Source organism: Cinclus cinclus, chromosome 5 (assembly GCF_963662255.1).
Source record: "Cinclus cinclus chromosome 5, bCinCin1.1, whole genome shotgun sequence".
In the NCBI taxonomy this organism is placed as follows: Eukaryota; Metazoa; Chordata; class Aves; order Passeriformes; family Cinclidae; genus Cinclus; species Cinclus cinclus.
Window position 1 is genome coordinate 1,555,504 of NC_085050.1, and position 118,209 is coordinate 1,673,712.

Here is a 118,209-nt window from a genome sequence, read left to right on the forward strand (position 1 = left end):
AACCCATGGAATGAATTCGTAGCAGGAATCTGACCTGTGGATATGGAAAACCTGTGAAACCACCTGGGTTTTAGTGCTTTGTTGGGACAAACTTCCCAAAAAATCCCTCCCAATATCCCACACAACTCTGCCCTCCAGCAGTGGGAAGCCATCCCCCAGTTTTCCTGTCCCTCACTGGTTACAATCCCATAAATCGTCTCTTTTCCTAAATAAAGCTCCACATTCCACCTGAATCCAAACACAAAGGTCGTTTCCTACCTCTGGATCATATCCCACCTTCCCAAAAATCTGCTTTTGGGAGAAAAGCTTTTCCCAGTTTTTTGACTAAGGGAGTCCCCTGGCATTCCAGGGGATTTACATGGAAGATTTCTGGTGTAGTTAAATATATCCCGTTCTGGATTTTCCCCCGGAGCACAGGGCTCCACCAGCAGGCCCTGCAATGCCATTTTGCCAAGAGAAATCCTGGATTTAATATCACTCCAAGAATTCAACCTCACTTTAATTGGTTTCCAGCTAAAACCAGGAATGGGAGAGGTGGATTTTCAATCCCTTTGGGAAAAAAACGGTTCAGGGTTATGTCCTGCTGGGAATTTCTCCCCTTCCCCACTTGAAGGAGCACAGAACTCCCTCCTTTCCCTCCCTCTGGAAGAACAGCTCAGTCTCCTTTTCCACCATTTCTATTTTTAAGCCTCCTGAGACCAAGGAATAAAATCCCAGCTGGAAAACTGGGAGGGAAGGAGCCAAGCAGACTTTGGACTCCAATTTAGGCAGGAAAAACCCTATGGAAATTGATTCCAGCCCCAGAGCAACCAGGATGAGGGAACAGCTGCCACCACCCCAGCTCCGAGTGCATCCAGATGTGCTACTATGCCCCCCCCCTTCCCTCACACTTCCCACCCTCCCTGTGTTCCCAGAGCCAGAAAAAAAACTGGGAATAGCCGTGCTGACAGGATGGATGGGTTGCTGCTGCTTCCTGGCCTCCGGAGAAGGGATATTTTTGGGATTCGGGAATGTCCTGACGGCTCAGGGTTGTGATGTCACCGTCAGCTGATGGATCCAGGCTTCCAGGAGTTCAGGAGGCTGGGTTGGAAAAGACTTGGAGCAACCTGGGATAATGGAAGGTGTCCCATGGGATGGGATTTACAGGTCCCTTCCCACCCAAGCCAGTCTGGGACTTCAGGGTTCTTTGATTTTCCCAGACTTTCCTGTGGATGGAGCTGAATAATCCTTGGGAAACCACCTTGGATCACATCCCCCTGTTCCCTCTAGGAGAACATGAAGCCCCTTCCAGGTCTGGAATTCTGCACCTGGGAAAGATTTGACTTGGAATTCTGAAATAGTTTTGATGGGAAGGGACCTTAAATCCCATTGATCCCACCCCATCCATGGGCAGGGACACCTCCCACTATTCCAGGTGGATCCAAGCCACAATGTCCATCCTGGCTTTGGACGTTGCCAGGGATCCAGGGACAGCCACAGCAAATCTGGGAATTCCAGCCCAGCCCCTCCCCACCCTCCCAGCCAGCAATTCCTTCCCAAGATCCCAGCCCAATGTCCCCTTTCCCAGTGGAAGCCATTCCCTGTGTCCTGTGCAAATGGCATGGTGGGGTAGGGAGGGTAAGGTGCTCCAGAGGGGCCTGGATTTAACAAATTCCCGATGTCCAAGACCTGGCAGTGGGAGAGCAATTCCCTGGAACAGGAGCAGTAAAAGGTTACGAGCTCAGCCTTCCCACCTGGCCAGGAGAGATCTTTTGATGTTAATCCATGGATTTCCCATAAACCATTATGGGAAAAGCAGCTGCCTGGTTTTGTTCTGGCTCTGTGGGGTGCAAAAAAGTGGAGCTGTCCCAGTTCCCAGCTTCTGGTGGGATCCTTGGAGCAGAAGCATGCTGGATTTGGTCCACAGGACAACCACCTGATCCAAAGGATTGGTTTGGGAATGGATTGGGAGCTGTGTGGAGCCGGTGAAGGAGGAAGCTCCAAATCCCATCCAATCTGACCTTGGTCACTGCCAGGGATCCAGGGACAGCCACAGCAAATCTGGGAATTGCAGCCCAGGCAGGAATTCCTTCCCAAGATCCCAGCCCAATGTCCCCTTTCCCAGTGGAAGCCATTCCCTGTGTCCTGTCCCTCCCTGCCTTGTCCCCAGTCCCTCTCCAGCTCTCCTGGAGCCCTGCAAGGGACTCTGAACATTCCCTGGAGCCTTCCCTTCTCCAGGGGAACATTCCCAGCTCTCCCAGCCTGGCTCCAGAATCCCGCAATAGTTTTGACTGGGAAGGGACCTTAAATCCCATTCCACCCCATCCATGTTCAGGGACACCTCCCATTATCCCAGGCTGCTCCAAGCCCCAACGTCCAACCTGGGCTTGGACACTTCCAGGGATCCAGGGACAGCCACAGCAAATCTGGGAATTCCATTCCAGCCCCTCACTCACCTCACACTCAAGAATTCCTTCCTAAAGGTGGACTTCGAGCCATTTTTGTTCATTCCATCCCATTTTTCCCGGTTTTGACGTCTCCTCAGTGGCACCTTTGAATGAAGGATCTCCATCCCTATCCCCAAGCAGTCCATTCCACGGAAATTAAAAACTACATTTCCCCATACAAATCCTGGTTATTCCAATCCCAGAATTCTGGATTTTCCACTATCTCCAGGTGCTGAATATACCAACATATCTAAAAGGGCTTTTCCATGCCTGGGATGCCAGAGCAGGGAATCCATGTTTGATATCCCAATGGTTTTTTCCATCCCGCATCCCATCATCCTTTTGTTTTTCCCTTTTCAGCATCCATTGCTTATATAAAAATAAACAGCTGGAATTCAAGCCTATTCCCAAAAAGTGGTATTTAATGGACTCCAGAGCTCCAGCTGCTCTCTGGCACTTCAATGGGAAGCAGAAGTCTTGGAATTAGCCAGCCTGGAATGTCTCATCCACCCACTGGCACACCACGAGTGGAATTCTCGTTCCAGACCCTCTCCAGCCTCGGCTTCTCCTTGGCACAGAGAGGACTTGGACATGAAGGTTTGGGATTTTTCCATGGAGCCCAGAAGTTGTCCAAGTGGAATTTTCCCAGTGGTGAGGAGAGGATGGAAAATTGTCCTCACCAGCAGAGCACTGAGCCATCAGAATTTGGGATTAGGTTCTCCACGAAATTGTGGCTCCCCATCCCTGGAATTGTCCAAGGCAGGTTGGAACGGGTTTGGAGCATCCTGGGACAAGGGGAGATATCCCTGCCCATGGAATGGGATGAGTTCTAAGGTCCCTCCCATGAGCCAGTCCATGATTCCATGACTTGGGAAAATGAAGGATCATGGAAAAATTCCAACCTCGAAAAAAGGTCAAGTCTCAACTGCACCTCAGCTGCTGCTCCCACTGGAATAAAATCCGGGATGCATCCACAGCCTTTTCCTCACTCTTTTATCCCAATTTTTTTGTTTTCCTGCTTGGCCAGGATTTATTCCCAGCCATTTTCTGGTTCTGGATGGGTTAAACCAACCTGGGAATTCCAATCTTATCCCACAGAGTCTCCCTTCTCCCAGATATCCCAGCATTCTTCCTTGTCTTTTTTTCCAGCTTTTTTCCTTGTCCAATTCCCTCCCATCCAGTTCTGTGGGAAAGCTGGAATCTCCCAAAATTAAATCTTCAGGACAAAACCCTGTTTTGAGCTAATTCCTGGTTGGGATGGAGGTGGGAGAAGTAGGAAAGAGGGGATAATCCTTTCCAGGTTAATTTTTCAGGACTGAGTTGAGAATTTAAAAATTAATTAATAATACATTATTTATTAAATTAATTAATAATAAATTAATTGTTAATTAATTAAGTTCTTCAACATCTCTGGGATTTCTGGAGCTCAGACCATGAGGGAGATGGTCCCAGATTTCTCCATTGCCCAAAAAATTTGGGATCTCTGGTATTCCTTAAAAACACAGATGCTGGAACAGAAGGAAATTTCCACTACCCTATGGGAATAGGAATATTTTTGAGAGCTTTATCCTTGCAAAGGAAAGAATGGAATTCCCAATCCCTGATTATTCAGACAACTGGAAAACAGAAATAAAATTCAACCTGCCTTTGTGCTATAGTTCTGTTTGTTTTCCCTCAGGTTGCATAATTCCACCCCAACGCCAAAATAAAAAAAAAAAAAAAGGAATTATTTGGAGGCGCCTGACTCCAATTTCTCCCAGTCCCTGGGCTGAAAAGATGGATGAGCTCTTCCCGTCATTCCAGCACGGAGACCTCCAAACCTCTCCAATGACCTCCCTGTCCCTCTTGGAAGCTCCAAGGCCATTCCCACCCTTTGGAAGTGACTCATCCCAATTGTTCCCTGTTATCCATAGAGGCAGACCATGAATCCAGGCTTTGTTTTCCAGCCACAGATTTGCCAACGGATGATTCTTCTCTCTGTTTTTGTTGGCAAAGAGGAGTTGTAAATCTCTGTCTTATCCTGGGATTTCTTTTCCCCACTTTTCCATATCCACCAAATCCTATTTGTCTTTACTGGCTTGGGACAGAAGCACAACATTTTGGAATCTGCTCCAAAGGGTAGGAAAAACAGGGATAAAATGGCTTCTCCCTCCTCCACTGGCCCCAGGAATTCCATCCTGTTAAAGCGTCCGGGCTCCATGATGTTCATAAACATGGGATTAGGCTGTTTCCAGGGAAAACCTCCAGGAGATCCCAACACAGAGGTGGGAGAATGGATGAATTTCATTCCCATGAATTCTGGGAAGAAGGAAAAACAGTGAAAAATTGTCTGGATTTGGGAGAGCTGACACTTCCCTAACTTGTGAGACTGTAATTCCCATCCCTTCCTGGGATGCTGGACTTGGATGGGGCCTGGATACAAACCACAAGTGGAAAAGGTGGAGAGGATGGAGGGAAAAGTGGGAAATTACCAAAAAAGATGGGAAAGGAAAGGGAAATAGCACCTGGAGAGGTTGAGATTGGATATCGGGAAGAATTCCTTCATGGAAAATGTTGCCAAGTGTGGAAATTCCTGATGTTCAACCCATGGTACAAGGAATGTTGGCAGGGATGGAGCAGCCAAGGGCCAGGGATTCTCCCTGGAATCATCCCAAATGCCAAAGAGGAGCACTCAGGGAATCCTGAAAGTTGGGAAAGATCTCCAAATCCAACCTTCAAATTCCTGTTTTCCCAGGAGATTTGGATTCCCCATCCCCAAAGTGTTCAAGGACAAGGCTTGGAGCAACCTGGGATAGGGGAAGGTTCTAGATGGGCTTTAAGGTCCATTCCATCCCAAACCCTTCCATGATTTCCATGATTCAACCCAATATTCCAAATATGGACCAAATCTTTCCCGAAAGTCAGAATTCCATGGCCTGAGGTGAAGATGAAGGATCATGGATCCCATGGAATGGGAGGAGTTTCCCTGAACCATTCCATGATTCTAGGAAAGCTTGGGAAGATGAAGGATCATGGAAAAAGTTCCAACCCTGAGGGAAGATCCAGGCCGAGTCCAACCTCCGATGCTGCTCCAGCTGGAATAAAACCCTGGATGCATCTGGAGCTTTTTCCTCTCTCTTTTTTAGAAGGGATAAAAATATCAGGGATTGGTTCTTTGGGAAGGCTGGGACGGGAATGGGAAAAGCAGACGGGACAAATTCAACTCATTTTCCTCTGGAAGTAGATTTGGGATGGAGACAAATCCAGAGCAGTTTCACGGCTCATTTCTTGGGAGCCTCCCACAGATCCCCACAAATCATCCCTCAGTCCCTGGATTTGGGCTTTTCTGGGATGAATCCCAACTGCAGCTGTCCCACAACAGAGGGTTATCCATGGAAAATCCCCATTTCAGGAATTTCAGGTTATCAATCCACCTTTAAATTCGTCATCACCTTTTCCACAACTGCATTTTCCAGCACTGGGAATCACTGTCCTGGGAAAGCCTGAAGGGGTCAGGCCTCAAGGCAAGGCTGAAATGAGATGCACCACTAAAATCCTGGGAAATCTCCAGCCTCCCATTGGAAAACTCATGGATTTGGGGGCCAGGAGTCCCTAACGGTGTTTCTTAGGGAGCGTCCCATTGCATCAGTGCTCCCGTTGGATCCATGTTCCCAGGAATAAGAGGGACCCACGGCTGTCCCTATCTGCAGGGGTTAAACCAACAAATCCCAGCTCCCAAAAAAATGTTATGGAAGCGCCTTGATCTGGATCTTACCTCTCATCCCCCTCTCCCTGCACCGCCTTCCACTTTTCCAAGCTCTCCATCAAAATCCACGTTTGTGGATGGAAAACTCTCCCTTCGGAGCAGATAAAACCAGGCACTGCCTGGAAAATCATTCTTATTGAGGAGTAAAATCCATCCAGCTCATTCCCAGGGATTTTTTGGGATGGGCGCTGGAGATTTAGGGAATTCAGCCCTAAAGGTGGCGGATGGAGGTTTTCCAGTTCCTCCAGCTGCAAGAGGGAATGGGAACACAACGGGGATGGTCCCAAAGGAGCTGCCCCACTTCAGAATTCCAGGCTGGAATTACTCCTGGCATCAGGCCGAGGAAAGCAGGGATCAGGGAAGTGCTTGAGGAGCAGAACACTTGGGAATTAACTTCCATGCACAGGAATCCTGAAATCATGGAATGTATCGGGATGGAAAGGATTTTAGGATCATCCCATTGATCCCACCCCATCCATGTTCAGGGACACCTCCCATTATCCCAGGTGGATCCAGCCTGGCCTTGGACATTGCCAGGGATCCAGGGACAGTCACAGCAAATCTGGGAATTCCAGCCCAGTCCCTCCCCATCCTCCCAGGCAGGAATTCCTTCCCAAGATCCCAGCCCAATGTCCCCTTTCCCAGTGGAAGCCATTCCCTGTGTCCTGTCCCTCCCTGCCTTGTCCCCAGTCCCTCTCCAGCTCTCCTGGAGCCCTGCAAGGGACTCTGAGCATTCCCTGGATCTGTTTCTCCACAATCCTGATTCCCACTCCCAAGATGAGTCGCAGTTCCATCCTCACAATCAAAACACCGGGAACGGGAATGTTTCAGAGCATTTCTTTGGGAATCACAGTGCTTTTGGCATTATTGCAGATAAGGCAGGCACAGGTGACCCAGAACAAATTCCAGGCAATTCCCTGGATAATCGGAAGCCACAGGGAGTTCTTTCTACAGCTCCCACCTGGATTTGGACGAGACACAACCAGAGCGGGATGTTGCTATCCAGGGGGAAAAAAAATGGGATGGAGCTGGTTTTCTGGATTCTCCAACCTGAATTTACCCACCAGAATCTCACGGGATCCTCTTGGCATGAAAACTGGACTGGATTTCTTTCTGGAAATCCCTGCCTTAATGGAATTGGATGCCCTAGATCCTTCTCTCCCATCCCTGCTGACCCAGGTTTGCCAGGGGAATCCTGGGAATAAAATCGTATTTCCCACTGGAAGTGTCTCTGGAATGAATCCCAAACTTTCAAGCCCATCCCATTCCAGGCATTCCGCAATCCCAGGTGGCTCCAATCCTTATCCAAGCTGGCCTTGGACATTCCCATGGATGGATTTTGATTCCTTGTCTTTCTGGGATTGACGGCATTGTTCCAATGGGATGGGGGATAAGCATCCCACATTTGGCATTCCAACATGGATCACACATCCGTTTGGGGCTCTCAGCTTCAAGATTTTGGGTTGGGATCAGGGGGAATTACACCAGGATGGGAAATCCCAGAATCCCTGCAAATCCAAGAGATATTGGACCTGAATTCCCACTGTGGATTCCAGATGAGCACTCAGAGAATTCCAGATTCTCTCTGGCACAGTTGGATCCTGGTGGAAAAGGTGCCAGGACCAACATTCCCATAAAACCCAAATTCCCAATCCCAGCAAGGGCCAAACAGAAGCAACTTTTGTACTTGTCTCAGATCCTCCGGGATAATAAAACCTCCGGAAAATTGGAGTGAATCCTGGTGGTTTGATGGTGGCTATAAACTGGGATGGGGGTGGGAATGGGGTTGGGAGGCTTTTAGGGAAAAAAACCAAAGGAAAACGAAGCATTTAACGATGGAAAATGAAACCCCCGCCCCGGGATGTGCAAATCCGGAGCCGATTCCTCTGCTCCAACTTTTGGGAAAAGGCCATGGATCAGCCAAAGCTCAGCAGCAGGGATGGGGTAATAAATCCCTATAAACCCTAATAAATCCCAAAGCTGTGTATTTTCCGTGTGGAAAACACAGAGAAGGAGCTGCAACCTGTACAGTCCAGGAGCTGTTTGGATGAGAATCCCTGGATTTAATCCTCCATGGATTACATCCTGATCCAACAAAGCAATTGAAAAGTTTTTCCCTATTTTTTAAACACAGGCTTAAAGTCTCGGCCAGAGCAGGGCAGGAGATGCCATCGGCGGTTTTTCCCAGGAAATTGATCCCTCAGGATCACTTTTCCCAGCTCCTTGCTTGTTTGGAGCAGCCACAGCTCCAAAGAAAACATGGAATCAAGAATAAATCTCATCCTGCTGGGATGGATGGGAAGATCCCAGGTCAGCAAAGGTGCTGGAGCAGCCAGATATTAATGGGATTTTTCTGGTGGAAAAATGGGAGATGATTCCTTGCAGGATGAGAATTTGAAGATTAACATCCCCCCCCAGCACTGGGAAACCCTGGGAATCATGGAATTATGGAACAATCCAGGGTGGGAAAGGCCTCTGAGTTCAAGTCCAACCCTTCCAAGGTCACAAATCCCCAAGTGCCACATCCCACGGGATCATCCTGGGACAGGAAGAGGGAACAGCAAAAGCGGGAATGTCCCAGCATTCCCATCGGATCCAGTGGGAGGCTGAGCAGGTTGTGGATCATGGATTTGTTTGGAAACAAATCCCATCCCAAGACAGGATTTTCCCTCCATTAACACCCTGCAGTGGAGAGTATGGGTTGGGATGTTTTCCATAAGAATCTTTGGGAATACAAGGGAAAGTGACTGATTTTAAAGGAATATCAGCAAGGCTCAGCCTGGAGAAAAGGAGGATCAGGAGGGACCTTCTGGCTCTGCGCAACTCCCTGAAAATTTGGAACTAGGTGCGAGTTGGGATCTGATCACAGGGAGTAACAGGAAAAGAGGGAATGGCCTCAGGTTGTCCCAGGAGAGGCTCAGGTTGGACACCAGCAGGAATTTCCTCACAGAAAGGGTGGTCAGGTATTGGAAGTGCCCAGGGAGGTTTGGAATCCCTATCCCTGGAGGTGTCCAAGGAATTCCTGGACGGGGCATTCAGTGTCAAGGTGAGGATCGGGCACAGGTTGGACTGGATGATCCCAAAGGTCTTTTCCAACCTCTGTGATCCTGGGATTCTGCAAATACTGACACCAAAAAAACCAAGGATTCCCAAAAAAGTGGCTAGGAGACAGTAGGAGAGGGGGAAATCAAAGCCCATCTGCTCCTGGGATTCCTCTCCCAGTTGGAATGGGAGACCTGTGGGACTGTGGAACAGCTCCAAAGGAAAACCAGCTCCAGAATTCTATGATGGAATGCAAAGGCCTTGAAATCCAAAAGAAACTTGGATTTTGCCAAGCACCAACTCCAAATCCCAGGTTTTGCACCACAGCCTTTCCCATTCCCGTGATTTTGGCTTTGGGAATGTAATGTATCATCCCAGGGATTCCGGTTTTCCAACAGGTTTACAATATAGAAATAGGATAATACAGGGAAAAGGGAAATTGAGGCTGGATCAGAGAGCAAGAATTACTCGGAATCCGTGGGATTTGCTCAGGCCAGCAGATCCCAGATCCTGCCCTGAGGATCCTCCGCACATTCCCAACTCATGGATGGAAAGATCCTTTCCTCTCTCCCTCCTCGGATTTCCACTGGAATTTGGGATTTACCAACCAGAGCAGCAGGAAAACTCAAACGAAACAGAGAAGGCTGGAAAATCAGGAATATTTTGGTGAAGGCTTTGGTTAAGCGCCGCTTCCCAGGTGGAATTCCAATGGGAAGCGGAGTCTGGCAGCAGCTGGAGGTCTGGATGAGGTTGTTCCTTCTCCACTTCCAGAGGCAAAATTCCTTCCCAAAATTCCCAGGCAGGCATGGGAGCAGCTTCAGTTGAAAGGTTTCACCAGTTTCATAGCAGCATAGTTCTGGAAGGATGGAAAAACATGGGAATCATTGGAAAAATAAGGGAATCGCTGGAAAAAATGAAGGAATCTTTGGAAGAATAAGGGAATTACCAGAAAAAATAAGGGAATTATTGGAAAAATGAGGGAATCATTGGAAGAATGAGGGAATAATTGGAAAAATAAGGGAATCATTGGAAGAATTTAATAAGCACCAGGAGTCATTACTAGATTTTGATTGCTCTTCCCAAAAATTTTTAAGAGAAATTCCCACCTCTTCAAATCCTTGGAATTAATTTGGCCCCTCCCTCCAGCACCATCCCAGTGTTCAACCTGTGGGAAGCATTCCCAGTTTTCCCTGATTTTCTGGAACCTCCTTCTCTCCTCTGGATCCCTCTGCTCCTTCCCATCCTCTGGGATTCCCACAAATCTCATGGATTCACCACCCAACTCTTGGCCTTGTATCCCTGCAGCTCCTTTTTCCATGATCCCCCAAAATCTGGGACATCACCCGTTCTTCCCCTTTGGAAAGGGATCTTGGAGCATTCCCAAAGCCTTGCCAAGATTTTTCTGGAATGCAGAGCTTTCCTGCAGGGGGAGGCTCCTCCAGCCCTGCCCCATCCTCATTTTTTCCAAGGACAAATCCAGCCAGAAACTCCATGTAATTTTGCCATCTAAGATATCCCAGATTTTTTGCCCTCTGCATCCCAGGAAACCTCAGGATCTGTCCCATTGCCAGCACTTTGTGTTGCTGAGGACACCTGAGGAATGACCTTCCCACGTTATTTCGGTATCTCCACCATTTGTGATATCATGGAATTGTGGTTGGAAAAGATCCCCAACCATTGTTCATCATTATCCATATCCTCGAGTGCCACATCCAGATATTTTGGAATTTTTTTGAATAATTCCACAGATGGAGATTCCACCACTGCTCCAGGGCTCAACACCCCTTTCCATGAAGGATTTTCCTTGATATCCAACCTAAAATTCCCTTAGAAAAACATGAGGCTGTTCCCTCTTGTCCTGTTGTTCACTGGGAGCAGATCCCAAATCCCCCCTGGCTCCAAACTTTCAGGGAATTCTGGAGAGCCAGAAGGTCCCCTCTGATCCCACCTTTCTCTGGGATAAGCCCCTTTTCCAGCTCCCTCAGCTTTTCCTGGTGCCCTTCCCAACTTTGTTCCCATCCGTAGCCATGCTCCAGCTCCTCCACATTTTTCCCCATGAGGATCCAAAACCCACCCCCCAAAAAAAAGTCACTTTTTAACCCATTGTGTTCCTCAGCATGGAATTTTCCATCCCCCTGAATCCATCACCCCTCAGACCTCAGTCAATGCCTGTCCTCCTCTCTCAGACAATCCGTACCGGGAAGGCATAGACGAAGATTCCCAGGAAAAGCAGCAGGATGAAGAGGAGGATGGCCAGGATCAGCACCCACTTGTAGCGACGCCACAGGATGAACTTCAGGGTCTTGTATGGGGACGTGAACCACAGGAAGGAGGTCTCGGGACGCCTGGAGCCACAGGAAGGGGAGAGGTCACCTTGGAATTTCATCCTCCTGGATCCCCAATCCCAGCTGCTTCAGTGGACCAGACCAGCCTCAAAATCCCACTGGATTCATGGTCCAGAGCAGACTCCCAATCCCAATGGATTCATGGTCCAGACCAACTTCTCAAATCCCACTGGATTCATGGTCCAGACCAACCTCCCAACCCCCCTGGACTGTCTCAGCTCTTCCATCTTCCTGGATACATCCCACCAATGTCATCCTTGGTGACATCCACTGGATTGGTGATCCAGACCAGACTCCCAATCCCACTGGAATTGGCTCCTCATCCCTCTGGGTATGTCCCATGAATGTCCTCCTTGGTGGTCCAAACCAGCCTTCAAATCCCATTGGACTGCTGGTCCAGACCAAACCCAATGGATGAGTGGCTGAGACCAGCTCCCAAATCCCAATGGAATGTGTCAGATCCCCATCTGGGGATGTCCCATCAATATCCACCTTGGTGGTCCAGACCAGCCTCCGAAATCCCATTGGATTCATGGTCCAGACCAGGCTCCCAATCCCACTGTACTGGTGTTCCAGACCACAATCCCAATTTCCCTGGACTGTCTCCCCTCCTCCACCAGTTCTGAGTGGATCCTAGCCAGGTCAGCCCAGTTCCCTCCAGCTGGAAACCTAGAATTCCCATTTGGACTGCAAGAACTCCATGCCCTGGTTGTTCCTTTTCCATTTGGGATGTTCTTACTTGGGATCCTCCAGCCTGGGGTTCATGTTTGGCTCATCCCGTCCCATCCCGGCCGGACGCTCCTCATGTTCCTGTTCTGCCACGATTTCCAATGTCATCTCCAGTTTCCCCTGGATGGGTTAAACAAAAACTGATTTATTATCTCAAAAAATGGGGGGAAAGGTGAGGAGAACATGGAATGGAAAACAGAGATTTGGAAGAGAAAATGCACTTTGAGCAGAAGCAAACCACTCCCAACAATGACCACAAGCATCCCAGGATTCCAGGGACCTCTCATCTGTCCCTAGAGATATTCCAGGAAATCCCAGATCCAAATGACACCTTAATTTGGTCAACCACAGAATCCCAGGATCACTGAGGCTGGAGAAACCTCTGGGATCAAGCCCAAGATGTGGCTGATCATCACTGAGTGCCACATCCCATCTTTCCTGATTCCCCAATTCCCTCGGAAACAGCTCAGGATTTTTTGGTTGAATGACCCAATTCCCTGCCTGGATTCCCTCACCTGCATGGAAGAGTCACTAAAACCTGGAACAGGAGCTCACACACCTGGGATAGCTGGAATTTTTTCCTGAAGTTTAGGACACAAGATTGCTAGGAAGAGTCATGATATGGAATCAAATTTGGCAGCACATTCCAAAAAACCACAGTGAAAATCCCACAGAACCTGATTGTTTCTCTGCACGGTGCCGGAAAACTTCCAGCCAACCACAGATCCACAAAATCTCCCACTGGAAATGGAATTCCTTGCCCTGGCTTGAATTGAATGAAGCTTTCAGGGAATTCTGGAATAGTTTAGATTGGGAAGGAATTTAAAGCCCATCCAGTCCCACCTCATGCTGTGGGCAGGGAAACTTCCGCTATCCCAGGGTGCTCCAGTCCTCATCCAACCTGGCCTTGGACACTTCAGGGATGGGAATTGGAGTGAAGGATCCAAGGGAAAACATGGATAGGCCACTTTACCGCCAGGATCTTCTGCCGGTCCTGCTCGGCCACGCAGGGCCACCAGCCCTTGACGGTTTTCTGCTCAAAGAGGGACACAGAGCGGCCTGAGGACAGGGAATCATCCACGAGATCCAAGGAACATTTTTCCGCTGTCTTGGCAGGCTTGGGCATCCTGTTGAGATCCATCTGGAGGGATCCTGCAAGGAAGAAGGTTCCAGGTGAGACATCTCTGTGGGACAATCCGTAAAACACGGAATTCCATAGAGTTTGAGCCATCCCAACCATCCCAATCCAAACTCCCAACTTCCACTATCCCAGCTTGATCCAAGCCCCATCCAACCTGGCCTTGGACACTTCCAGGGATTTGACATCCACAGCTTCTCCGGAGAAGCTGTGCCGGGGATGTTTTCCCTTTTTTGGTATGGAATCCCAAAATTCCCAACTTACCCAAATAGTCATCGAAGGAGAACTTGTCGTTGTCCCAGATCTGAAGGATCAGCTGGGGTGGGATCTTGTTTTCCGTCTTGTCCAAGCTCCAGAAGTGTTCCTAAAAATCCCACCAGGGGCAAAAAAAAAAAAAAAAAAAAACCACGGGAAAAATCAAAGATTCATCAGGAGAATCCAGCAGAGCCTAGCTCTGGAAATCTTGGAATTCCTGGGGTGTCCTGCTCTGGATCTGCAGGAGCACAGGCTCTGGAAAACTCTTGGATAAGGATAATCAGTGGAAAACCCAAAATGCTTCTGGAAGGTGTTGGCAACATTTTATGCCTTAATTTAATGACTTAAATTGATGTAATTAATTGTATTTAAATAATTTAATTTAATTTAGGAAAAGGCTCCATGGGATCCAAAACAGGATCCTTAGGAGCAACAGGAATTCCCACAACTCCAATGAAGGCAACTCTCCAAGGTGAAGAGAGCAACGAGCATTGAGTGCTGGCGCTGCCAAACTTTGCCTTCCTCTTAATTCATGGAAAAATATGGGATTGACACTTAAATCAGCACTTCCAGCAGGGAATTCCCAAAGATCCTCTCCCTTCCAGATCCACCATGGCTCTGATCTGCTCCCAGGTCTGTCACCAGCAGTGGGACAATCAGAGACCATCAAATGCCAGTTCAGACTACCTGCGGCTCCTGAATTTATCCATGGAACGTAGATATGGAAAGGAGGATTCCGTGGTATCCCAGGAATCTGCTGGTATCACACACTGGCTACTGCAAGCCCCAGTGTCCAACCTGGCCATGGACACTGCCAGGGATCCAGGGACAGCCACAGAAAATCTGGGAATTCCAGCCCAGCCCCTCCCCACCCTCCCAGCCAGCAATTCTTTCCCAAGATCCCAGCCCAATATTCCCTTTCCCAGTGGAAGCCATTCCCTGTGTCCTGTCCCTCCATCCCTTGTCCCCAGTCCCTCTCCAGCTCTCCTGGAGCCCCTTCAGGCCCTGCAAGGGGCTCTGAGCTCTCCCTGGAGCTTTCCCTTCTCCAGGGGAACATTCCCAAGTCATCCATCAGTTCTGCACCCCAGTGTAAGGAATATCCACTGCCTGGGAAGCAGCATCCATGTCATCATTTCCATGTGTGAAACCAGGAATTTTTTCCAACAGGGATCAAACACCACTGTTGGGATGTCTGTGAGTTAGGACTAAGAATCCCAGAATCCCTGAGGTTGGAAAAGTCCTCCAGGATGAGTGAGTCCAAGCTCTGCCCAATCCCCACCTCAGCATCCAGGAATTCCTTTGACAACTCCAGAGATGAGGACTCCATACCTCCCTGGGCACTTCCACCCTTTCCATGACAAAATTCCACCTGATGCCCAAAAAGAAATGTTGGGATAAAGGAAGAAGGTAAAATCCCACCCCATAGCTGAGGGATTGTTTGGATTGTTATTCCTGGCTCCAGCAAAAAGGAGGGAAATCCCAGCAGGATTCCTGACACCCCTCCGAGGGTGTCGCAGTGGCAATTCCTCCTGGAAGTGTCAGAAATGACGGGATTTAATTAAAACTAGGAAACTCCAGCGTTATTCATCCATCGCTCCATAAATTCACTCCAAGACTCGGAGTCATTATTTCATCCAATATTAAATTATTAAAAAGGCGGGGGGGGGGGGGGAGGGGAATGTGTCACATTCCATAGGAACATAAATATTCCAGCTGGGAGTCCGTGGGCACTCCAATCCCATTGGATTCATTTTAAGAGATCCCCCTAGATAGTTCTGTTTCAATTTCGCTCCGTTCCCTACCCAGCTTTGGGAAAACGTGCCAGGAATTTTGCATTGGAGCATTTTATGGATGCATTTGAGATATTGGGTAATCCAGAAATCCCAAATGAAGTCCACGGAAAATTCCCTCTCTCCCCTCTGCTGACTGCAGTGGGTTGGGATGGATGTTTATCCAGGGCGATGTTTATCCAGGGGGATTTTTTCCCAGCTTTTCCAGCTGTTTTAAATTAAAAGTGTTAAAAACGGGGACGAGTTGATGTTGATCCTCCCCTTTCCCAGAAACTGGGGAAAGAAGGGATCCACGGGGATCCGAGAGCCACAGATCCATGAATCCTCAGGAGGGGCTGGAAAATTCCCGGGTGGTGGAAGCTCCTGTGGATTGTCCCTTCCAGAAGAAATCCAGGTGCCCATCTGGGTTTCCCAAGCTTGGCTTGGAAAAGGGGGAAATATATGGAATTCCAGACTGGTTTGGGCAGGAAGGGACCTTCAAGACCATCTCATTTCCCAGCTGGAATATTCCCTGGAAAGGAAACTTCCACAAGGTCCATGTTCTCCAGGGGTTTCTTCTTCCCAGTGAATTCCTGGCACAGAGGTTCATCCCATCATTCCCACATTCCACGGATGTGTCCATGCTCCAGGCACATCCCATGCTCTCTTTTGGGTTGATGCAACTTCCCAAGAATTCCTTGGAATTTCTCATTGCCCCAACCCATGCACACGGAACCAAACTTGGAGAAAACCTTGCACTTGGGATCATCTCCCACTTATCCCAACTGGATTCAGGTCCCTTGGGATAATGAAGCTGAAGGAAAGGTTGGATGGGATCTTCGGAAGGAATTCCAGGCTGTGAGGGTGGGGAGGGGCTGGGATGGAATTCCCAGAGAAGCTGTGGCTTCCTGAGGATCCCTGGAAGTCTCCAGGGATGGATAGACTTGGATCCACCTGGGACAGTGGAAGGTGTCCTGGGATGGGCTTTAAGGGCCTTCCCATTCCAAACCATTCCATGATTCCATGGAACTGTTGGCAAACCCAGCAGACTTTGGGATTTCAACTTCCCTCCTCCCCACTGCAATGTCTAAGGGAAAAAGGGAAGAAAACCTTGGTTCTTCACCTTCTGCATCTCAATCCCTCAGAATAACATCCTGGCATGCCAGGGATAACTCAGGTGGGGCTTGACCCTTCCCAGGTAGGAATTCAGTGCTCCATCTCTCCAAATTCCCTGGGCTTTTTTATGGAAAAACACCATAAAATATCATTTTGGCCGAGACAAAACCTCCCTGCCCCGAGCCCTGTCAAGCTGGGGACACCCAGATCTCCGCTGGAAAGGCAGGAAAGGGAACAGGGAATTGGGAAGGGGGAATTCGATACCGAGCGAAGTTTATGGGTCCCTTTCAAGGCAGCGTGAAATTCACTTCCATGATTAAATCGAGCTCTGAACATTCCCTATAAAAACAACACAGAGCATGAAATTTATATCCCGGCCTTGTCCAAGCCAGAGGGAAAAAAGACTGGAATTATTGTTTGAGGGTTTGTTTTCCAAGCGAGGGGAGGCTCAGGGATATTTTATGGATTTTTGTGGATAAAGTAGCAGGAAAGGCAGGGAAAGAAATCAGCTCTAATTCCCAGGAAGGTGTTGACAGGGCTGCATTTTTCCTGGATTGTGAATGTACTCCAGAATACAAAGGAGGAAACCTGATTTTTGGGAAAGAGAGGAAGTTTTCTCCCAAAACGTCCCATTTCATGTGCATCCTGAAGGAATTTTGGGGGCCTGGACATGCAGGATACTCCCCTTGGGTATCACAGGATCTCTGAGGCTGCAAAATCCTCCAGGATCATCCAGTCCAATCGGTGCCTGATCCCCACCTTGGCACTTAGTGCCCTGTCCAGGAATTCCTTGGACACCTCCAGGGATGGGGATTCCAAACCTCCCTGAGCACTTCCAAGGCCTGACCACCCCTTTCCATGAGGAAATTCCTGCTGGTGTCCAACCTGAGCTTCCCCTGGCCCAGCCTGAGGCCATTTCCTCTTTTCCTGTTATTCCCTGGGATCAGATCCCAACTCACACCTGGTTCAAACATTCCAGGAAGTTGTGAAGAGCCAGAAGGTCCCTCCTGATCCTCCTTTTCTCCCTTTCCCAGCTCCCTCAGGAATTCTCCAGCCCCTTCCCAGCTCTGTTCCCTTTCCTGTGCACACTCCAGCCTCTCCATTTCCATAAGAATCCCAGAACTGGACATGGCACATTCATGGAGATGCCGTTTGCTCCAACATTCCCTGCAAACCCTTTCCTGCCCTGAAGAACTTCCCAGGTCTGGATTTGGCATCCAGATGCTCCTGGAATTTGCACGGGAAGCTGAACATTACAAAACCAATTCCATACATTTTTCACCCCGTGGCGCCTGCAGGATGTGGGAGCCGAGCTCCTCCCTGAGTGGGTGCCTGGGAAAATGGGATCCACATCCAAGTGACCTCGGATTGTCCTGGTTGTCCCACGACCCATCCGATAACAGGCTTCGGCCAGGAATCCAAAATATAAACTCCCAGTTTAGGCTGGAATTTAGGGAAAATTCCTTCATGCAAAGGGTTTTCCAGCCATGCAGAGGCTGCCCAGGGAAACGATGGAATGTCCATCCCTGGAATTATCAAAAATGCCTCTGGAGGTGGCACTCAGGGATGTGGTCAGTGCTGGCCTTGGCAGAGCTGGTGATCATAAAGGGCTTTTCCATCCTAAATCATTCCATAGTTTTCTCATTTGCCATCCCAGAAACTGTTTTCCTGCAGGACTCAAAAATCTTGGAATGTGCTCTTCCCATGCAGCCAACATGGTTTGAATTTTCCAGGGCTGGAAGAGAAAGATGGCACCAAAAAAACAAAGCAGGAAAAAGGATGGAAATTCCAAAGGAATGCTGAGAAAGGCATTTAAAAAGCATTTCCATGTTTTCAGGAGAGTTGTCCCAAAGATGGGGATATTTGTCTTCCATGGAAATATTTTAGAAACTCAGACTGGGGGAAATTCCTCTCTCAGGAGAAGAAAGATCTTTATAACATTAATCCAGCCTGTAAAGCTATGGAAAACCATCCTGAAGTGGTTGGAAAAAGAAAAGCAGGAATAAGAGAGGCACCGGGTTTTCCCTGGGTTTTTCCTGTTTTTCCCTGTATTTCCAGGCTCCCAAGCATGCTAAGGCATTCCCATCAGAATGAAATAATATGGATCATATCCAGGGGCATCTTTGGTTTTGGGGAAAGTATTTGCAACCTGGGTTGGGATGACCCATGGAGCTCCCACCTGCAGGAATTCCAGCTCTGGAATTCCCAGCACAGGAAGGACCTGGAGCTCTTGGAGGGATCCAGAGGAGGCACCAGGATGATCAGAGGGATGGAGCAGCTCTGGTGTAGGAAATGCTGGGAGAGCTGGGATTGCTGGAATTGGAAGGGAAAAATCCAGGGAATCCTCAGAGCCTTTTCCAGGGCCTGAAGGGGCTCCAGGAGAGCTGGAGAGGGACTGGGGACAAGGGATGGAGGGACAGGACACAGGGAATGGCTTCCACTGGGAAAGGGGACATTGGGCTGGGATCTTGGGAAGGAATTCCTGCCTGGGCTGCAATTCCCAGATTTGCTGTGGCTGCCCCTGGATCCCTGGCAGTGTCCAAAGCCAGGTTGGATCCACCTGGAACAGTGGAATTTGCCCCTGGATAGAACTGGACAAGTTTTCAGTCCCCTTCCCACCCAAACCATTCCATAATTCCATGATTCCTAATCCACCCTAATCCACCTTGTGATGCTCCAGGGTGCCCTAGCATGGAGCAAACAAAGGAGAACCACTGGAAAACTCTTTCCCTCCCAGCCCAGTTGGGCACAGGTGGTTTTGAGCAGCTCCCAATTCCCCACAGTCACTCCCAACTTTTGATTGAAATTCCACCTTCCCGCCCCTGCCTTTCCAGCCGGGAATTTTACAGCCACAGGAACCGAGCCGGAGTTCAAACAGCACATGGCGAGATCAAAAAATTCCCGGAGCCGGAATGCTCCACCCGGCTTTTCCTTCATTATTCCAGCCTTTACAGAGAGCTTTTACAAGGCGTTTATTTTCAGATCCAGCGTTGGAAGCCATGTGGTGGGAAAAGATTCCAGATCGGCACAGCGGGATGGATTTGCCTAAAAGGGGTTTATGGAGGGGGTCTTGGCTTTTTCCAAGCGGGATAATTGGATGTAGTACACCCTGTACTTGGGATTTGTTGGATATGAAGCGTGAAATGGGCCTGGCTGGGATTCTGTTGATCACTGGAACTGCCTGGGAAGGGCTTCAGAAACTGGGAATTGTCTGGCATGGGGGATTTGCTCGGCATCTTCCTGGCTGAGGTGCTTGTTCCATGGAAAATAAGATGGGATGGGGATCCCAGTGGGTTTTGGGGATGACAGTGGGTTTGAGGGATCCTGGGGGATTTTGAGGGATCCCAGGGGATTTTTGGGGATCCCAGTGGGTTTCAGGGATGATTCCATTGCAAGCAGGAATCTTTGGGCACCTCATATTCCATGAATACTTAGGCTGAGCTAGGGAGCAGGGAATCATAGGATCATGGATCACTGAGGTTGGAAAATCCTCCAGGATCATCCAGTCCAACCTAGGATTGATCCCCACCTTGGCACTGAGTCCCATGTCCAGGAATTCATTGGACACCACCAGGCATGAGGACTCCAAACCTCCCTGGGCACTTCCAATTCCTGACTGCCCTTTCCATGAGGAAATTCCTGCTGGTGTCCCAAATCTGAGCATCCTCAAGGGATGATGGCTCAGGATGAGGTGGATGAAGGACTTTGAGCCTCCAGGGAGGTGCCACAGGAAACTGGGATTTTCCCTGTTGTCCACTGACCACAAAGAGCCAAAAATCATAGAATCATGGAATGGTTTGGGTTGGAAGGGACTTTAAAGATGATTCAGTTCCATCCCCTTCAATGGATATGGAATCTTCCATTGGATTATTCCCCTTAATCCTTTTAATCTCCAGGTGAAGGAAATTTAAATTAATTGATCACCTCTATTGTTTGGTGTCCAGTTTTCCCTAATTCCCATCATTTCCATAATTTCCATTGTACAGTTTTCCCCTGTGTTATTCGATGCACCCATCCCAACCCCATTCCTGTTTCCTTCCATCCATGAACTGATCCAAAGGACAACAGGAGCAGCTGGAGGAACGAGGGGACCAAAATCCCATAAAAAAAAATCCCCATCCATTTCAACTCCCAATCCAATCCTCTCCCTGAATCCAAAGCTTTTCTTCATCCCAACCCATGCTCCCATCAGGGATTTGGAGGCAGCTCCTTCCTTTCCCCATTTTTAGCCTTTTTAGGAAGTTTTTGCCTGGCATGACACCCATTATTCCATGCTGGAAAACAGAAGTTCCCACCAAAACCAGCCCCATAGAATTGTCATCTCCAGCTTTGGAATATCCCTCTTGCCCAAGAGAATTTGGACACTCGCTCCAATATTCTTCCTTGTCCAGCCTGGATGAATCTTTCCCAGAGGGATCAGTCTCTCCAAAAAAAAAACCACCTCTAATTCCAAACCCATTTTGCTGCCAAAAATGGATTTTTGAACAAAATTCCCAAAATTTCAATGTCAACACCACAAGGAGTCTGAGCTTTGCATGGCTCTGCTTGTGAAGGTCTGAAATTCCCGTTTCACTCCAGAATTCCCACGAGGATGCAGGAATTCCATCCAGAACCACTCACCTTCTTGGCCACGTGGCACATCTGCTCTGCCGGGAGATAATCAAAGGGAAAGATGAATCTCCAGTTGAAATTCCCTTCTCCTCCCATGGATCTGTAGTGGACATCCGTCTTCTGCTTGTTCTCCTCATGTCCCACCAGCCACCTGCCAGGGACAAACAGAGCCCATGGAAAACCAGGATCACAGCAAGGATTTGGAATCTCATTCGATGTGACAACATTCATGAGTGGGAAATGTAATATTCCTGATCCCGGTGGCTGCTGGGGGTGGGGAAAACCTGGAGATGGGAGAGGGAAGGCTGCAGTCCCACAGCTGGGAAATCAGAAAGGGCTGCGGGGAGCAACCGTGGAATCATGGAATGGGTTGGGATGGAAGGACAGGGACACCTATCACTATCGCAGGTGGATCGAACTCCAGTGTCCAACCTGGCCTTGGACACTGCCAGGGATCCCAGCAAATCTGGGAATTCCAGCACAGCCACTCCCCACCCTCCCAGGCAGGAATTCCTTCCCAAGATCCCAGCCCAATGTCCCCTTTCCCAGTGGAAGCCATTCCCTGTGTCCTGTCCCTCCCTGCCTTGTCCCCAGTCCCTCTCCAGCACTCCTGGAGCCCCTCTAGGGGCTCTGGGGATTCCCTGGAATTTTCCAGCCCTCCAGGTGAACATTCCCATCTCTCCCAGCCTGTCCATGACTTCTTGGGAATCCCATTCCTTTGCTTGACAGTTTTCCATGAAGAATTTTTCCCTAATATCCAATCTAGGATAGGCAGGTGCCAGCCCCTGTTCCAGAGGCAGCAATGGATGGAAGGAACAGCCCCCATTGGATTCCCAATCCATAGGGCAGATCCTTAGGCACAGAAAGGATCATTTCATCCCTTCCCAGTAGGATTTTTCAGGATTAATTTCCTTTGGGATGAAAGATCTGGAAACTGAGCAAGGTTTTATTCATTTCAAGATTCACTTGGATGCTAAAAATTGGCAAAGGGACCTCAGAAATCCCTGGATGCTCCCTCTTTTCCAGCAGCACAACTTTTTAGAAGTCCCAAAAGACACAGAACAGCTCAGCTGGAGCTGATAACAGCAGACCTGATGGGAATACCAGGAAAGCATTCTGGATTTACAGGGGGAAAATAGGGATTGTAAACCAGGGATTTACAGTCTGTTCCCAAATCCCGCCTCTTCCTGCCTGTAAATCCCAAAAAGGCACAAAAAAGGAACTCCCTTGGCTGGGATTGCACTGTTTGGCACAAGATAAATCCTAAAAAGGGAAGGGAAGGGAAGGGAAGGGAAGGGAAGGGAAGGGAAGGGAAGGGAAGGGAAGGGAAGGGAAGGGAAGGGAAGGGAAGGGAAGGGAAGGGAAGGGAAGGGAAGGGAAGGGAAGGGAAGGGAAGGGAAGGGAAGGGAAGGGAAGGGAAGGGAAGGGAAGGGAAGGGAAGGGAAGGGAAGGGAAGGGAAGGGAAGGGAAGGGAAGGGAAGGGAAGGGAAGGGAAGGGAAGGGAAGGGAAGGGAAGGGAAGGGAAGGGAAGGGAAGGGAAGGGAAGGGAAGGGAAGGGAAGGGAAGGGAAGGGAAGGGGGAGCTGTCTCCAGGAATAAAGGGAATTCCAAAGAAAGCAGCCATACAAGTAATCCAATCTATGAGCATGGAAAAAGTCTGTGAGAGGAGCTGGGAATGAGCAGACAACAAGTTCCTGTCCTCATGGCCAGGATGCTTCCATACCTTATCCCACTATGGGAACATCCAAGTAGTCCATTGCCATGGGACAATCCCAGAATCCAAAGACAATGGTTGTGAGCTCAGCAGAGATATGTCTTCCAAAATCTGGGTCCAGAGACAGAAAGGTATGGATCCATGTCTGGAAAGGTGTGGATCCATGTCTGGAGGGGTGGATCCATAGTTGGAAAGGTGTGGATCCATTATTGGAGGGGTGAACCCATAGTTGGAGAGGTGGATCCATGGCTGGAAATATGTGGATCCATAGTCAGAGATGAGATCCACATCTGGAAAGGGTTGGAAAGGAATGGATCCATAACTGGAGAGGTGTGGATCCATGGATGGAAATGTGTGGATCCATGGATGGAAATGTGTGGATCCATGGATGGAAATGTGTGGATCTGTGGATGAAAATGTGTAGATCCACAGTTGGAGATGGGATCCATACTTGAAAAGGTGAGGATCCATGGCTGGAAAGGATGGAGAGGTGTGGATCCATGGCTGGAGAGATGTAGATCCATATTTGGAAAGGGGTGGATCCATGACAGGAGAGGTGTGGATCCATGGTCAGAGACGTGAATCCACAGTTGGAAATTCACGGGTCCATAACGGAGAGCCAGGATGGTTCCTCCATCCCAGCAGGATCCAGGTCTATCCCAGCAATACCAATTCAAGGACCACCTGAATTCCTTCCCTGCTGCTCCTGCACCTCCAGCCTCTGGAATCCGAGAGACTCCGGAGCGGGACACTCACCCTTTGACATAGATGTCGCTCATCTTCTCCCCAGTGATGCTGAGGTCGTCCAGGATCACATCCTTGGTGTTCCAGATGATGCAGCGCAGGTAGAACCTGGAAAATTCCGGGAATAAAACCACGGGAAGGTGGAAAACTAATCACCCTGGAAGATCAGTTGTCCCACGGAGGGATTTCCTTGCAGGAACCATTTGCCTGGAGATGATCCCACACCTGTCCCTCATCCTAGTGGGTGAATCCATCCCCACCTGAGGCTTCCAAGCATTCCCAACTCCTTTCCCAAGGAAAAGACATGGAAGAAATGGGAAGTTACCTCTTGGCTTTGCGTGGAGTGATGTTGAAAGGGGGGCCAGGATGTCCAAGGGATTTGGGAAACAGATCCACCCACATCTGGAGTTTTCCCTGCATGGAGAAACAGAGCCCTGAAACATTGGGAGATGCCAAACTGAAACACCTGAACCTCTCCAGGGAGACCTGGGATCTTTGGGTGGGAGGGGACGATTCCTCAAAGGAAAAGTGGCCTTAAAGATTATTTTAAAATTATTTTAGGGATAGTTGGGAATGTGTTGATGGATGTAAATCCTGAGCTGAGAGAGGTGGGAAAGGGACTGGAGCACCAGAAAAAGCTGAGGGAGCTGGGAGAGGAGCTCAGTCTGGAAAAAAACAGGGATCAGGAGGGACCTTCTGGCTCTTCACAACTTCCTGAAAGGTTGGAACCAGGTGCGAGTTGGGATCTGATCCCAGGGAATAACAGGAGAAGAGGGAATGGCCTCAGGCTGGGCAACGGGAGGCTCAGGTTGGACACCAGCAGGAATTTCCTCATGGAAAGGGGTGGTCAGGCCTTGGAAGTGCCCAGGGAGGTTTGGAATCCCCATCCCTGGAGGTGTCCAAGGAATTCCTGGATGTGGCACTCAGTGCCAAGGTGGGGATCAGGCACAGCCTGGACTGGATGATCCTGGAGAGATTTTCCAACCTCAGTGATCCCAGGATTCTGGGAGAAGAATTCTAAGTAGGACTTTAAGACAAAAATGTAAAATTAAATTAAACTAAATCAAATTTAAAAACAGGAGCAGATGCTGAAGGGAATGACCACTTCCCTTTCCTGGGAACATCCCGTATCCCAGGGCTGACATTCCCAGGAGTATTCCTCCCCCGGATACAGCTGGATCAGGAGATGCCTGGGCTCATCCTGGCCATATTCCAGGACCCACCTGCTCGATGTCTGGCTGGAGGGGGCTGTAAAGACGCCGGGTCTCCACGTGCTCCGGAACCAATCCCTGCTTCCGGAGGGCGGCCAGGGCGAGTCGCTCCTCCACCGGCCCCAGGTGCGGATTTGGGGGTTTTCCATCCTCTGCCAAAGGGAAAAAAATAAAAAATCAGTGAATCCCACAGGGATGGATTTTGGCCAGGAAGAGCTGGAACAGCACAACCTCCATTCCCGAGTCCATCATCACAAACCATCCAGGGGACAGGGATACCATTCCCAGCAGGAAAACTCATGGAGACCCTCGTGCAACCACCCCACAAATCACAGCCAGGGAAAGGTGGCAAGGATCCAGTTGGATCCCATGGAAAGGAGAATCCAATGATTGATCTGGCTCCTGGATCCAGCTCTTCTAAAGTCCCGGAAATCTGGATTCCCATCAACCCTCTGTTCCCACTCCCAAGAGCTTATCCCAGAGTTTAAGTCCATCCAGGATCTTCAGCTGGGTAGACAGAAATGAGTTCCCAGTGGGATCCCATTTCTTCTCTGTGGGATTTGGGGTGAAAGACAGGAATGGGAGGAGGAGGAAGGACATGAAGTCACCACCAGCATAGCCTGGGGGCTGTTCCAAGTTCCTACTCCATTCCAAGTCCCTGCTCCAGTCCCATCAGGATATTTGTGGTCCTCCATCCATGGAAGAGGATGTCTCCTCCTCCTCCTCAACTGCTCCACACCAGCTCCTGATCCTGCCACAAATGGGCCAAGATTCCTCAGAAATGGACATTCCTGCCTTCTCTTCCCAGCCAGGATCCATCTGCCCATCCATCCCTCCATCCATCCACCCCAGTACAGCCAATGGCCAACTCCTGCCTCCCCATCCTATTCCTGGACACGATGCCCTATCCTTGGATATCAGGGAAGTTGTGAAGTCCCCACCCCTGGAGGTTTCCATGGAGCAACCGGACATGACACTTGGACAAGGTTGGACTCAGTCTTGGAGGTCTTTTCCAACCTGAATTCTGGGATTCCAGGATCTTCAAGGCATTTTCCAACTTAAAAGATTCCCTGATTCTCTGAGTCCAACCCAAACAATCCCAAAATTCCAGGCTGGGGTTGGTGGATTTCACCCCACTCCAGTCGTGCACCTTCCAGGACAATTGAAACAAAACATGCTTCATCAATATTATTCCATAAACATTATTCTATAAATAAATATTATTCCATAAATACCATTCCAACTCTGCCAAATCCTAATGAGATATGCCATCTCCTTATTTGCTTAACTCCAGTCAGTTGGGCTAATTCCCAAAGATTTCCCAAAACCTGGAATTCCGGCGTGTGCGCACACGTGCAGCTTTACGCGCCAGGAAAAGAACGAGCCCCTCTCGGAGAACAACAAAATCTGGGAGTTATGGAATAATGGTTTTGGGGGAGGGGCTTGTAAAATCCCAGCTCTCGTGTTTAACAGCTCCAGTTTATTCCCAGTCCGGCTCCGGAGCTCGCAGCTGGATTCCAGATCTGCTCCAGGCCAAGCCTCGGGCTTTGTTCTGCTGTTTGAACTCGCTGCCGTGAAAGCCGGAGAAGGTGACAGCACGGAGGGGAGGGACACGTTTTAACACTTCCCCAGCTCTCCCTGGAAAAATTTTCCATAAGGATTCCTTGCTTCCCATCTCCTCAGGGGAAAACCTGAATTCCTGAAGGAATCTGCGCTTTGTTTCCCAAGAGTGCCGAGAGGGATCAGCCCTGGGTTGTGCCTTGTTTTGTGTCTCTGGTGACATCCTTAGGGTGGAGGCCTTAAAAAATCCAATCAGAATTTCGGTGGGATATTGGGAAATTCTTGGCTCTGAGGGTGGGAAAGCCTTGGAGGAGAATTCTCAAACATGCTGTGGCTGTGCCTGCATGCCTGGAAGTATCCACTGGATCCACCTGGGATAGTGGGAGGTGTCCCTGCCCATGGTGGTGAGGGGGGAATGGGATCATCTTTATGATCCCAACCTAAACCATTCCATGATTCCAAACTGCAGTTCCTGGATCAGGCCCAGTGGGATTTCACTCCTCCTAGGACCAAAACCCTCTTTTTGTGCCTTAAAGCAGAGTTTTCCCAAAAAAAACCCCAAACCCTCCTGCCCCAGGAATGTTGGGTCAGAGGGAGGTGTCACAGGAAAACACAAAAGTCCTTCCCAAGAGTCCGGGACTTTTCTCCTCTTTGTAGAACTTTGGTTTGTGCCCCGATTCCCCCAGATTCCAAAATAATATCCAGGTCTATGTGTGGGATATTGTCTCCCTCTAGTGACCATTCCCAAAATGAAATTCCAACAGAAGAGCTGCTCTTCTGGCTCTGGCAGCACTTGGAATATCAGGTAGGAGTTTCTCACTCCCAGTCCAGGGGTGTTGGGTTTAGTCAAACCCAAGGTCAACATTCCTGGATTGAAGGTCTGGATTCAATCCCAGGATATGGGGCACAAACAAGTTTGGGAAAAGAGCAGAGCACGGACATCGAAGAGGAGGATGGGGACAAGACCATCACCCACTCCTGACCTCCATGATGTCCCTCCTCATGATGTCTCCATGCACTTGGAACATGAGGTTGGAGCTTCCCACAAACTCAAGGTCAGCGTTACTGGATTAATATCTGGATTCAATCCCAGGATTTGGGGCACAGTCAAATTTGAAAATGGTTCAGAGACAATGTGGACTGAGAGGAGGATTGGGACAATGCCATCACTCAATCCTAGGGATATCCCCATGACATCCCTTTATCTGGAGCAAGGAAATTCTGCTATCCCAAAGGATCCCTGACATCTCACCCAGCTCGGAGAGGATGTATTCCTGATCCCGGAAGATGATCCGGTCAGATTTGTAGGTGGGAGCTTTGTAGTTGTGCTGCAGGGAGAAGAGGTGGAGCAGCTGGGAAGGGCGGAGTTGGTCACGCCACTGGTTGGGGCCGGAGCTGAAACCAAACAGAATCATGGAATCATGGAATGGGTTGGGTTGGAAAGAGGTAAAAGTTCATCCAGTGCCATGAGCAGGGACACGTCCCACCATCCCAGGAGGATCCAAACCCCAACGTCCAACCTGGCCTTGGGCACTGCCAGGGATCCAGGGACAGCCACAGAAAATCTGGGAATTCCTGCCCAGCCCCTCCCCACCCTCCCAGGCAGGAATTCCTTCCCAAGACCAGTCCAATGTCCCCTTTCCCAGTGGAAGCCATTCCCTGTGTCCTGTCCCTCCATCCCTTGTCCCCAGTCCCTCTCCAGCTCTCCTGGAGCCCCTTCAGGCCCTGCAAGGGGCTCTGAGCTCTCCCTGGAGCCTTCCCTTCTCCAGGGGAACATTCCTAACTCTCCCCTCATCCCTGACCTCATCCCCCATTCCCAAACTTCAAAAACTTTCCAAACTCTGGCATTTTTGAGGTGAGAATAATGTTTTCCAGGATAATCCAGTCATGGATAGATGGAGGGATGGATGGATCCATTCCAGCCCCTCCCCACCCTCCCATCCAGGAACTCCTTCCCAAGATCCCACCCCAGTCTCCCATTTCTAGGATCCAGGGGATCTCCAGGGGCATCCTCAGCACGAGGCCACCAGGAGACCCCAGCGATGGAACAGGATCTGCCTGGAGAAGAACCAGGCCTCTGGGAAGCACAGCTTCAGCCAGATGCCCAAGAACAACCCTGCTGTGATCCCATGGCCACCTCAGCATCCCAGTCCCGGAATTCCCGGACATTCCAAGCCCACAGAGGTACCCACACGCAGTAGGTCTGGGGGAGGCCGCAGCGAGCGCCGTATTTGGACAGGAAGCGATTCTCCAGGTCAATGACAGTCTCGCCGATCTTCTCATCCTTGGACAGGAGGTCGTAGTCGTAGAGGGTGACCTTGAGGTCCTTCTCCAGAGGCAGGGTGCAGCTCAGCTCAAACATCCTGGGAACGGGAACAAGGGAAACGAACGCTTGGGAAAAGGGGACGGTGAGGCTGGAATTCCGTGGGGATGGATCTGCACCCCATTCCAACCCACCGGTGATGGGATGGATCAGAGACACGGAGCTTCCCTGTCACCTTGGTCCAGCAGGGCCAGGGGGATGTTGTGCTGGCTTTGTTTATCGAGGAATACCATGGAATCATGGAATGGTTTGGATCGGGAGACACCTTAATGACCTTCTCATTCCACACCTTCCCTGATCCCAGGTAGATCCAAATTCCAATGTCCAACCTGGCCTTGGACACTGCCAGGGATCCAGGGACAGCCACAGCAAATCTGGGAATAACAGCCCAGCCCCTCCCCACCCTCCCAGGCAGGAATTCCTTCCCAAGATCCCAGCCCAATGTCCCCTTTCCCAGTGGAAGCCATTCCCTGTGTCCTGTCCCTCCATGCCTTGTCCCCAGCCCCCCTCCTGCTCTCCTGGGGTCCCTTTAGGAATTCTGAGGATTCCCTGGACTTTTCCCTTCTCCAGGGGAATATTTCCAGCTCTGCCAACCTGGCTTCAGAATCCTGGAATGGTTTGAGTTGGAAGTGACCTTAAATCCCAATCAATGTCACCCCATCCATATTCAGGGTAACCTCCCACAGTCCCAGGTGGATCCAACCTGGCTTTGGACACTGCCAGGGATCCAGGGGCAGCCACAGCAAATCTGGGAATTCCAGCCCAGCCCCTCCCCAACCTCCCAGCCAGGAATTCCTTCCCAATATCCTATTTAAATTCATCTTCCTCTCCATTTTGCTTTGTTGGGAAGGTGTCCTGGAATTGGTGGCCTGGACTGGCTGATGGATTTTATGGGAAGTGGGATTTGATCCCTGTTTGTGCCCCCAGTCCCAGATTTTGGCAGCCTGTAGCTCCTCCCAAGGGGCAGCTCTGATGTCTGGGACAGGATCCAGGGAATTACTGGAGCTGTTCCAGGGGAGGTTTAAGTTGGATTTTGGGAAAAGATTCCTCATCCAGAGGGTGCTGGGGCACAGGAACAGCTCCCCAGGGAATGGCCACATTCCCAAGGCTGCCAGAGCTCCAGGAGCATTTGGACAACGCTCCCAGGAGCAGGGTGGGATTATTGGGATCATCCTGGGAAGGAGTTGGATCCATGATCCTTGCAGGTCTTGTCCAACCCACGCTATTCCATGATTCTCTGATTTTTCTGGAAGAACAAAGCCTCATGGAATCGAGCTTTCCTCAGTTTCCCTGCTCCTTTTCCAGCCTTGCCAAACACCTCTTCCCAGAAAAAAACATCATCCTTGGAATTTTATCCCATTTCTGCAGGAGACAACTCAATTATCCACAGATAATCCTATTCCAGAACATTTAAAGGTGTCCCATTCCTCTCCATTCCTCAGGTTTTTCCTTCAGACATTGGATCAAAGCTCCGGGATGAGGAGAAAATCCCCAAACTCTTTCCCATCAATGGGATGATCCAGATTCCTCCACTATGGAATTCCGGCTCTGCAATCCACAGCTCAGAAACCCCAGGAATTGATGAAGGAGAGCCAAGGGCATCATGGAATAGATAGGGATGGGACAATCCTTAAAATCTATCCCATTCCCAATCCCTGCCTTGAGCAGGGATGCTTCCCACTGTCCCAGGTTGCTCCAGCCTGGAATTGGGTACTGGAATGAGAAGTTCTGCTTGGCCCAGAACAATTCCCTCAACAGGATATCCAAAAAATTCCACAGATCCCGAATGCAATCCACACTCACTTCCCAAAGACGGGCTCCAGAGTGCAGGGAAGGTAATTTTCCTGGTCATTTATGGATTTCTTTCCCACGGAAATCTTCACATAGGGATCACACTGGAGAAGAAACACAAAAATCCAAAAAGTGGGATTCCAGCCCCACCCTTTTCCATAGGTTGTTTCAAATCCCATCCGTCTCCCAAATCAAATTATTCTGGGAATTCAGCATCCACTTGGAAAGCAGGGAATTCAATTCAGGTTGTATTTTTTGCCAGGAGAAGAAAACAAATTCAAGGAAAAAATCCAATTCCACCTAAAAGATTTTACCTGGATCTACAGGGATCCACCATCCCTGTCACATCCAAGAATCCCCTGGAAAAAAACACCCAGGCCAAGTTTTCTCATCACTTCTCCCAGTTTTTCCTTTTCCTGCCGATTTGTTTTTTAAGGAATGGATGGGAAACAGCACTCAGGGAATGGAATGAGGACAAAGGTATTCCTTGGGCTGGGATGAGCCTCTGGAAAATTCCCATCCCAGGGAGATTTGGGTTGGTTTGGGGTTTTAAATGGAAAACTCCCTTTTTTTTTTTTTCCTTCTTTTTAATCCTCAGGAATTACTCGTGAGAGATTTCTAAGGAACTAAACACTTCCACTCCAAACCCATTTTTAAAAAAATGGGGAAAATTTAAAAGTGGTTGGAATTTCTTGATCTATTTTTCCATGTATTCCATATATGTTTCCCATATTCCATATATTTTCCATATGTTTTTATATCTATTCATTATTTTTCCATTAATTTTCCATGTGCAATCACTGTTTTCCTATTTATTTCCTCATATATTCCTCACAGTGTTCCTTAAATTTTCCCCTTTTCCAGAGGAACAGAGAGACTTTGAAAGGATTTTTCCTTTCCCTGAGTTTTGGAATGACACAGATCCCATTTTCCCAGAACTTCCCTTCCAGACCAGCAAACATTTGGAAGAAAGACTTTTGGGGAAAATGGGATTTCATTTTCTTCAGCACCAAAACACAAAAAATAACCCACAAAATAAAACCAAACCCAAAACTCATGGAACCAATCCTGACAAATCCCAGTGGATAAAGAAAGAGTTGGCTCCTAGAATTCCCAGATATTCCAAGGGAGGCAGAAAACAGGAAGAAATATATATTTTTTTAGGGTAAATTTGTAAAATTTGACCCAATTTTCACCCAAATTTAACCCAATTTTGACCAATTTTTGACCCAATTTTGACCAATAAGGGCTGAGCTGTTCCAAGAATCCACTACAGGAGCCAACCTGGAGCTTTCCCACCTCCGCATTTTGGGATACCTTGCCATTGGAATCCTTGGGCTGGAGGTCAAAGGCGCGGATGACGTAAACCCGGACCAGACATTCCTGGAGTCCCCTGGCCGGCAGCTGCTGGAATTGCCGGGGAGGCACCGGAACACGTGGATCATCGGGAAGAGGATAAATCCTGAAGGAACCCTGGGAAGCACACAGGAAATCAGGGAGGAAAACATGGTGGGTCCTGTGGGAGCAGGCTTGGAATGACTGGAATGAATCATGGAATGGGGTGGGTGGGAAGGGACCTGAAAGCTCATCCCATTGCATGGGCAGGGAGAAATTCCCTAATCCCAGGTGGATCCAGGCCCCAAGGTCCAACCTGGCCTGAGACCCTTCCAGGGATCCAGGAACTGCCACAGCAAATCTGGGAATTCCAGCCCAGGCAGGAATTCCTTCCCAAGATCCTAGCCCAATGTCCCCTTTCCCAGTGGAAGCCATTCCCTGTGTCCTGTCCCTCCCTGCCTTGTCCCCAGTCCCTCTCCAGCTCTCCTGGAGCCCTGCAAGGGACTCTGAGCATTCCCTGGAATTTTCCCTTCTCCAGGGGAACATTCCCAGCATTCCCAGAGCAGAGGGTCTCTTGAATCCTGGAATGGGTTGGGTTGGAAGAACCTTCAATCCCATCCCATTCCCACCCCTTCCAGAGGCAGGGACACCTCCCACTATCCAGGTTGCTCCAAGCCCCTTTCAAGCAGCCTTGGCCACTTCCACGGATGAGGATTCTAATAATCCTGCCATTCCTGGACTCGCGGAATGATCTGGGCTGAAAAGGACTCTAAAGATCCTCCAATTCCCACCCCTATGGAAAAATTCCATGGAGGGAGGGCCCATCCCACCTTGAATTCCCCCACCACCGAGGGGTCGTCGCTGGAATCCTGGGATCTCCCCCGGAACAGCTTGAAGGTGTGGCAGAAATCCGAGAGATGCTCAAATTCCTCAACGTTTTCCAGCTCCGTCTCGTAGACCTGAGGAGGAAAAGATAGAGCAGGGAAAAATTCCAACCAAATTCCTCAGTATTGGGAAAATTCATGCCACAGGGAGAAACTTCTGGGAATTTTCTCCCTTATTTCCCTCTGGGGTAGTTAGAAGAGGAGAATTTGGGAATCCCACAAGAAATTCCGGCCCATCCCAATGACCCTGACAAAGACAAAGTCTCCTGGTGGGTTTTTTATTGGATAGAGATCTTCCAGCTGGGAATGTTTTCCTTAAAACCAAGGGAAATCTTCCCTATTTGGGAGTTTGCATTATATTTAACATTTCTTGTGCCTAAATCTGCCTCTTCCCTAAGAAATCCCTGATTTTCCTCATTCCCAAACCCTTGCCAGGGTGGCAGTTCCCCACCACCTCCCAAGGGAAAATTTCTACACGTTTCCCAAAAGGATTTTCCAAAGGAAATTGAATTTTCCACAGCTGGGGAAAAATGTTTTGGGTGTCTTTTTTACTCCTTTTTTTTTTTTTTTTAACCCTGATGGGAAAAAAAAGCTGAAAATCCCAAGGAAATTGTGGAGAGTGGAATTCCAAAGATCCACACCTGACAGAAAGCACTCACCTTCAAGGTGTCAAATCCCTTTTCCAAGTAATATCCACATTTTTCCCTCTCTCCCGTGGAAGCGTAGAATTTGCTCCACCAGTCGATGAATTCCTCCTCCTGTAGCCAGAGATCCCAAAGTTACTCATTTTCCACAAAAAAAATCCCAGGAAAACAGCAGCAGATCCCAGATTCAGGAAGTGAACCCTGCATCAACCCCACGCCTGATTTCCAGGGGTTTTTTTTTGAGATGCTCCCAGCCCAAATCCAGGTGTTACAGCCACCATGGATATTCCCAAAAAGATTATTCCTCATGGGAAGATGAAGTAGAGCTTAGAAGAATATTCCAAGTAATTGGAGCATTTTAGGGAATTTTTGGCCACTCAGAGGGTGGTTTTCCCAGGATTTCCATGCAGGGAAATAACCAATTTAACTCTGGTGTTAATGGCTTGAAGTGCCCCAATTTTAGGCTTTCCTTGGAAATTCTGTGGGATTTGGGAGACAGGGATTGATTTCCTGCTGGTTGTTTCCCAGCACCTCCCAAACTCCCCATCCAAAGAAAACCTGCAGATAAATGAATAAATCCATAAAATTCCCATCTTTCCATTAAAACCCAACAGTGCTCAGATCTCCAGAAGGACAAAATCCTCGGACAAAAAAATCTGGGAAAATTCCACAAAACCTTGGCTCTCACCATCTCCCACTGCCTCATTCCCAGTGCAAACCATTCCAGTTTCAAGGATGCTATTCCAAGAGGAAAACTGGCCACGCCAGCTCAATATTCCATGGATTTTATAGGACTCCCATTTTTGAGATCCCTTTGCTGGCAATCCGTGAAAAAATTCCTTGAAAATCCTGGTGTCTCCTTTTTGGAGGCTGCAGCATTCCAGCTCAGTGACCTCACAGAGGATTCCAAATGGAGTTTTATTGGTTTTATGTGTGAAGTCAACAGCATGGGATTTAATGGATAGACATGGGATTTAATTGGAATATTCTGGAAATTCACTCTGAGGCTTCTGCCACCTTCTTTTTTTTTTTTGGTTTGGTTTTTGGGAAAATCACAATTTTTCTTTTCTCACTTCCCATTTTTTTTTTCTTTCAAGGGCTCCATTCAGACATCGTGACATTCCACAGGTATTGGGATACAAGGAAAACATCTGGATTCATCCCAGGACTTACCCAGGGAATCTTCTGCAGCCCCAAGGGAAAGAGTTGGGTTAGAGATTTTGCTGGATTTTGACTGATATTCCAATGAAAAACAGGGAAAACATAAAAATGCGGGGAAGGGGAGCAGCTGGAATATTTATGGTGACAGATGTGATTCCTTTTGGGAATGGGAAAGCCATGGAAAGCAATGGATCGGCAAAGGATGGATTGAGGAATTTTGTTTATGCGGGGCATGGATAAAATTCCCTCCACGTATCCCAAACCACCTCCAGGGGTTTATCCAGGGCACAGATGATCTCTGGGATCAGGATCTGTGCTCCCTTTCCATTTTTTTCATGGATGCCACAGATCACAACCCCCAGGTGAGAATCCCTCGTGGATAAATTTAACCTCAAGTGACCAAATCCTGAAATTTTCCTGGAAAAGGAGCTTACTCCAACCTGGAAAGCTGTTGCCATGATTATCCAGAGGTTTCCTGTTTCTCTGTCCCTGTTCCATCCCTCTTCCTTCTCACCACACTGGAATTTCAACCTTTTTCCCAAGAGGTAACTCTCATTTGAATATCCTGGGAATAACTGGATCAATTCGCCCAATCCCATCATCCCAGCAGCTACAGGAACAAAGCACGTCTGGAGGAAGGAGAATTTCTCCTTTATGGAAAAAAAATCTTGGCTCTGAAGGTGAGGAGGGGCTGGGGTGGAATTCCCAGATTTGCTGTGGCTGCCCCTGGATCCCTGGGAGTGTCCAAGGCCAGGCTGGAGCCACCTGGAACAGTGGGAATTGTCCATTCACATGGATGGGATGGAAGGGGATGGGATTTGAGTTCTTTTCCAAACCAAACCATTCCAGGATTCAGAAGCCAGGCTGGGAGAGCTGGGAATGTTCCCCTGGAGAAGGGAAGGCTCCAGGGAATCCTCAGAGGCCCTGAAGGGGCCCCAGGAGAGCTGGAGAAGGAATGGGGACAAGGCAGGGAGGGACAGGACACAGGGAATGGCTTCCACTGGGAAAGGGGACATTGGGCTGGGATCTTGGGAAGGAATTCCTGCCTGGGCTGCAATTCCCAGATTTGCTGTGGCTGCCCCTGGATCCCTGGCAGTGTCCAAGGCCAGGTTGGATGGATTTGGATCCCACCTGGGACAGTGGGAGGTATCCCTGCCTGTGGAACTTTCAGATCCCTTCCCACTCAAACATTTCCATGACCCTACAAAATCCTGGAGTTTTCTCTGGGAATACCTTCCCCCCTCCGCAGCGGCAGTGCCATGGGCTGGCTCCCAATTGGGAATATCAAAACCATCAGGAATATTCCATGGGGGCAGCTCTGGGATGGGAACCATTCCCAGGAGGAGCCATCCAACACCCAGAGCTCTTCCAAGGAGCAGTAACCGGAGAAGCCGTGAAATGTGGGTTTGGATTTGGAAGGAGCAAACACAGCAAACAACCAATTATCCCAAATAGTTTGCAGACACGGATCAGCTGGAATTGGCTCTGCTCGGCTCCGTTAACGTGTCCAGGAATGGGGGATTTGGAACACAGCACGAGCTAGAGTAATGTTGGAGTAATGGTTGAGTAACAGCCTTGTAGGGCTCCTCATCAGGGCATGGAGGAGCAGAGGAGTCTGAGAGTCCCTCCTGAGCCCCTCTCCTCTGGGAGGTGCCCAGGAATCATGGAATTATGGAATGGGAAGGGACCTGAAGGCTCATCCCATTCCATGGGCAGGGACACCTCCCACCATCCCAGGTGGATCCAGCCTGGCCTTAGACACTGTCAGGGATCCAGAGGCAGCCACAGCAAATCTGGGAGTTCCAGCCCAGGCAAGAATTCTTTCCCAAGATCCCAGCCCAATGTCCCCTTTCCCAGTGGAAGCCATTCCCTGTCCTGTCCCTCCATGCCTTGTCCCCAGTCCCTCTCCAGCTCTCCTGGAGCCCTGCAAGGGACTCTGAACATTCCCTGGAATTTTTTCCCTTCTCCAGGGGAACAAACCCAGCCTGGCTCCAGAGCAGAGCAGCTCCAGAATCCTGGAATGGTTTGGGTTTGGAGGAGATCTTAAATCCCATCCCATTCCACCCCATCCATGTTCAGGGACACCTCCCATTATCCCAGGCTGCTCCAAGCCCCAACGTCCAACCTGGCCTTGGGCACTTCCAGGGATCCAGGGGCAGCCACAGCAAATCTGGGAATTCCATTCCAGCCCATCCCCACCAAACCAGACCAGAATTCCATCCCAAGATCCCACCCATCCCTGCCTTCTGTCAGTTTAAACTCTTCCCCCTCATCATTAACGCCCCAGATCCCTCTGAAATCCGGGACCTCCCTCACACGTTCTGAACTGAGCTGGATTTTTTGGCTGGAAAAGCTTTTTTCCAAGATATCCCCAGCTGCAGCCCCTGGGCCTCATTCCCGGCTCCTGCTTTTTTGTGAAGCTCCCAAGCCATAAAGGAGAAGGAGTCGGGAAGGAAGATTGGAACGCAGTTTTCCAAACTGGGATGCTTTTCCCAAGGAAACATTCCCATCTTTCTGCAAGCTGGGGTTTAGCACATTTGTTCCCACTCCTGAAGGATCCTGGAAAAACCTGGACAATGGGATGGTTTATTCCCACCTAATATTCCTGTAGTTTTATTTTAAATCAATTCTTTGCAGTTTTTTCCTCTTTTTTTCCCCCCTGGATTTTATTTGTCCTAAACCAAAAACATATCCACGGAAATTAAAAATGCAGATGGACAGTGGGATGGGGGGGATTATTTCAGGAATTTTTGCTTCCATAGTTGGGATCCCAGTAGTGCCATCTCTCTGGGATGAATAAATCCATTAATTGGATGATATTTGGATCCCTGGAAGTGTCCACAGCCAGGTTGGAATGGGCTTGGAGCAACCTGGGATAGGGGGAGGTGTCCCTGCCCATGGAAATTGTGGAGTGGGATGGGATTCAAGGTCTTTCCAACCCAAACCATTCCATGATTCCATCAGGAATCTAATCAGGATGAATTTGGGATGCAGGGAATTGCTCCTCTAGAGCATTCTCCCTGAGAAGACAAAGCAGCTCCACTGCTCTCCTTACAAAACCCAGGAAAATCCCAACATCCGCTTTTCTCATGGAAAAGACACAAAGGGAGCAGGAAAAGGGAAAGGATCCTCAAATCCCAATAATTTCACCCCATCCAAGGCAGGAACACCTCCCACCATCCCAGGTGGATCCAACCTGGCCTTGGATACTGCCAGGGATCCAGGGACAGCCACAAAAAATCTGGGAATTCCAGCCCAGGCAGGAATTCCTTCCCAAGATCCCAGCCCAATGTCCCCTTTCCCAGTGGAAGCCATTCCCTGTGTCCTGTCCCTCCATGCCTTGTCCCCAGTCCCTCTCCAGCTCTCCTGGAGCCCTGCAAGGTTCTCTGAGCATTCCCAGGATTTTCCCCTTCTCCAGGGGAACTCTCCCAGCTTTCTCAGCTTTTCCTCCCAGCAAAGCTGCTCCATCCCTCCCATCCTCCCATTCCCACTTCTGGATCTCTCCCACATTTCCATGTCTTCCTGTGCTGGGATCCCTGAGCTGGGAACAGAATTCCTTCAAAACCACCCTCATTCCCTTTGGAATGGATGGAAAAACCCAAGGACACGCTGGCAGCCAGCTGGAATTGCAATTTTCCTAAGCAGCAAGCGGGATCATTCCCAGAAGGAAAACACTTTCCATCTTTATCCGCACATTCTCATGGATTCAGGTCATTAATTAAGCGATTAATTAATCAAGCGATTAATTAGCAATTAGAAAGGAAGCGATACCTACATGAGGCGGGGCCCGGGAATCCGGGATGTTAATTAGTGCTGAGCTCGTCAAACCCTCGGAAAGCTACAAATTAAAATGATCCGTTATCCAAGGAATTCTGGGAACGGGGAGGAACACATTGCAGCGAAAGCAACAATTCAAGGGATTAATCCAAACTAATATTCCCGACCCTGGGGTTTCCCAGGATGAGGCAAATTTGGGATGAGCGCAGGGTTTGTTTTTAGGGATGTTCAGCAAACAGCTGGAATGAGGTAGAGGAGAAATGGGATATTAAAGGGGAAAAACACAGAAAAGCTGTTAGTAATTCCCAGAGAAGCTTTGCCCTGGATACCAAGGGCTGCAGACTCAGGGAATTATCCAGGAATGCAGGGAAAGGTCTGAGCCAGGGGGATTTAGAATGGGATTGGGAATGCTCAGGATCAAGGTCCAGGTCCAAGCCCAGCTCATCCCGGACAAACCAAAACCTGGGATCACTTCTGTGGGCAGGAAGCGGCAGTGCTGCACCAGGATTCCAAGAATCCTTTGGAGATGGAAAACGAATGAGAGGTTCTTCCCAGAAAACAGCCAGGTTTGAGGATCAGGCCAATCCCGACAGCATTCCCAGTTACCCAGATCAGGCTTGCTCCCAAAACCCTGCTCTGATCCCACCAGATCCAGACCGGCATCCTTGGGCCAAATGCCACCATTTCCACCTGTTCCATAGGGAAAAAATTCCCTGAGGATCATTTTCCACCAGGATTCCCTCCCAGAGGCTGCTGGGAACAGCTCCTTTCCAGTGGATTTATCCATGAGCAGAAGGAACAAATCTCTGCTCATCCCTTGGAGCTGTGGAAGTCTTTCCCAAGCCTCTTCCCACAGGAATGAACCCCCAGAAAACAGCCAGGAGCAGAGCAGGCAGGACAAGGCCTGATCCCGCAGCCTCTTCCACAGATTCCACCTTTCCAAAACCCCCCTCTGTGTCCTTCTCCCAAAGAACCAAACTAGCCAGGAAAAATCACTTTTCCATGATTTTTAGGAGGATTTTCCTCACTTTGGGTGACCGGGATGTGATTCCCGTGCACTTAAACTGGTCTTAAACTCCAGCTGAACTCCTGATCCCACTCGGATGAGATGGATAACGTGCTCCCAAACCTTGGAGCAGAGGGATTTCACCTCTGGTTGTTTTCCCGATTTTCCAGGGAAAGCAACAAAGGGATCCTTTGTTCCAACCATCCTTCGGAACAGGGACCAAAGCCAGGCTTGGCAAGGAGGGAGAAAAACTCCGGAGCCACACAAGGAAACACATCCATGAAAAATCCAGGCTCCTGCTTCCAAAGAGCCCTGAGCACAAGCTGCTGGCTTGGGTTCCATCCCTTTTCCCAGGAAAGCAGAGCAGGATGGCCCCCGAGAGCCGGGATTGCTCCTTGGCTTCCCAAATCTGGCCCTGGATGGGCGGAATGACCCCAACGGTCCATCCACACCTCAATCCGTGTCCACCTCCAGGACAGGAGCAGCTCCCAGGGCCAAAATTCTGAGGTGGGAATTTTGGGTTGGCTTTCCAGGAAGAAGCTCCCTCCTTTCCCAAATTAACTGGAAAAATAAGGAAATACACAAACAGAGAAGGACAAATCCAGGCTCAAACTGAAGAGCTCCATTGGTGGCAGGGGGATAGTTTGTGAAATGTTTTTTTTCTGGAAAAAAATGCAGGAATTTTCCACTTTGGAATGGTTTTGCCACATCTCTCTACCCCTTTTCCTGGTGTTTAAATCTTTTTGTTTCCAAGCTTGGAGATATTTCCAATAAAATTTTCCCAGGGAACAAAGCTCAAGGATTTCAAAGCTCATTCTTATTCCTTCCTCTGGAATCTTCAGGATGGGATCCTGCATTCCCAGGAGAAGCTCCCAGAGCTCCAGGGGGTATAAAGGGAGGTGTGTCCTTATCCAGAGGCTTTATTCCCAAAGGAAAAAATGGGAGCAGGTTTGCCACCAATGTGGTTTACCACTAATAAATCAGGGAAATCTGAGCAGAAAATTCCAGGGAATCGTGGACACAGCCGATCCCACTCTGGGCATCCCAGGGTGTTCCCCCCATCCTGACCACTCAGAAAAATGGGACAAACTGGGAATCTCACCAGTGGGAATGACCAGCACACTGTCCAAGCGCTTCCAGCACTGGATTGTGGGAAATCCCAATTCCAAATCATGGGAAGCCCCAGAGCAGGATCATGGGAAACTGGGCCCAAGTTCCACATTCCAAGCTGGGATCCCACAGTGGCTTCATTCCCCAGAAGATTCCTACATTATTCCCTCCATTTCCTCCCAAGTTCCTCTGTCCTGGACTAAAAAAAATGGGGATTTTATTACTAAAACTCCTGTTCCCAAATTCTGTGTTTTCCACAGACACCTTCCAGTTACTGCTCTGATGAAAGAAAAAAATTTAAGGATAAATCCTTAAATGGGAAGCAAAAAAGGAGGGAATGAAGCCACTTTCCTGGTTTTCCAGGAGCATTTTCGGGAGCTGCATTTCCCTTTCCACACTTTTCACTGGAGCCAACTTTTCACAATCCTCCCGTCCAGTTCCTAATGGACACTGAAGGATTCCAGGACAAGATCCCAGCGGAGCTGTGAATAGGATCAGGGACTCATGGAATGATTCGGGTGGGAAGGATCCTAAATCCCATCTCATTCCACCTCTTCCATGGGCAGGGACACCTCCCACCATCCCAGGTTTCTCCATCCTTCTGTCCAACCTGGCCTTGGACATTTCCAAGGATGAGCATTTGGGATGAGGAGGGCCATATCCATAGGGGCTTTTTTTTGGAATTAGCCAAATTCCTGATTCCCAGCTTGATGTGGGACCCAGCCCAAGCCTACCTTGGGATACACCACAAATACCCAACAGGACCAGAAAATCCTTGGGAATAAAAAGCCCCAGGAGCCACCAAGGATGTGGGAAAAAAGCAGGATTCATGCCCAAATTGGACATCTTGGATTTAGCAGCTCCTCCATCCCTGGAATTGCCCAAGGCCAGGGAAATTGAGGCAGGAAACACCTGGAAGGCAGATTCCTTCCAGAAACTCCAGCTTTTCCAGCCCTGTGGCATCCAGGAATAGGAGGAAGGGAAATTCCAGCCCTTGGTATCCCACCAAGGGATGGGAAACCAGGAAAAGCTCCACCAAACATTCCTGACACCATTCCCAGCTGCTCCAGAAGCATTAGGATCGCCTCCAGATCCATGGATCCCATGCACAGCTCTGTCCCAAAGATTCCTTCTCCCGGAGAAGGAACCCGAGGACGGTGGATACAAGAAGTTTCTGGAAGAACAAAAGCTCCAGGGGTGTGTCCATCCTGATCCCTTCCCAAAGGAATGCTGAGATCCCTCAAATTCATTCAAGCTGCAGCAATTCCCCCCTCCATCCACCATGGATCTGGGATTCTGCAATCCCAGTCCAGTAAAATTCCTGCAAACTGGGAGCCAAACTGGGATAAGGAGAGCCAGCCATGGAGCAAGGATGACGGAGCCTCAGGAAATTTTTGCATTCCTTGCAAAGAGCCCAGCATGGATTGGGAAAACAAATTCCCAAAATGGGGAATGAGGAGGAGTCTGGGGTTGTGCAGATGAGGAGAGGGAGGGAAAACACGTGGAAGTTGGAAAAGGATGGCTCCAACGGGATCCAGCCACACACTGGCACCTCGGATCCATTCACCAAATCCACCAGAGCACGGAAAGAATCCGGGATCCTCCCGGTGAAGCCCTGTTTTCCATACCTGGATGGGGATCAGGGGCTCTTTGTCATCGATGTCGATGAGGACATCATCCCTGGGCGTGAGGCTGACGTCATCTGCAACCAGAGCGAGACAGCACCATGATCCCGGGATTTAGGAATCCCAGAACACAGAAACCTTGGGATCAACCTCCAGGAGTGATCCCAGTTTCTCTCAGACTCCACCTCCATGACCCCAACCCCATCCAGACCCTTCCCATTACCCAAAGTTCATCTCTATGATCCCCACATCTCACAGACACTTCCCATTATCCAAGATAATCATGATCCCAAACTCATCCCAGTTCCCATTACCCAAAATTCATCTCCATGATCCCAAACTCATCCCAGACCCTTCCCGCCATCCAAAGTTGATATTCATGATCCCAACATCTCACAGACACTTCCCCTTATCCAAGTTTGATATCCATGATCCCAGATTCATTCCAGACACTTCCCATTATTCAAAGCTCATCTCCACGATCCCAATCCCATCCAGACCCTTCCCACCATGCAAAGTTGATCTCCATGATCCCAAACTCATCCACACTTTTCACACCACCCAAAGCTCATCTCCAAGAATTTGATCCCACAATCCCAATCCCATCCAGGGCTCCAAGGAGTCAGGAGAGGGACTTGGGACAGGGACATAGAGTGCCAGGACAAGGAATGGATTGAACTGAAGGAGAGGAGATTTGGGTGGGATCTTGGGAAAAAATTCCTCCCTGTGAGGTTGGGGAGGGACTGGGCTGGAATTCCCAGATTTGCTGTGGCTGCCCCTGGATGCCTGGACATTGGGGGATGGATCCACCTGGGATAGTGAGAGGTGTCCCTGCCCATGGATGAGGTGGGAATGGGATCATCTTTAAGTTCCCTCCCAAACCACCCATCCCATGACTCCATGAAGGGCACAAATCCCAATATTCCCACATACCTGGCTGCTCCTGGGGTGCCCCTGCATCCTGCTGGAAGGGATCCCAGTAGAATTCCTGGAGGGAGCGGATCGTGCACTGTCCCACCACGGGTCTCCGGCCGAAGGGGCGGTTGTCGATGATCTTCAGGATGATGGGGGGGCTGTAGAGGCTCTCCTTGGGCAGACGCTGTGGGAAGAGGGAAGGGAAGTTGGAATGAGGCTGGAAAGGGAGGGCAGAGGTTCTCCACCATCCCCAAAAAGACCAAGGTCAGGAGGAACTTCAGGAGAAGAACCAATTTTATGGAATTTTGAGGTCCTCCTCCAGAAGAACCAATTTCATGACACTTCCAGGTCCTTCACCACATGATCCATTATGGAATTTTGAGGTACTTCTCCAGAAGAACCGATTTTATGGAATTCTGAGGTCCTGCAGAAGAACCGATTTTACGACATGTCCAGGTCCTTCACCACATTATCCATTTTTATGGGGTTTTAAGGTCTTTCACCAGATCCATTTTTATGGGATTTTGATATCCTTCACCATAAAATCCATTTTTATGGGACTGTGAGATCCTTCACAAGATCCACTTTTATGGGACTCCAAGGTCCTCCAACACAAGATCAAATCTTATTGGATTTTGAGGTCCTTCACCACAATATCCAATTTCATGGGACCTCCAGGTCCTTCAGCATGAGAGCCATTTTTATGGGACCTCCAGACCCTTCAAAGGATCTGTTCTTATGGGACTTTGAGGTCCTCCACTACAAGATCCATTTTTAGGGGACTTCGAGGTCCTTCACCACAAGATCCAATTTTATGGGACCACCAGATCCTTTAGATCAAGATCCCTGTTTATGGATCTTTGAGATCCTTCAAAAAACCCATTTTTATGAAACTTTGAGATCCTCCACCCCAAGATCCATTTTTATGCAACCTTTAGGCCCTTCACAGATCCACTCCTATGGGACTTTGAGGTCCTTCACCAGATCCATTTTTATAGGATTTTCAGGTGCTTCACCGCGTTCCTGAGGACCTTCCCTTCCTCCTGCACCCCTCCAATCCTGCTGGGACCTCACCACTTCCATGAAGAGCATGCAGACATCGAAGTTGGGGTTCTTCTTGACGTTCTTGATGACACTGGACTGGACGCGCTGGCCCCCACATTCCACCAGCAGGCTGGGAGAGGTCACGCTGGACAGCTGGAAGCTCTTGAGGTTCCTCAGCCCCCAGGCCAGGATCTGTGGGATGAGGGGACACCAAATCCTGAGCCAAATCCTTGAGGTTCCTCAGCCCCCTGGATCTGTGGGATGAGGGGACACCAAATCCTTGAGGTTCCTCACCCCCAGGATCTGTGGGATGAGGGGACACCAAATCTTGAGGCAAACCTCTGTTTCCAGAATTCCAGGAGCTCCTCAGCACTGGAGGAGAACCTGGAGGTTCAACCATGAAGGACAAGCAGTGGTGGGAATTATGGAATCCTTGAGGTTGGAAAAGACCTCCAGGGTCATCGAGTTCAACCTGTGACAGATCCCCACCTTGGCACTAGGAGTGACTTGGGCTCCTGCAGGGATGGGAATTCCAAACCACCCTGGGCGCTTCCAATGCCTGACCACCCTTTCCATGAGGAAATTCCTCCTGATCTCCAGCCTGAGCTTCCTCCTTAACCCATCCCTCATTCCCTGAACTTCATCCTCATCCCCTGAACTTCATCCTTATCCCATCCCTTGCTCCCTGGGAGCAGACCCCAACACCTCCAGCTCCACCTTCCTGTCAGGGAATTGTGAGGAGCCAGAAGCTCGCCCTGGAACTTCTCTTTTTTCCCGGAATCCCAAAATCCATCTGGGATCCCATTCCTGGCTCTCACTCCCGGATCTGTGGCTCACCTCGATGGCTGTGCGCTGCAGGACAGGTTTGATTCCCTGTGGGACCATGTAGACATTGGGCTCCCGCTGCGGCGGCGGATAGGGAAGGTCGGAATCCGCAGACTGCAGGAACGGAGAGGGAAAGGAAAACATCAGGAAGAGCCAGGATGGGACATCAAACCCCTTTCCATGCTGGAGCCACCCGGAATCTCCTTCTTTGCCAAACTCATCTCTCCCAGGAAATCCAGGACAGCCAGAGAAGAGAGATGAGGAATGGCAGGATGCAGGTGCTGGAAAAGTGGTTTTTATCTCTTTAATCCATCCTGGAGAAGATCCAACATTCCTGATCTTTTCTCAGGGAAATACAAAGGATCTGCCCTCCAAGGTTCAACCGTTTCTAGTGAATGATGGGGCAGAACAACCTCTATCCTATCCCAGGATCGCTGTGGGATGAGGAAAGGGATGAAACAGCAGCAGCGGGTTCATAGTTACACGATTCCCAAAAAATTTAGTGGGAGAAACCCTGTGGGATGGGGGATTGACATCACCTCTGGATCTGGGAAGGGGCTGTGGTTCATCCCACACTTCATGGTTAATCCAGAAATCCATGGGATGGGGCTCAGGCAAAACTAGCTGGGAATTCCACTGGGACTGTCCCAAATCTGGAAGGCATCCAAAGAATTCCCAATTTGCCTTCCCAGAGGAGCAAAGTGGGAGCCAGAATTCTTCCCCTTTTCTTTTCCTGCATCTCCCAGGGCTCCCTGAAAGGCTGGAATGAAAGCAAAACCTCTGGAAATCCATCCCAGGAACACAGAATTCTCTCCCAGCTGGAATTGTATTGGATTCAATTACATATGGGATTGGGTGTGGGATTGACTCTCCAAAGGGATTTTCTGCATGGAATTATGGAATGGTTGGGGTTGGAAAGGACCTTAAGGATCACCCAATTCCAACTTCCCTTCCCATAAAATTCCAAGCTTTAACTTTTCTTGGGAATTGCTGGTTCCTGAGTCCAGCTGCTCATTAGCCAAATGTTTTTGGGAATTCCATGTGGGAGAAGGTGCCTGGGATTCCCACATGGAGCAGCCACTCCTCCATCCCAGGATCCACATGTTCCTAGTGTTGGTTAGTGATGGCAGGGAATGGGAATTTTATCTGGGATAACCGGAAGGAGAAGGGAGAGCTGCAGAGAATTTCCACATTCCCTGGGTTACCTCTGGAACTCTAATTCCCAAAAAAACTCCTTTCAGGCTGCTCAGGCCCGAAATCATGGAATGCTTTGGGTTGGAAGGGTTTTTAGTGATCGGTCCTTTGGCAAATCCAATGGGAAATCCTCGGGAAAGAGCTCCTGCCCCATCCATCCTCCCCCAGATCAATGTGGATTTCAACCCTGCATCATTCCAGGTTTTTTTATGTCCTTCCTGCTGCTCTCCCAGTGGTTCTCCAGGTGTTCTCCTGGATTCCAGCTGAATGTCGGTGGATGGAATGTTCCACCAGATGGACAGGAATGAGTAGGGAATGCCAGGGATGAGGTGAGAGCAGGGAGAGATCAGGATGGGTGTGGGGAAAAGCAATTCCCAGACAAAGCCGGCTGGAGTGAGGAACATCCATGAAAATCCTGCTGGGAGCCAGGATGGTTTGAACAAGGATAAATCCGAGGGAATCCAGGTGGCAGGGAACTCTGGAGATCATGGATTCCAACCCGGATTTGGATCCAGGATGAGTGAACATGGATGAGGTCTTAAAAAAAAAAAGAGGCTGGAATTCCCAGTTTAGATGGAAGCCAGGGATGTCATCCAAAGTTAAATCCCAGAGTTCAGCAGGAATTTAGCCCCAAAAGGCCATTCCCAAGAAAAAAATGGATAAGGATGGAGCCAGCCTGGTCCTTCAGGGGCATCCATGAGGCACCAGAGACTCCGGCCAGCACCAATCCTTGGGATGCAGCCTCAGGAATTTTGTCGGGATGAGGCTCCTGCAATCCTGCTCTCCCTGAAACACTCTGCCGGGATTTTCTGGGATTCTGGGAAAAGGGAAGGACAGGGAAGAGATCGATACCCATTGGAGGAGTCCCTCAGAGAACAAGGCAGGGATGCAGAGCTGTGGAATGCCCCATCCCAGAATTCCGGCAGTGGGAAGAAATGGAGGAAAAAGAGGAGAGAGATGATTATGGACACACAAAACAGCGGGACGAGCTCCCAAGGAAAGGCAGCTTGGGTGAGGAAAATAACCTTGGAAAAATTTATTTATCCCATCCAATTCAACCTTTCCTGGGAATGTGGCTCAAGTCTTTCCTAACTCGTCTCTTGGATTTTGGGATTAACGACTCCAAGGGCCACCACAACATCCCAGAAGTTGTTCCCTTTCCCTCCCTGGAGTTTTCCAAGATCCCAACTCCACCTCTTAGTTCAGCCTAGGATCGGCTTCATGGGATGCACTAGGATAAAGTCTTGGGATCCTGGGTGTGGAATCAGAACCATGGGAATGATGGAATTATGGAATAGTTCCTACTGGAAAACTCATCCCATTCCATGGGCAGAGAACCTTCCACTATCCCAGGTTTCTCCAACCCCCATCCAACACATCCCTGAACTTTTCCTGGGATGAAGGATGAAAATTTCCTTTGGAACAACTGGAACAGTCCAGCACATCCTCAATTCACGACAAATTCCCTGTGGAATGTTTGGAATTGTGATTTCCCCAGGGCAGCCCAGTATTCCGGCTCCAGCATGCCCAGGTTGAAAGGATGGGACACCTCATTCCAGAGGGTAAGCAAATCCCAAAATTCCTGGCCATGGGGAAGAGCCCATCCAGCTGGGGTCACTCATATTCCAAAATCTTGATGCTCCTGGCATGACCCATCCAGGAAAAAGAGGATCTCCCAAGGAAGCAAAATTGAACAATTCCAAGATGAAAACCAAGGAATTCTCAAAGACTCACCTCATCCAGGCTGGAAGAGAGATCGCTCTGGGAAAGAGGAGAGGATGGAATTAAGAGGAATTCTCATCCCTAAACCCATCCCAATGTTTATAATTGGAGCTGACAACCAAAGGGAATCATGGAATGATTTGAGTAGGAAAAATCCTTAAATCCCATTGAGTCCCACCCCCTTCCCCTATCCCAGGTGGATCCAACCTGGCCTTGGACACTGCCAGGGATCCAGGGGCAGCCACAGCAAATCTGGGAATTCCAGCCCAGCCCCTCCCCACCCTCCCAGGCAGGAATTCCTTCCCAAGATCCCAGCCCAATGTCCCCTTTCCCAGTGGAAGCCATTCCCTGTGTCCTGTCCCTCCCTGCCTTGTCCCCAGTCCCTCTCCAGCTCTCCTGGAGCCTCTCCAGGGACTCTGAGCATTCCCTGGAATTTCCCCCTTCTCCAGGTGAACATTCACAGCATTCCCAGCCTGGCTTCAGAGTCTTTGGAGCATCTCCATGGCATCCTCTGGATAAATTTGGAAAAATAAATGGGATAAATTTGCCCTGTCAGGAAGGAGTTGCCCCACTCCCAGCTGGGGAAAAGTGGGATCTCTACACAGGAATTCCTTCATCCTAAAAGAACTCCCTAGAACAGGATGGAGGGATTGCTGCAGGCCTGGAAACAGGCTCCAAATCCCTGGAAAAGCTGGGAATGGTGTTGGATTTGCAAGGAGTGAGGAATTACCTCAAATCCAGGGATGTGATGAACAGCCGGCTGCAGGGAGAGAACACAATTCCCATTAACATTCCCAGTGCTAATTCATCTTTTTCCATCAGGGAAACTTCAACCCCTTCCATTCCCAGCTCTAGAAATCCTGGACTCTCATCCATCCAGGAAGCACCAAATCCACACAGATGATTCCCACTGGGATCAAACAGCTCCTCCAAGAGCACATCTCATTCCAAAGCCTTCCCAAGTTTTTTCCCACCTGGTTCTGAGGGAATGAGGAAGAGGAAAGAGGCCACGTGTGGATATTTGGGGTCTTGTCCTGGTGTTTTTTCTGGGATTTTCAGGGAAGAGGGAATTGTGGAATTCCCATTCCCAGATAAAGCTCAGGGCTGGGAAGGAAGAATGGGATACAGGGATTGAGCTTCCCAATCCATCCCTTTTTCCTGTCACACCTGGGATGCAGCCATTGGAAAAGCTGGAGTGGCTTCAGCTCTCCTAACCCCCCTCCAGAAACAATTCCAAGGAAAGGGCAGCATTCCTTAGGGATTTGGCAATTCCCAGCTCCCTCAATATCCCTGAGACACCCCAGGACTTGACTGGAGAGAGAAGAATCCATCCAGCGCATCCCACCTGGAATTCTGCAGTTTTCCATCAGGCCTCTTTTCCCACCTGGAAAACCTCATCCTATGGAATTATCCCTCAAAAAGAGACAAATTCCAAATCCCTCCAGTTCTTCCGAGGCACCAGTGGATGGACTAAACCCAACACTTGGAAAAGCTGAATCCTGGGGAAGAACCAAAATTCCAGAGCATTCCAGGCTCAGGGATGGATCTCACCTTTTCCCTCTGGATCAGCTCAAAGGCAGCCAGGAGCTCACCGACATTCCGGCCGGATTTGAGGACAGGATACCAGGAAAGCCGGGGCAAGCGCTCCAGGCTGGGCCGGCAGATGCAGCGTCCCATGAATTCATCTGCACCCTGGGAAGGGAATTCCATGGAATTGGGAGCCATGGGAATTGGGATCATCCTTCCCACTCCTTTTCCCAAAGAAATCCATCCCCCCCTCACAGCCAAAAATCAGGAGCGAGGGATGATCCTGTTATGGGATTGGGGCAGGAAGATGAATGGATTGGTGCCCATAGAGCCTCCAGTTTTCCAACTCCTCCCTGGAATACTTAAGGCTGGAAAAACACTTTTTTAGGAGTTTTGCCTTAGGAGGTGGAATTCTTATCCCAGGTTTTCCAGAGTAGGAACTTGGAGCCTTCGGCAGCTCCTAAAAATCCCATTCCCTGCTCCGCACTGGGATCTTTGGAATCTTTCCCGCTTCCTGCTGGGAAAAAGCGGGATAGAGGGAAAAAGATTCCTGAGATATTCCCAAGCCCTTCCCAAAGTGTATTCCAAGTGTTTTTTCAATAGAATTCCTTCCTGCACTTGGCTTTTCCATGTTTGGTTTTTTTTTCTGGCCCACTTTTTTTTGGGAAAAACCTCAAGTTCCTGCCACCAATCCCCCAAAATTCCATCATTCCCAGGCCCTTTGGACATGGCAAAGAGCAGAGGGCGTTTCCCTACTTCCATGACTGGTTCCAACTTTATCCCAAGGTTTTTCCTTGAGGAAATTCCATTAATTTTCCTACTTCAAATGATGGTGAGGAAACACAAAAATGGGACCTCAAGGAAACCACAGGATTTTCCCTGGAATTTTCCCCTCTGGAACGTCCAACCCCAAAACCTGAACCACCCTACAGATGCCAGACGCCACATGCCAGAGACTGGGAATTCCCAGCGGGAATTGCCACACTCACATAGGTGTCATGGTCATAAATTTCCACCAGGATGTTGGGAGGAGATTCAGCCACATCCCGAGAATTCCCAAAAATCTCGATCTCATAGAAGATCAGGGTCTGATCCCAGGTGGGATTCAAGGTGTTCTTCTCCACCACGGTCTTCTGGCTCTGGTGCAGGAAGGACACGATGGCGTAGGGATCTGCGGGAATGGGATTGAATGAATGGGATGGATCTCAACTCCAGCACTTCCTTATATTCCAAGCTCCATCCACAACCAGCTCCTGAAGAATGTGGGAATTCTCAGCTCCCTCCATCTCATCCTGAAGTCCCTCAGGTCTTGCTTGAGGACAAAGGAGCTGCCCAGCCTATCCAACCTGGAATTCAGAATTCCAAGCCAAACCAGCCTGGTTTTCCAGGGAATTTTCCAGCTGGAAAGGCTCAGTCTGAGAGTTGGGATTGTTCTAAAGATCCAGGGAAGCCTTGGAGCCATTCCCAGAGCCTGAAGGGACTCCAGGAGAGCTGGACTTGGGGACAAGGCATGGAGGGACAGGACACAGGGAATGGCTTCCACTGGGAAAGGGGACATTGGACTGGGATCTTGGGAAGGAATTCCTGCCTGGGAGGGCAGGGAGGACCATCCCAAACATCCCTGGATGTAAATTCCAGGAATATCCCACACATCCCTGGGAGCTTTAATGGGAGCCAAAGATGCAGCTCCCAGGTTTATCCCACAAATTCCTGGATTCAGATCCCAGGTTTATCCCATAAATTCCTGGATGCAAACTCAAGGAACATCCCACATCCCCCTTGATTCAGATCCCAGAACTATCCTGCATTCCTGGATTCACATCCCAGGAAAACTCCACAAACCACTGGATTCAGATCCCAGGAAAATCCCACATTCCTGGATTCTGATGCCAGGATTATCCCACAAACGACTGGACTCAGATCCCAGGACTCCCTGGAAGCAGGACCAGCTGATCCCAGCAGAATTCCCCCTTTCCCCCACTTTTCTCAAGGAACTGGGGCACCAGGGGTTGGATTTCCTCCCCTCTCCATGCTTAACAAGTGGGGACCACTTGGACATTCCCAACAACCCACTCTGGGAAGAGCCTTTCCCACTTTTCCTCAGCCAAATGCATTACAATAAACAAAAACCCCTGGATTTGGAGTTGCTTTTCCCTTCCCCCCCCCCCCCATTTTTCCCTCCCTTCTCCTTCTTTTTTTTTTTTTTTCCCATGGACTCCTCTCTAAAGCCCCTTTGTTGGGAGTAGGGAATGTTTATTTTTCCAACTGCCAAGCCCCTTTAATGAACTCCTTTATTCCCGGCAGTGGGAATCACAATCCCACATTGTGGAACGTTGCTGCTCGTGTTGTCCTTGGCCGGGATTTTTCCAAAGGAAAACGATTCCGGACTCCCCTCCCAGGCCATGATCTCACCTCGCTCCCACCTCCTTATCCCGACAAGGAGCCTTTTGTGGGAATTCCAGGTGGGAGTAGACACTGGGGGATTTTTTTGGATGCTCTGGGGTGTTTATTCCCAAAAAATCACATTATTCCAACTACTGGGTAAAGCAGGAGTCCCTCGGGATTGCGGTCCAGCTGCTCCCCCAGTTTTGGGATTTTCCCTGTTTCTCATCATTCCCGGGATGTGTTGTTGCAAGTGGGGTTTAAATCCCAGAATTTGGAGGGAAATCCCACCCAAGTCCCTCTGGAAATTCTTGTGGGATAGAGCAGGGATAGCCCTGGAGGGATGTTGGATCTCTCCTGCCAATGGATTCTTTTCCTGGGATTTGGGACATTCCACATTATCCCAAATGTGATCCAGAGGAAGTGACATTCCCTTTTCCCACTTTTCCAGCTCTGAAGCATTAATGGGAATACCCGGCAGGGATGGCCCAGCCTTCCAGGGATGAGGATGTGGGATTTTCTGGGTAACTCCAGGCATTCCATCTCCCCTCAACCACATTCCAAAGGGATGTTCCACCAGCATCCAACCATCCAAGCACCTCCAGCATGGAAATCCCATGAATAAAAGGATTTCTCCTATTCCAGCTTCTTTCTTATCCCAAAAAACCCTGGCGTAGGAAGTCCCCACCCCACCCACACAATCCAGGGAATTTCAGAAATCCCTGGAGTTATGGTGGGAATAGGTGGAGCAGTAGGACATGGGGAACTCCTCCACAAAGGCCAGCCCTTGTTTTCCACCTGGATTCCTTTTTTCCCAGGGAAATCCCCTTCCTAAATCCCAAAGTCCAGGGACTGCTGCTCCCCAGCTGGGAGAAGGGGGATGCTAAAGAATTATGGAATCATGGAATCCCAGAATCCCAGACTGTTTTTGGGTGGACGGGACCTTAGGGGTGATCCAGATCCAACCCCACAGCCTGGGAACCTTCCACTGGATCAAATCCAACAAGGAATTTCCTGAGGATGCTGGAGAAGAAGGGGCTGGAATGTGCCAAGATCCTAATTAAATCCTGTCACCCTCTGGAATTTTCCTGGGCACATCTCATGGAAGTTTCTCCCTGTGCTCCATCATATCCAGCCTGGAGAAGGGAAAGCTCCAGAGATTCCTTGGAGCCCATTCCAGGCCTGAAGGAGCTCTAGAAGAGCTGGAGAGGGACTGGGGACAAGGCATGGAGGGACAGGACACAGGGAATGGCTTCCACTGGGAAAGGGGACATTGGGCTGGGATCTTGGGAAGGAATTCCTGCCTGGGAGGGTGGGGAGGGGCTGGGCTGGAATTCCCAGATTTTCTGTGGCTGCCCCTGGATCCCTGGCATTGTCCAAGGCCAGGTTGGACATTGGGGCTTGGTTCCACCTGGGACGGTGGGAGGTGTCCCTGCCATGGTTTGCTCCTCTGTTCCCAGAATTCCATCCCGGTGCAGATCTGGACTCACCGGAGAAGCTGTCCTTGTCCATGGCCATGAGATCCCGTGCCTGGTACAGGTAACAGCGCAGGTGGAATCTGTTCCCGGCTGCCAGAAGAATGGGAAACATGAAGAAGATCTCAGGGATGACATTCCATCATTCCCAGTCTCCGATCTGAGGGAATCCTGGCTTAATCCCCCCAGGATATCCCGAGCACTGATCCCAGAGCCTGTGGATGTTCCCATAAGCACCGTCCTCTCCTCCACCCTTTTCCCATCATTCTTTTCCCATCTTTTTCTGGGGAAAAGGATGGGAAACGCCTTTCCCGCTCCCTTGGGATCCTTACAGTCAAAAATGCAGGAGATCGTGGGCCTGTTAACGCCGAAACTCAGGGTGGACGCAGATTTTCCATCGTCGCTCCTGTCGTCAGTCACTCCTCCCTGTGAGGAAATCAATGGAAAATTGGGAATGTTGGGATCACCTCCAGAGCCAGATTCCCCATGGTTTGGAATTCTCTGGGGTGTCCAGGAGGAGTCTGGGCTTCCAGCATTCCCTGGAATCCTAAAATCTAGAATTTTTTTAGAATTTAAAATTTAAAATTTGTAAAAGCTCTTGGAGATTCCCGAGTTCTTCTAATTCTACATTGGCCTTGGAATGTTTGCCAGAAAAGTAATGATTGCCAAGGCTGATAATTCCCATCTGCAGATCCCACAGAGGAAAAGGGGAATAGGAACAATCCCACCAGGAGCTCTGAGGGTGGGAGGCAGCCGGGATCCCCCAAGATGGGAGCAGCTCATGGAAAACACCACGGAGCCGCTTTTATCCCAAAGGGATCAATTCTGGATTAGAGGGAAAGAAAAGACAGAGCAAGAAAAGACAGGGAAAAAAGCCACACAGGAGAGGGAAAAAATTCCGTAAAAACACAGAATGGGGACTTTGTGCTGCTTTGGCTCTTGTGGAATTGGGAAAGAGGCGGATTGGGAAATCCAGAGTGCAGAGAAAGTCAGGAACAAACAGGGAACAAACAGGGCGGATAACGGGATAACGGGAAGCAGACAACGAGCGGCCGATAACGAGCGGCCGATAACATCCCCAGGCGGAAATTTGGGAATGGGAGAAGCTGTTCCCTACCAGAGCTCCTTCCAAGGCAAAGACGGCGGCTGGGCCAGTGCGTTCCAGAGGCTCCATCCGGCGTCTCCAGCGGCGCCGGCGGAAGGAGTCGGAGCGGCGCTGCTGGAGGTGGAAGCGCCAGCCGAAGAGGGAAGCGTATTCCCAACCATCTCCATCCATCTCCTCCTGCTTGTGCTGCCAGACAGGGATCACAGGGATCAGATTTTCCAGGACTGACCCAAAAGCTGGATTTAAGTTTTTCGGAATGTTGTTGGACATGGATGTTGCACCCTTGTGTCTCCCCCAGGTTGGAGCATGAATAGAAATCATGGAATTGTTCAGAGAATCATAGGAATATTCAGGTTGGGAAACATCTCCAAGGTTTAGGGTGGGAGAGGCCCTGGACATCATCATGGAATAATGGAGTAATTTGGGATGGACAGGACTTTTAAGTTCAGCCAGTTCCAGGAACACTTCCCACTCTCCCAGGTGGATCCAACCTGGCTTTGGATGCTGCCAGGGATCCAGGGACAGCCACAGCAAATCTGGGAATTCCAGCCCAGCCAGGAATTCCTTCCCAAGATCCCAGCCCAATGTCCCCTTTCCCAGTGGAAGCCATTCCCTGTGTCCTGTCCCTCCATTCCTTGTCCCCAATTCCATTTCTCCTGGAGCCCCTTCAGGGACTCTGAACATTCCCTGGAATTTTTTCCCTTCTCCAGGGGAACATTCCCAGCCTGGCTCCAGAGCAGAGAAGCTCCAGAATCCTGGAATTGTTTGAGCGAGAAGGGACCTTAAATCCCAAACCATTCCATCCCCATCCATGTTCAGGGACATCTTTCCTTATCCTTTCCTTATCCCAGGGTGCTCCAAGCCCCAGGATGCAACAGGATTCTCCATGTCCAATGATTAACACTTCTGGATCCACCCCTGGGAATTCAGCCCTTCACCAATCCCTGGGATGAATCCCACTTGGAGCAGGATTGCTGGACTGGGGCCAGATCCTGCCCAGGCCTGTGGAGCTCATGCAGCTCCACTTCCCACTTTTTCCCATTTCCCAACCCACTTTTCCGAAAACTTTGCCATCATCCCAACCCATTCCCCCCATGGCTCTGCCACCTCTGTAATTTCTCCCTGGATCATTCACACCAAGCCCTGGAAAGTTTTTCTCCCAGTGACACCCATAGTAGGTGGGGTGACAGTGGTCATAATTATCCCAAAAAATTTCTGGGAAGGGAGACAAGGGGCCTTGGGAAGCAGCAGGGAGGAGGGAGGAGAGGAAGTGGCATTCCCGGGACAATGGCACCATCTAGAGGGAAGCAGGATAGGGACAGGCTGGGGACATCGGCCCTCCCCCATTTCCCACACTCCAGGACTTTCCTGGATGTCCCCATCCCACCCCACATCCCAGCCAATCCTTCCAGAATGTTCTCCTGGGAATGTGGTGGGAAACCGGGACGAGCCCCACCCAAATCTCCAAGGAAAAGCAGATCCTGCCAAAGCCAGGCACACACCCAGAGGGACAGGGCCGCATCCCAATCCCATGGCAACTTTTCCCAGCCCATCCCACCTTTCTCATGGCTTCCATGTGCTCCAGGTCGCGCCGGCGGAGCCGCACCCAGCGCCGGCGCCGGTGCGTGTGGAACATCTTCTCCGCCGGCACCCAGGCCTTGGGCTTGCGCTCCGGCGGGATCGTGATCCCGTATTCCCAGCCTTGGGAATAAAGGAATACCTGGTGGAGGTGGGAGAAGAGCCTCCCCAGCCTTGACTCCCACCAGGAATTTCCAAATGTGAAGGCGTGGCTGAATCCAACAAAATTTCCCGGTTGGATTTCCCTCCTTACTGCACAATCCATGCCTCTGGAATGCCCAGGGATGGATCCGTGGTGTCCTTGGCTCCAAATTCCACTCTGGGGACGCTTCCCTCCCTCCCTCCAGCCATTCCAACCCCCAAGACCATCCCAGCATTCTCCAGCCCAGTGTTTTCCATTTCTTTTCCACCAGGATCTTCCCAGATTATCCCAGCACTTCCTTTGGGAATTCCCACCCTACAGCTCCAGGCTGAGACAAGGAAAAAAGGATCTCCTACAGCCTGATTGCTCCTCCTGATCCAGGTCCTACAGCCATGGCAATGTTTTCATCCATAGGCCATGGAAGGAAATCCCAAAATTCCCAAATCCCAGATCCCAAAATTCAAGGACCCCAAAATTCCCAAATCCCAGATCCCAGAATTCCATCTTTGGTACCTTTCTCATCCACAGCCCTGTTGAGATCTGTGTCCCATTCCACATCTTCCCACTTCCAGCCTGGAGGACACTCGATCTCATCCTTGGGCAGGACCTTCTCCCCGTTCTGTGGGACACAGGGAATTTTCACCCAAACCAATCCTTAGATTTTTCCTGGGATTCAAGCCTGGCTCCCAGAATTCCCAGTTTTCCCTCACCACATCCGTGTAGGAATCAGTCATGTGGATCCACTGTCCCCCGGGAAGCCGGACCTGGTTTTCAAACACCTCCTCCACGAAGTTCAGGTGTCCAGCATCCACATCATGCAACAACCTGAATCCCAGGAATACCCAAAAATCAAGGATTTTCCATCCCACCTTCTTCCTGCGCCATCCTCAGCACTCCCAAATTTCTCCCACCCCTCCAAGCAAAGTTTCCCTTCAGGAAAAACCCAAACCAGGATGAAAATCCCACCCCAAAGCTCCTCAGTTTTGGAACATCCCAAGATTTGGACGAGGGGGAATCACGTCCATGGGCACAGATGAGGAACCACAGGGACATCCCAGATTTTGCCACCAGATTTTTGCAGAAATCCTGGGAATTGCTGGCAGAAAAGCGCCACTCACGTCTTTTCTGGGCAGACAAACCAATCCCCAGCCCAGGTCCATCCCGCAGAAGGCCGGAAGCTGTCCTTGGGAAGCTTGATCCGGCCGGTGACGTCGGAATATTTGGGATAAGTGAGACCGGTGGTGCCCCAGTTCCCCACTAGTGCCAGCTTGGTCTGGTTCTCGTACTGGGAGAGACCAAAAAAAACAGATGGATTTGGGGTTGGAATAACAGAACTCCATGAATAATCCCTGCAGAAGGACAGACCTCCTGGGAAAAGCCCAACCCATCCCACAGCATCCCAATTTTCCTGTTGTGAGGGACAACGCTGCTCCATGGCTCATTCCCAACTTTCCCCCTCATCATTCCAGGCTGAGCTGGTGGAAACAGCTCCTCCTAACCCAGAGTTTTTAGGGAACGATGAAGTTTTAGGTCCAACCCACCCCCTTTTCCTGGTAGGATAGGGATCCCTTGGGAATGCTCACGGTTTCGGCAAAGACGGAGAGTTTTCCCTCGGCGAATTGGTTGAATTCCTTCTCATCCACGGCCAATCCAAACCAGAGCCGCACTCGGATCTGCGCCGGGATCCGCGGCCCCATCACCTCCTCCTGTGGGTACTGCCAAGGAAAAGGTCCCCAGGAAGGGATTAATGGGAATTCTCAGAGGCTGGAAGGGTGGGAATGAAGATCCCTGGATGGGGCAGGTGGGACATGGAGCAGTTGAGATAATATCAGGAGCAGGTGGAGAGTTTTGGGATAGTGGAATTGAGGTTGGAAAAGACCTTCAGGATCATCCCAACCATCAACATCCCTAAAATATGTCCCCAGCTGACCTTGAAAATTCCAGTGGTCCTGGACAGGATCAGGGATAGGGTCAGAGACAAGGACAGGGACAGGGACATGGACAAGGTCATGGAAAGGTCAGGGACATGAACAGGGATAGAGAAAAGGACATGGACAAGATCAAGGACAAGGACACAGACAGGGTTAAGGACAGGGACAAAGTGAAGGAAAAGGACAAGGACATGGACAGGGAGGAGGCTGGGGATAGGGACAAGGTCAGGAATAATGACAGGGAGAGGAACAAGTTCAAGGACCAGGTCAAAAACAAGGAAAAGGACAAGGTCAAGGACAGGGACAGGGACAGGTTCAGGGACAAGGACAAGGACACACACAAGGACATGGACAAAGTCGGGGACAAGACGAAGAAGATCAGGGACAAGGATAGGTACAAGGACAAGTTCAGGAGTAGGGAAAAGGACAATGTCAAAGCCAGGGACAAGGACAGGGAGAGGGACAAGGACACAGAAAAGGCCAGGGACAGGGACAAATACAGGGACAGGGTCATGGACAAGGTCAGGGACATGGACAGAGACAAGGGCATGGACAGTGAGAAGGTCATGTAAAAGGACAGGGACAGGAACAAGGACAAGGAGAAGGACAAGGAAAAGGACAAGGAAAAGGACAAGGACACAATCTGGCATCAGGACACCAAACCCCACCCACACATTCAGCAAAACCAGGAACAATCTCCAGGAATTTTTCCTCACGGCCCTTTCCCCTCTCTCCCAACCACTTTTTCCCACTCCAGAAAACAGAGCAGCACTCCATTCCCGAGCACTGCTAGTTTTCCATCCAAAAATCACAGATAAGGAAAAACCCCAGTTTTGAAATTTGAGTTCATTCTTGGTGCTGGCTGGGTTTGGGAATTGGGGTTTTATTCCATCTACTTTATTTCAAACATTGTTTTTAAGTTAAAAATTATTTTCCTAAAAAAAGCACAAACTGGGAAAAATCTTCCTTGCCTTAGAATTGCAGGATAGAGGGAGATATCCAGGGAATCTACTGCAGATCCATGGAGGAGGAGCTGCACTCCACCAGAAGCACAACCTGGAAATTTTCCTGCAGTTTCAGCTGGGCTGGAATTCCCAGAGAAGCTGTGGCTACCCCTGGATCCCTGGAAATGTCCAAGGCCAGGTTGGATGGACTTGGATCCACCTGGGATAGTGGAAGGTGTCCCTAACCATGGATGGGATGAAATTGTTGGGATTTAAGGTCTGTCCCAACCCAAACCTTTCCATGATTCCATGAAACTGGGGCTGAACGCTGCGTTGGGATTTGAGCTTTCCCTGTTGGATTTTCCACTTTTTAAATCATTTTTAGTGGAAAAACTGTTTGGAAAACCAAGAGTCCACCTTGGACACGCTTCCAAAAGTACCTTGAGGAAGATGGTCTGGAGCTTCCCACAGTTCCGGCCGCAGCAGTTGGAAATGTTTCGGGAATACAGGACCTGGTGGGCCGGGACACGGGCGTAGGCCACGCGTTTGTCCCCCTGGAGCATCCAGATGACGATGTCTGGGAGGCTGTTCTGGGGCTGGAAAACACAAATCCATAGGATGCCATTGGGAGGGATCCACCAGCACAACTCAGAATGGGATCGTGGAATCATGGAATGGTTTGGGATGGGAGGGATCTTAAATCCATCCTGTTTCAAGGGCAGAGATATTTCCCATCATCCCAGGTGGATCCAAGTCCATCCAGCCTGGCCTTGGGCACTGCCAGGGATCCAGGGACAGCCACAGCAAATCTGGGAATTCCAGCCCAGCCCCTCCCCACCCTCCCAGGCAGGAATTCCTTCCCAAGATCCCAGCCCACTGTCCCCTTTCCCAGTGGAAGCCATTCCCTGTGTCCTGTCCCTCCATGCCTTGTCCCCAGTCCCTCTCCAGCTCTCCTGGAGCCCCTGCAAGGGACTCTGAGGATTCCCTGGAATTTTCCCTCTCCAGGTGAACATTCCCAGCCAGAATTCCCCCTTTTCCTGCTGTGGGATCGGCCCGGAGGATGCAGAGCTTCCCACCCACCCACATTCCAAGTCCTTCTCCCAGGGCTGTTCCCTATCCATAAGTTGACCTCAGCTCATCCGCAAGCCAACCTGAACCATTGGGGCCAAACCTGGCACCGTGGGAGAATCCATGGATTTTGGAACCAGGATGGAACATCCCCCCCACCACTCCCCACAAAAACCACAATGGGAAAACCAGGAAGAGTCACCTCCTCTGCCATGGCCTGGAGCCGGCAGAGCCAATCCTCTGCCTGATCCAGGATTTGGGAAAGGCCAGAATTCTCGTGCTTGAGCCTCAGGGCCACCTTCAGGATCTGCTCCAGGTGGGTGCTCCGGAAACGGAAGAGGTTCTGATCCAGGTGGGTGCTGGATGCCTTTGCCAGGACATCAGGAAGCTTCAGGCTGCAGGGAAAGGCAGGAATCAGGGACTGGGTTGGATTGGGATGGACCCCAAAGGTCATTAACGGTTATTCATTGTCATTAATCACCATTAATGGACATTAATGGTCACCAGTCATCATTAATGGTCACTAATGGTCACAAATCATCACCGATGGTCGTTAATGATCATTAAAGGTCATTAAAGGTCACCAGTCATCATTAATGGTCACCAATCATCACCGATGGTCGTTAATGATCATTAAAGGTCATTAAAGGTCACCAGTCATCATTAATGGTCACCAATCATCACCGATGGTCGTTAATGGTCATTAACGATCATTAAATGCCATTAATGGTCCCCAAGCATCATTAAAGGTCATTAACAGATATTAACGGTCACTAATAGTGATTAATGGCCATTAACGGTCACCAATCATCACTGATGGTTGTTAATGATCATTAAAGGACATTAATGGTCACAAATCATAATTAGTGCTCATTAATAGCCACTAATCATCAGTAATGGTTGCCAGTCATCATTAATGGTCACTAATCGTCATTAATGGTCACAAATCATCATTAATGCTCATTAACTGTTATTAATCCATCCCAAATCCACCCCAATAGCTCATCCAGCTTCTTGTGGGATTTTCCCAGCTGTTTTTAATGTTTTATTTTTCCGTATTTTCAGTGCGTTTCCCAGGAATGAGAAGCCACCAAAGACATTTGGGAACAGGAAGAGCGGGAGAGCTTCAAACCACAGCTGGAATTCCCCTGGGAATCAGGATGGGAATGAGCCACACCCACATTTTAATATCCATTGAACCAAGCTCCTGGAAAAATGGATCAGGTGCCAAACTGGGAGGTCTTCCTGTAAAATTCAAGGATTTATGGATCTGCTGCTATAAATGAACTTCCTGCGCCCGGCTCCCAAGCCGCAAATCAGGATTTCCTCCGGAAAAAATAGATGGAGAGGAAGATAAATTTATTTTAAGGACGTGGAAAGGCTTGGAAGGAGATTTTTTAGGATGCAACATTCCCACCTCAGGAACTGGGATCTGTAAATTCCATTTTTATTGTGGGTAAATAGGGAGAATATGGAATTATGGAATGTTTTGGTAACTTCCACTGTCACACATTGCTCCAAGTCTGCCCTTGGACACTCTCAGGGATGAGGATTTGGAGTGAGGGGGAATGAGCAGGGAAAAGATGGGAAAAGGGGGGAAAGTGGAAAAAGGAGGGGGGGAAGGACAAAAAGGAAAAAAAATTAAGAAGGGTGAGGAGGAAAAGGAGAAGAAAAAGAAAAGAGGGGAAAGGGAGGGGGAAAGGGAGGGGGGAAAGGGAGGGCATTAAAGATGGGAAAAAATATGGAAAAAGGGGAAAAAAAGGTGGGAAAAGGGGGAGAAAAAAGGAGGAAAAAGAAAGGAGAAGAGGGGCAGAGGCAGTGGTCCCTTCCAAGACCAATAAGAAACATCAGGAAAGGTTTCCCATCCCAAATTCCCGAAGTACCTGCAGTCGGCGATGACGTCATCGAGCAGTTGGGATCCCAGGGCCTCCAGCTCGATGGGAGAGCGGTTGGATTTCAGGGCCACATGGATCTTCTCCAGGTTTGCCTCCTGTGGGAAAAGTGAGGATCAGGAGCTGCAGAATCACCTGGAATCCCATCCTGCTTCAAGGACATTCCCAGCAAGAGGCTGGGGAAATTCCCCAGGATCAGAGATTCCACTCTGGGTCCCACCAGGGATCTGCATCCAAACATTTGGATCTCCAGGGAAACCAACAGGGAAATCCAACAGGAAATCTCAGAAATGGCCCAGGAGCTGAAGGATGGCCCCTGGATCCACGGAATTGTCTCCAGGATGTACAGGGCTTAGAGCAACCCTGGATCATGGAAGGTGGCCCTGAATATGGAATGGGACGGGATTAAAGATTTCTCCAAAACCAAACTCTTCCAGGATTCTGGAGCCCATCTACTCTGGGAAAGCTGGGAATGTTCCCCTGGAGAAGGGAAAATTCCAGGGAATGCTCAGAGTCCCTGAAGGGGCTGCAGGAGAACTGGAGAGGTGACAAGGCATGGAGGGACAGGACACAGGGAATGGCTTCCACTGGGAAAGGGGACATTGGGCTGGGATCTTGGGAAGGAATTGCTGCCTGGGAGGGTGGGGAGGGGCTGGGCTGGAATTCCCAGATTTGCTGTGGCTGTCCCTGGATCCCTGGCAGTGTCCAAGGCCAGGTTGCACAACGGGGCTTGGATCCACCTGGGACAGTGGGAGGTGTCCCTGCCCATGGATGGGCTGGGAATGGGATGGGATTTAATGTCCCTTCCCACCCAAACCATTCCAGGATTCCATGATCCCATGAAGCTCTTCATCCAGTGGATACACGGCTCTGTGTCACCAGACATTCCCCACCTGGAGGTGGCCTCTGTCCCCTCCTTGTGTCCCCAGGGATGTTCCTGGTCACTCACCAGCTGCTCGGCTCCGTAGAGCAGGAGGTTCTGGGCGTCCACACGGTGTCCGATGTCCTCCCAGTACGAGGACAGCACCACCACCGGCTTCACATTCCCCCAGGGCAGGTAATAATAGTGACAACCTGGCGGACAGCACAGCATCACCAAGGGATGTCGGGATAACGGGATCCACCCCTCAGGAGCGGGGATGAAGGGGGAAGAGCGGGATTGGGATGGGAATTTGTCTCAGAAGGTGTTTGGGATAAAAATGGAAATGGTGCTCCCCAAATCCTTGAGATCCCATTGAGATCCAACAGGATCTTACTCCATAGCTCGGGCAGCAAGGACAGAAACCAGCTAAGCATTCCTGTTGGGATGAGGATGGGAGCCAGGGAAAGATCAGGGAAAGGTGCCCTCAAAAACAACCTCATGGAGCCGAGAGAAGTCCCAGCTTCCCTGCTCCTTCCCAGAAAAATTCCCCTGGGCTGAGGTGGGAAAACCCTCTGGGGCTGTCTGGTCCATGCAGGGACACCTTCAGCAGGAGCACCTGGACACAACGTCTGGCTGCCCTGGATCCCTGGAAAAGTCCAAGGCCAGGTTGGACACTGGGGTGGGTTGCTGTCTGTGGCTGAGGTGGAAATGGGATGGGATTTAAGGTCCTTTCCCACCTAAACCATTCCAGGATTCTGAAGCCAGGCTGGGAGAGCTGGGAATGTTCCCCTGGAGAAGGGGAAAACCCAGGGAATCCTCAGAATCCCTGAAGGGGCTCCAGGAGAGCTGGAGAGGGACTGGGGACAAGGCAGGGAGGGACAGGACACAGGGAATGGCTTCCACTGGGAAAGGGGACATTGGGCTGGAATCTTGGGAAGGAATTCCTGCCTGGGAGGGTGGGGAGGGGCTGGGCTGGAATTCCCAGATTTGCTGTGGCTGCCCCTGGATCCCTGGCAGTGCCCAAGGCCAGGTTGGACATTGGTCTTGGAGCAATGGAGCAACAGGCGGGAAGCGCCTGTACCCACAGAACTGGACGATCTTCAAGCCCCTCCCAACCCAAACCATCCCATCATTCCAGGATTCTCTCCCAGCAGCTGGGTCTGGATCATCCCAAAGGACGGAATGTGCGCCGTGCTCACCATCGAAGACAGCCCGGCTGTACTGGGTCGTGGAGGCCAGGGGCAGGCAGGTGGTGTCGAACTTGTTGCCATAATTCCCGATGCTGACCTCGAACTGGACGGCACCGTCCACGCCCTGGAGCATCGTGGCCGAGTAGAAGGCGGCAAAGAGGGAATATTTCCGTCGGCGCAGGTATTTCTGGAATATGGATGGGAATTGGGACCTGGAGGAGATGCTGCCAATGATCTCTGGGAGGTTGAGCTGGAAAAGGCTGGAGGGTAAATCCTGAGGAGTGGCTAAGGGAGCTGGGAAGGGTTTGGAGAACCAGGAAAAGCTGAGGGAGCTGGGAAGGGTTTGGGGAACCAGGAAAAGCTGAGGGAACTGGAAAGGGGACAGAGAATTCTTCAGGGAGATGGGAAAGGGGCTCAGCCTGGAGAAAAGAAGGATCAGGAGGGACCTTCTGGCTCTCCATAACTCCCTGAAAGGTTGGAACCAGGTGCGAGTTGGGATCTGATCACAGGGAATAACAGGAGAAGAGGGAATGGCCTCAGGCTGGGCAACGGGAGGCTCAGGTTGGACACCAGCAGGAATTTCCTCATGGAAAAGGTGGTCAGGCCTCGAAGTGCCCAGGGAGGTTTGGAATCCCCATCTCTGGAGGTATCCAAGGAATTCCTGGATGAGGCACTCAGTGCCAAGGTGGGGATTGGTCACAGCTTGGACCGGATGATCCTGGAAGGATTTTCCAGCCTCAGTGATCCTGGGGTAGGAATTTTCTTGAAGGTGGAATAAAAAACTTTGCAGGACAGGAATTTTGGGGGAATTTTAGGAAAACCTGATGGAAGAGGCACTTGCAACTTCTCATAGAAAAGGCGCCAAAGGAAGAAATACGAGAGCCCCGGAATGAAAGGAAATCTCCCAAAAGGTCATGGGAGGGTTCAGAGCCCATTCCAAAGCCTGAATGAGGTCCAGGAGAGCTGGAGAGGGACTGGGGACAAGGCATGGAGGGACAGGACACAGGGAATGGCTTCCACTGGGAAAGGGGACATTGGGCTGGGATCTTGGGAAGGAATTCCTGCCTGGGAGGGTGGGGAGGGGCTGGGCTGGAATTCCCAGATTTGCTGTGGCTGTCCCTGGTTCCCTGGCAGTGTCCAAGGCCAGGTTGGATCCACCTGGGACAGTGGGAATTTGTCCCTGCCTATGGAACGGGATCAGCTTCAAGGTCCATTCCCACCCAAACCATTCCATGATCCCACAATTCCATGCTTGCCATGACTAGCCCGGATGGACCAAGCTGGACACTTTGGGATGGAAATCCAGCAGGAGACTCCTCCAGGAGCTCACAGACCATGGCCACCCCCATGGCCAACATCCCTTCCATAGCACCCCACACACCAATCCCAGAGATTCTCCAGAAATTCCAATACCTCCACCCTCAGGATGTCATCAGCAGGAATCTCCTCCACCTTCTGCTCCATGTGCTCCACCAGTTTGGTCTCCAGCTCCACCAGGATCCGGCCCCGATACGCAACCCCCTCACCCTTGGGATAGACCAGGAACAGGCATCAGGATCCCAAAATTCCCTTCCCGAGGCCGAACTCTGCCTTTGCTTCCAAGGAGCGTCATCGTGCAGCAGCGAGATCAGGCAAAGAATTCCAGCCAGCTCTTCCAAGATGGAATTTTGTGAGCAGAGCAGGATCGGGAGACATTAGCGGGAATAGCCAGGAGTGGGAAACGCAGCACAGGCTCCTGATGACAAAGCCAGGTTGGGTTAGAAGCAGCTTTTTTTGGGAAAAGAGGAGCCGGAGGGTTATTTTGGGATGTGCCAGGAAGCAGCCAATGTCACCTTTCCCAAATTGAGTGTCTCGTAGGGATCGGGAAATCCGGTGAATTCCCGGGGGCTGCCATACAGGTTGATGTAACAGGGCCCGAAGGTCGGCAGGAATCCCAGCCCGTCATCCACTGGGAATGGCAGGGAAAAGAGGGATTAGGGATTCCTGGAGGCACTTTGAGAATGCATCACACTCGCTGTAGGATCACAGGGATCACACAGCCACCAAAATCCTGGATTTTCCACCCATTTTGAATCCCACGACCTCACCTTGGAGCAGGAGAAAGATACAGAGGGTGTGGCGCTGAATCCTGGGAATTCCCAATCCCAGGAATGGTCCCCATGGAAAATGGTGAAGTCAAAGAGGGGTTGGACAAGAGTTAGCGTGACAGGAGAGAGGAAAGAGCCTCAGGATGTGCCAAGGGAGGATTAGGTTGGATTTTTAGGAAAATTCCTTTCTGGAAATGGCTGTCCCCATCCCTGGAGGGATTGAACATCCCTGTGGATGTGGCACTTGGGGACACAGATACAGGGTGGCCTTGGCAGCCAATGGACCAGAGGAATTTTCCAATCCTGTGATTCCATGAGGAGAACCACTCGTTTTTATGGAATTCTGAGTGTGAATCCCGCCCTGAGCTCCATGTGCCCAGCTGGCTCTGCATTCTGGACACAATGTCATCCTGGGAATCTCCCAAAGGGCTGAAACGGAGCCATTCCCTTTTCCCAAGGTGCCCAACTCATCCTAGCTGATCATCCCCCAGTCCAGAGAGCGGAACCAGTAAAACCAGTCCCAGGAGGCGCTGGGAAACTGGGATGTTACTGGGAACGTACAGTCCGAGGGTTTCAGAGGCTTCGCAGGAGCAGGAAACTCATCTGAGGCACAAAGAGAGGGAGAGAGGTTGGGAAAGGTTGGAAGAGGAACGTGGAAAAGTGATGGAGATGGGAATGAGGATGGAGAGTCCCACAGGGTTTAGTGCTGAGAGACAGAGAGAGAAAGGGAGAGGTTCTTCATGGAATCATGGAATAATGGAATCAAGGAATCATGGAATGGTTGGGGTGGGAAGGGACCTTAAAGCCCATCCAGGTGCATCCAGGGACACTTCCCACTATCCTAGGTCATTCCAACCTGGCCTTGGACAATTCCAGAGGATGTGGGACTGGGGTGGAGCAGGACTGGAGCATCCCTGAGTAGCATTCCCAGACATTTTCCTGGGACCAAGCAGTGGTGGGAAGGGAGATGCCAATCCTGGATGCCCCCATTCCCATCCTCCCTCCCTCTCTCTCTCTCTCCAGTCCATCCCAGGATCTGTGCTGGGATTGGGAAGCGGGGACTGGTCAGTGCCAGGTTTGGGACATGAGCAGAGCCTCTGGATCGTGTCCTGATCCATGGAATCATGGAATGGTTTGGCAGAACCTTAAAGCTCATCCCATTCCATGGGCAGGGACACATCCCCCTATCCCAGGGCACTCCAAGCTTTTTCCAGCATGGCCATTCCATGTCCCCACAGCTCAAAGCCAAGTGTGGAATTCCCACTGGGATCGTGGATTCCATGGAAGTGCTGGCAGCAGAAAAGCTCATGCAGGTGGAAGCTCCAAAGCCGTGTCCCAAATTCCTGCCCTCCCAGCTGGCACCGGTGACAGTGACACCCAACTGAGCCCCGCCACACCTGGGGGTCCTCAACCTCAGAACATTCCCAGGATTTGGAATGGGCTGGATGGGAATTCCCACCCTGCGACAGCCCCTAAATGTCACCTCAGTGGGGCCACGGGGGGGACGTGGCCTCTGCCAGCAGTGGTGCCACCATCGCCACCACGTGTCACCAACCTCCAGCCACGCCACAGACCTGCAACTTCCATCCCCCATTCCCAAGAACCCACCAAATCCCAAATCCAGAGGGGATGGGTCCATCCAGAAAAGGGGCACAGCTCGGAGTAACCACAGGACCTCATCCCGTGTCCCCAGGTGGGAACGGTGACAGCTGCGATGTCCTCAAAGCCACCACCAACCTCCAGCCATGCCATGCAGCTCCTCCAAGGCCATGCATCCCAAATCCCGGCCTGCTTCCCGCCCTTACCCTCCAGCTCCCCGCCGGGGGCCGAAATCTTGGACATTCCGAGGAAAGCGGTGCCGATGACGTCATTGTGCGTCAGACGGTCCCTGTGAGGTGACATCGTCACTTTGGGAACCGCGGGGCAGGGGGATGGGGATGTCCCCATGCCCATCCCGCCGCTCCGGGCACTGGGAATGCCCTTCCCGCTCACCAGTCCGTCACACGGATCCTCATCCGCTCACACATGGAAGGGAACTGGGAAAAAGGATACGGGAAGAGGGTGAGTGGTGCTGGGGACACTGGGAGGGGACCTTGGGGACACCAGTGCTCACCATGGCCGGCAGCGTCAGGCACTGGTTCCACTGGGGGTTGGCGTTTTTCTCCAGGATCCGGGAGTAGAGCTGGAAGGGAGGGATGGGAAAAGGGAGAAGTTGGTGTTGTCCCAGGAAAGCGGCTGTTGGCCCAATCCATGGAGTTGGGAAGCCTCAGATTCCCTGAAATCCAGCTTCAGCTTCTGTAAAATCTGGCCTCAGATTCCCTAAAATCTGGCGTCAGATTCCTGAACGTTGAGGCTCAGATTTCCCCCAAATCCAACTTCAGATTCCCTAAAATCCAGCCTCAGATTCCCAAAAGTTGAGATTCACATTATCCAGATCCAGCTTCAGATTCCCAAAATCCAGCCTCAGATTCCCAAAAATGCAGTCTCAGGCTCCCCAAAATCCATCCTCCATTCCATGAGGTTTCTAAACCCCCTGGAGCAGGAGGCAGAGGATGTTTTGGATTTCCCAGAATCTTCCCACCTTGGGACAAGCAGGATCACATTTACCCAATTCCAGGACCAAATTCCCCCATTCCAAGACCAAATTCCCTCATGCCAAGGCCAAATCCCTCCATTAAAAGACCAAATTTCCTCATTCCAGGACCAGACCTGGGGATTCACAGGGAACATCCCACTGAAATCCCAATCCCAGGGATCCAAAGGGAATGTCCTGCTGCCATCCCAACCCCAAGGACATCCCACTGAAATCCCAATCCCAAAGACCTGGGTGGGAATGTTCCACTACTACTATTCCAGCCCCGAGGACATCCTGGCGCCATCCCAATCCCAAAGATCCAGAGGGAACGTCCCCATTGCCATCCCAACCCCAAATTCCTGGAGATTGTCCTGCTGCCATTCCAGCCTCAAGGACATCCCACTGAAATCCCAATCCCAAAGATCTGGGAAGGAACGTCCCACTGCCATCCCAATCTCAAATTCCTGGGGACTGTCCCACTGCCATCCCAATCCCAAGGACATCCCACTGAAATTACAATCCCAGGGATCTGGGAGGGAACATCCCACTGCCATTCCCAACCCAGAATTTTCTCACTGTTATCCCAGCCCTGGGAACACCCTGCTGCCATCCCAATACCAAGGACATCTCACTGAAATCCCAATCCCAGAGATCCAGAGGGAATGTTCCACTGAAATACCAACCCCAAGGACATCCCACTGAAATTCCAATCCCAAAAATCTGGGTGGGAATATCCTGCTGCCATTCCAATCCCCAGGACACCCCACCGAAATCCCAATCCCAAATATCTGGGAACGAATGTCCCACTGAAATCCCAATCCCAGGGATCTGGGAGGGAACATCCCACTGCCATTCCCAATCCCAGGATTATCCCACTGTTATCCCAGCCCTGGGAACACCCTGCTGCCATCCCAATCCTGGCCTCCTCCCGCTGCCATTCCCGGAATCCTGGAGGATCCCGCCCCACTGACCGTTTTCCCGGCAAAGCTGACTTCCACAAAAGGATCCACCAGGTTTTTCTTGTTGCTCTCAAAGCCAAAAATCTGCCGGACATTGTCCATGACGGCATCATCCACTGGGAAAAGAGGGACATGCCAAAATTCATGGAATTCCTCAGCATCCAGAGGGTCCCAGCTGTCCCACAAAGGAGCATTCCCACAAAGGAGGCAGAAAAACAGGAGGCTAAAACCAGTTTGGACAAGTAGGAAACTCCTCCCCCCTATAACTGCCCGATATCCTTGGATTGAGATTCTCCCTTGGGTCGTTCCTTTCTCCGGGCGTTAATTCCTGCCCGGAATGCCTCGATTCAGAGGGATCCGAAGGGAAAACCTACTCTGGGGCAAATCCTCGGCTTTGAAGATCTTGAGGCAGAACTGGGCCCCCCTGAGGGTGACCCCGGTGGGGCGCAGCAGGTTGGCCTCGATGTCCTCCTTGTCCTCGGCCACCTCCTTCTTCTCCAACTGTGGGAAAAGGACATCGGGAAAAGTCACCCCAGATTGGGGAATGAGCAGGAAAACCCCAAAAGAGAGGGGATGGGTGGATTTGTCATCCCTGGAAGTGTCCGAGGTGAGGTTGGAGGGGGTTTGAAGCAAGCTGAGGTATTCCCTGAATATGGAATGGGATGGGATTTAAGGTCTCCTCCAAATCCAAACTGTTCCAGGATTCTGCAGCTGCTCTGCTCTGGAGAGTTGGGAATGTTCCCTTGGAGAAGGGGAAAACCCAGGGAATCCTCAGAGGCCCTAAAGGGACTCCAGGAGAGCTGGAGAGGGACTGGGGACGAGGCATGGAGGGACTGGACACAGGGAATGGCTTCCACTGGGAAAGGGGACATTGGGCTGGGATCTTGGGAAGGAATTCCTGCCTGGGCTGGAATTCCCAGATTTGCTGTGGCTGTCCATGGATCCCTGGCAGTGTCCAAGGCCAGGTTGGATCCACCTGGGATGGTGGGAGGTGTCCCTGGGTGGGAATAGATGGGATTTAAGATCCCTCCAACCCAAACCACTCCAGGATTCCATGAGAAAACACAGAGCTTTTCCCCAAAAACAGAGGAAGATCCAAGCTGTGGCTTCCCTGGGAATGGCCCTGGGGGTTGGTTGCTCTTGACCAGAATATGCCAGGGCTGGAGTGTCCCAGGGCTGGAGTGTCCCAGGGCTGGAGTGTCCCCCCATTCCCAGTGGGAATACTTACGGGAGCTTCATCTCCAGGCCCCAGCACACAGGCGCTGACCTTCAAGTAGCCCTTGGCTCCCGCGGAAAAATCCTCCGGATCCGAGAGAAGCAGCCACTTCCTGCGGAAAGCGTGTTCTGCAGGAAAACATGGAAAACTGGGAATTAGTCCTTGGATGTGCAGGGTGGTCAGGGATAGCCCTGGATGGGGTTTAAATTAAAAACATGGAATGGGATAAGGGAATATTTCACTTCCTTTCCTGGAAAGACACCAAGGAAGAGGGAGGGGGTCTTGGGAATCGAATTCCCAGAGAAGCCTGGAAGTGTCCAAGGTCAGGTAGGATGGACTTGGATCCACCTGGGATAGTGGAATTTTTCCCTGGATGATCCTTAAGGTCCCTTCCCACCCAAACCATTCTGAGATTCCATGATCATGGATACAGGGTTCCTCTATGGAAGATCTGGGATGCATGGGTGCACTTCCCAAAAAAATATAAATAAAGGAATTTCCCAAGGCTCACTTGGCTCGGAGTAAACGGTCTCCACATCCATCTGTGGGATTAAAGGAAAAAGAGATTCCAGAGTTCATCCAGAGCAGGAAACGCCCAGAAAAGGGGATGGGATCTTACCCGGAATTCCCCGATGACCGAATCTGTGCGGAACGATCGAGAATCCACAACCTGAAAATGAGGAAAAATGGGTGATCCAACCCAAATGCTGCTGGGATAGAGGATCCTGGGGAACTGGGGGTGTTTCCTTGGGAAGGGGGGAATTCCAGGATTTCCCAACACTCACCGTGAGGAAAATGGGAGCATCAAACAGCTCCGATGGGGACTCGAAGACGTTGAAGAAAAAAGTCTGTGGAAAACCGGGATGAGGATGAGGCGTTATCCGTTTTCCCCCTGGAGCACATTTCCACATCCCAGCCTCTCCTGGGAATCCTTGGAGTGGGAATTCCCACTGACCTCATCGAAGAAGGGGCTGTTTCCTTTCCGGATCCGCGTTCTCCGCGTTTGTCCGGCCACCGTCACCTTCACCACTGGCCGGACCTGGATCCCGGGAAGCTGCCGGGCCTCGATGACCCTCACCCGGATCTGGGATGGGATGGAAAACAGGGAATCAGCAGGATCATCCCAGGGGAAGAAGGATGAGGAATGACTGGGATTATCCCATGGGATGGAGGACAGGGAATCACCAGGATATGGGATGGAGGACAAGGAATCAACTGGGATCATCCCGTGGATGGAGGATGAGGAATCACCAGGATCACCCCATGGGATCAAGAACAGGAAATCACCAGGATCAACCCATGGATAGAGGACAAGGAATCATGAGGATCATCCCATGGGATGGAGGACAGGAAATCTCCGGGATGATCCCACAGGATGCAGGACAAGGAATCACCGGGCTCATCCCATGGGATGCAGGACAGGGAATCATGAGGATCTTCCCATGGGATGAAGGACAAGGAATCACCGGGATCATCCCATGGGATGGAAAACCGGGATTCACGGGGATCATCCCATGGGATGGAGGATGAGGAATCACCGGGATCATCCCATGGGATGGAGGATGAGGAATCACCGGGATCATCCCATGGGATGGAGAACAGGGAATCACCAGGATACGGGATGGAAGACAGGGAATTGCCGGGATGATCCCACAGGATGGAAGATGAGGAACCACCGGGATCACCCCATGGGATGGAGGACAGGGAATCATCGGGATGATCCCACAGGATGCAGGACAAGGAATCACCAGACCACCCCGCAGGATTTGATGGGAACAGCTCATCCCACCTGGAAATCCTGCGGTTTGTTGGATAAAGGTTTTTTGGGAGAGCTCCTCCTCCTCCTCTTCACCCCCTGGATGTGATTCCCGGACGGTTTCCTTGGGAGCGAGGGCGGCTCTGATCCCGGCGCTCCCGAGGACGCCGAGGGCTCCGTGTCCCCCGCGGCCTCCAGATCTTCCGTGTCCTCCTCTCCGGCCGTCTCTGCCCGGCGGGAGAAGGGAAACGTGGGATTTGGGAATGCCTTTGGATCGTGGTTTATTTCTTGGGGTTTTTTTTCTAGGGTTGGGATTAAACGTATGAGACGGCATTTGTCATTTGGACTCGGACATTTCATAGTTTTTATTTATGTCACAGATAAAATATATAGATAATATTTCAATATTTTATCTGTTTTATAGCAAATTGCATTCCTTTAAGCTGACAAGATAAAAATTGAAATTTAATTTTTTTTTTTTATTTTTTTTTCCCCCCCGAAGGATTTTTGAAGGGCAAACTGTTTAATCAAGATTAAATAAAATTATTTTTTTTTTAACTTCATAACTAATTACTTGTGGCTGGCAACATGGAATTTTTTTTATTTAATTTTTTTATTCATTATCATTTTATTAACTAAAAAAATTATTAATTTATTATTATTTTATTAATTTAAATAGTTACTTATTATTAAATTATTTATTTATATTTTTCATATGAATTTATTATTTTAAATTATTTTATTTATTATTTTATTTATTACTTATAATATTTTTTATATAGCATACATATACACATCACATGTACAATATATATATAAAATACAAATATATATAAAATATATATATATGAGATATCTATATAAAATATAGACATTATAATAATTATAATATTATATCTATTATATATTATTATATTACATAAATATAAAATAAAAATATATATTATATATGGTGTATATATACTATAGATTAATAAAATTATTTATATAATATTTATTTGAATTAATAAATATTATTCATAAATATATATAAATAAATATTATTTACATAATATTTATTAAAATACTACTTAGACCTATGAATAAGAAGGTAAAAAAAGACAAAATTTTTACCTTAAAACTTCTATTTTGCTTTATATAACTTAAAACCTTAAACTTTAAGATTTTCCCCTGCGTGATGTTAAATATTTTTACTCAAACCCTACATTCATAATTTTAGTTTCATTACTTAATTTTAGAATTTAATTTTTACATTAAAAATGTAATTAATAAATATTAAATAATAAATTTAAATTCAATAATAATCTAATATTTAAAAATATTTTTAATCAAAAAATTAAATTCTGAAATTAAATAAGGAAACAATAATTAAAAATAAAAACTAAATTTATTTTTCCCATGGTTTCAGGTTAAACGCAACCTTCTTTTGGGGTTTAGCGCTTGTTAGCGGGGAAATTCCAAAATTCTCAGTTCCCAGGGTTCCAAGAGGTTTGGAATTCCAAAGGCTGGGATGGGAAGGGGTTGTGGTTACCAGTGACCGTGTCCAGTTCAGCAGCAGCCGGGGCCGGCTCCGGAGGGGCCGGAGGTGGAAAAATCGGGAGAGCACCTGGAGGGGGGATGTAGGAAACCTGCAGGAACAGGGAGGCCTGGAAAACAGGGAATGAGTGTTCCAGAGGCTGGGATGGGAGAACTGGGATCAAACTGGGAGGGACAGGTTCACACTGGGATCAGACTGGGAGGGATTCAGACTGGGATCTAACTGGGAAGGGACAGGCTCAGACTGGGATCAAACTGGGAGGGATTTAGACTGGGATCTAACTGGGAGGGACAGGCTCAGACTGGGATCAAACTGGGAGGGATAGGCTCGGACTGGGATCAAACTGGGAGGGAAGAAATTAGGGCTGGGATCAAACTGGGAGGGAAGGGATTAGGACTGGAATCAAACTGGAAGGGAAGGGATTAGGAGGGGGATCAAACTGGGAGCGACAGGGTCAGACTGGGATCTAACTGGGAGGGAAGAAATTAGGGCTGGGATCAAACTGGGAGGGACAGGCTCAGACTGGGATCAAACTGGGAGGGAAGGGATTAGGACTGGGATCAAACTGGGAGGGACAGGCTCAGACTGGGATCAAACTGGGAGCTGTCACTGGGAGAGACATTGCTCAGACTGGTCCCAAACTGGGAGACCCAGCTGGTCCCAAATCCCAAACTGGGAGGCCCAGCTGGCCATGTCATGGCTCGTACTGGTCCCAAACTGGGAGCAACAACCGATCTCAGACTGGAAGGATTCCTGGCCTTGCCATGGCTTATACTGGTCCCAAACTCCGAGCAACAACTGACCCCAAACTGGGAACCCCAAACCGGTCCCAAACTGGCCCCAAACTGGGAACCCCAACTGGTCCCCAACTGGGAGCCCAAACTGGGAAGCCCAACTGGGAGCCCCAAACTGGGAGCCCCAAACTGGGAGCCCCAAACCAGGAACCCAAACTAGGAACCCAAACTGGGAAGCCAAACTGGGAACCCCAAACTGGTCCCAAACTGGGAACCCCAAACTGGGAAGCCCAAACCGGTCCCAAACTCCAAGCCCCAACTGTCCCCAAACTGGGAACCCCAAACCGGTCCCAAACAGGGAGCCCCAACCAGTCCCAAACTGGGAGCCCCAACTGGTCCTAAACTGGGAGCCTGAACTGGTCCCAAACTGGGAACCCAAACTGGGAACCCCAACCGGTCCCAAACTGGGAGCCCCAACCAGTCCCAAACTGGGAACCCGAACCGGGAACCTGAACTGGTTCCAAACCAGTCCCAAACCGGTCCCAAACTGGGAGCCCCAACCAGTCCCAAACTGGGAACCCGAACCGGGAACCTGAACTGGTTCCAAACCGGTCCCAAACTGGGAGCCGGGCGCTCACCCCGGTGCTCTCCTTGCGCGAGTCCAGCAGGGGGAGGTTGAACGAGGCCGCCAGGCTGGGAGCACCCAGAACATCCCGGAGCGGCACCCGGGATTCTCCCAAGAACCTGCGGGGAAAAAACAGGGAGAGGGCTCAGGGCTGATCCAAGGGGATCCAAAAAATTCCAGAGCCAGGGATGGGAGTGCGGAGGAGGCCACGGAGATGTTGTCCTGAACTCCATCAGTAACTGCGACTCTGGAGTGGCTCCTCTGGGATTTTCCGGCTGGAGGTTGGTTTGGATGTTGGGAATTTGGGATTTTTCCTGCCAGGAGCAGGGATGGTCCCTGCGAGGTGCGGATGCAGCATTTTGGGGATCTCACGCCCACCTCAGAGTCGGGATTTCCATGGGATTGTGGTGTCCCTGTTTTCCCTGGATTTCCATCGGTGGGAACAACCATCCAAGGTTGGATAAGGCTTGGATAAACCTGGGATAGTGGGAGGTGTCCCTGAACATGGATGGGATGGGATACTGGGATGGGATACTGGGATGGGATACTGGGATGGGATACTGGGATAATGGGATTTAAGGTCATTCCCACCAAAACCATTCCAGGATTTTGGAGCCCCTCTGCTCTGGGAGAGTTGGGAATGTTCCCCTGGAGAAGGGAAAATTCCAGGGAATGCTCAGAGTCCCTTGCAGGGCTCCAGGAGAGTTGGAATTGGGGACAAGGCATGGAGGGACAGGACACAGGGAATGGCTTCCACTGGGAAAGGGGACATTGGGTTGGGATCTTGGGAAGGAATTCCTGCCTGGGCTGCAATTCCCAGATTTGCTGTGGCTGCCCCTGGATGCCCGGGAATGTCCAAGGCCAGGTTGGATCCACCTGGGATGGTGGGAGGTGTCAGCCAGAGTCTTCCTGCTCCGGGATCCAGGACCCTCCTCCCGTTTTCCTGTGGCTATTTATGGGCACCCAGGAGTTGGAGCAGCCCCAAATTCCAGCTCCCTTGGATTTCAGCCCAGCAGCAATTCCAGCCTCAGCTCCAGCCCTGGAATCGAGATCCCTCCTACCCAGGGCTCCAATCCCTAAAAATAAATCCCTTCCTCTATTTTTTTTTCCCTTTTCTAAGCAGCTTTCCCAACCCACGGAGCCGGGAAAGGTCTGGGATCACCGGAATCCCCTCGCTCCTCACCCAGCAGGAGCCCCCAATCCATGGGGAACCCCTGGAATGGGGGGCACCGGGATCAGCCAGAGGAAGGAAACCGGAGGTTCCGCTCCCGCCGCCCTTCCCGACGCTGCTGGCGCCTTGGGAATAATTTTGGCAGCACTTCCCAAATCCTGGCCAAGTGTCCGAAGTGTCCATCCCCAAACAAGGACCCCCTGTGTATTCCCAACCTTCCAACGCTGGAATTTCCCCCAGGATTCCGAGCGAAGCAGCCCAAAAATGCAGCTCCAGCCTCCCACGGCCACCCCTGCTCCCACAGCGGAGTCTGGGAAGAGCCGGATGAATCCCGGGAATGGGAAAAGGGAGAGGGGTTCGTGTCCAGCTCTGGGATTTTTCCCACCTGTTTCTTCCCATGGTTTCATGGTCCTTGACCACCACGGTGAGCTCGGCATCAGGATCCAGAGGGACTCCTTTCAAATCCCACTCAAATCCCTGGAAAAAAAGAGGAGGGAGGGGCTGGGATCAGTGCCTGGAAGTGGAGAACCCAAATCCCAAACCCCCTCGAAATCACAGCATTCCCAAGGTCAGATTTCCCAGCAAATCCACCAGGAAAAACTGCCTTGGGAAAAGTTTTCCTTGGCCATGGATTACCAGGAAGGAGAAAAATCCCAGGAGCTGATCCAGCCCCAAAGCTGTGCCAGTTTTCCCACCAAATTCCCTCTTTTTGGAATTTTGGCCCATGGGAGCACAAGGACAGAGTTGGAAGGGAAAAGGTGCCGGAAAAATTCCCATCCCATAGAAATTTCTTGTCACATTCATGCTGAGTCCAGCTAAAACCTTGATGGAAGGGGAAGAGGTTGGAATTCTGCCTGGAATTTTGGCACAGAAAGGGAACAATCTCAAACTTTCCGTGGAGTGGAAGCTCCAGGGAATCACCTGGGCTTGGGGCTGTTTTATGAGAACAGGGATAAATCCAGGGATTGGGAATTCTCACCTCATTCCAGACAGGATTCACGTTATTCTTGATGACCTTTGTCCTCTTCTTGACACCTAGAAGGAGAAAAACTGGGATTGGGATCTTCCCAGGGATCAGGATCCTGGAATGAAACTCTGATCTCAGCTGGGGCTGACCTTCCAGGGAATTCCCACAGTTCCCAGAATCAGGATCAGAGCCCTTTCCCTCCTCTCAGCTGGAGCTGAACTTCCAAGAATTCCTAGGAAAATTATTGAATCCCATTCTCTGCTCCCAGGAGTGGCTGAGCCTCTGGGGATTCCCACAGTTCCCAGGACCAGGATCAGGCTCTTTCCTTGATCCCAGCTGGAGCTGAACTTCCAGAAATTCCCAGGACTGGGATTGAATCCCAATCCCTGGCCCCAGGTGAGTCTAAGCTTCCAGAAATTCCCACAACTCCCTGGATGAGGATCCAGCCCCATTCCCTGACCCCAGGTGGGGCTGAACTTCCAGAAATTCCCACAATTCCCAGGATGGGGATCCTCCCCCATTCCCTGTTCTCAAGCAATGCTGGGAATGCAGAGACTGGATCCAGGATCCCACTTGGATCCCAAACCCTTCCAGGCTGGAAAAAGCACTGGAAAATCCCATGGAATCCCCTCCTTGCTGTGCCTCAGTTTCCCCAGGATCCCCAAAAAAGCCGCATGGTGGGAATCCCGGGATTCCCCCAAATCCAATATTCCCAATCCTGGGAATGCTCCATCCTTCCTCATCCCCCTTCCCAAAGCCACGCCCCCCCCATCCCTCCTGGAATGTCGCCTCATCCCAAGGGAGGGACCCCCGCGGGAAGAGGAAGAGGAAAAGGCCAAACAATGGAGGTGACTCAAATCCCGGGAGACTCCGGGATATTCCAAATATTCCCGGTTTTCCGTTCTTTTCGCACCGTTAGCGACTCCTTCCCTATTTGGGATCGGAAGAGCCGAACTTCCCGGCTCCGGGAATATGGAAAACTCATCCCGCTGTTTTTCCTCCTCCAGAGATTTATTCCCATCTCGTTCCTGGTTTTTCCCTGGTTTCAGAGCCCTGGAATTGCCCTGGATCGAGATTTTCCAGGTGGGAATGGGATCTGCAGCACCCCCATTCCAAATGGAAAACCTGGATCTGGAGCTGCTCGGGCTTTCCCAAATTTTTGTTTAAAATTGGATGTTTTTCCCATTTTTTCGAATTCCAGGGAAATCCCAAGGCAGCGCCATCCTCCAGCGGAAATTTCGGGAGTGCAAACCCCCCCGTTTTCCCAGGAAATCCATCCCTCGGGAATGGGATAACCTCAGCTCCAGGTGGGATTATTCACATCCATCCCAATGCAGAATTCAAGGATTTAAAGGGATGGAATTCCCAGGGATATCCCAGCATGGATTTAAACAATTTGGGATCAGGGGGGATAAAAAGTGCAAAAGGAAGGATTTTCCAAGAATTTAGAATTTTTGCTGGGAGCTGCTCCCAAAGCAGCCAAAAAATATTCCAAACCCTCCCTTCCCAGAAAAAAAAAAAAAAATAACCGGGATTCCCTCACCTCGGAATGTCAGGCTGGCCACGGGATCGCTTTGTTTATCCCGCTTTTCCAGGTTAGGAAGTTGGGAAGCCCTTTGGAGCAGGCAGCGGAGCATGGCCGGGAACGGGAAAAGCCGGGATCGGGAAAAGCCGGGATCGGGAAAAGCCGGGATAAGGATCCGCTCCCTTATCCCATTCCCACCCCCTTTTCCTGGTCCGGCCCTTCCCGGCACGGGAACGCCCCTGGAGGGGCTGGGAAAAAAAAAAAAAAAAAAAAAAACGGGATCAGCTGGGATTGGGGGCTGATGAGAAGGGCGGGAGTTGGGAATAAATCGCTGGGATTCAGGGATGCTGAAATTCCAAGAGATGGCCAAGCAGCAGGATTTGGGAATGCTGCAATTTCCAAGGATGAGGAATTAAATCCTTGTGAATTCAGGAATGCTGCAATTCCCAAGGACACTCAAACACCAGGATTTGGGAATGCTGAGAAATTCAGGGATGGAGAATAAATCCCCTGGGATTCAGGGATGCTCCAAGGCCTGAGGATGAGCCAGCACTGGGATTTGGGAATGCTGCAATTCCCAAGGATGGGGAATGTAATTCTGGGATTCCAGGAATGCTGCAAAGTCCAGGGATGGGGAATAAATCTCTGGGGTCCAGGGATTCTGGGAGTGACAGGGATTGGGAATAAATCGCTGGGATTCTGGAATCCTGCAATTTCCAGGGATGAGGAATTAAATCCTTAGGAATTCAGGAATTCTGAAAACCCCAGGGATAACCTGGCACTGGGATTTGGGAATTTTGGAAACCTCGGGGATTGAGAATAAATCCCTGGGATTCAGGGATCCCACAATTCCCAAGGATGCGGGAAATCCCAATGATATCCCAGTACTGGGATCTGGGAATGCTGAAATTCCCAGGGATGGGAAATCAAAACATCAAGATCCAGGAATGCTGGAAACCCCAAGGATGGCCAAACCCCAGGATTTAGGGATGCTGGGAACCCCAGGGATGAGGAATGAATCCCTGGGATTCAGGGATCCCACGATTCCCAGAGATGGGGAATTAAATCCTTGTGAATTCAGGAATGCTGCAATTCCCAAGGATACTCAAACACCAGGATTTGGGAATGCTGGGAAATCCAAAGACTGGGGGAAAATCCCTGGGATTCGGGGATGCTCCAAGGCCTGAAGATGAGCCAGCACCGGGATCTGGGAATGCTGCAATTCCCAGGGATGGGGAATGAAATCTTTGGATTCCAGGAATGCTGCAAAGTCCAGGGATGGGGATTAAATCCCCGAGATCCAGGGATTTTGGGAGTGACAGGGAACAGGAATAAATTCCTGGGATTTGGGGATCCTGTAATTCCCAGGGATGGGGAATAAAATCCTTGGGAATCCAGGAATTCTGAAAACCCCAGGGATAACCTGGCACTGGGATTTGGGAATGCTGGGAACCTCAGGGATTGGGAATAAATCCCTGGGATTCAGGGATGCTCCAAGGCCTGAGCATGACCCAGCACCCGTATCCAGGGAATCTGCAAATCCCAGGGATGGAGAATGAAATCCTGGGATTCCAGGAATGCTGCAAATCCCAAGGATGGCCAAACCCCAGGATTTGGGAATGCTGCGAACCCCAGAGATAAGGAATAAATCCCTGGGATTCAGGGATCCCAGAATTCCCAGGGATGGGAAATCAAAACATTGAGATCCAGAAATTCTGGAAACCTCAAGGATCCCCTAAACCCCGGGATTTGGGAATGCTGGGAACCCCAGGGACTGGAAATAAATCCCTGGGAATTTCGGGATGCTCCAAGACCTGAGTATGCCACAGCCTCGGGATGCCGGGAATTCGGGAATGCCGCAATCCCGGGAACACCAAAGCCCCAAAAACCTGGGAATTGGGGATGAGCGGGATCAGCATTTACACCGGGAACGCCACACCCACACCGGGAGAATTCCATGAAAAACCGGGAGCGCTCCCTCACATCCAGGAACGCGCGGGGAATCCCAAAAAAAGCCGCTTCCCCCCCCCCCCCCCCCCCAAAAAAAAAAAAAATAAAATCCCCAACCCACCCGTGACGTCACTGCCCTTTGTCCCCTCAGTGCCACTCCTGTCCCCAGCGGTGACCTCGGGAAGGGACAATTGCCGCTATTCCCAAATTTGGGATCGTCCACTCCCTCCCCCCCACACCCCGCTCCCCCTCCCCCCAGCGCGGAAAATCCCAAAATAACCGCGAGGGGTGACTTTAGGGGGGGGGGGGGGTCCCCAAGTGCCACCAGGGGGGTGGCGACACCAAAAGCGGGGGGGAGGGGGGGGGGGGCCGGCGACAACGGCGACATCGACGACCCGCGGCTCTCCCAACCCCATCTCGATTTTCCCGGCCAAAATTCCCTCACATTCCTTCCAAAATTCCTCAAAATCCCGATTTATTTTTATTCCCCCCCCCTCCGGAGCTGGAATGGGGAGGTGACACCAAAGGGGCGGCGGCGACAACGAGGACAGGGGGGACGCGCGGCGCTTCCAGCCCCATCCCAATTTTTAGGACCGAGCCGGGCGTGGTCGAACCCCCTCCCAAAATTCCCCTAAAATTCCCCAGAATCTCGTTTTGGTTTTTTTTTCCCCCCTCTCCGGAGCTTCCCACCTTGGAATGTGGAGGAGCAGTAGGTGTCGCTGATGTCGCTGTCGCCTGTGAGGACATTTTCGGCCCGCAGGACGAAGACGCGGAGCATCGTCCCCTCCCCCACCCCTCTGCATTTCCCCCCCCCCCCCCACTTCCCAAAAAAAAAAAAAAATCTCGGGATTTCCCCCCCCCCTCTTCCCCAAGGCTCCGCCTCCCTTAAAGGGACCCGGCCCCGGGAGTGGGGGGAGGGGCGGGGCTGCAGCGCCCCCCCCCCCTTGGGGACATCGGGGGAATTTTGGGGTCCTCACCCCCCCCTTGGGGACATCGGGGAAATTTTGGGGTCCTCACCCCCCCCATTTTCCCCAGAAAAGGAATTTTGGGGTCCCCACCCCCTTTTGGGTCCTGAGGGGAATTTTGGGGTCCCCACCTCCCCTCTGGGGACATCGGGAGGGATTTTGGGGAGCCTGCAGCCCCATTGGCCCCAGAAAAGGAATTTCGGGGTCCCCACCTCCCCTTTGGGAACATCTGGAGGGATTCAGGGGTTCCCAGTCCCTACCTTGTCCCAAAGGAGGGAATTTTGGGGTCGACAGCCCCATTGTCCCCAGAAAGGGAATTTTGGGGTGCCACTCAGTTGTCCCCAAGGCGGGAATTCTGGGGTCCTCACCCCCTCTTTGGGGACACTGGGAAGGATTTTGGGGTCCCCACCTCCCCCTTTTGTGTCCTGGGGGTGGCTTTTGGGTTCCCAACCCCCCATTGTCCCCAAGAAGGGAATTTTGGGATCCCCACACCCCAAATTTTCCCTGGGATGGGAATTTGGGGTTCCTTACCCCCTTTTTTGTGTCCCCAGGGGGATTTTGGGGTCCCCACCCCCGTTATGGGATTGACATTCCCGGTGGGAACAGCTGGGAATGGCCCCACCCCCGGCTATTTTTGGGAACTCTTTCCAGCCTGGCCTTTCCCGGAAAGCGGCTCGGGGAGATCCCGCCCCAAACCGGGATGGGATCTGGGATCCGGGATCCCCTTTTCCCTGATTTCCTCCTAATCCCATCTCCCCATTCCCGCTTTTCCCTCTTTTTCCCCGATCCCATCCTCTCATTCCCGCTTTTCCCCTCTTTGGGTTCATCCAGCTCCATTCCCGCTTTCCCTTTTGGATTTATCCCGTTCCCGCTTTTCCCTCTTTGGGTTCATCCAGCCCCCATTCCCGCTTTTCCCTCTTTGGGTTCATCCAACCCCATTCCCGCTTTCCCTTTTGGGTTTATCCCATTCCTGTTTTTCCCTCTGTGGGTTCATCCAACCCCATTCCCACTTTTCCTTCTTTGGGTTTTTCCAGCCCTATTCCTGCTTTTCCTTCTTTGGGTTTATCCCATTCCCACTTTTCCTTTTGGGTTTATCCCACTCCTGTTTTGCTTCTTTGGGCTTATCCCTTCCCATTTTTCCTGGCCCCAAATCCCTCGGGATTGGCCGCGACCCCAAAGCCGGGAGAGCCGGGATTGGGACCTGGGGGATTTGGGAGAAATTTGGGATTTGGGAGAGGTCAAAGCCAGGGACACCCACGGCAATGGGAAGGGCCAGCGGTGCACGTCCCTAACGCCAGGAGTGTCCCCAACCCCTGTCAGCGTCCCCAACAGCTGGGAGTGTCCCCAACACCTGGGAGTGTCCTCAACAACACCTGGGAGTGTCCCTACAGCCTGTCACACGTGTGTCCCCAACACCAGGACAAGTTGCCACCACTTGAGTGTCCCCATGACAAGTGCCATCTTTGTCCCCAAAACCTGAGTGTGTCCCCAACACCCATGACTGTCCCCATCACCTGTGCCACACGTGCTCACGGTGTCACCCCCGTCCCCACCACGCGTGGGCCGTCCCCACGGGGGTCACCAGCTGTCACCACGGGGGGTCACGCGGTGTCCCCGCCCCGTGTCGCCATCCCCGTGCCGGTGCCAGCTGTGCCACCCCCCCGCGCTGGCACCGCCACCTCCTCATTAACCTTTCTTGATTAACGCAATTAATTCCAGCTCCTCCTGCGCTCATCCCGGCGCGCGGGGGCGGGGGGAGGTGACAGGAGGTGACATCGCAGCTGGAGGGGACCGGAGGTGGCCTGCGGTGGGGGGACACGGGGCTGGGGCAGCTCGCGGGGGTCGCGCCTGGAGCATTCCCGGGATTTCAGCGTTGGGAATGAGCCGGGGCTGGGGACATCACCGCTCTGTCCCCAAGGGGTGGGGACAGCGGGATGACATCGGTGTCACCATCCCGGGGGTGACAAATCCCGGGAGTCGCAGCTTTTCCACGAGGTCTTTAATTCCCATTCGAGCCCCCCGGCCACGCCCTGCGCCACCTCCGTGAGGAGGGGACATTGTCCCCAAGGGTCACCCCCCCAGCCCGGCGTGGGGAGGGACACGCGGTGACACCGAGAGGGGACAGAGGCGCAGGGGAGGGACGCGAGCCACCCCTGAGGGGGAGAAAGGGGGAACGTTGGGAATTCTTTCTGTTTTATGTACAAAATTCCCGGCTGGGAGAGGGGACAGGGACACCCAGGGATACCCAGGGACCTCCCCCCTCCCTGTGGTCAAAATAATTCTGATCATTAATATTGATAATAATGGTGATAATTAATGGCAGGGGACAGGGAGCGCGGTGTCCCCACAGCCTGGGTGGCACCAGGATCCTGATCCTGGACAGGCAGAGATCTGGGATCTGGGAATCACAGAGATCCAGGATTCTGGGATCGGGTTCTGGAATTGTGGGCGAGGCTCCGGATGTGGAGTGGGGAGAGAGCCGGGAAAGGTCAGGGGAGCCGGGTCCCACCAGAGCATCCGTCTGTCCTGTCCTGGGGTATCCATCCCACCTTGGAGTGTCCATCTGTCCCGGGAGCATCCATCTTGTTCTAGATTGTCCGTCCTGCCTTCGAGTATCCATCATCCATCCATCCATCCATCATCCATCCATCATCCATCCATCATCCATCCATCCTCCATCCATCCATCCATCATCCATCCATCCATCCATCCATCATCCATCCATCCATCATCCATCCCTCATCCATCCATCCATCATCCATCATCCATCCATCATCCATCCATCATCCATCCATCATCCATCCATCCTCCATCCATCCATCCATCATCCATCCATCATCCATCCATCCATCCATCCATCCATCATCCATCCATCATCCATCCATCATCCATCCATCCTCCATCCATCCATCCATCATCCATCCATCCATCCATCCATCATCCATCCATCCATCATCCATCCATCATCCATCCATCATCCATCCATCCATCATCCATCCATCCATCCATCATCCATCCATCCATCATCCATCCATCCATCCATCCATCATCCATCCATCATCCATCCATCCTCCATCCATCCATCCATCATCCATCCATCATCCATCCATCCATCCATCCATCATCCATCCATCATCCATCCATCCTCCATCCATCCATCCATCATCCATCCATCATCCATCCATCCATCCATCATCCATCCATCCATCCATCATCCATCCATCCATCATCCATCCATCCATCCATCCATCATCCATCCATCATCCATCACCCATCCCTCATCCATCCATCCATCATCCATCATCCATCCATCATCCATCCATCATCCATCCATCATCCATCCATCATCCATCCATCCTCCATCCATCCATCCATCATCCATCCATCATCCATCCATCCATCCATCCATCCATCCATCATCCATCCATCATCCATCCATCCATCATCCATCCATCCATCCATCATCCATCCATCCATCATCCATCCATCCATCATCCATCCATCCATCATCCATCCATCCATCCATCCATCCATCATCCATCCATCCATCCATCCATCCCTCCATCCATCCATCCATCCCTCCCACTCCAGATCATCCTCCCTTCCCAGGATCACCCATCTTTTCCCAGATCATCCCTCTAATCCTTAATATCCATCTTGTTCAGGAGCATCCATCCCACCCCAGAGGATCTCTCTCATCCTGGAGCATCCATCCTATTCCAGAGCACCCATCCCACCCTGGATCATCCACCCCAACTTGGATCACCCATCCTTTTCCAGGGCTTCCCTCCCATCTGGATCATCCATCCCATCCTGGAGTATCCATCCTAATCCAGAGCATCCATCCCATCTTGGAGCTTCCACCCCACTTTGGATCATCCTTCCCACCTTGAAACATCCATCCTATTCCAGAGCACCCATCCCACCTTGGAACATCCACTCCTGGATCACCCCATCCACCTGGATCATCCATCCCACCTGGAACATCCATCCCACCTTGGAACATCCACCCCATCCTGGATCATCTCTCCTATTCCAGAGCTTCCATCCCACCTAGAACATCCCTCCCATCCTGGACTGTCCATCCTATCCTGGATCATCCATCCCACCTTGGAACATCCATCCCATTCCAGAGCTTCCATCCCATCTGGATCATCCATCCCACCTTGGAACATCTATCCCATCCTGGATCAACCCTCCTATTCCAGAGCACCCATCCCACCTTGGAACATCCATCCCATTCCAGAACTTCCATCCCACCTTGGACCATCCATCTTTTTCCAGAACTTCCATCCCACCTTGGATCATCCCTCCTGCCCATCCCTGCACCTCCATCCCGCGCCCTCCACTGCCCCCCATTCCTGGCTCTCTCCGCCTCTTCCCAAGGCCAGACCCAGGAATTTTGGCTCATTCCAGGATTTCCCCAAGTCCCCCCTCAGCCAGGCCAGGCCGGGGTCACCCGGGGTGGGGACATTGGGTGGCCGGGTCCCCTCATCCTGGCGCCATCCCAGCTGTGAAGGGAGGCGAGGGGTGGGCACAGGGGACGGGGATGTCCCCAGTCCTTGTCCCCGCTCCTGTCCTGGTGGGATGGGGGGTCCGGAGCCCCTCCGGACACGCTGTCCTTAGGAATAGGCCAATCCCTGGAGCGGCCGCGCCGGAGCATGGAATTTGTCCGAGTCCTCGAAAGCTGGATCTGGGCAGGATAAGGACAGCGTCAGCCAGGGGACACTGGGGACACAGCGGGACAGGGACGAGGGTGGCATGGGACAACCCCAGGTATGGGTGTCACGTGGGCAGGGACGTCAGGCAGGGATTGCAGTGACATTGGGAACCCTCCATGGAGCAGGGGGATCCATGGGGTGGGAACTGGGGACCCTGGGGACCTTGGGGACACTGAGGGGACAGGCCCCAGGGTCGCACAGCACAGCCCCAACCATGACCACAGGCAGGACATCGGGCAGGGACAAGGACTGCAGTGACACCGAGGTCCCTCTGTGGGGCAGGGCCACCCAGGGACAGATGTCACAGACCTTGGGGACACTGAGGACACTGGTGGACACAGGGACAAGAGTGGCACAGAGCAGAGCCCTGACCATTCCCAGAGAACCAGAAAGGAACAAGGGGCACGGTGACACCAGGAACCCTCCATGGGGCAGGAGCCACCTGAGGACAGATGTCAGGGACCCTGGGGACAGTGGGGACACCAGAAGAGAGTGAGAAGGGTGGCACAGGGCAGACCCAACCATTCCCATGTACGGGACATCGGGAGTGCGGTGACACTGGGGACACTCCACGGCGCAGGAGCCACCCGGGGCTGGGTGTCAGAGACCCTGGTGGCCTTGGTGGCCTTGGGGACAGTCTGACCTTGCAGGGCGCTGGCGCAGGCGGGCGGGGGGGAGCCCTGTGGCCGCAGCACGGGGGCGAAGGCGCTTTTCTGCTTCACGGCCGAGATCATCGTCACCGGCGAGAAGGAGAAGCCACCGGGCGGGGTGGCCGTGCCCGGGCCAGAGGTGACAGTGACGGACGAGGTGCCCAGCGGGGGACTGGCGGGCAGGACTGAGGGGACAGTGCCACCGTGAGGGGACACGGCTCGGCTTGGCTGGGGCCAGGGGACACCACGAGGGGACGGGAAGGGGGATGGGACAGGGATGGGGACGGGGATGGGACAGAACAGGGATGAGGAGGGGGATAGGGACAGGAATGGGAACAGGGCCAGGACAGGGAAGGGGACAAGCAGAGGGACGGGAACAGGGACAGGCACAGGGATGGGGACAGGGACAGGGACAGGGCTGTCCTGCCTCAGCTGGCCATGTCCCCACTGCCTCTCTCACCCTCAATGATGGCTTTGGGGACACTCCAAGGTTGTCACATGACTTTGGGGACCCCACAGGGCTGGCCCATGACTCTGGGGACCCCCAAGGACCCCACATTAACTTTGGGGACCGCTGGGGACCAGCCACGACTTCAGGAACCCCCCACCCCCAGGGCTGTCACATGGCTTTGGGGACCCCCAGGCCCCCCCCAGGAACTCGCGTCCCCCCTGCTCCCATCGGTGTCCCCGGGTGTGTCACTCACTGGCGTAGGGGGAGGTGGCGGTGGAGCCGTTCAGGAAGCTCGGAGGGGACCCGGGGACCCCCAGCCCGGCCATGGTGGCCCCGCCGAAGCCACCGGTGGCCCCGGCAAAGCCCTGCTGGGGGGCCGAGCCCGGGGGGCCGAAACCCCGTGCCGGGGGCGTCCCGGGGCTGCGCGAGAACCCTGCGGGGACAGCGACACGGTGGCACCGCCTGTGCAGGGGACAAAGACTCTCCGGACCACCCCCACCCACCCAATCCCGAGGCCACCGTGCACTTTGGTCACAGCACTGAGGGGACAGCGACACGGTGACACCAGTGGGAGAGGGGACAAAAAACCTCCCGCCACCCCCAGGCCACTCCGAACCTTGGTCACAGCCCGGAGGGGACAGCGACACGGTGGCATTAGCCAGGGAGGGGACAAAAACCCTCCCGCCACCCCGAGGCCACCGCGCACCTTGTTCGGAGCCCTGCGGGGAGTCGCCCATGGCCAGGCCGAGCTGTCCCCCACCGAAGGAGGGGACAGTGACATGTGCGGGGGCCCTGGGGACACTGTACAGAGCCTCGGCCACGTCGGCCGCTCGCTTCAGCAGCACGTCCTGGGGACACGGCAGCGGTGTCACCGAGTGAGGGTGGCACTGCCACATCCCGCAGTGCCACCCCTCAGTGTCACCTGGTAGTATCACCCTGCAGTGTCACCCCTCGGTGTCACCCTCCAGCATGGTGCCACCCCACAGAGTAACTCCTTGGTGTCACCCCACAGTGTCATCTCTCCGTGCCACCCCACAGTGTCACCCTCCAGCACAGCATCACCTGAAAATGTCACCTCTCATTGTCACCCTTCGATGGTGCCCCGCAGTGTCACCCCTCGGTGTCACCCTCCAGCATGGTGCCACCCTACAGAGTAACCTCTCAGTGTCATCCCATCATGCCACCCCTCACTGTCATTCCTTGATGGCTCCCTGCAGTCCCACCCCACAGTGCCACCCCTCGGTGTCACCCCACCATCCACAGAGCCTGGGGTGACCCCAGGGTGGGCCGGGTGTGGCTGAGACTGTCCCAGCTTCGTGTCACCTCCCCAGGGACCACAATGGGGCTGGGGAGGGGACCGGGACCTTCCAGATGTGGTGCGGAGGGGGACCCGAGGCGGGTCCCAGGGTGGGGGGTCCCGGGGGGGTCCCACACACCTGGCTGCTGTGGGGGACCCCATAAAGTGCCTCCACCAGATCGGCCGCGCGCTTCAGCAGCACCTCCTGGGGACAGCGAGGGGACAGGGGAGGGGACAGGCACTTCGGGAGGCCTGCACTCCCAGCGACCCTCCTGTGTCCCCCCCTTGAACCCCTCTGCTCCCCCATTCTGCGTCCCCAATGTCCCCCCGTGTTCCCCCTGTGTCCCCAACCCCACCTTGTCCCTCCCTACCCCAAGCTCTGCCACACCGGGGGGACACAAAAATTGTCACGCCCTCCCTGTCCCTTGCCCTTGGGGCACTGCCAGGGAACCCCCCATGTGTCCGAGGTGTCCCCCTTGTCTCCCGGGGGTGTCCCTCCTGTCCCCTGAGGGTGTCACTCCTGTCCCCTACGGTTGTCCCCCTTGTCCCCTTGGGGTGTCCCTTCTGTCCCCCAGGGGTGTCCCTCTTGTCCCCGTGGAGGTGTCCCTGTCCCCCTGGAGGTGTCCCTCCTGTCCCCCGGGGGTGTCCCTGTCCCCTACCTTGGGCAGGCGCTCGGGGTCCCCGGGGTGTCTCGGGATCACCTTCTGCAGCCGCTGGAACCCATAATCGATGGTGGGCTCGTTTAGGGCTGGGGACAGGGGACACCGTGTGGTCACTGTCCCCTTCCGACGACTAGGACATTGTCCCAAGGGGCTGGGTCACTGTCCCAGGGGCTGTGGCACTGTCACAGGGGGCTCTGTCCCCTTCCAGGGGTTTGTGTCCCCAACCCATGAGTGTGTGTCACAGTCCCCGGTGTCCCCACCTCAATCCCAGGACTCTCCATCCCATTCCCACCTGTCCCAATCCCAATGAGGTCCCCTGTCGCAATCCCAATGTCCACATCCAGTTCCCAGTGGTCTCTATCCCAATCCCAGGACTCTCCAACCCAATCCCAATGTCCCCATCCCAATCCCGCTGTCCTCGTTCCCAATCCCGCCAATCCCAAACCTGCTGTCTCCATTCCCAATCCCAATGTCCCCAGTCCGGCTGTCCCCGTTCCCAAAACCACCATCCCCATCCCAAATCCCGCTGTCCCCAGTCCGGCTGTCCCCGTCCCCAATCCCGCTGTCCCCATCCCAAATCCCGCTGTCCCCAGTCCGGCTGTCCCCGTCCCCAATCCCGCTGTCCCCATCCCAAATCCCGCCATCCCCGTCCCCAATCCCGCCATCCCCGTCCCCAATCCCGCCGTCCCCGTCCCCAATCCTGCCATCCCCATCCCCAATCCTGCCATCCCTGTCCCCAATCCCGCCGTCCCCGTCCCCAATCCTGCCATCCCTGTCCCCAATCCCGCCGTCCCCGTCCCTCACCGGTGTAGACAAAGCGTCCGGGCGCGCCCTTGCAGAAGTGCTTGGCCTTGTAGGACAGCGTCACCTCCACGACCCCCGGGATGTGCCGGGGGGGGGTCTGCACGCGGATGGCGTGGGGGGTGATGAGCTGTGGGGTGGGGTGGGGGGGGGACACGGCCTCAGCGGCGTCCCCAAGCTGTCCCCAGGCCACCCGCGGGACCCGTGCCCGTACCTCGCTCCACACCAGCACGGTGCCGAAGAGCACCTGGAGGCCATCGAAGAAGTTGTCCCCGATGACGATGACGGTGGCACCGCCCGTGGTCCAGCCCTCACTGGGGCTGATGGCCTTGATGCAGGGGGTGGCTGCTGGAGGGGACAGGGACAGCGATGGTGGGGACACGGAGGGGACAGGGATAGTGATGGAGGGGACACAGAGGGGTGGAGGCTCGGGGGTGGTGGTGTGGGGGCAGGGAAGAGAGGACGGGCACGGGGACACAGGGACAGGCATGGGGACATGGGCAGGGACAGACGTGGGGACGTGGACAGGGACAGGCATGGGGACACGGGGACAGGAGTGGAGACATGGACATGGGTGGGGACAGACACACAGGCGTGGGGACATGGGGACACTGATGGGGACAGGAGGGTATGGATGGGATGGACACATGAACACGTGGACACAAATGGGGACAGCCACAGGTGGCCACACGCACATGGCCAGGGACACGCACGCGTGACCAGGGTGACACGGGTGGGGACAAACAGAAGCACCCATGGACACCCAACCGTGGGCAGGCAGAGACACTTGGGGACAGCAGGGTGGGGACACAAGGATCACCCTGAGGGGTGGCAGGCCACACTGTGGGGGAGGTCTCAACACATGTCCCCAGGATGTCCCCAGGTGTCCCCTGACCTTCTGAGGGGTCGAGGCGCCGGGCGCGCCGGCCGTGCTTGGAGTTGTTGTGGACGAACATGTTGTCGGACACGGCCAGGACGTGGCCGTCCACGTGCACCGTGGTGGACACCACCACCTGTGGGGACAAGGGACAAAGTCACCTCCCCTGTTGTCCCCACCGCAGGGGGACCGCGTGTGGTGTCCCCATGGTGTCATCTCCCCTGTCACAGCCTTGTCACACCGGAGGGTGGCCAGCTGTGGTGTCCCTGTGGTGTCCCCATGGTGTCACCTCCCCTGTCACACCACAGGCGGACTGTGTGTGGTGTCCCCGTGGTGACCCCATGGTGTCCCCGTGCCTATCACACCACAGGGGGGTCGGCTGCGGTGCCCCCGCAGTGTCACAGGGGTGGCCCGAGGGTGGCCTCCACATCCTGGGGTCACCAAGCCCCCCGAGGGGACCCCCAGATTGCAGAAGTGCTTCCCCCAGGACACCCAGGGGACACCCAGGGGACACCAAACCCCTTTTAGGGTCACCCCCCCAAACCCCCAAGTTTTCCCCAGGGAACCCCAAATGGATTTTAGGGTCACCCCCCAAGCCCCCCAAATTCTCCCCAGGGAACGCCAAATCCATTTTAGGGCCACCCCCCCAAACCCCCAAATTCTCCCCTGGGAGCCCCAAACCCCTTTTAGGGTCACCCCCCAAGCCCCCAAAATTCTCCCCAGGGAACCCCAAACCCCTTTTAGGGCCACCTCCCAACCCCCCAAAATTTTCCCCAGGGAACCCCAAATCCATTTTAGGGCCACCCCTAAAACCCCCCATATTCTCCCCTGGGAACCCCAAATCCATTCTAGAGCCACCCCCAAACCCCCCAAAATTTTCCCCAGGGAACCCCAAATCCATTTTAGGGCCACCCCCAACCCCCCAAATTCTCACCAGGGAACCCCAAACCCCTTTTAGGGTCACCTCCCAAACCCCCCAAAATTCTCCCCAGGGAACCCCAAACCCCTTTTAGGGTCACCCCCCCAAATTCTCCCCAGGGAACCCCAAACCCCTTTTAGGGTCACCCCCCCAAATTCTCCCCAGGGAACCCCAAACCCCTTTTAGGGTCACCCCCCCAAATTCTCCCCAGGGTTCATCCCCCCCAAAAGGATCCCAAACCCCTTTTAGGGCCACCCTTTCAAAGACCTCCTCACCCTCCCCAGAAGACCCCAAACCCCCTTTTAGGACCACAACCATCCCCTAAAACCGAACCCCCCCCCCCCCCCCCCGCTCCCCATTCCCCCTAATCCTACAATTCCCACCCCCCCCCCCCCACTTTCCCATTTTTTCCCCCCGCCGCTCTCCCGCCGCCGATGCCGCGATGCAAATGGGGTCGTTAATCACCGAAATGTCACAATTAACATCTCGTTATTACCGAGCCCTGATGAACCTCGAAGGGGGGGGGGGGAACCAGGACCCAGCTGCGACCGGGTAGGGGGGAGGAGGAGGGGCGGAGATTTTGGGGTTTTCAAGGCGGATTTGGGTTTTGTTTTTTTTTTTTTTTTTTTTTAATATAAGGTGGATTTGGGATTTTCAAAGGGGGTCGAGGGGAATTGGGGACTCGATTCCCCCCGAATGGGGGGAATCGAGTCCCCAATTCCCCTCGACCCCCTTTGGGAAATCTTTTTGGGGTCGCCTGCATCCCTTTATGGGGTCGTCCCCACCCCTTTTGATGTCCCCAAATGTCACCTGGAAGCGCCGCATGTCCCGAGGGTTTCCGGCGTTTTTCAGGCAGTTCTGGTTGCACTTGAGGAAAAACTTGAGGAAAAACCTGGGATGGAGGGGGAGAAAAAAAAAAAAAAATCGGGCAAGGGGGTGACAAAAAAATATGTCCCTATGTTGTCCCTTATCCCGGCGTCCTCATTCTTGTCCCCGTCTTGTCACCACCCCTTCATTGTCCCTACTGTCCCCCATCTCAGTGTCCCTTCTTGTCCCCATCCCGCTGTCCCCATCCCAATGTCCCTCTTCCATCCCAGTGTCCCTTCCTGTCCCCATCCCACTGTCTCATCCCAGTGTCCCCTTCCCAGTATCCCACCCTGTCCCCATCCCAGTGTCCCTCCCTGTCCCCGTTCCCCATCCCAGTGTCCCTTCCTGTCCCCATCCCACTGTCTCATCCCAGTGTCCCCATCCCAATATCCCACCCTGTCCCCATCCCAGTGTCCCTCCCTGTCCCCATCCCCATCCCAGTGTCCCTTCCTGTCCCCATCCCAGTGTTCCCATCCTGTCCCCATCTTCTGTCTCCATCCCCTCCTATCCCCACCCCACTGTCCCTTGCTGTCCCCATCCCCTTGTGCTATCCTGTCCCCATCCCACTGTCCCCATTCCCATGTCCCATCCCAATGTCCCCATCCCACTGTCCCGTCCTGTCCCCATCCCAATGTCCCTCCCTGTCCCCATCCCAGTGTTCCCATCCTGTCCCCATCTTCGGTCTCCATCCCCTCCTGTCCCCATCCCACTGTCCCCATTCCCATGTCCCATCCCAATGTCCCCATCCCACTGTCCCGTCCTGTCCCTTTGTCCCGTCCTGTCCCCATCCCACTGTCCCGTCCTGTCCCCATCCCACTGTCCCACCTCAGTGTCCCCACCCCACTGTCCCCACTTTGTCCTCATGCCAATGTCCCCATCCCACTGTCTCTCTGTCCCCATCCCATTGTCCCTCCCTGTCCCCATCCCCATCCCACTGTCCCGTCCTGTCCCCATCCCACTGTCCCATCTCAGTGTCCCCACCCCACTGTCCCCACTGTCCCTATCCCAGTGCCCCCATCCCAATGTCCCCATCCCATTGTCCCTCCCTGTCTCCATCCTGTCCTCATCCCAGTGTCCCCATCCCACTGTCCCCATCCTGTCCCCATCCCACTGGAGGTGACACTGGGACACCTGGGATAATTGGGACGCCTGGGCCCATCCCTGGGGTCACCCATGGGGTTTGGGGACATCTGGGGGACTGGGTCAGGCTGGGGGGACATGGAGGAGGATCCCAGGGAATGGGGATCCTACAAAAAAAAGGAGTTACATGGAAATGGGGTCCCACGAAAAGAGGATCCCATAAAAACTGGGATCCCGTTAAAAAGGGGGTCCCAGAAAAAGGAGATCCTACCAAAAAAAAAAAAAAACCTGGTGACATGGAAAGGGGGGGGTCCCACAAAAAAAGGGATCCTTCAAAAAGGGGATCCCATAAAAACTGGGATCCCATGGAAAAAGGGGTCCCACAAAAACAGGCTACATGGAAAGGGGGTCCCACAGACAGGGGGTATTGCAAAAAGGGGATCCCAGGGAATGGGGATCCCACGGAAAAGGGGTCCCATGAAAAGGGGGATCCCACAAAAGGAGGTCCCAGGGAAAGGGGATCCTACAAAAAGGGGGTCCCATGGAAAAGGGGTCTCAGGGAGAGAGGGATCCCACAAAAAAAAGGATCCCAGCAAAAAAAAAGGGTCCCAGAGGAAAAAGGGTCCCAGGGATCCCACAATAAAAAGGGGTTACATGGAAAGGGGATCCCACAGAAAAGGGGGTTCCAGGGAAAGTCGGTCCTACAGAGAGGGGGTCCCAGGGAAAGGGATCCCGCAAAAAAAAGGGCTCCCATGGATGAGCAGATCCCCCAAAAAAGGGAATCCCACAAATCAGGGGACCCCATGGATGAGGGGATCCCACAAAAAGGGATCTCATAGGGAGGGAATCCCACAGCAAGGAGTTGCCACGGAGGGGATGATCCCATGGAAAAGGGGTCCCAGGGTAAGGGGATCCCACAAAAAAAAAAAAAGGGGATCCTAGGAAATGGGGATCCCACCAAAAAAAAGGGTCCCACAGAAAGGGGGTTCTGGGAAAAGGAGGTCCCATGGTGTGGGGATCCCATGGAAAAAGGGGATCCTACAAAAAAAAAAGGGTTCCCATGGATGAGCGGATCCCATGGAAAGGGGAATCCCACAAAAAGGGAAATCCCACAAAAAGGGGTCTCATTTAGAGGATCCCACGGAGGGAGGGGTCATGGGGAGAGAGGATCCCATGGAAAAGGAGTGAACCCAAAAAAAGGAGATCCCAAAAAAAAAGGGATCCCAAAAAAAGGGTCACATTCAGAGGACCCTATGGAAAAGGGGGATCTAACAGCTAGGGGCTCCCCATGGAAAAGAAGGATCCCAAAAAAAAAAGGAAATCCCACTAAAAGGGGTCCCATTTCTAGGACCCCATGGAAAAGGAGGACCCCAGAACGAGGGGCTCCCTATGGAAAAGAGGGATCCCATAAAAAGGGGATCCCAGGCAAAAGGGATCTCACACGGAGGGGGTCCCGACCCTACAGAAAGGGGGTCCCACCCTATGGGACAAGACAGGAAAAGGTGGGGGGGGGTCCCCCTATTCCCCCCATTCCCAGAATCTCATTCCCGCCCCGCGGGTGCTAATCAGGCCAAGGAAAAAGCTGGAAAACGCCGGGAAAACGCCGGGAAAACGCCCTCACCATCCCCGGGACAGCACGGCAGGGGAGGGGTACCCAAAACCCCCCCCCAAAAAACCCCAAAGCTTCCCCTAAATCCCCCAAATCCCGGCTCCAGGTGGGGGGGGCTGGGGCTGAAGCCCCGCGAGTTAAAAATACGGGCCCGGCGCATTAATTAGCATGGCTAATTACCATTGAATATGCAAATGCCCGGCGCCGCTGCCGAGCACCTTCTGCTCGCGGCGCATAAATTTGAATGCGCAATTAGCATAATCGTGGCTAATTAATGAGAAGCGTCAATTTTCGCTGCCGGGTAATTTGATTAACGCCGCGAGAGGGGCACTTAGCGCGCTCTCAAACCAGCGGGGCTGGCCCGGGGGGGGGACACGGGGACACGGGGGACAGGGGGGGCTCCGCGGGAGCCTTGGGGACACGGCTGGCCCTGCGTGACCCACCGAAAGTGACGGGGATGGGGACAGGGGGATGGGGACACCCCGAAAGTCCTGGGGATAGGGAGAGGGGGATGGGGACACCCCGAAAGTCCTGGGGATGGGGACAGGGGGATGGGGACAGGGGGATGGGGACACCCCGAAAGTGATGGGGATGGGGACAGGGGGATGGGGACACCCCGAAAGTGACGGGGATGGGGACAGGGGGATGGGGACAGGGGGATGGGGACACCCCGAAAGTGACGGGGATGGGGACAGGGGGATGGGGACACCCCGAAAGTGATGGGGATGGGGACAGCGGGATGGGGACACCCTGAAAGTGACGGGGATGGGGACAGGGGAATGGGGACACCCCGAAAGTGATGGGGATGGGGACAGGGGGATGGGGACAGGGGGATGGGGACACCCCGAAAGTGACGGGGATGGGGACAGGGGGATGGGGACACCCCGAAAGTGACGGGGATGGGGACAGGGGAATGGGGACACCCCGAAAGTGACAGGGATGGGGACAGGGGGATGGGGACAGGGGGATGGGGACACCCCGAAAGTGACAGGGATGGGGACAGGGGGATGGGGACAGGGGGATGGGGACACCCCGAAAGTCCTGGGGATGGGGATAGGGGGATGGGGACAGGGGGATGGGGACACCCCGAAAGTCCTGGGGATGGGGACAGGGGGATGGGGACACCCCGAAAGTGACAGGGATGGGGACAGGGGGATGGGGACACCCCGAAAGTGACGGGGATGGGGACAGGGGAATGGGGACACCCCGAAAGTCCTGGGGATGGGGACAGGGGGATGGGGACACCCCGAAAGTCCTGGGGATGGGGACAGGGGGATGGGGACACCCCGAAAGTGACAGGGATGGGGACAGGGGGATGGGGATACCCCAAAAGTGCTGGGAGTGGGGACAGGGAAATGGGAACACCCCAAAAGTTCTGGGGATGGGTGGATAGGTTGGGGACACGGCTGGCCCTGCGTGACCTCCAAAAGTGGTGGGGATGGGACAGGGGAATGGGGACACCCCAAAAGTCCTGGGGTAGGTTGGGGTCATGCCTGGAACTAGGTGACCACCTAGAAGTGGGGACAGGGAACACCCCAAAATTCTGGGGATGGGGAGAGAGGTTGAGGACACCCCAAAAGCCCTGGGGCAGGTTGGGGACATACCTGGCCATGCCTGACCCCCCAAAAACCCTGGGTGACACCCCAAAAGTGATGGGGATGGGGACTGGGGTTCAGGGACACTCCTGGCCCTGCGTGACCCCCCAAAAAGTGCTGGGAAAGGGAAGAGGAGGTTGGGAACACCCCAAAAGCCCTTGGGGGAAGACTGGGGACACCCCAAAAGTTCTGGGAATAGGGGGGACAGATTGGGGACACACCTGGGTGACCCGCCCCGCCCCCCCCCCTCCCCCCAAAGTCCTGAGGCTGAGGGGGGGACTCAGGGACATTCGGGACATTTAGGACACTGCCACCAACACTTGCAGTGTCACCTCCCCAGGGGGCACCCCAAAAGCACCATGGTGGGGACAGCCCCAGGACACCAGAGGGGACACGGGGACAGTGGCAAGGGGACAGTGGCAAGGGGACAGTGACAAGGGGATCGTGGTCCCGACCCCCCCGACCCCCCCGGACTTGGCTTGGTGGCACCAAGGAGGTGACACCGGGACAGGCAGGAGGACCCCGGTGGGGTCAGGGACAGAGGGACCACGGTGGCCTCAGGGATGGGGACACGGCCACCCTGGGATGTCCCCAAAGCGCCGGTGGCACCTCCATTATTGATGATGACATCTGTCACCGCTGTCACCCCCTGGCGACACCCGGAGTGCCCTGTGCTGTCCCTTGGCTCATCAGCATCGTGTCCCCAAGCTTGGGGACAACCCCGGTGGCTGCCACTCTCCCTCAGGTCGCCGTGAGGTGTCGGGGGTCCCCCGATATTCCCCGATGTCCGCAGTGTGTGTCCCCAGTGTCACCAGCACCTGTCGATGATGACGGGGTCCGAGGGGGTCTCGTTCCGGTTCCCGCAGCTCTTCTTGTCACAGCAGCGGCTGGACACGGGGACAGGAGGTGACATCAGGGGACAGCGAGGGCTGAGGGACCCCCAAACGCCGGGGGGGACACGCCGGGTCCCCATGTGCCCCCCTCGGACCGCTCCGCCACGCAGCGGTGGGGACAGAGGGGACACCAGCACAGGGACACTCTGGGGTGTCACTTTTCCACCTCTTTATGGGATTGGGGACAGATTCGGGGGCGTTCCGTGTCACCCCCGGGTGGCTCTGAAGGGGTTGGGGACCCGTCCCTGTCACCCCACGGGGCTCCATGTCCCCCCCGGGGGACACAGCAGGGCCACCCGCAGTCCCCAACCACGAACGCGGGTCCCCACCCGCAGTCCCCCTGTCCCCTGTCGTTAATCAGCGGCGCTGGCTCGGCTCGTTAATTAACATGGGGTCAGCAACCACGAGCGGGCACTAAAGCGACCCTGGGGACACTCGTGTCACCTTCCCCAGGTGTCCCCAAACCCACCTGCACATGATCTCGTGGGTCAGCAGCACCCGGCACATCTCGGGGTTCTTGTCCTGCCCCTCGTAAATGATGGCCTGGAGGGGACACCGAGGGGACAGCGGCGACACCGGGGTGGCACCAGGGAGGCGCTCCCGGCTCCACCTCCCCGCCCAGATGTGGCCGCAGCGACATCCAGATGTTTCCCCTCGGGGAGGGGAGCGGAGCGGGGGGTGGGGGATTTTGGGGGGATTTTTGGGGTCTCGGTACCTGCTTGGACATGGAGTCAATGAGGCGGACGTACAAATCCTGCTCGGTGCGGAGCCCTGCGGGGACACCAGGGAGGGTCACCCCGCTTGTCACCTCCCCTTTGGGGACACCCCAAAATCCTCCCGGGATCCGCATTACCCCCCCCCAACCCCAAAATCCCCGCTCCCACCGTTGCTGTAGAGCAGCTGCAGCCGGTAATGGATCCCATTGTTGGTTTTCTCCCCGTTCTGCTCCTTCAACAGGGGTGGGGACAAAATTCACCGGGGAGCCGTCAGGTGGTCACTCCATGTCCCCTCCACACCCTCCTGGTCACCCCCCCAAAAATCCACCCCTGAACCACCCCAAAATTCAGCCTTGGCGGCCCCAAATCGCCACTCCACAACCCTCCAAAATCCACCCCCAGGACCACCCCAAAAATCCATCCTTGACTCCCACCCAATTCCCTCCCCATTAACCCCCCCCCCCAAATTCCCACTCCAGGACCCCCCAAAATCCACCCCCAGGACCCCCCAAAATCCACCCCCATGAACCCCCCCCAAACTCCCACTCCAGGACCCCCCAAAATCCACTCCTGAACCCCCAAAATTCAGCCTTGGTGGCCCCAAATCCCCACTCCACAACCCTCCAAAATCCACCCCCAGGACCCCCCAAAAATCCATCCTTGATCCCTCCCCCATGAACCCCTCCCCAAATTCCCTCCCCATGAACCCCCCCTAATTCCCCCCCCCCCCCGAAATCCACCTGTAACCCCCCCAAAATTCAGCCTTGATCACTCCAAATTCCCATTCCAGAAGCCCCCAAACTTCCCCCACAGGACCCCCCTAAATCCGTCCTTGACCCCCCCTCAATCCATCCCCATGAACCCCCCCCAAACTCCCACTCCAGGACCCCCCAAAATCCACCCCAGGACCCCCCAAACTCCTATTCCAGGACCCCCCAAAAATCCACCCCTGAACCACCCCAAAATTCAGCCTTGGCGGCCCCAAATCGCCACTCCACAACCCTCCAAAATCCACCCCCAGGACCACCCCAAAAATCCATCCTTGATCCCCCCCAATTCCCTCCCCATTAACCCCCCCAAATTCCCACTCCAGGACCCCCCAAAATCCACCCCCAGGACCCCCCAAAATCCACCCCAGGACCCCCTATAATCCACCCCAGGACCCCCCAAATTCCCATTCCAGGACCCCCCAAAATCCACCCTAGGTCGCCCCAAAAACCACTCCAGGACCCCCCAAACTCCCACCCCAGGACCCCCCAAAATCCACCCCCAGGTCCCCCCAAAATCCACCCCAGGACCCCCCAAACTCCCACCCCAGGACCCCCCAAAATCCACCCCAGGACCCCCCAAACTCCTACTCCAGGACCCCCCAAATTCCCGCCCAGGTCCCCCCCAAAATCCACCCCTGAACCCCCAAAATTCAGCATTGACACCCCCCCCCTCAATTCCCCTCCATGACCGCCCCAAATCCCCCCCAGGACGCCCCCAAAATCCGCCCCAAATCCCCGCCAGGACCCCCCAAAATCCACCCCCAGAACCCCCCCAAATTCCTGACCCCACCCCCCCTCCCCAAATTCACCCTTGACCACCCCAAATTCCCCTCCGGACCCCCCAAAATTAAATTTTAGGAGGTGATTTGGGGGTTTTTGGGGCAGTTTTGAGATTTTTTTTTTTTGTTTATTTTAGGGGGGTGGTTTTGGGGTGGGTTTTTTTGGGGTTGGTTTTTTTTGGGGGGTGGTTTTTGGGGTTTTTTTTGGTGGGGTTTTTTGGGTGGGTGGTTTTGGGGCTTTTTGGGGTGGTTTAAGGGTGGTTTTTGGAGGGGTGGATTTGGGGTTATTTGGGTGGTTTTGGCCATGGTTTGGGGTTTTTTGGCAGTGGTTTTGGGGTTTTTTTGGCCGTGGTTTTTGGGGTTTTTTTGGAGTGGTGTTTTGGCCATGGTTTGGGGGTTTTTTGGCAGTGGTTTTGGGGTTTTTTCGGCCGTTGTTTTTGGGGTTTTTTTGGGTTTTTTTGGAGTGGTGTTTTGGCCATGGTTTGGGGTTTTTTTTGGCCGTGGTTTTGGGGTTTTTTTGGCCGTGGTTTTGGGATGGTTTTGGGTTTTTTTGCAGGAGTTTTTTTTTTTTTGCATTTTTTGGGGGGGGAGTTTTGGAGTTTTTTGAGGGGTGGTTTTGGCGTTTTTCTCGGGAGTGGTTCTGGGTTTTTTGGGGGGGTGGTTTCGGGATTTTTTTTTTGGGGAGGTGGTTTTGGGGTGTTTTTTGGCCGTGGTTTTGGGGTTTTTTTTGGGGGGGTAGTTTTGACTTTTTTTAGGAGGTGGTAGTTTTGGGATTTTTGGGGGGTGGTTTTGGGGTTTTTTGGGGGGGTGGTTTTGGGATTTTTGGGGGGTGGTTTTGGGGTTTTTTGGGGTTTTTTGGAGGGGGTGGTTTTGGGATTTTTGCGAGTTGGTTTTGGGATTTTTGGGGGGTGGTTTTGGGGATTTTTGGGGCACGGTTTTGGGATTTTTTGGGGCACGGTTTTGGGATTTTTGGGCAGTGGTTTGGGGATTTTTGGGCAGTGGTTTGGGGATTTTTGGGGGTTGGTTTTAGGTTTTTTTGGGGGTGGTTTTGGGGTTTTTGGGGGGTGGTTTTAGGTTTTTTTGGGGTTGGTTTTGGGTTTTTTTGGGGAGGTGGTTTTGGGGATTTTTGGGGCACGGTTTGGGGTTTTTTTGGGGGGTGGTTTTTGGGTTTTTTTGGGGTTGGTTTTGGGTTTTTTTTGGGGGAGGTGCTTTTGGCTTCTTTTTTTTTTTTTTTTTTTTTTTTTTTTTTTGGGGGGGGAGGAGGGGGAGAGGTTTCTCACCCGCTCCTTCTCCACGAAGTCGATGAAGCAGGTGCGCTCCACCTCCACGGGCTGGCCCTGCCGGTCGTACATGGCCAGCACGAAGTGGAAGAAGTTGGATTTGCGCAGGTTGGCCGGGGGCTGCTTCTCGAAGTGAGCGCGGGCCAGCGACACGCCGCTGTCGCGACAGGTGACAGCACACGGTGTGGGGGACAGCAGGGGACAGCCAGAAACCCGGCGCCACGTCACGGGGACCCCTCAGGACCACAACTCCCATCGCGGAGAACCCCAGAGCTGGGAACTCCCCATCCTGGGGACACCCATCCTCGAGAACGCAAATCCTGGAGATCCCCATCCCTAAGAATCCCAATCCTGGGCATCCACACTCCCAAGGACCCCAGTCCTGGGGATGCCCATTCCCAAGAACTCAAATCCTGGGGATCCCCAGCACCAAAAATCCCAATCCTGGAGATCCCCATTCCCAAGAACTCAAATCCTGGGGATCCCCAGCACCAAAAATCCCAATCCTGGAGATCCCCATTCCAAGAACTCAAATCCTGGGGACCCCCAGCACCAAAAATCCCAATCCTGGAGATCCCCATTCCCGAGAATCCCAGTCCTGGGGATCCCCATTCCCAAGAACTCAAATCCTGGGGATCCCCAGCACCAAAAATCCCAACCCTGGAGATCCCCATTCCTGAGAATCCTAATCCTGGGGATCCCCAGCACTAAGAACCCAAATCCGGGGGATCCCCATCCTCAAGCATCCCAATCCTGGGGATCCACATCCCCGGGAACTCAAATCCGGGGGACCCCCAGTACCCCATCCCAGGGACCCCAGCACCGAGAACCCCAGTCCCAGGGACCCCCGGAACTCCCAGCTCCCCGTCCTGGGGATCCCCATTCCTGAGAATCCCAAACCTGGGGACCCCCAGAACCAGAAACCCCCAGCACCCCATCCTGATCCTGGGGACACTCAGCACCCCATTCCCAGGACCCCCATCCCCAAGAACCCAAATCCTGGGGATCCCCAGCACCGGAAACCGCCCGCACCCCATTATCCCCAAAAACCTCCATGGGACACCCACAGCCCAAAACCCCCATTACCAGGAGCCCCAAAAACTCCTCCTTTGGATCCCCAGCACCTCTTCCCAGAATCCCAAAATTCCAAAATCCAAAAATCCAGTCCTTTGGACCCCCAGCACCCTTCTGTAGGACCCCTGGCACCCTGCTCCCCAAAACCTGCAGCACCCTGTCCCTGGGGCCACCACATTGTCCCCAAGGCCACCAGCCTGTCCCCAGCACCCCGTGAGGGGGACACCCAGCACCCTGTCCCTGTCCAAGGTAGGGGACACATTTGGGGACACTGCCAGCACCAGCAGCATCACCTGTCCCTGGCATCGGGGACACGAGGGACAGAAGGGGACAGGGTGGGGACATCCCCGAGCCCTCCCCGCCCAAGCCACCCGCGCTGTCATCCCTCAGTGCCACCTCTGGTGTCACCGCTGCTGTCCCTGGCCCGACACCCGGGGTGACAGGACAGCGACAGCAGAGCCACTTCAGGGTCGATGGCCCTAGCACAGTTCCCGTCACTGTCACCGTGTCGCCTGTCCCCTCGGTGTCCCCCCCGCCACGCGCCAGCCCAGCCCCTGGGGACACTGGCGACACTCTGGGGACATTTCTCCGTGACGTGACAGAGGAAAAGATCCTTCAGCTGATCCTGGGGGGTCTCAAACTGTCCCCAGGGGCCACACCTGGGGAGGTGACAATACCTGCGCGCGGCCACCACAAACGGGTCACGTCATGTCCCCACACCTGCTGCGGACACCGCGACGTGTCCCTTGTCCCCTCCCCTTGCTGGTGGCTTTGCTCTCAGGGTGCCACCCCCGCGGGGACACCTCTGTCCCCTCACTGTCCCCACCCCTCCCTATAACGGGACAGCGGCGTCCGCGGCTCCTTCCAGTCCCAAAAATTCCCCTCGGCGCCCCCCAGAATCGGCTCGGTGACACGAGGGGGGGGTGGGTGTGTGGCTCCGGCTGTCCCCGCTGTCCCCCGCCGTGTCCCCCTCCCGCGCTGCCAGCCCCGCCCGGCGCGTTAATTAATTATTAAAGGCAATCAAGCATTTCCAAGCAGCCGCGGCCCCGGCGCTTCCAGGAAAGCGGCGGCCCCGGGCACGGCCCTAAAGCGGCTCCTGGGGGGGGCTCGGGGGGCTTGGGGACCCCACCCCACAGCGGGGACACCGCGTGGGACACCCCGCACCTTCGGGGAGACCCCAGACCTCGGTGCCAACCCCTTGGCGACATCGTGGTGGCCGCGGGGACACGCGGGAGGGTTTAGAGGGTCCTGGATGCCACCCACGGGTGGGGACCCCGCGTGCGTCACCCAGGGACCCCCTGTGGGACCTCAGGTGGGGGTGCCAACCTCTTGGGGACATCGTGGTGGCCGCGGGGACTCGCGGGAGGGGAGGTTTGGGAGGTCCTGGATGCCACCACACAATGCAGGACCCCGGTGCCAACCCCCTTGGGGACACTGCGGTGGCTATGGGGACACCCGTGGGAGTGACACTGGTGTTTTAACCTGCCCCCCCAACCGGGTGTCCCCACGCGTGGCACTGCCAGCACGGTGGCACACGCCCAGCTGCCACCAGAGGTGTGTCCCTCTGTCCCCTGCAGGGGTCCCGGGGAGTTTTTGGGGACGCAGGGACAAGGCCACCCCCTCCCTCAGCTCCACATTGTCACCACCGGGGATGGCTGTCACCGTGCTGGAGTCCCTTTGAGGTGTGTGTGGCTGAGTTCCCTGAGGTTTTCCAACATCCCAAAGTTTTGGGGGTACCCCAGGGGAGCCACCATGGCCTCGGTGACCCCTTAGGGACACCCCAAAACTCGCAGAGCAGACAGCAGGACAGGGGACAGGGGTGGCACTGACCCCTGTGGGCACAGGTGGGAGAGAGGGACAGGGGACACTGAGGACCTGAGGAGGGAAGGGAATGGGATTTGAGTTCCCAGAAAAGGGCAGGGAATGGGATTTGAACCCCAGAAAAGGGCAGGGAATGGGATTTGAACCTCCCTGGAAAAGGGCAGGGAATGGGATTTGAGCCCCTCAGGAAAGCCAGGGAATGGGATTTGAACCCCCCCTGGAAAAGAGCAGGGAATGGGATTCGAACCCCCCTGGAAAAGGGCAGGGAATGGACACAGATCCCATTCCCGTTGGCACAAACCCCTGGCAGCTGAAATCCACGGGGATCCCAGAATGCCCAGGGTACTGGGATAGGGATATCCAGAGGCCCGAGGAATCCCAGGGGGAAAAAAAAAATAAACAAAAATAAAGGGTGGGGGGGAACATCCTGGGATGCCCGCGGAGCCCGTGGGACCCAGGTCAACAGAACGGCCACGGAACCAGCAATGCCCACAGGACCTGGAATGTCCGTGGATCCCAGGACACTCCCAAAGTCCGGGAATGACCGCAGTGCCCGGGAGGGCTGCGGAGCCTGGGATGATGCCCGTGGAATTTGGGATATCAGCAGAGCCTGGGACGATGCCCGTGGAATTTGGGATGCCCACAGAGCCTGCCACATCCACATCCCTGGGATACCCACAGCCACTGGAATGCCCGAAGCCCGCGGGATGCCCACGGAAGCCGGGATATCCAGAGCCCTGGAATGCCCAGAATCCCCGGGATGCCCACAGCTCCTGGAATTCCCGTGGAACCCGGGATACCCACCGAGCTCGGGACGCCCCACGGAGCCCGGGATGCCCGGCAGAGCACCCCGGGGATGCCCGCGGAGCTCGGGTTGCATCCATCCCACAGCGCCCGGAGCCCCCGAGCTGTCCCCGGGTTCTCCCCGAGCTGTCCCCGAGCTGTCCCCGAGCTGTCCCCGAGCTGTCCCCTTACCTCTGCGCCGCCGTGCTGGCGTCCAGGATGCCGGTGCCCTGCAGCCAGCGGCCGGCGGGGAGCCCCGCGCTCAGCGGCTCCTCCTTCATGGGGACTCCCCCCCGGGGCAGAGCCTCCTGCACCGGGAACATGACCGGGGGGCTCAGGGGGACCCCCGGAACCTCCCCCTTCCCCCCCCCGGGCTCAGCACCGGGCAGGTGCCGGGGGCCGCCGTCCCGACCGCCGGGGAAGCGGCATCTGCGGAGGGAGGGAGAGAGGGGGAGAAGGAGGGGGAGAAGGAAAGGGGGGGGGGGGGGGGGGTAAGGTTCGAGGGGAGGGAGGAGGGGGCGGGAGGGGGCAGAGCCCGAGAAGTTGGAGCTGGAGGAGCCCCGGAGTCAAGTGAGGGGAGGGGAAGGGGCGGGGGGAGACGCGGGGGGGAGAGGGAGGGAGGAGTGGAGGGAGGGATGGGGAGGAAGGAGGGAGGGAGGCTCGGAGGAGGAGTGGAGGGATGGAGCGCGGCGGAGGGAGGGATGGAGGGAGGCCCGGAGGAGGAGTAGAAGGATGGAGGGAGGGATGGAGATAGAGAGAGAGAGAGAGAGAGGAGGGGTGGAGGGAGGGAGGGAGGGAGGGAGGGATGGAAGGAGGGAGACGAGGGGTGGAGGAAGGCCCGGAGGAGGAGGAGTGGAGGGATGGAGCGCGGCAAAGGGAGGGATGGAGGGAGCCTCGGAGAAGGAGGAGCGGGGGGATGGAGCGCGGCACCGGAGGGATGGAGGCTCGCAGGGAGGGAGGGAAGGAGGGAAGGAGGCAGGCAGGGAGGGAGGGAGGGACGGCCGAGGCGCAGGGGAGGAGTGGAGGCGGCTCGGGGGGGCCCAGCCGGGGGCGGGGGCTCGGTTCCGTTACCGGGCGGGCGGCGGCGGCGGCGGAGGAGCGGGGCGGAGGCAGCGGCGGCGGCGGCGGCAGCGGCAGCAAGAGCAGCAGCGGACGAACGGGGGGCGGCCCGGGGGTCCCGGGAACGCCATCACCGCCCTCTCCCCCCCTTCGCCTCCGCCGCCCCCCGGCCCGGCCCCGGCGGCCCGGCTCGGGCAGCAGCACCATGAGCAGCAGCAGCGCTCGCTGCCGCCGCCCCGCCGCCGCCGCCGCCGCCCCACCGGCCCGGGCCATCCCGGCACCGCCGCCGCCGCCGCCGCCTCCCCGGGGAGGCAGGGCCGGAGCCGCCGGGGGAGGCGGGGGCCGCGGCCGGCCAGGCTGACATCATTCCGGGGAGGAGCGGTCCCTCCCCGCGCCGCGCGGGGGGCGCCGGGCACCCCGAGGGGAGACCCCCGGGAGAGACCCCCGGGAGAGACCCCCGGGAGAGACCCCCGGGAGAGACCCCCGAAACCACGGAGAGCCCCTGGAGAAGTCCCAGATGGGGCCCGGGGGTAGCGTGGAGTGACCCCAGTGTGTCCCCTGATCCCGGGGGGATCCCAAGCGGGTGCCAGCGGTGGCACAAAGTGACCCCGATGTGTCCCTGGGGTGACCCCAAACCGCTCCCAGGGTATCCCAGGGAAACCCCTCTGAATCCCCAGGGACACCTCGGGGTGACCCCAAACAGGTCCCAGGGGTTCCGCCCGTCCATGTCCCCCTGTCCATCCCAGTGTCCATCTGTCCATGATTTCATCCATCCCAATGTCCATCTGTCCATGTCCCCGTCCATCCCAATGTCCATCTGTCCTTGATCATGTCCATCCCAGTGTCCATCTGTCCATCCCAGTGTTCATTCATACATCCCAGTATGGGGTCCTTTTGTCCATTCCTCCATCCATCCGTCCATCCATCCTACGATCCGTCCATCCTTCCGTGCCTCTGTCCATCCATCCAGGACCCTGTTCATCCCCCATCCATCTGTCCATCCATCCATTGCTCCCATCTATTCCAGTGTCCATCTGTCCATCCCAGTGTCCATCTGCCATGTCCATCCACCCACAGTCCATCCAGCCCAATGTCCATCCTCCATGCCCCTGCCCATCCCAGGGACCATCCACCCCTCTGTTCGTCCATCTGTCCATCCCAGTGTCCATTTGTCCATGCCCTCATTCACCCCATCATCCATGTGTCCCTCCCAGTGTCCATTTGTCCATCCCATTTGTCCATCCCTCACAGTGTCCATCCATCCATCCCAGCGTCCATCCGTCCATCCCAGCATCCATCCGTCCATCCCAGTGCCCATTTGTCCCTCCCAATGTCCATTTGCCCATCCCAGTGTCCATTTGCCCATCCCAGTGTCCATTTGTCCATCCCAGTGTCCATCCCAGTGTCCATTTGCCCATCCCAGTGTCCATTTGCCCATCCCAGTGTCCATTTGCCCATCCCAGTGTCCATCCCAGTGTCCATTTGCCCATCCCAGTGTCCATTTGTCCATCCCAGTGTCCATCCCAGTGTCCATTTGCCCATCCCAGTGTCCATTTGCCCATCCCAGTGTCCATTTGCCCATCCCAGTGTCCATCCCAGTGTCCATTTGTCCATCCCAGTGTCCATTTGTCCATCCCAGTGTCCATCCCAGTGTCCATTTGTCCATCCCAGTGTCCATTTGCCCATCCCAGTGTCCATCCCAGTGTCCATTTGCCCATCCCAGTGTCCATTTGCCCATCCCAGTGTCCATCCCAGCGTCCATCCGTCCATCCCAGCGTCCATCTGTCCATCCCAGTGCCCATTTGTCCCTCCCAGTGTCCATTTGCCCATCCCAGTGTCCATTTGCCCATCCCAGTGTCCATTTGTCCATCCCAGTGTCCATCCCAGTGTCCATTTGTCCCTCCCAGTGTCCATTTGCCCATCCCAGTGTCCATCCCAGTGTCCATTTGTCCATCCCAGTGTCCATCCCAGTGTCCATTTGCCCATCCCAGTGTCCATTTGCCCATCCCAGTGTCCATCCCAGTGTCCATTTGCCCATCCCAGTGTCCATTTGCCCATCCCAGTGTCCATCCCAGTGTCCATTTGCCCATCCCAGTGTCCATTTGCCCATCCCAGTGTCCATCCCAGTGTCCATTTGTCCATCCCAGTGTCCATTTGTCCATCCCCCTCCGATGACCCCCCCACCCCCAGGACCATCCCCTCTCCCCTCCCCCATTCCCATTCCCGGCGGGATTCCCGGGATGCTCTATCAGGGACACCAGGGGACCCCAAATCCCGCTGGGGGCGGGGGGGGGAGGGGACGGGACGGAATTGGGGTCACCAGTGGGGTCCGGATTTATCCCATGGGATTCCCATCGGGAATTTCCCACATTCCCGAAGCCACCAAACCCCCCTGGGGGTGGCAGAGGTGACCCCGTAGTGGGGAGGGGACAATGCCACCCCCCCGCCGTGTCCCCTGTCACCTCCTGGGGACCGCGGGGACACCCCGGCATTGCTCGGGTGGCCCGGTAGGGGGCGCCCTGTGTGAGTGTGGTGACGTCATGGTCACGCCCACATCGATGACGTCATAACCACGCCCCCCGGGTGACACCAATGCCCCGCGGGTGGCGGCGGGGGCGACCCCAAAATGGGCACAGAAATCCCAAAAACCCTGGGAGCCGTCAGCCCAAAAGTGGGAGGATTCACCCCAAAACTGGGAAAATCCAACCCAAAAACGGAGAAATTCACCCCAAAACCGGGAAAACTCACCCCAAAAATTGATCCAGTCGCCACAAAACCGGGAAAATCCACCCCAAAACCGGGAAAATCCACCCCAAAACCGGGAAAATCCACCCCAAAAATTGATCCAGTCACCCCAAAACTGGGAAAATCTACCCCAAAACCGAGAAAGTCCTCCACAAAACTGGGAAAGTCCACCCCAAAAATTGATCCAGTCACCCCAAAACTGGGAAAATCCACCACAGAACCGGGAAAATCCACCCCAAAACTGGGAAAATCACCCCAAAACCGGAAAAATTCATCCCAAAAATTGATCCAGTCACCCCAAAACCGGGAAAATCCACCCCAAAACCGGGAAAATCCACCCCAAAACATGGATCCAGGCACCCTAAACTGGGAAAATTCACCCTAAAAATTGATCCAGTAACCCCAAAACTGGCCAAATTCACCCCAAAACTGGATCCAGTCACCCCAAGCTTGCCAATTTTACCCCAAAACTGGGAAAATTCACCCCAAAAATCGATCCAGTCACTCCAAAAATGTATCGTCACCCCAAAAATGGGGAAATTCACCCTAAAACTGGATCCACTCACCTGAAACTTGGTAAATTCACCCCAAAATGGAGCAAATTCACCCCAAAAATCAATCCGGTCACCCCAAATGGGACGAATTCACCCCAAAATGGGAAAATTAGAAATAATTTGCCCCAAACTGGGAAAATTCACCCCCAAAATCAATCCAGACATCCAAAACTGGCCAATTTCAGCTCAAAACTGGGAAAATTCACCCCAAAACTGGGGAAAATAGAAAGAATTCGCCCCAAATTGGGAAAATCCACCCCAAAAAAAGGACCCAGTCACCCCAAACTGTGCAAATTCACCCCAAAAGTGAATCCAGTTACCCCAAACTGGGCAAATTCACCCCAAAAGTGAATCCAGTTACCACAAACTGGGCAAATTCATCCTAAAAGTGAATCCAGTTACCACAAACTGGGCAAATTCATCCTAAAAAATGGATCCGGTCACCCCAAAACTGGCCAAATTCACCCCAAAACTGGATCCGGTCACCCCAAAACTGGCCAAATTCACCCCAAAAATGGATCCGGACACCCCAAAACTGGATCCGGTCACCCCAAAAATGGCCGAATTAATCCCAAAACTGGATCCGGTCACCCCAAAACTGGATCCGGTCACCCCAAAACTGGGTGAGTTCACCTCAAAAATCAATCTCGTCATCCCAAATGGGACAAAGTCACCCCCAAACTGGGAAAATTCACCCCAAAACTGCATCCAGTCACCCCAAACTGGGAGACCCCTCCCCATCCCGGGGTATTTGGAGTCCGGGGTGGTTTTGGGGACCCCCGGGTTGATCCCACAGGACCCTTCACCCCTCCCCGAGTCACCCCCTGTCCCCATCCCGCCCTTGCACAATTCCCGTTTCCTTCCCCCTTCCCATCCCGGATACTGGGGAACTTCCGGCCTGAGTCACCCCCTGGGTGTCACCAGCACACCCCAAAATCCCCCCCTGGATCCAGAAGGGGCTGAATCCATGGGAATTCCATGTGGGGAGGCAAAAAATGTCCCGGAGTTCCAGCCCAGAATTGTGGGTTTCTTTTTTGTCTTTTTTTTTTTTTTTTTTTTTTTCCCCACCCAACCCAAACCGTTCCCGGATTATGGGATTGGTTCAAAATTTCATCCCGACGATCCTGGAATTGCCACGGGATCGATGTGGTTGTGAATATTCCCTTGGGAGATCCCATTCCAAGGGATTCCCAACCCTCTCAAGGAACCCAAAAAAAAAAAAAAAAAAAAAAAAAAGGACAAAAGAACAGAGAGGAGCAGGGTGGGGCCAGCGCCCCAAAAATTCCAAGGAATTTGGGTTTGACACGTGGGTTCTCCATCCTTGGAAGTGTTCAAGGTCAGGTTGGATGGGGTTTGGAGCCACCTGGGAATGGGATTAATGGGATTGATGGGATTTGGGGTCACCTTCCAGCCCAAACCATTCCAGGAGAAGCTGGAGGGACCCTACCAGGGGTGGGGTTGGGATTGGGGAGTGGGATCCCACCGGGATTCCAGGGTTTTTCTGGGATTTCGGTGTCTGAGGGTGGGAGAAGTGAATTGGGGTCGGGGTAGGTTGAGGTGGAACTGTGGGGACAGGGATATAGGGACACAGGAGCAGTGACACGGGGATATAGGGACACAGGGATATAGGGAGAAGTTCAGGATCTGGGACAGTGACTGGGATAAGGTCAGGAATAGGGACAGGGACAAGTCCAGGGACAGGATCAGGACTGGGGACAGGTCAGGGACAGGAAGGGTCATGGCCAGAGACAGGACCAGGGACAAGTTCAGTGTCAGGGACAGAAAGAGTCAGGGACAAGGATGGGGACGGAGCCAGGGACAGACACAGGGACCAGTCCAGTGACAGGATTAGGACGGGGGACAGGGACAAGGACGGGGACAGGCTGGGGCAGGGACAATTTCAGTGACAGGATCAGGACTGAGGACAGGAATAGAGACAGGGACAAGGATGGGGACAGGGACAAAGATGAGGACAGGACCGGAAACAAGGACAGAGTCAAGGACAATGATGGGGACAGGATTAGGGACACACAAGGACAGAGTCAGGGCTGGCCTCGGGGTCCAGTCCCTTCCCCCCCTGCCTGTCCCTGGGGGCGTGGGGACACGCGTGACGCCGGGCGGGTGGCACCAACGGGGTTCCTGTTCCCTGGCGGGCACGAGGCAGGAAGCGGGGACAGCACCGTCCCTGTCCCCAGCGTGTCCCCAAGGCTATGGCCGGCAGCCCCGACCTGTACGAGACCCTGGAGATCCGGTACCCGCCCCCCCGGGCCCCCGCCCCGGCCCGGCCACCGCCACCGCCACCGGCGGGGTCCCCGAGGTGGCACCGGGTGTGTCACCGGGCACTGGGCACGGCCCTGCTGCTGCTGCTGGCGGCGGCGCTGGCGGCGCTGAGCACCCTGTGTGAGTGGGGACAGCGGGGACAGCGACGGGGAAGGGGAGGGACAGGGGCTGGGAATGGGATAGGAAGGGTCTGGGGTTTGGGGAGTGGTTGGAAAAGGGGCTGGGAAGGGTCTGGGGTTTGGGGAGTGGTTGGAAAAGGGGCTGGGAAGGGTCTGGGGTTTGGGGAGTGGTTGGAAAAGGGGCTGGGAATGGGGTTTGGGGTTCGGGGAGGGGTTGGAAAAGGGGCTGGGAATGGGGTTTGGAGTGTGGGGAGGGGTTGGGAAAGAGACAGGGGTGGAAAAGGGGCTGGGAAGGGGCTGGGAGTGGAGTATGGGGTCAGGTTGGAAAATGGGCTGGGAGTGGGGTTTGGGGAGGGGTTGTAGAGGACGGGGACCGGGAGTGTGGCTGGGGGCTGGGAGAGGATGGGAGTGGGGTTGGAAGAGGCTGGGGAGGGGTCGGGAAAGGGGTTGGAGAGGGGCTGAGGGGATGGGAAGGGGTTTGGGGTCTGGGGAGGGGCTGGAGAGGAGCTGGGAAACGACAGAGACTGGGAGAGGGGTTGGAAGAGTCTGAGGAGGGGCTGGGAAAGGGATTGGGAAAGGGGTTGGGAGTGGGGCTGGGGTTAGAGAGGGGCTGGAAGAGAACCGGGACTGGAAGAGGGGCTGGGAGTGAGCAAGGGGTGGGAAAAGGGCTGGGAGTGAGGAGGGGGCTGGGGAGGGATTGGGAGAGGGGATGGGAGACGACAGAGACTGGGAAAGGGGTTGGGAAAGGGACTGGGAAGGGGCAGGGAGCTGGGAAAGAAACGGGGAGTGAGGCTGGGGGCTGGAGAGGGACTGGGAATAGACTGGGAGTGAACTGGGAGAGGGCTGGGGGCTCCGGGCAGGGGGTGGCCTGGGCTGGAGCAGGCGGGGTCGGGGGTCCCGGGCAGGGGACAGGGACCTGGACAGGGACAGGGACACTGGACAGGGACAGGAGGGGTCCTGTCACGACCCTGTCCCCTCCTCCCAGACGTGCAGGGCCGGGGGGAGCTGAGGGCGGCACGGGCACAGCTGGCAGTGGCCACCGATCCCCTGTGGCCCGACCCCGACGGTGAGGGACCCCCGGCACTGTCTCTGTCCCCAACCTGTCCCCAACCTGAGCCTGGCACCAGTCCCTGTCCACAGACCCTGCCTGCGGCCCCCGTTCTGCACCCGCTGTCCCCAAATCCCAGTCACAGCTCCTGTCCCCAAATCCTGCCCGCAGCCCCTGTCCCCCATCTTCTGTCCTGTCCCCAAATCCCAGGCACAGTCCCTGTCCCCATATCCTGTCCTGTCCCCAAATCCTGTCCGCAGTCCTCGTCCCCCATCTCCTGTCCCCAAACTGTCCCTAGCCCATAGTCCCTGTCCCCAAAATATGTCCCCAGCCCCTGTCCCCAAATCCTGCCCACAGCCCCACCTGTCCCCAAACTGTCCCCAGCTCCACCTGTCCCCAAATCTTGTCCCCAGTTCCTGTCCTTAACCTGTCCCCACATCCTGCCCCATTCCCACTCCTTATCTGCGGTCTTTGTCCCTTGTCCCTGTCCCCAAACTCTGTCCCCTGTCCCCTAAATCCCATCCCCGGCCCGTGTCCCCTGTCCCCAGATCCAACCCCTGTTCCCATGTCTCCACAGGTGACACCCCTTCAGCGGCACAGCAGCGACGGGACCGGCTCGGTGGGTGACAGGGGGAGGTGACAAAGGCGGTGACAGGGGGGTGTGACACGGGGGTGTGACACGGGGGTGTGACCATGTCCCCGCGCAGGGCGGTGGCTGCAGGGGCTGGCGCTGGGCTGGCGCTACCACCGGGGCAAGATTTACCTGTTCTCGGGCCAGAGACAGCCCTGGGCCGCGGCCGAGGCCGCCTGCGCGGTGACACACGCGCACCTGGCCACTGTCACCAGCGCCGAGGAGCAGGTGAGCCTGGGGACACCGCTGGGGACGGCCACTCCTGTCCTGTCCTGCTCCGTCCCCTCCTACCTGAGCAGCGTCTGCCTGTGCACCTTTATGGGCGTGTCCCCAAATCCTGTGCCCAGCCCCTGTCCCCAAATCCCGGGAACAGCCCCTGTCCCCAAAGCATGTCCCCAAATCCTGTCCTGTCCCCAAATCCCATTCACAGCCCCTGTCCCCAACCCCTGTCCTGTCCCCAAATCCCATGCACAGTTCCTGTCCCCAAGCCCTAACCCCAAATCCCGCTCACAGCCCCTGTCCCCAACCCCTGTCCTGTCCCCAAATCCTGTCCCGTGTCCCTTTACCTGCCCGTGCCTGTCCCCAACCCTTGTCCCCTACCTCCTCCTACCTGTGCATCCTCCAGCCCTCTCCCTTCCCATGTCCCCCATTCCTGTCCCCTGCCACACCCTCATGTCCCCTCCTCTGTCCCTTCTCCCACTCCCTGTCCTCCTTCCCACCCATTCCTGTGTCCCCTCACCTGTCCCCGTGTCCCCTCACCTGTCCCCATGTCCCCTATTCTCTACCTGTCCCCATGTCCCCTCACCTCCCGTGTCCCCCATTCCCCACCTGTCCTCTCACCTGTCCCCATGACCCCTCACCTGTCCCCTCACCTGTCCCCATGTCCCCTCACCTGTCCCCGTGTCCCCAGGCCTACCTGGCCCGGGAAGCCCGAGGTGGCTCCTACTGGATTGGGCTGGCAGCCACAGGCCCGGGGGGCTCCTGGCGCTGGGCAGACGGGACCCCCTATTCACCTGAGCACAGGTGAGCGGGCTGGGGACACCAGGGGGACGCTTGGGGACAAGTCCCCAGGTGCGTCCCCTCCCTCTGACCGCTGTCCCCTCCCCGTTTTTCCCGCAGTTTTTGGGCTCCAGGCCAGCCGGACAGCACCGACCACGGCCGGTGGGGAGGGGAGGGATGTGTCCAGATCCACCCGGTGGGAGCGGGGCTCTGGAATGACCACAACTGCAACTTCAGCTTCCCCTGGGTGTGCCAGAGGGACCTGAGTGTCCCCTGAGCGTCCCCTGAGTGTCCTAGAGGGACCTAAGTGTCCCCTGAGCATCCCCTGGGTGTGCCAGAGGGACCTGAGTGTCCCCTGAGTGTTCCCTAAGTGTCCCCTGAGTGTCCCCCATGTGTGCCAGAGGGACCTGAGTGTCCCCTGGGTGTGCCAGAGGGTCTCTGAAAAGAGTGGGGTGATCCTGCTAATCCTGAGGGAGGAATCCTGCAGGGGAATCAGATCCCACCAAAAACAGTGGGACAGTCCAAATAATCCTGTGGGGCGATCCAAATAATCCTGTGGGGTGATCCCCCTCAAATCCAGGGGACTCAGATCCCACCAAAAACAATGGGATAATCCAAATAATCCTGTGGGGTGATCCCAATAATAATCCAGGGGGTTCAATCCCCCAAAATCAGTGGGATGATCCCAATAATCCTGTAGGATGATTCCAATAATCCTGTGGGCCAATCCCCCTCAAATCCAGGAGGTTCAATCCCCCAACATCAATGGGATTATTCAAATAATCCTGCAGGATGATTCCTTTTATTCAGGGGGCCCAGATCCCCCAAAAACAGTGGAGTGTTCCCAATAATCCTGTGGGATGATCCCCCTCAAATCCAGGGGGTTCAGATCCCACCAAAAAAGTGGGATAACCAAAATAATCCTGTGGGATGATCCCAATAATCCTGTGGGATGACCCCACTCAAATCCAGGGGGTTCAATTCCAACAAAAACAGTGGGATAATCCAAATAATCCTGAAGGGTGACCTCAATAATCCTGTGGGGTGATCCCAATAATCCTGTGGGGTGATGCCCCTATCCAGGGGGTTCAATACCCCAAAAATCAGTGGGATGAGTTCAGGGAGTTCAACCCCACACCCATAGGGATCGCACCCCCTTATCCAAGAGGATCATCCCCCTAAAAAACCAGTGGGATCATCTCCTATTATCCAGAGGGATCCCCCACGCCCAGTGGGACCAAACCCCCAAAATCCAGTGGGATCAATCCCCCTTTATCCAGGGATCTCATCCTCCAAAATCCAGTGGGAACAAACCCCCACGAATCAATGGGATCACCCCCCTTTATCCAGGGATCCCATCCCCCAAAATCCAGTGGGATGAAACCCCCCAAAATCCAGTGGGACTGAAACCCCCCAAAATCCAGGGATATCCCTCATGCCCAGTGGGATCGATCCCATATCCAGGGATCTCATCCCCCAAAATCCAGTGGGACCAAACCCCCACGAATCAATGGGATCACCCACCTTTATCCAGGGATCCCATCCCACAAAATCCAGTGGGATCAATCCCCCTTTATCCAGAGGGATCAAATCCCCAAAACCAGTGGGATCTCATCCCCTATATCCAGGGATCTCAACCCCCAAAACCCAGTGGGATCAATCCCCCTTTATCCAGGGATTCCCCCCAGTCCGAGGTGTCCCCAAACCCTTCCTGTCCCCTAAACCCCTAAAAAAAACCCAAAACCCCCAAAAATTGACCTAACGAAAAAAAAAAAAAAAACTACACAAAAAGGTAAAAAACCCGAAAACAGCTAAAGAAAAAAAAAAAAAAATCAAACCTCACCCCCCCCCCCCCCCCCCCCAAAAAAAAGCCAAAAGCCAAAATAAACTCAAATCACTTTCAAAACAAAGAGAGGGAAAAAAGGGGGAGGGAAAAAAGGGAGGGGAGGAAAAAAGGGAGAAAAAAGGGAGAAAAAAAGGAATAAAAAGGGCAGGGGGAAAAAAAGGAATAAAAAGGGCAGGGGGAAAAAAAGGAATAAAAAGGGCAGGGGGAAATAAAGGAATAAAAAGGGCAGGGGGAAATAAAGGAATAAAAAGGGCAGGGGGAAATAAAGGAATAAAAAGGGCAGGGGGAAATAAAGGAATAAAAAGGGCAGGGGGAAATAAAGGAATAAAAAGGGCAGGGGGAAATAAAGGAATAAAAAGGGCAGGGGGAAATAAAGGAATAAAAAGGGCAGGGGGAAATAAAGGAATAAAAAGGGCAGGGGGAAATAAAGGAATAAAAAGGGCAGGGGGAAATAAAGGAATAAAAAGGGCAGGGGGAAATAAAGGAATAAAAAGGGCAGGGGGAAATAAAGGAATAAAAAGGGCAGGGGGAAATAAAGGAATAAAAAGGGCAGGGGGAAATAAAGGAATAAAAAGGGGGGAAAGGTGGAAAATAGGGGGAAAGGGAATAAAAAGGGGGGGAAATAGAGTGGGGAAAGGTGAACAGAAAGGGAGGGGAGAAAAGGAACTTAAAAAGGGGAAGAGGAAAAAAGGTGTTGGGGGGAGAGCGGAAAAAAAAAAAAGTTATTTAAAAGAGGGAGGGGAAAAAGGGAATTAAAAACGGGAAAGTGGGGAGGGAAAAAGGGGAAGAAAGGAGAGGGAATTCGCCGCCGGGCTGAGTGCATGGGAGGCGCTGCGAGGCCGCAGTGCGGCCGCTATGTCGCGATATATCGGGACATGTCGCGCGCTGTCGCCCACCCCGGAGCCTCGAAGTGGAGCCGCACCCGCCGGGGACCGCCAAGCCCCGCGCCGCCCTTTATATTGGTAACGGAAGGAGGCGACAGCCAATGGGAGAGCGAGGTAGGAGGGGCTGGAAAAAACGTGGTAGCGGATTGGTCTAAGCGAATGATTAACGGACACTGTCACCAATAGAAGAGTGCGGAGGGTGGAGCCAGAGAACGCAGGCGCAATAGGGAAGTGATTGACGGGAGCTGTGGCCAATTGGGAGCGGGGATGAGGTGAAGGGGCGGGAGCGGGGTGGAATGGGGAGGGCTATTTGAGAGAGGATTTTGGGGACGCGGCCTAGACAATGGGGGGACATGCCTGGGAGAAGAGACAATGAGGGGGTGGCGGCTGAGTAGCCCTTCAGAAGTGCAGAAGAGTAGTTCTCTCAGCTGAGGGGGGGGGGCCATGTCACCACCATAAGGCCCACCCCCTAATTT

At 53.3% G+C, this 118,209-nt stretch overlaps 3 protein-coding genes across 7 annotated transcripts; 1 reads left to right on the forward strand and 2 right to left on the reverse strand.

Annotated features, from left to right (window-relative positions):
- Positions 1 to 10,030: 10,030 nt before the first annotated feature.
- On the reverse strand, positions 10,031 to 81,736 carry DYSF (dysferlin). 4 transcript variants are annotated; one of them, XM_062493246.1, is made up of 55 exons: positions 81,649 to 81,736; positions 77,496 to 77,551; positions 76,902 to 76,993; positions 75,359 to 75,464; positions 73,981 to 74,095; positions 72,483 to 72,676; positions 71,649 to 71,777; positions 71,479 to 71,541; positions 71,313 to 71,363; positions 71,205 to 71,235; positions 70,706 to 70,821; positions 69,852 to 69,978; positions 69,490 to 69,593; positions 68,057 to 68,125; positions 67,936 to 67,979; positions 67,749 to 67,831; positions 65,689 to 65,804; positions 65,270 to 65,383; positions 63,866 to 64,043; positions 62,754 to 62,878; positions 61,796 to 61,902; positions 60,115 to 60,307; positions 59,285 to 59,440; positions 57,553 to 57,684; positions 57,088 to 57,254; positions 56,680 to 56,794; positions 56,483 to 56,588; positions 55,808 to 55,950; positions 54,262 to 54,435; positions 53,477 to 53,570; positions 53,160 to 53,237; positions 50,277 to 50,458; positions 49,312 to 49,452; positions 48,491 to 48,520; positions 47,773 to 47,799; positions 44,857 to 44,958; positions 44,050 to 44,211; positions 42,994 to 43,159; positions 42,064 to 42,137; positions 38,318 to 38,380; positions 33,397 to 33,495; positions 32,684 to 32,812; positions 31,836 to 31,991; positions 30,531 to 30,622; positions 28,597 to 28,767; positions 27,657 to 27,799; positions 24,857 to 24,996; positions 23,959 to 24,047; positions 23,646 to 23,741; positions 21,186 to 21,327; positions 13,690 to 13,789; positions 13,261 to 13,439; positions 12,298 to 12,407; positions 11,411 to 11,558; positions 10,031 to 10,069 (listed from the first exon to the last, which is right to left on the reverse strand). In XM_062493246.1, exons 1-55 carry the CDS (start codon positions 81,734 to 81,736, stop codon positions 10,031 to 10,033), a joined length of 6,246 nt encoding a protein of 2,081 aa, XP_062349230.1. The 4 variants fall into 4 exon arrangements, with proteins under 4 accessions (XP_062349230.1, XP_062349229.1, XP_062349232.1 ...); XM_062493245.1 differs by lacking the exon at positions 81,649 to 81,736 and adding an exon at positions 79,027 to 79,219; XM_062493248.1 differs by lacking the exon at positions 38,318 to 38,380.
- Positions 81,737 to 86,545: 4,809 nt separating this feature from the next.
- Positions 86,546 to 106,900, reverse strand: LOC134044154 (transcription factor COE4-like). 2 transcript variants are annotated; one of them, XM_062493249.1, is made up of 17 exons: positions 106,640 to 106,900; positions 105,761 to 105,876; positions 101,891 to 102,047; positions 99,230 to 99,293; positions 99,061 to 99,116; positions 98,815 to 98,888; positions 98,271 to 98,339; positions 93,112 to 93,193; positions 91,401 to 91,518; positions 90,720 to 90,853; positions 90,509 to 90,635; positions 89,702 to 89,790; positions 89,182 to 89,247; positions 88,452 to 88,593; positions 87,999 to 88,178; positions 87,288 to 87,479; positions 86,546 to 86,616 (listed from the first exon to the last, which is right to left on the reverse strand). In XM_062493249.1, the coding sequence occupies exons 1-17, from the start codon at positions 106,898 to 106,900 to the stop codon at positions 86,546 to 86,548; spliced, it is 1,998 nt and encodes a 665-aa protein (XP_062349233.1). The 2 variants fall into 2 exon arrangements, with proteins under 2 accessions (XP_062349233.1, XP_062349234.1); XM_062493250.1 differs by lacking the exon at positions 106,640 to 106,900 and having other exon boundaries at positions 90,720 to 90,850; positions 105,761 to 105,891.
- A 5,236-nt stretch (positions 106,901 to 112,136) lies between these two features.
- On the forward strand, positions 112,137 to 115,280 carry LOC134044134 (C-type lectin domain family 4 member F-like). The gene is made up of 6 exons (XM_062493222.1): positions 112,137 to 112,326; positions 113,311 to 113,391; positions 113,951 to 113,992; positions 114,081 to 114,232; positions 114,915 to 115,027; positions 115,124 to 115,280. Exons 1-6 carry the CDS (start codon positions 112,137 to 112,139, stop codon positions 115,278 to 115,280), a joined length of 735 nt encoding a protein of 244 aa, XP_062349206.1.
- The last annotated feature ends 2,929 nt before the right edge of the window (positions 115,281 to 118,209 follow it).

Excerpts from the sequence above, each read along its gene's own strand:
- DYSF (XM_062493245.1), bottom strand. The coding sequence starts at position 79,120 with ATGCTCCGCTGCCTGCTCCAAAGGGCTTCCCAACTTCCTAACCTGGAA. Across the intron at positions 72,677-73,980 it reads TGAACTGGACACGGTCACTG|AGACGGCCGGAGAGGAGGAC; the intron begins GTAACCACAACC and ends CCCGCCGGGCAG. Across the intron at positions 47,800-48,490 it reads ATCACATCCCTGGATTTGAG|AGCGATCTCTCTTCCAGCCT; the intron begins GTAATTCCTCAC and ends CCTCTTTCCCAG.
- LOC134044154 (XM_062493249.1), bottom strand. The coding sequence starts at position 106,900 with ATGGCCCGGGCCGGTGGGGCGGCGGCGGCGGCGGCGGGGCGGCGGCAG. Across the intron at positions 90,854-91,400 it reads GCGCCTCGACCCCTCAGAAG|CAGCCACCCCCTGCATCAAG; the intron begins GTCAGGGGACAC and ends TGTCCCCTCCAG. Across the intron at positions 88,594-89,181 it reads GGGTCCCCCACAGCAGCCAG|GACGTGCTGCTGAAGCGAGC; the intron begins GTGTGTGGGACC and ends CCGTGTCCCCAG.
- LOC134044134 (XM_062493222.1), top strand. The coding sequence starts at position 112,137 with ATGGCCGGCAGCCCCGACCTGTACGAGACCCTGGAGATCCGGTACCCG. Across the intron at positions 112,327-113,310 it reads GGCGGCGCTGAGCACCCTGT|ACGTGCAGGGCCGGGGGGAG; the intron begins GTGAGTGGGGAC and ends CCCTCCTCCCAG. Across the intron at positions 115,028-115,123 it reads CCCTATTCACCTGAGCACAG|TTTTTGGGCTCCAGGCCAGC; the intron begins GTGAGCGGGCTG and ends TTTTTCCCGCAG.